The 144,179-nt window shown below is 40.6% G+C and overlaps 1 protein-coding gene and 1 long non-coding RNA gene across 6 annotated transcripts; both read left to right on the top strand.

Annotated features, from left to right (window-relative positions):
* The first annotated feature begins 15,802 nt into the window (after positions 1–15,802).
* On the top strand, positions 15,803–27,812 carry LOC116151896 (uncharacterized). The gene is made up of 3 exons (XR_010377090.1): positions 15,803–15,923; positions 23,298–23,362; positions 27,457–27,812. It is a non-coding gene; the product is annotated as an uncharacterized LOC116151896 (long non-coding RNA).
* Positions 27,813–50,028: 22,216 nt separating this feature from the next.
* On the top strand, positions 50,029–120,691 carry LOC116153389 (ankyrin repeat domain-containing protein 26-like). 5 transcript variants are annotated; one of them, XM_064477017.1, is made up of 37 exons: positions 50,029–50,176; positions 53,727–53,814; positions 56,829–56,915; positions 57,903–57,953; positions 62,371–64,552; positions 65,231–65,345; positions 65,508–65,681; positions 69,109–69,215; positions 70,527–70,664; positions 72,112–72,194; positions 74,259–74,411; positions 75,021–75,072; positions 75,451–75,520; positions 78,199–78,259; positions 78,347–78,534; positions 79,813–79,942; positions 80,345–80,406; positions 82,891–82,984; positions 85,410–85,438; positions 85,621–85,693; positions 87,469–87,723; positions 89,322–89,392; positions 90,549–91,289; positions 93,378–93,532; positions 94,034–94,201; positions 96,562–96,595; positions 96,873–97,014; positions 99,163–99,373; positions 100,546–100,729; positions 101,574–101,711; positions 103,155–103,667; positions 105,112–105,264; positions 111,563–111,925; positions 112,506–112,708; positions 114,297–114,510; positions 119,188–119,233; positions 120,387–120,691. In XM_064477017.1, the coding sequence occupies exons 5-37, from the start codon at positions 64,338–64,340 to the stop codon at positions 120,479–120,481; spliced, it is 5,430 nt and encodes a 1,809-aa protein (XP_064333087.1). In that variant the 5' UTR covers positions 50,029–50,176; positions 53,727–53,814; positions 56,829–56,915; positions 57,903–57,953; positions 62,371–64,337; the 3' UTR covers positions 120,482–120,691. The 5 variants fall into 5 exon arrangements, with proteins under 5 accessions (XP_064333087.1, XP_064333088.1, XP_064333085.1 ...); XM_064477018.1 differs by having other exon boundaries at positions 89,319–89,392; positions 94,037–94,201; XM_064477015.1 differs by having other exon boundaries at positions 89,319–89,392.
* Positions 120,692–144,179: the final 23,488 nt, after the last annotated feature.

Here is a 144,179-nt window from a genome sequence, read left to right as displayed (position 1 = left end):
CAGATCTGTAACCTCGAGGGGACACTCACCCAGGCCCACAGGAAACAAGCCCTCTCATGGAGCACACCAGCCTGCACACCCCTCGTCCACCTGCAGACTCACGCACACGCACGTGCCTGTACAACTGCACACAAGGGCACAACCACACAAGTGCACACAAGCCAGCCTTGCTCACTGGGTCCTCAACGGGGTATCGACCCGGGGCCAGACCAGAGCCTGGAGCCGGGTCTCATGAACCCTCTGTGGACACCAGCTTGGTCCCCACTCGTCAAAGCCCCAGCAGCACTGACCACACTCTGACCACACTGGCCGGCTCAGACCCCCACCCCTCCTCTCCCCAGGACACCTGCACCCCCTCCTCAACAGACAGAGACCCAACACCCCACTGGTCCCTAGCACGCCCACCCCACCCCCTCGGGCACACAGGGACACCCCAAGGTTGCCTCCGCCCTTCCCTGCAGTAGGACCCACCACAGACCTGCTCTGCAGACCCCTGCCGTCTAGGCCTGGCCTCCGGTGAGAGGGAAGGCAGGGGTCAGGGCACCCTCTCCCCAGAGGACCCCATGAAAGGCACCGCAGAGGAGACGATGAGGGACACGCACTGGCCAGGCCGAGATCTGGGCCCAAGGAATCCGGCCAAGACTGAGGCCCAAGCTGGAGGAATGGGGGACACGAGGTCGGTGCCCAGGGATTGACCTCAGGGAACCATTGATCCAGCCCCCTAAGGGGATCCTAGTGCCCCACCCGCCCTGTCACAGACAGACCCACCCCCAGGTGCCACTGACCCTGCCCTGGCACGTGATGGGCAGCCACAGAGCTGACCACCCCCTCCCCATCCAGAGCCACTCCTGGAGGAAGAGAGCTGTGCCGAGGCCCAGAGCGGGGAGCTGGATGGGCTGTGGACCACCATCTCCATCTTCATCACCCTCTTCCTGCTCAGCGTGTGCTACAGCGCCACAGTGACCCTCTTTAAGGTGGGCGGGCCAGGCCAGCTGTCCCTGCTGTCGCCACACAGTGCCCGCACAGTCCCCCTTCCCTGTCCACTCCCTGTCCCTCCATGTCCCTCCCTGTCCCCTTCCTGTCCCCTCACAGTCCCGTCACTGTCTCCTCACTCTCCCCTCTTGTCCTTTCTGTCCACTGTCCTCTGTCTCTCCATTTCATTCTGTTCTCTCACTGTCTCTCTCTGTCCCTGTCGGGACCTCCCTGTCCCTGGCTGTGCCCATGGAGTCCTCGCGCCACCCCACCCGAGTACACTCGCGGCCGGCAGTCCCCGGGCTGGGAGGCCAGGTCCTTGCGGGCAGCTGGCACGAGGGCCCCGGCTGTGCCCACACCCGCCGTCCCTGCAGGTGAAGTGGATCTTCTCCTCGGTGGTGGAGCTGAAGCGGACGATCGTCCCAGACCACAGAAACGTGATCGGGCAGGGGGCCTAGCGTGCCCTCTGGGGGTGTCCACGGCCACCCCAGGCCCCAGAGGTACCCCGTTCATCACTCCGAGCTGCTCAGCCACTACTCCGCCCGCTGCCCTGCCAGCTCTGATCTCTCGGCCGTGCTCACCCGCATCTCCATCCTCCGACCTCACGGCCACCACCGACCACACCCTGCACCCTGCCCACCTTCAGGGGACCAAGTGGACAGCAGGTGCTACCACCAACCTGAGCCGAGGGGTCTGCCTGTCCTCACCAGGAGTGCCCGGGGCACCCTGGGTTTCCTTTGGATGAGCAGGAGGCTGGCATCCCGGGGCAGTGGGCAGGGATTGCTCTGTGGACACCATCAGGTTGGTCATCAAGCAGGGTCCCCAAGGGGAGGCGCCTGTGTCAGATCCTTGGTGGGAACATATGCAGCCCTGGCCAACGTCTCACAGCAGGGAGGCTTTTGGATGTGCCACCAACGGTCAGCCAAGTACTCAGCTCTGAGAAGGGCCAGGGCCCATGGCCCCTACAGGAGCCAGGCCTGCCAGGAAGGGGGTGAGGTCTCCCCACTCCAGCTTCCCAGAGACGGGCCTGGTGACCGGGTCCCCCACGGGCAGGACACAGCCTCGCTGGACACAGAAATAGGGACACTGGCAAAACAGGGCAGTGGCCGCAGCCAGCCTGTCCTGTGGCCAGTGGCCTGAGACACCTTCAGCAGGAGCTCCCCTGCACTGGGCGGTGGGGTGAGAGGCGAGCCCCGGGAGGAGGGAGCCCGACAGCCTGGCGTCCCGGCCCGAGACCCCTGGGCCTCTCCTGTCTTGTCCCTGGATGGGGAGGGGCATGCCCCAGTGCCGGGTGGTGGCAGGGGAGGGGGGGCGTGCTACAGCCAGAGGTCACGCCAGGCCTGGCTTGGGAAGCTGTGCATCCTTTCTAAATGTCTGGAGCCCATGAACTTTCTGCGCTGTTTATCTTTGGTTTGGGTTTTTTGTTGGGAGACTCTGGCTTGTCATGTTTTGGGTTGTGGAGACAATAAAGCATCCTTTACCATTCCATAGCTCTCTGGGAATCGCTCTATGTTGCGGCCCCTCCCCTGGTGACTCCACAGCCTGGCCGCCCTCCACACCCTCCCAGCCCCAGGCCCCAGCTCTCCCCCGACCACACCCATCCCTGGGGTTCCCTGGGGGAGCAGAGTCAGCAGCAAGTCCCAGGTGTCGGACGCCTGGTCAGCACGGCTGCTGTAACACGCAGCACAGTCGGGTTGGAACCACAGAAATTATTGCCTCCCGTCCTGGAGCAGCACGTCCCAGGTCGAGGAGCGTGAAGGCCACTGTGCCCACCGGCTGCCAAGGGTGCAGGGACGGAGTCAGGACTCGGTCCTCCCGGGAGGCCAGACCCTGAGCTCCAGTCCCTCCTGGTGGTTCCATCTCAAAGGAACAGTCTCAGGTCCCGGGTTGTAGGAGACACAGCACTCCCCAGAGGGCAGACACAGGAGCCACAGCTGTCTGCCCTTCGCAGGAAACGCTCCAGGAAATGGAGGCCAGCGCCTGGTCGGGGCTGGCTCTGCTGGGCGATCCTCGCCAGCGCTTCAGGAGATCTCAGTCACACACGGGACACGGCCCTGGGCAGCTGGACATTGTCCAAGTGTCTGTGTGAGCCTTTCAGTGTGTCAGGGCAGAGGGGGTGAAACCAATGTGCCGAGTCTGTGGCTCCACGGCCCCAGGGGAGGCCGAAAGGACAGGCTCCTGGAGGGGAGCTGGGCCAGCACTGAGTGTCTATCAGTAAAGCCACAGCACCCTAGGGCTGTTGGAAAGGGCCATTCCAGCTTCCTGTGGGGGACAGGCAGACAGACAGACAGACAGACAGAGAGACAGAGGAAGACAGAGAATTTTATGCAGGAAAGGGACAGCTCGCTGCAGTGGGCTCTACACCAAAGATGGTGAGGCCATGGGGCAGGCAGCTGTGTCCAGGGGCATCGCTGGCCCTCAGGGACCCTGCCAGGCGTGAGGACACTGGGCACCCTCTGCCTCCAGGGCTCTATCGGGGCTCCAGAAACCATCCTGGGGGTCTCCCCCACTCACAATCTCCCTCACACAGAACACCTAACCAACAAGCTGAACCTGCTAATGGTCCCTGCAGCCTGCCCGGCCCCAGGCCCTGCCCCTCACCTCCATCCCCTGGACCACAGATCTGCCTCCAGCCAGACATTCCCATGGGGACCCCAGGACGGTCGATACCGGGCTGGCCCCACGGGTCCTTGAGGAGCACCAGTCCCAGAACAGCTGCCCCCACCAGGCCTGAGGGCCCCGTCCTGACCCTGGGGCAACACCAGGCCACAGCACGTCCCCCATGCACAACCCCTCCTGGGCCCCTGGAAGCGAAGTGGCCGACGCCTTCCCTTGAGCCCCTGTGTCAGCACCGGTGTGAGCCTGAGGTCAGCCTCCTGCTGCTCCTGACCCCTCGGGGCCCTGCCCCGGGCAAGACCTCCGACACACTCCTGTCCGTGTCTCATCTCTCCTGCCCGCACCCCCATCCACATCTTACACACACACACACACACACACACACACACACACCCTGGGCTGCCACCCCACTGCGCTCCTGGGCCCCCACCAGGTCCCCCCTCCTCCCGCCCTCCAAGGGGAACATCTGTCAGTCTGAGCTTTGAATACCTGGATTGCTGTCCGTGTGTGGTGTCCATGGATGTGGAGAAAAGAACCCCTTGTGCACTGTTGGTGAGAACATAAAATGGCATTACCGTTGTGCAAAACAGTTTGGAAGCCCCTCAAAGAAATTTCAGAAACAACTACCACACTTGCAGCAATCTCACTGCTTAGAATAAACCCGAGCGAACATACAACAGGTCTTAAAGAGGCACTTGAACACCCACTTCACAGCAGCTCCGTTGACACTACCTACCACGAGGCAGGAACTCGAGCGTCCTTCCGTGGATGGACAGATGAGCACGATGTGGGCTGAGCGTACAATGGAACAGTACTGCCCCTGAAGAAAGAAGAACATTGTGACATGTGTGACAGCACGGGGGCACCTGGGGGACATCGGAACGCGTACCGTGAACCAGGGGCAAGATGGTGAATCGTGTGCGATTCCACTTGTGTGAGCGATTAGGAGTGGCCGCATTCCCAGAAAGAGAAAACACAGAAGTGGCTGCAGCCGGGGGAGAACGGGGGGTTGTTGTTTACGGGCATAGGGTTTCACACGTAAAGACGGGGAGAGTTATGGAGACACAGGTGGTCGTGATTGCACTGTATGAATGTATTTACTGTCCCCAAAACCCGGAGAGAGGTTTAACATGGTACACTTCCTTAGGGGCAAATCCTATTCTTTTACCACAATAAAAAAACCTTTTAAGCAGGAGAAATCTAACCCATTCAATAAAATCTGAACACCTTCAAGAAGACCTGGAGCCTGTGTCTCTCCCTGTGGAAGAAACCGGTGGCAGCAGGATGGAGCTGCACACCTGCCTGGCCCAGGGCTGGACCCCCTGCGGAGGCCAGCGGGCGCCGGAGGAGCAGCTTCTCCACACTGACGGCGTGAGGGTGCAGGTCAGTGACAACGTGCACGGCTGTAGCACAGCCCCCCAGCCAAAGGACTGCTCCTTCAGTTTGCTCTCCAACAGGTGTAAACTTCTCTTCTGAACAACCCTAACCTAGAGACACACAAAGGGAAGGGAACGCTAAGAAAGCTGCTTACGGCTTAGCTAACCTGACGTAGAACAAGAACAGCTCAACCCACTGCTTGTCGGCCACCGTGGACCACGTTAAGCTTCCCAATTAAAAGACAGCAATACAGTTTGTGTCTCCACCTAGTGCAGGGAAATTGTCTCAGATACAATATAAAACTGCCAACCCTCCTCCAGGAAAGGCTTGAACTCCCATTGTCCATCTTACATATCTTCGGTTGATGTTCATTTCTCATGTTCATGAATAACCTCCGTCTTGGGTGTCCATGTTGTCTAAGTTTTTTTTATTAGAGCAGTTAGTCCATTTATATTTAAAGTAATTACACAAATGAAAGGATTTACTTCTGTCATTTTTCTAATTGTTTTCTAAATATTGTACCTTTTTTGATTCTCAAATTCTCTATTACTCCCTTTTTGTGTTTAATTTTATTTTGCAATGTGCCATTTTTGTTCTTTTAAAATTTCCATTTCTGTATTTTTTTTTTTTTGGTATTTTATTAGTGGTTGTGTTAGGGATAACAATTGACCTCTTCAGTTTATTATGACTATATATGTGTGTGTGAATGCATGTGTGTGTATACATGTCTGTGTGTGCACGTGTGCATATATGTTTATTTATAACAGCTAAAAATAAGGTGAATTTAAAGATACAAGTATAGATATATATACATTTACATAATAAATAAACAGTACATTAATTTCCTCTGTAGTTCTGTATAGTAAGAGAGACATAAACCTGTGCACGTGGGGACATGTCATTGTGGTAAACGTAGAGGAAGCATGAAAAGCACATTTAAGCCCAGACACAACTACACCAAGCTTTAGGAATTATAATGTGCGGCCATGCATTGTAGGTTAGTTAACCCATTCAACTATTTCATGAGGTAGGTATACTTTTGGTGTGGTTTTTGATAGTTGAGATAATTGATGCAAAATGCTTGAAGTTGCATAGGTAGTAAGTGATGACAGTGAATTTGAAATCCAGGTCTCTAAATACAGACTCTAAATCCTGTGATTTTTCCAGTATTTTATAAAATTTACCAACCAGTCAATTCTTAATTGTCCATATGCAAATTATTAATGTCAGTCTCATAGTCACCAGCTCATACATCAAAACTTTCTGGTATATTTTAATTTGTTTGTATGTCTTCACTTTAAATCAATGTATGTAACACTTCTGTGTTTGAAAAATTAGCAAAAATTATCAATTTTACATGATAGTATTTTGTGATGTTTCTTGTTCTGCTCACTTTATAAATCTAAATTGACTGTCATTGCTGTGTCTTGCATCTCAGGGATCACGTTTTCCTTCAGATCCACACTATGCAGAATTGATTCAAAGTCCTTGAAGCATAGCTGGATGTGAAATAAATGAAAGTCTGCCTAATACTCGGATTTAGGTCTACAAATTTAGATGGAAAAAATAAGCTGCCAGTTATCACAAGTATGTTCTAAATTATTTTGCTTGGAAAACAGTTCTCCTATTCCACAGAGTTTTCACAACTTCTATTTAAATGAGTTGAATGTAAGCCAGTCCTTTTCAGGTACATCTGAACATGAAAATGACCAAATTAAATCATTTTCTCTAAAGACTGACAAGAACTTGATTAAAAAAAAAAAAGAATGATTAGCAAATCATAAACTCCATGCAAACACAATCTGCCTGTGAGAAGAGGTCTAAAGGGGCAAACGTGGAAAGTTAGGAGAAAAAAATATTATTTTGGAAGCCATTAAGATTTTATTCTAGGAGTATTTTTGCTGCAAGTCTAATACCATATTCATAATGAAATCCTCTGCTGTAATATTTTAATCATCAGCCATGTCTCTATTCTTTGATCTAACAAATTCCAGGATAATTTGTCCTATTATTCTAATGAGTTAGGCTTACAGTCCTTTCTGATTTTGCTTACATAATCCTATTAACCATTTCCAGATTAACTATTATTCATAAAATCATTTAATCTTTACCCTATTGACATGAAATCTATCTTAACATTGTTAGCTGTACAGTTCTCCAACCTCTCAGCTTTCGAGTTTCCCAAATATTATATTCATCAATGTTTTATTCACTTTCTCCTGTTTTAAGATACTTTTTTTGCTCTAGGTATTATATGACTTTAATATTTTAGATTTCTTTTTTTTTCCTTTTTTGGTTCAGCAGAGAAATAGACAAGATCTGTATACCTACAAAGAGGGAGTTTTAATGCCCTTAAATAAAAGAGGTAAGTGCAGAGAGAATAGATTTCACAGATAGAAGAATGGGTAATGTTACAGAGCAAGACTAGGGAACTGGAACAACCCATGATTCCAGGGGCCCAGGGAAGGACATGAAACTGCCCACAGGCAATGTGGTTTGTGTGTGTGTGTGTGAGAGAGAGAAAGGGGGTGGTGGGAGAGAAGGAAAGATGAGATAGGGAGAAAAAATAGACAGGTGGGTAGATAGACTGATTAACTATAATATATTTCTATTTGTGCTTTTTAAGTGTAGTCAGTCTCAATGAACAACTTTTCACTGTTTGGTGAATTGAATGTGTAAAAAGATAATAATAAATGCACTAATAAGATAATTTAATCCTTCCTCCAAAAGAGAGGGCCTGCTAAGATGGTGGGGGTGGGGTTACTGCAGACAGGAAAGTCAGTATCATTTTGTGTTTATGCTTCCTATTGGAATAAAATAATTTTTCTCCAAAGATAGGCAAGCCAAATAATTCACTTTTTTATAGTATTCTCAAACTGCCACAATAACTAATATTATAGAATGTCTTCTTGGTTCATAAAGAGCACGATTAATGTGGGCAAATCCACAGAGGATAATGTTTAAGTGTGCTGTGTCATCTGCTTGGCCTTTCCTTCTCAGTTAAGAGTGTCATAACATGCAATCCAGGCAAGTCATAAGAACGTCTTAATGAAATATGCATAGTTTTTAATTAGAAAGAATGGCATATGTATTTTTATGACATTCTTGAACTTTTAAATAATAGAAGAAAGTGGACTGAATCCACAACTTAAATTTTGTGCAGCACAATAGACAACAATACACAATGTATAAAAGACTCTACCATGGTGCTTTATTTACTTAATTAATAGCATGTAAAACTTAGATCGAATTAATTTCCACCAGCATCTTATTTAGATATGTGGTCCAATCTTAATGTAACATTAAATGATCTTAAACAATTTTCTGATGCTTTATAAAATTATTTCCAGCTAAAGAAATTCATACCTGGGTTCATATGATAGAAAGTTGGAAAAGTGAACTTTTGTGTGTGGTTGTATAAAGAACATATTGATTGAATAATAATCAGTAATTAAGCATCTACCTCTAGATAGAAAAATTTCAAAATTCTTAAAATGAGAAACAAGGAAAGTGCTTCTGCAAGTTTCTGCAATGTTTCCACTTAAAATATCATTTTAAAAATGCGTAAACATCCAAGTAACTTTATGTGCTATTGATTGTGTATCAAATATCAAATTACCTCTTTGGACAGGGATTTTATCTTTAAAATGTATACTCTTTCCAGGAAAACTATATTATTTGAAACTTCATGGTACTTAAAACACTTTCATGAGTTAATAAATAATTATTTTATTAATATGATTTTAAAAGTCAAAGAATAAATTACTAATATGCTTGAGTAATAATGATTAAATGACATTCCCTGGGTCAAAAAGATTTAATGTAAAAGAAAAAGACTTGCCTTTTGAGTTAATACAATTTTTTAAGAATTAAACATTTTCATTCAATTACTGTGGGTAATTAAATTGCTGTCATTATTACAAAACATACACACAGATATTGCTTCAAAATATTTGTATTTGTGTGTTTGTGTGTGTGTTTAGCTAAAAAAGCATAAAGAAAGGAAATCTTAAGTTGAAGAAGAAAAGATACTTTTAAATGAAAAATAAATGAGATATCTATAGTTGCTTTTTTATTTTGAATCATTTGAAAGGTTCAGGTCATTTTACAATCTTGAAAATAGGATACAATCAATAAAGCTTAAAAATCGCAAATGTATAAAGTTATAGAAATGTTTCTGGTATCAACTTTCCATCTTTCATTAGAAGATATTGACAATAATGGATTATATGAAACAAGGTCTCTTAATATTGAGTTCTTTTGTATATAGTGCCAGGAGTGCTGAAATGTGGGAGTAGATGGATTTTTGCTCTTGTTTTTTCCTTGCTATGACACCTGAGTCTCAGGAAAGATAGACTTTGAGTCCATTTGACTCTAGTGCATACGTTGACAGAAGGCAAGTTTGTTGTACTATTCAGTTAGGCAGATCAGCTGTTCACCAAGAACCTGGCACATAACAGACACAACGTAAGTTACAGTTAGACAATGGAGTGAATAGATCTATGGGCTCTTTGGGTTACATTCAAGGCAATTCTAAAAAAGCTTTGGTGGCTGACTTATCAGTTTGTTCTCACCCTAGTACCAGAAATCCTAGGAAAAGTGTGGCTTAGGATCTCTTACCCTTTAGATTGAAGTTTGTACTGGAGTTGTCCTGGGAATGCCCTGGTTATTTTATTAGAGCCTGGAGGTCTTTTCCAAGATAATCATACTAAAGGAATACAGTGTTCTGAAGAAACTTTAGGGGATATATCTCTTTAAAAAATATCTACATATACATTATGTCTGAGTATATATCTACACATATGCTTATATATGTTATATATATATAATATATATGCAAATATATAATTTGTTACAGGTATACCTTGTATACATTTAGATTTTGGAGTTGATTTGTATCTGCTTGAGACCATCTTTAATGTTATAAAGCTACAGAGATACAGGATTAGGAGCATTTGGAAGAGAACTGCCATTTAGGTGTCTTTGAGTCCTAAGAGGGGTTCTGAAAGATCTCTGGCTCACAGGAGATAATACTAGCTATATATTTAAAGAATAAGTGGCCAGGTTCCTTTCTTTTCTCCTTCCTTTTTTTCCCTTTTATTTCTGCTTCCTTTCTTCCTTAATTTTACATACAGTACAGGTACAGAAGGAAACAACATGTACAAAACAAGAGTAAACATTTTCTCATGTGTTTTTGGAGACTGTTGCTGTCTCCAGTTCTCTGTTCCCTTTCCAAGGAAGCCCAGTCATCAGTAGGTACACCTTTATGCTTCCCTTCCTTTCTTTCTTTCTTTCTTTCTTTCTTTCTTTCTTTCTTTCTTTCTTTCTTTCTTTCTTTCTTTCTTTCTTTCTTTCTTTCTTTCTTTCTTTCTTTTCTTTCTTTCTTTCTTTCTTTCTTTCTTTCTTTCTTTCTTTCTTTCTTTCTTTCTTTCTTTCTTTCTTTCTTTCTTTCTTTCTTTCTTTCTTTCTTTCTTTCTTAATTTTTAACTTTCCTCATAGTTACCATGATAGTCTGCAAACTCCTGGCCCATAAACATATACATACATGGGCCAAGAATATTATGTATATATCTAATGAGCCGGATGAAGTTTTACTTCTTTTGCTTGTATTTTCACCATTAAACTCCTTATATCCTAAACACTAACCCTTCACCCCAACCATATTCTTTTAATATTTACTCTTAACAAAGCAACAAATATAATAAATATTTTATTAAAAGTGTGTTCTTTTGAGGGGCACAGGGAATGATCAATTTAATATAAAGTGAATGCTTTTAATTATGAGCATCAGAGTGTATTTTACATTGATTCATGATACCATGAAGATTAGTAAAAAAGGAAACATGTAATAAGCATATTGCTACAGGTATATGTAGATGGGGTTTAGAAGAGAATCACAGAAGAATTAAATTAATAATATAAAACAGGTCAAAAAAGGTAAATTGCCTTTGAAAATGCTCAAATTTTTAACATACCTTATTAAAAATCTAGTTAAGAATTTGACAGCTATCCAATTAATGTAAAAAATAAAAAGGAATGAGATAGGTACTTAAATATAAGATTCAAAGCAAAGAAAACAACTAAAATACACATTTTAACTGCTGGAGGGACAACATGATATCTTAATAACACAATTCAAATCTTTGCCCAAGATACTCATTTTTTGCAACTTTGTGATTAATTTATATATCTGAGTTGTATAGTAGAGATTTGAAGCAGAAGATTGAACTGGGGAAAAATACTTCTTGAAACAGCTATAGATTTTGAGTAAACACATAAATAATTCAATATGTTGGTTATATTAATCAATTAGTCTATATCCATAATTATATTTTGTTATGGATATGTATGAGTACAAATTTAATGCATTGATATTTCTTTATAATTTCATTTTTTATCTGTTCTTTCATGTTCATTGCTTCTGCATTATTTATCTGCTATATTGTTTGTTCATACAAGTTTATTTCTTATAAAGGTGTGCCTTTCATCGTCACGCACGTTTCCCTTTATTTTGGTAAATATCTCCTTTGTCTTGATATTACTTCTGCATTTTCAATATTATTTTTCTTTATATTTGACAGATACAATTTTGTCAACCACTTATTAGTACTTTATTATATTTTCTATCTTAAGATTTAATTTATATTTTAATTTAAATATAAAATTCATTGATATGAATGTATTTCAATATAGTTTTAATGATCATTTTGTTACTTCACAACCGATTGCATATTTTAGTTTTATCTTGAATTTTTAATGTCAAGAAAGTTGACACTGTCATTCCTGTTTTATAAACAGATGTTTGTTTTTATCCTCGATTCCTTGCTTCCCTCAAATCTTCAGCTAAGATCAGTTTATTTTTGTGAAGTATAACCTTTAGAATTATAGGGCATTTGGGCAGTAAATATTATCAAGTTTTACTTGTTCAAATATATCTATTTTTTATGGACTTTTAAAAAAGATTTTTGTTTGTTTTGTTAATGGAGGTACTGGGGATTGAACCCAGTTTTATATTCCCTTCCACTAAATTCAAAATTATACACTCTGTTTGTTTAATGGTTAACCTATAATTTATATTAAGCATTGTTAACATTTCAACATATAAATTTAATTCAATCTTTTGCTTTCCTTTTAGCTAACAAAGACCTTCGATCAATGTCAATGCATTTACCACTCCAACCTTTTTGCTGTTTTCATGTTTTAAAATTATATTTTATTTAATCACAAGACATTTTATTACTATGAAGTGTGACTTGAATATAGTGTTTACTTGCTTTGTTCATGGATGTCTTTCTTTAATTTCCTTTTTTTGTTCTATTTCAGACTCCCTAGCTAGAATAACATTCCTTCGGCCTAAAGTTAATTCCTTTACAATTCTGTTTAAACTTCCAAAAATTGAGAAGAAAATGGCCAACAAATTAATAGAAACATTAATGATATTTATGTAGTATTTTCACATAAAAATAAATAAATGTGACCCTTAAATATATGAAAAAAGCTTAAACCTATTTTGAAATCCTTTATTATATATAAATCCTTATAATAAAGGATTTCAAAATAATATACTGCAAAAACATTATTCAGCTACCAAATTATCAACAAATGAAATGTCTGACAACATATTCTGTTGGTCAGCCTCTAAATAATGATGCATTCTCAAGCATTGCTGATGGGAATGAAAAATGGTACAACACTATGGAGGGGATTTTGCAATACCTAATGAAAGTATACACACGGTCATCTTATAAATTCAGGAATCCTATTTCTAATAATCTGCCCAAAGATACAATGGCATAAACATAAAATGTTATATTTCATCTTTATTATACGAAAAAATTAAAAACAAGCATGTGGATGCAAGTAAAAATTCTGCTTTATAATTTTGAACTTGGAATCATGTATATATTTTACATAATTCAAAGTGAAATAAATAAAATAACCTAATATAACAATTATTAAAATTGAAAATAATGAAATGAAACCTATCTACGTATAAACTTGGTGGCATAATCCCACTACGAGGAATCATATTTGTGCAGTAAACCTACAATATTTTGGCTCTGTTGCTAGTAATGTATAGCCTGCAGTTAAAAAACAAACCTTTAGATAAATCTTAAGTTTCACATATTAAACTCATTATTTAAGTATTATGAATATGGCTATGTTGAAGTATTAGTATTCATGTGTGGGTACGTAGATATCAGTAAATTGAAATAAAATGAATTAGTTACTGTGTTCCTTTTAATGTCTTAGGAATTAAGTTTTCAAGTGGAAAAGAGGTACAATTATAAAATCTAAGTAGTCAAATAAATTTTACAATGTTGAATTTCAAGGTTCTCTAAAAAATGCATATCTCCAACTTTGTTCATTGAAGTGTCCTACAAGCAATGTCAACCCAGAAAGACAAGCACCCCAAACACCCAGATGATAGTCTCTAAATAGAATTCTGTACAATTCTTAACTGTTATCGCCACTAATATTTGAAATATTATAACCTCAAACAATGGCCTCCATTCTCTCTCTCCCCTTCTCCTTCTGGAACTCTGACTAGATGGTTGAAACCTCACACTCTGTACCTCTTCATTTATCAGTAGGCTGAGTTAAATGCATCGCTTGAGTTTCCCTGATCTTGATGATTTGAACTTATTGTCTGTAAAGTGGCCAACTTGTAGATATAAAGTTTCGAACAATTATTTGGTTTTTTTTCACTGTGCACTGACTAGCACCAAGATAACTTTTTAAGAAATCCTGAAATAAGAGATTTATTTTTAACTCTTCCATCCCTCTTCTCTCTGTCCCAGGGCTAATGCCCCACAGCCACGCCCCCCGCCAGACCCTGATCGGTACCGCTCGGCCCGACTCGCCACAACCCGAGGAGCAGGAGCACGAGCACGAGGGTCCACGCTTCCGGCGGGAGGATGAGGGGCGCGCGCGCACGCGCCGATGTGCCTGCGCAGACGCGGAACAGCCCGAACTTGAAGAAGACGGGCGGGAGCCAACTGCTCCCGGAACAGCTCCTGGAGGAGGAACGCGGCCTGGGGTCTGGGCCGCCGCTTGCTGCCGCCGCCGCTGCCGTCGCCGAGCCGGTAAGGGGGAGCTTGGAGGGGGCGCGCAGGTCGGGAGCCGGAGGGTGAAGCCTGGGCTGCGCTCGCGGGTAGCGGTTCGTAGATGAGGCCCGGGCCTCGCGACCCGTTAGGACACTGAGGTGGGTCGGGGGCCACCGGGTGGTTGGTGGTGCCCACTTCTCCTTCCCGCTCATTAGTAGTACGGGCGCCTGTTCGTTGCCGCTTATACCCGGGGGGGGTAGCGGATGCCGCCACCCCAGGAGGTGGGAGGGCACCGGGCAGCCAGGGAGCACGTCCGACTGGCCCTCAGGCCATGGCCTGTTCCCAGGAGGCGGGTGCGGTGCTGTCAGGGTGCGGGGGCGGCGGCGGCGGCGGCAGCGGGGAGAGGGGTCTACCCTTGGGAGCCTGTGAATTTCCTCCCATCTCTCCTGCGTCCTGTCCTAGGGGCAACTTTTGCTGTCCAGATTTGCAGGGCCTATGTTGCAGGTCATTTCTGCCCCTGGGAGATGAGGAGGTGCTGTCAGGGTGCGGGGGCGGTGGCAGCGACAGCGGGAAATGGGAGCAAATTCCCGCTCTAGCATAGGCAGCCCCAATCCTGCCATTGCTGCTGCTGCTGCTGCTGCTGCTGAGCCCCCCCTCCGCCCCGACCACACCCTGCCTACCTCCCAGGAGCAGGCTGACAGGGGGAGATTCTTTCCAGGAAGCCAGGGCAGCAGAGGCTGCCCCCCCCGGCCAGGCAGCGGGGGAGTTGGGAGGAAGTTGACTGGCTCTCCCAGGGCAGCCCCCCTCCCCGCCTCTGCCTCTGCCTCTGCCGCTGCCTGCTGTCCATTCTGGGCGGGGCTGCCCCCTCCCTGCCGGCAGCACCATCAACCACCCAAGGCCCACTGGCGAGTGGTGTGCACCCTGGTACCACCCTGCCCCATCAGCTGAGACGAGGCACTGGGTGGTGGGGGGAGAAGTGGGGGGGAGTAGGGGTGGGGGCAGGGCGCCCGGGCGAGAATTGGAACTGCGTCCAACCCCTGCCCGGGCCCAGGAGCCTGGGACACAGGGCTGTGTGCCAGCACTCTGCCCGGGATCCCTGGCTGGCTGGTTGTCGCCATGGTGATGGGAGCCCAGACCATCCTGCCCCCCGCTGGTTGAGGGGTGAGGGGGTCAGCTGGGGGTAAGGTTGCACTCCGGGTGAGGGAGGATCCCGCGGTGAATGGGCACAGGCTGAGGGGTGAGGAATCGCTGGGAGTGGAATTGACCCGGCTGAGGGGTGAGGGGGACCATCTTGGGATGTTGGGGGTCCTGCAGTGAGGCATGAGGTGTGAGCTTGCGGCGTGGGGGCCATAGGTTACTAGCGTGGTGGAGTGTCGGGGCGGGTACCTCGGTGTGAGAGGAAGTCCCATTTCGGGGGTCCTGTGGGAGACTTGGGGGCTTGGCTGTAGGTGGGGTGGGCATTCACAGGGTTTGGGAGGGAAGGCGAGCAGGGGGAGTGGGGCTAGGGGGTGTGGCCTGGCCCTGAGCTGTTCGAGGTTTTGGTTGTGTCAGGACCGGTAGGTGATGGGATGGGGGTGTTAAGGATGGAGACCCGGTGGGGCGGGTAAAGGGATGGGCCCTCCGCCCCACTGCCAGGCCCTTGCCCCCAGCCCCCAGCCCCCAGCCCCCAGCCCGGCACCAGTCCCCACCTCCCGAAGAACAGGAGTTGCAGCCCGAGCGTCCGCGCTGCGGGCGGGAGGAGGAGGGGCGCGCATGTGCGTGGACGCACAGACGCGCCGACAGGACCCGCCCGGAGCGTGTGAAAGCTGGGCGGGAGCCTAGTGCTCGCGGACCAGCTCCTGGAGGAGGAACGCGGCCTGTGGTCTGGGCCGCCGCTTGCTGCCGCCGCCGCTTGCTGCCGCCGCCGAGCGGGTGAGGGGGCGCTTGGTGGGGGCGCGCAGGTCGGGAGCCGGCGGGTGAAGCCTGGGCTGCGCTCGCGGGTAGCGGTGCGTAGGTGAGGCCCGGGCCTCGCGACCCGTTAGGACCCTGAGGTGGGACAGAGCTGAATTAAGTGAATACCTGTAAAAAATTGAAAAGTGAACACCACTTTCCTTTGTAGATCTGAGAATGTGATTTATGTTTTTGAAGATAGTCAGTTACAGTGTGTCAGTCTGTGGTCTACAGCTTAATGTCCCAGTCATGCGTGTATGTACATATATTGATTTTCATATTCTTCTTCATTAAATGTTATTACAGAACATTGAATATAGTTCCATGTGGTATCCAGAAGCAATTTGGGGTTGTTTTTTAATATCTTTTCCTAAATTAATTGAGAATTTTTTTAGAGGAGTTTCAGGTTCACAGCAGAGTTGAGCAGAAAATACAGAGTTCACACATAACCCTCTCCACCCACATATATATACTCCCCTACCCTCAACATCCCTCATCAGTGTGGCATATTTGGTACAAACGATGAACCAACATGGACACACTATTATCAACCAAAGTCCGTAGTTTACATTAAGGTTCACTCTTGATGTTGTACATTTGACAAATGCATAATGACATGTAGCCACTATAGTATCACGTAGAAGAGTTTAATCACCGTAAAAATCCCTTGTGCTCCATCTGTTCATTCCTCCCTCCCTCTCACTAAACTCCTGGAAACCACGATCTTTTTATTGTTTCTGTAGCTGTGCCTTTTCTAGAATGTCATTTGGTTGGACTCGTACAGTTTGTAGCCTTTTCAGACTCACTTTTTTCATTTAGTAATAGGGTTTTTTAGTTTCTTCCATGTCTTTCATAGCTTGATAGCTCATTTCTTTTTTTTTTTTACTGCACATATATGTTTTAAATTTACATATATATGCTGTTCATTATTTCTAAGGATGTTTAGAGCTTTAGCTTTTTAAATTTATATAGTTATCAAAGGAATAAAGCCAACCACAAAATAAGAATTAATTAAAAAAGATACACACACCTTGCTATTAGCAGCAACATTATTTATGATTGCCAAGATATGGAAGCATCGTAAGTGCACATGAGTAGTTGAATTGATAATGAAGATGCAGCATGTATATATATCTATATCTATATGATGAATGTAATGTAAGAAATATGTATATATATGTATGTATGTATGTAATGGAATACAACTCACCCATAGAAAAGAAGGATATTTTGTCATTTGCAGCCCTTCATTCACGTTTTTTTTTTTTTCACTTCAAAAGCGAGAATTTTATAACCGGCATGAACATTTCCATTACATCAAAAACATCAAAATACCTAAAAATAAACTTAAGGAAGGAGGTTCCCTATACTCCAAACACCAAAATGACACAAAGAAATGAAAAGATTTCTTGTGCTCCTGGATTGGAAGAATCAACACTATCAAAATGGCCACACTACCGAAAGCAATCCATAGATCCAATGCAACCCCCATCAAAATACTCACAACATTCCTCACAGAACTAGAACAAAGAATTCCAGAATTTATAAGGAGCCACAAAAGACCCCGAACAACCAAGGCAGTTTTTTGTAGGTCTTTTTTTTTTTTTTTTCCCCTCTTTCTTCTTTTTGTTCTCTTTTCTTATGGTTTGATGACGAGAGAAGTTGTAACATCTGTTGTAAAGCTGGTTTTGTGGTGCTGAATTCTTGTAGCTTTTGTTTATCTGTGAACCTTTTGACTTCTCCATCAAGTCTGAACCAGAGCCTTGCTGGATAGAGTGTTCTTGGTTGTAAGTTTACCCCTTTCATCACATTAAATATATTATACCACTTCTTTCTGTTCTGTAGAGTTTCTGCTGAAAAATCAGCTGATAAACTTGTGGGAATTCCCTTGTATGTTATTTGTTGCTTTTCTCTTGCTGATTTTAATATTTTCTTCTTATCCTTAATTGTTGTCAATTTGATGACTATGTGCCTTGGTGTGTTCCTCTTTGTGTTGACCCTATGTGGTCCTCTCTGTGCTTCCTGGACTTGGGTGACTGTTTCCTTTCCCAAGTTGGGAAAGTTTTCAGTGATTATCTCTCCAAAAATTTTCTCAGGTCCTTTCTCTCTGTTCTCTTCCTAGGACCCCTATAATGCAAATATTAGAGCACTTCATGTTGTCCCAGAGTTCTCTTAAACTATCTTCATTTCTTTTCATTCTTTTTTCTTTTTTCTGTTCTGAAGTAGCGATTTCCACTAATCTGTCTTCCAATTCACTGATCCGTTCATCTGCTTCATTTAGTCTATTCTTGGTTCCTTCTAGTATATTGTTCATTTCAGTGATTTTATTCTTCAACTCTGTTTGGGTATTCTTTGTCTTTTCCAACTCTACTAAAAACTTTGCTCTGTGCATCTGTACTCCTCTTGAGTTCTCTGAACATCTTGGCCATCATTACTTTAAACTGTTTCTCAGATAAATTGCCTATCTCCTCATCACTTATTTCTCCTACTGGGATTTTATCTTGTGCCTTGGCCTGGGAGATGTTCCTCTGCCACCCCATCATCTATTTTTCTGTGTGTTTGTGGGCTCCTTCCACAGGCTTTGGGATTGTTGTTTTCTTATTTTTAGTATCTGCCCCTGGTGGGTGATGCTGGACTAGAGGCTTATGCAGGTTTCCTGGCAGGAGGAGCTGGTGCCTGCCCACTGCTGAGTGAAGCCTGGTCCTGGGCCTCTGGTGGGTAGGACTATGTCTAGAGGCCTTTGCAGCTCAGGAAGTCTGCTGATGGGTGGGCCTGTGTTCCCACCCTATATGTTGCTTGGCCTGAGGCTTCCCTCCAGGCTGTTGGGTGGGGCCAGGTCTTGGTGCTAATGGTCCGATCAAGATGTCAGCCTCCAGGAAAGCTCATGTAGATGAACACTCCCATAATGTCCATCACCAGCTTTTATGTCGTCTGGGTGAGCCACAGCCATTCCCCACATCCCCAGGAGACCCTCCAAATCCAGCAGGCAGGCCTGGCCCAGGTTCTTACGAAATCACTGCCACTGCCCTTGGACCTGGCGCACGTGAGTTTTCGTGTACACTTCCTAAGTGAATGGAGTTTCCATTTTCCTGAGTCTCGTGGGGCTTCTGGAGCCAAGCTCCACTGGCCTTTGAAACCAGATGTCCTGGGGTCTCCTCGTCTTCCCAATACAAGACCTAGACTGGGGAGCTTGACGTGGGGCTTAGAGCTCTCACTCCTGTGGGAGGGCCTCTGGGACTTCACAAATCTTCAGCTTGTGGGTCACCCCCCCCAGGGTGCATGGAGACTGATTATATGGTGAGCACACCCCTCCTACCTTCCTGCTGTGGTTCCCTCTTTATGTTTCCAGTTGCAGAAGATCTTTTTTGCTAGGTTCCGGTCTTTTTTTTTGATGGTTGTTTAGCATTCCATCGTGGATTCGTTGTAGTCGCGAGGAGAGGCGAGCTCGTGGTCCTACCACTCTACCATCTTGACTGGAAATCTTTTTTATCTCTTTTTATATATAGTGGTTAACATTTACAAATCTCAAACTCTCAAATTATCCTTTCTGCCCCCTTTCCCCCGGTAACCATAAGATTTGTTTACCTGTGTGCGAGTCTAGTTCTGTTTTATAGATGAGTTCAATAGTGTCTTCTTTTTCCTTTCTTTCTTTCTTTTTTTTTTCAGATTACACATATGAGTGATATCATATGATACTTTTCTAATTTAACCATCACTGGAATGAACACACTGCAGCAAATAGTTATCTAATACAGGGGTTGTCATGCTTTGTCTGTAAAGAGCCAAATAGCAAATACTTTCAGCTTTGTGGGTAATACATTTTTTTGTTAGAGCTAGTTACTCTTGAAACATTGTAGCATGAAAACAGCTATAGCTAGTATGTAAACGAATGAGCATGGCTGTGTTCCAAAAAAAGTGTTATTTATGGACACTGAAATTTGAATTTCTTGATTTTTATGTTTATAAAATATTCTTATGATTTTTTCAACCATTAAAATATGTAAAAGACACTCTTAGTTCATGCTGTACAGAAACAGGCAGTGGGCCAGATTTGGCCTGTGGACTATCATGTGGTCTATCCATAATATATGGAAAATATGTTCCTGATGAAATTGCTAGAATGCATACTATAGGAGCAATAGTCAAAGATATAATAGGAGAAAAAAAATCTGCCTGTAGGTTAAATGTACTTACCCTATCCTCAGTTGGGAAAGAAGATACTCTGACTGGAGCTATTAGTGAAGATTTATGAAAGTAGAGGCATGGACTTTGGGAAGTGTTGACAGATGGTAGTTAATCAGTTAATGAATGTGTTTGACATATGAATGAAGGGGAGAATAAATGAGTTCAGTATAAAAATAGGTGAATAGAGTGTGATGTGGAAGGACTCATGTCATAAGGAGGATGAGGACAAAGGACAGAGAAGAAGCAGCCTCTGGGAATTCCCAATTGTTCTGCTGAGCTCAGACAGGGCTTCAAATGCCAAGCAGTCAGCAGGACTGTATTTGAAAGGCAAAGAGCGCTACTGAAGGCTTTAGGACTATGGATTACATTATTTCCTGTTCTGTTACTATCAAAGGTAAGCAAAGCCAGACACCAGTTAAAATGGTCAGGACAGATTTTAATCAGTACTATACTATTGCAGTGGGGAAGAGAGCCCAGCATAAACTGAACTCAGAAACAATTGTCAGCATCCAAGAAGTGGAACATTACAAAGGGGTCCTCAGAGTAAATGCTGATGAGGCCAGCTGGGTCTGCTGGCTGACAAGTATTGAAGGGAGTTGGAGACAGGGGCTCCATCCTTCCTGGTGATCACATTTCAAAGGCATGGCTTTCAGGTACTTAGGAAAGACACTCTTGAGTTGTAGGAGATACTAGTCTATCTGAAAGGGACAGAGGAAGGAGTCACAGTTGTCAGGCCTTTTTAGTAAATGCTAAGGCAAATGAAATTCTCTTGGCAGCCTTCAGCTTTCTCATACAGGCCCTTTCTGGTTGGGGATTGGTTAGAGTCATTCTAAGGATGTGGCCTTCAGCTATTAGAAAACATGTTAGTGTTTAAGTCTTTTAATGTGAATTGGGTAGGGGTCAGGGATGGGCAAAATCATTTTTGTTGAGAGTCTGTGGGTTTTTTTAGGCCAAGGTTGAGGCCTCATGGAGAAAAGGATTTGGAGGAGCCTGGTGAGAATTTGATCAGGGAGTGAATCTTTGTCCTCCCATGCTGGTTTGTGTATTTGGACATGCATAAATGTCCCTGGGGGTACAGTCAGTCCAGCCTGATTGAGTTTACTGAGAGATAGCCTGCTTTTGGGTGTGCACTGTTCTCTCCCTTCCTGAAACGCCCTTGTATAGTTTTTGCTCCTGAGGGAAGCCTGCTCACCCTCTAGGCAGCTGTCAAATATCTCTTCCTTTGCGAGGCCCTCCTGCATTTATTTGCATCCCCCTCCTCCCTTCCCCCCATTCAAGCATAATGAATTGCTTTTTCTACTGCATCTCTTGTTGCTAAATCGCATGACCCTTTAAATTTACTTTCTGAAACTATTATGAAATAATAAGCAGGAAAGCACCTGCAGGCAGAGGCGGCATCTCATCTGTCTTGTATCTCAAGTGCATAATAACACTTTCGAGGGAAGTAGATGATTAATAAATGTTGGTTGACTTTTGACTGATTTTCCTCCTTTGGAATGATGACCTAATTAATATTGATGTGTCAGTTTTGATAGTGCGCTAATTAATTTGGCTTTAAAAAAATTCCTACTGTATCTTCCAATGAATGCACAGGCATTGTCTTCCTGCTTCAAGAAATTAATTTAATGTCTTTAATGTTCCAGAGTAAGTATTCATATTTGTGACTGTAATAATGCTTAATCCTATACAGATTGAAGGTGGAATTGGTCCCATGCATTTTCAGTGATAGTTAATTTACTACTTTATGTTAAGAATAAAGGCAATATGAAAAGGCTACCTACTATAGAATTCCAACTCTGACATTCTGGAAAAGGCAAAACTATGGAGACAGTAAAAAGATCAGTGGTTACCAGGTGTTACAGGGAAGGTGGGATGAAGAGGTGGAGCACAGAGATTTTTAGGGCAGTGAAACTATTCTGTGTAATATTATAATGGTGGATACACATCATTGTACATTTGGTGAAACCCTTAGAATGGACAGCACCAAGAGTGAACTCTAACGTAAGCTATGGGCTTTGGGTGGTAATAATAATGTTTCAGTGTAGGTTCACTGATTGTAACAAATGTACCACTCTGGTGTGGAAGGCTCTGTGTGGGTGTGAGTGTGTGTGTATGTGTGTGTGGTAGGGGGTATATGGGAACTCTCTGTACTTTCCACTCCATTTTGCTTTGAACCTAAAACCGTTCTAAAAAGTAAACTCTATTTAAAACACATACAAACAAAAAAGGATCTCAAAATTTTGTCAGTAGGGAAATTAATAATCAAATTGTACTATATTCAAACAAGGTTATACTGCACACAGTGAAAATATAAACATACATATCAACAAGAATAAATTCCAAGAACATAGTTTTGGGCAAAAGTTAAAAATTACAAACATATGTATTATGATACCATTTATATCATTTTACAATATGAAAAGCAATTCTGTAATTAGTATTAGAATATAGACGTGTAATATTGTTGTGAAAAAGTGCCCTTGAATGAGAAATTGTAAATTCAGCAGAATGGTTACTACTGTTTTGGGGAAGCAAACAGAATAAAATCAGGGCTGGGCACCCACCTGGTTGAATTCACTTATGTATGTAATAATTTGTTTTTTAGTTGAGTGTTGAAACATGGGTGTTTATTATAATACTTTCATATTATTTTGTACTTCTGAAGTTCTCCATTAGAAAAGAGTTAATGGAAAATGATACTTTATTTGTAGCCAGAACATTTAAAAAACTAATCAGTAAACACTCAAGTAATTAATCTGGGAAATTCTGATGTTATGAATAATAATTTTTTGTCTTGTTAGATTTACATTTTCAAGGTCATGCCTTAAAAGCCTGCAGCAGAAATTGCTTTACTGGGAGTTACTGTCATTCAGGGTTTAGTGTGGGGATAAGACAGTCACCTTGGCATTCAGGAAGATGGGAACAGAGAGGAGCTAAGGTTAGTAGCACTAGAGAACTACACTGCAACTCTGAGGGCTCACTGGGGGCGGTTTGGACTTGGTGACTGAAGTTTGCCACCACTCTTTCAGTTCATAGGCCTCGATTTGCATAAAACATATGCCCTACATTGAGTGTCAGGATTTATCCCATCTCTCATTCTCATGGAGATGCTGACATTCCATGCGTAGCTTTCCTCTCTGATTTTTCCATTGTCTCTCGGTATTTTTTCAGTACCTTGTTCCAAGGAGCTGCTGCCAATCAAGTGCACCTGAAATGAAGCTGACTTGCTTTCCTGGGTGAGTCAGGATAAGCTAAGTCATGCTTTTGTAAGAAAAAAAAAATGAGCCCCCCTCCCTCAAATCCCAGTGGTTTAATTTGTGTGCATGCCGCCTGCCCAATACCGATTACTTGTTTGTCAAAGAGAATCAGTTTAACAGCGTCAGAAACACCAGAATGGTATTTATACCCATTGGGGCTTACAGGGCATGTGGCCAGGGTCCATTATTGGCATAATACCTGTTTCTCAGTATCTTTAGCTGCAGAATGTGTGAGGTAATTGTACTTACTTTACGCTATCATTATAATGACTATAGGAAATAAATAAAAAGTTCTTTGAACAGCATCCTCTGTAAGTGTACAGTAAATGTAACCAGTGGTTTTTACTGTTTATTATTATTAATTAGGATGCCGTTCAGTTGTTTTCCATCACTGAAGAAAATTACATGTGAATAGATTCTAAAAATGAGTTTGGATAGATTTCTAGGATAGTTTCTTTCTCTTAAAGTTAATTACAAGTCAACATAACCTATAAACAGTGTTGTGGATTTTATATTTTCAGAAGGGACAGAGTTTGAGTCAGTTTGGAGATTTACTGGTTTTCAGTTAGAAAGGATTCTCTCTCTTTCAAATTTCATGTGTTCTGTGAATTTTTGAATGGTTGTTAATTATTCATGTAACAAGTATTAATTGAGCACCTAGTAAATTTTAGGCTCTAGGGACTAAATGGTGAATAACACACACTCCCTACTGTTGTTGAACTTTCATGCCTGGAGTGGAGACAGAAAATCTATCTTCATTTACATGTCATAAATGGTATCTGGGTACAAGATGCTAATGGAACCCACAGGAAGGTCACCTTACTCAGTCTCAGGGTTTTGGGTTCAGTGGTGCCTACGTCAAGCCCTGAGGAATAAGTGCAGTTATCTACAGGGAGGACACAGGGATCAGCAGAGCATGGCTATACAGAAAGCATGTTTACTGGATAGGTCGCCCCGCTCTTAAAAGCTCCGTGTGTTTGAGTTGTCTTCGGGTGTGCTCTTTGTACAAACACATTTAGTAACAGACTCACTTCTCATAAATACAGAGCTTACCTACTATGTGAGACGTATTTTTAGGGTTTAGGTCAGTTTTCTAAGGGTAATTGAACACATTTGGAATGATTTTTGAATGGAATCAACTTTTGACATACGGTTTTTAAAATATTGACATCTTATATCCATCGAATACATTACTTTTCATTATTATTTATTCAAGGAGTTGACTGCTTGCATTGAATGTCCCCCATTTTTACTTTTGATGAATAAAGTGAAATAGGTAGTATTAATAAGCAATAAATTAAATAGACTAAAATCAATAAGGGAGTAAATTTACTAGTACAGTGTGAAATAATGACTCTCCTTACATATCTAAACATAAGAAATGGTGAGCCCTGTGTTCTAAACATTTGTTGCAATTCATGTTTAAATTTTTTTGTTGTTCATTTTTGGTTTAGAGATGCTCTCAAGTAATTTTCCACCAGTGCTAATGAGTGTACTGTTAGCAACTTCCAGATCTATCAGAGTTAAGTAACAGGCTTTTAGGAATAACTTTAATACTTTTTTCTTACTTGCTTAAGATTTGATGAATAAAAAGTGAGTTGAATTAAAATATAAATATTACTGACCTTAGGTGGATGAAACTGATGACCCATTAATGTTTAAAGTATGTGTTGATGGTCAGGAAATCTTACTTTATTAACACAGTATATATTGATATTGCTTTGGTGTGGGAGGTACCTGGATTGGCAGCATAGTATTTGTATTGTGAGGTCAATTGATGAAATAGAATGTAATACAACTTAAAATATTGAGCCGCCTCTAAATTTCAAAAAACTTTTACGACTTTAACATCATAGTAGCTGTATATTTATTTGCTGTCTACTGAGAAAATGAAACATGACTAAAAATACTATTATGAATTCAGAAACACTATTATATATTTAAATAAAATGTTTTATTCGATGAGTCAAATTTAAACAAAATATATGCAATTGCTTATGCATACACAGACATATATATGGATAGACAGACATTTTCAGTGTGTAAATCATTCAGTATCAGACAGTGCTTCTGGAATATATGGTGGTTTCACTTATTCTTTCTTATAATCTATAATCCCAGGCTCACAGGTTGGCAACTTCTGAATTATAAGTTGAAGATTTCAAGAAGAGTTGATTAACCTGGGGCACAAAGTCTTTGTGAGAAGAGTTAGTGAAATAGTATTAGAGTATAGGTTTTTTTTTTTTTTGGACAAAGAAATGACTTAAGTAAAATTTTCTTTTAGAAATTATATTTACAATGTTTGAAACAAAAATGGAGGGGGAAAGCCAGAAGAACGGAGGGAGGATTACTTCCTATAAGTACTACTTCGTATAAGTATAATGTGATGAAAAATGTGATCTGTCTTAGTGCGAGAGGGATGGGGTCCAGAAAATTTGGAGACCAAATCATAGGAGCAGACCTTGGTGATACATTTCACATTGCCAGCAAAATTCACATAAAGTTTAGATTAAATTCCTTAAATCAGAGAAACATAAGATATGTTTTAGATAAGGTAAAGAGACATTGAGGTATGGGTTATCTGCATTTTAATTATTGACAGTGCAATAATCTATAATATATAATTAATATCATGTAGGGTTTGATGGTACTATAACTTCTGGAATAGTTCATGCATTGTAATGTAACATTTTAATATTCTTTACTGCCTCAGATTTCCATGAAAGTTGCCTAAGATAAATGTTTACTTGAGATCTTTTAGTAAATGTGATAACTTTCCGTGAAAAGGAAAAAAAATCAATGCCATGAAATTCATAGTTTTGTTACGTTTAAAGTCACTTCTTTAAATTCATTCATTTAATAAAAGCTTTATTGAGTGCCTACTGTGTGCTAAGCAATGTCCCAAATTGTGGTGATAGAGCAGTGGTTGAGACAGAGTTCATCTGGTGGAGAATGACAGAAAAGAATTTAGTTAACAGTTAGTGATCATACTGTGGAGGATAAGGTGGTGGTACATGGCAGGATGACTCCATTAGATTGGTTTGGTCATAGAAGGCCTCTCTGACTATTGAATAGACAGAAGGAAGCAGCCATTGGATGTATGGAGGAAGGAACATTGTAGATAGAAGAGATGGTGCAATGACTCTAAACTGAGAATGAGAATGGATTGTTCCCAGATAAGAAAGAGTCTGGTTGGAATCTAGCAGGTGAAGTGGGCAAGTGACATGAGATGAGGACAGAGAGATCGACAAGGGCCAAATCATTAAGGGCTTTGCAGGCCAGTATAAAAGATTTGGGTCTTATTTTAAGTTCAATAGAGAGCTATTGGGCAGTTGTAAGCAAGTGTGTTACACAGTTTATGTTTCTAGTTTTTGTACTGGGAGAGAGGGTTGGAGAAGATGAGAAATGACAGAGCTTGAACTGGGTGGTAGTCAAGGCAGTAGAAGGAATCGGGTTCAGAATCGTTACTGCATTGGATATGAGAGGTAAGGGAAAAAGGAATCAAAGATTTTTGGATTTGAGTGTATTGTTGAGATGAGGAAGATGGTTGAAAGGCATAGAGAAAGGAAAACATTAATATTAAGTGTACTCTTTTGATTGTGCTGGGTTTATGATGTCAAGTGGAGATGTCAAATAAGCAGCTTAGTCTCAAGCACTAAGGAGAGGTCAAGTCTGATGATGGAGATTTGAGAATCACTGGGTTATATTATGGCATTAAAAACCAAAGGCTTGGGTGAGAACTCCCTGGAGGAATTTGTGGTTATAGAAGAGAGAGAGGCTTAGGTCAAGCACTTACAACATTTAAAGGTAGGTCAGAAAAGAATGGCTCAGCAAGGGAGACAGTTTTTTTTTTTTTTTTTTTGTCTTCTAAGAATATAAAAATCTTTCTTAGAATCTTTATTCTCTGAATAAACTAGAAGACTATTCTGTGAGTTTAATAATGCACAAAGCCATTGGGTACTAAAATGTAAATACCATGTACGGTTGAATTTTAATGGTAACTATTTTGTTACTGCAAAAGTTGAAAAGTGCATGATGAACACAAAATCACACTTTTGGAAATTATTTAACAGGTGAACATATTTGGGAAAAGTAAGGAATGTAAAAGGAGCAAAACAGTTGTGAAAAAACACAAACGGTAAAAGTCAAGATATTATAGTCCTATTCCTTATGTGGGAGAAGAAGGAAAAATGAAACTAATAGAAAACTCCATCCCAGAAATACCTGAGAGGAGGAAGGAGGCTGACGTGCAAAGAAAAGGAGGGAAACATAAGAGAAGGTAAAGCTATGAAGCTGGTCCATAGATTTAAATAATTAGAGGGAGGGCTGGCGGTAATCTTTGTGCGTTACCCCAACAAACTGCAGGAACAGGTAAGGCATTAAACATGGTGTGTTTTAACACCAGGTGATGACTTCTGTGAAAGTTAAAATCACCACCTGCCATTTCTATAACAGTTTACCTACAGAAAAGTAAGGTAAAGGTGGGTATTAGGTTTCAAGACTTCTAAAACCCAGTAAGACTAGGTATTTCAAACAATTTAAAAGCGTTTTTAGTAGAATCCCATCAATTGGGAGCATAAAGTACTGGTTTCATTCAGTTAAATTTGAAGACGTGTAGCCTCCACCTGAAATATCAACAATAAGTTCAGTTTTGAAGTTTCTTTTTTTTTTTTTAATATGTAATGACTTTAAATTTAAAATTAAAATTATTTTAATTAAAGTATAGTCAGATTACAATGCTGTGTTAGTTTCTGCTGTACAGCACAGTGATTCAGTTTTATATATATTCCTTTTCACTTTCCAATTTTTAAGTTTCTTAGTGTAAAAGTATTCTGGAACTCCTATTGAGAATTTCACTGTGAGAGAGTATTCATAATACCTTGGAAGCCCTCAAGTATTAACTTTGTAGTTGGCTTCCTTTAAAAGGCCAGAAAAGAAACCATTTTTTTTTACAGGTTTTAACACAAGTAACAGCGCTACTTCTGACGCATTTGAGTCCTCTGCTCCTTCAGAAGAAAGGCGGCCCTTAACCAATCAGACGAGTCCTTGCGGTCACCTGACAGCGGAAACGCGTTCTCATGGGGGGGGACTCTGCCGCCTTCTGGCCGCCGGCGCGGTGCTCGCCTCAGATGTGGAAAGACCGAGAAGGCGCGTCCCGACCTGGGGAGCGTGCGGATTCTGACAGGACTGTCGCCGGCGCTGGAGGTGTTGCCGCAGTCGTGGATATGTGGATACGCATTTCCCTCATGTTAAATGTAAGGGCGGTGCCGGAGGTGAGGGCGGTACCGGGGGCAGAGGCGAGGAGCGGTGTTCTGGTCTCTACAGATATGGTGAGCGGAAGCGCCGTGGGGCTGCTGTGGCTCCGGCTTCCATCCTCCTCCCCCGTCTTCGGGTTCCCTCCCCCGTCTTCGGGTTCCCTCCCCCGTCTTCGGTCCTCCTCCCCCGTCTTCGGGTCCCCTCCCCAGTCTTTGGTCCTCCCGCATCTTCAGGTCCCCCCCCACCCCGTCTTGGGACCTCCTCTCCAGTCTTCGGGTCCCAGAGGGCGCGGCCTTCCTGACCCGGGCCTGGCCGGCTTCGTTCCGCTGGCCCCCCGGGCCTGCGTTAGCCTCGGAGGAGGTGCCGCCGGCGCGCTCGGGGTGAGCGGGGCCAGCTTTCTGTTCGGAGGACGGAGGACGGAGGACGGTTTGGTAAGAGCACTGCGAGCTCGTTTTGTGTCATGTGTGCGACTCTGACGGACTGGTCAGTACGGGTATGAGGGCCTCGGAGACACTTCTCGTGGGCAAAATGGGCAACATTTAAACTAGTGTTCCCTTAGAGTTCTGATTTTGGTTGCCTGGATCTACATAGGTTTTGCTCTCAGCTCGGAGTTCGTCGTAAATTTTGACTTTTTATTTTTTATTTTTTTCCTTTTCTATTTCCTCCTCTTTGTTCTGCTGGTGGAATTGAGTTATCGTTGACTAGATAGTTTTTGCCCGCTTGTGGCTTTCAGCAGGTGACCTGCTTGTGTGTCACTAATAAGAATCAAGGTGGTGGAGGGAGCAGTTAAGCACCCAGAGCCCCTGCGCCGCTCCTGAAGGGTCCTTGCTGCCCTGTTAGTGTGTAAATTCTAGAGCTGCATATTTCAGCCTAAGGCCAACTTTGCTTTCAGCCTCTGGCAACATCTGTTTCTGCTTTCAGGACAGCACATCTTTGTCTCAGTAATGGAAACAGTTACTGCAGTCCAAATATTCAGTACCACAGGCTGATGATTTTTTTCTTCAGATTTCCTTTGTTGTTTAAGTGGCAAAATTCGGTAGAAGCATCCAAAATAGTTATGCCCAGAGGATGTTTTCTTGAGAAGAGTGGACATGGTTTAGATAACTTTAAATGGTGTAATATGATCTTAAGGACTTTTTTTTTTTTTTTTACTATCTCCAACAGACTGAAATTTTTCTACTTTTACAGTTCCGTATTTATTACTTATCTTTAAGCTTAGATATGATTTGAAAATTGCATTTTAACCCTCCTTCTCCTCCTATTATGTTCTCACTGCAGTAGCTCCTTATTGCCTGAAGTATACAGTCCTTGGTCTGACACCTGTCTTGTCTGAGGGCCTGTCTCTCACTCTTTCTGAGTTTATGCTATAAGCCTCAAAGAGGAAGCTCTCTGCTGTACTTGATGTTCCCATATCTCTGCCCCTTTGGGTACCATTCCCTTAATTAGGGGGACCATTCCCTCTTAGAGGGCCAGGGAGGCCCAGGCCACTTCCAGTTATGAGGTTTCTGGTATATTAAAAATGAAAATCTCCAAAATAGTTTCTAAAAGTTTTGATATGTCTTATATACTTACACTTAGCCCCTTAACATCATTAGCATTGTTAACCTCAAACCCAATGTACATACAGATTTACTTGGAGACAGCATCTCTGAGTATGTAACTGTGAGGCCCAGGCCAAAGGGTCCTACTGGCTTCTCGCATGCCTCACCCCACAGGAATCCCACATCTGCTGGGGAACTACCACCTGTCCTCACGGCCCAAAACAGGGAACTCTGTTCCAGTTAGGCTGGCTGAAGTGATCTGTTCTCCCAGTTCTTACAGCACTTTGATTACAGTTCAGCTGGCGTTTCCAAAATACTGACTCACAGCATTTTGTGGATGTATTTTACCTTTCTTGATAACAAGCCCCCTTGGGATGGGGATTGTGCTCTATTAATATTCAGCACATGCTTTACACATAGTATATTCAGGGAACCAGGATGAATTAACAGATCTGTTTATCATAACATGGCGTGAGCTTTCACCTGAATTCAGTAGTAAAAATATAAGCGCTGGTATTTTGAGTCATCTTCTGATGGTTTAGTGAAATCCATATGGTTTTACAGGTTTGTATGTGTGTGCGCTTGTGTTAGGTCATTAAAATAGGAATATTTATGGAATAACTTAAAATACATTTTAAAGCTTATGCTCCTTTGATTTTAAAGGTTGTGTTAACTCCTCCACATCCTTGTTTATTGAGTACCCTGCTTGGTGCTGGGAGTTCAGTTGTGAGCCTGTGTCAGATAACTTACAAGAGGCAGCAAGAAAAAGACACTCAACAATCACGTTGTGTAATGAGGGCCATGAAGGAGAATGTGTTTTCTTATTTGTGGAAGCAGATGGCATATGATTAACTTGTAAGTAGTTAAAGAGTTTTAGCATATTGGAAAGAAATTAATTCAATAAAGGCATCTCAGCCGGGATTTGCACAGGATTGACAGGCCGAGGTGAAGGGGATGTTGTGAAGAGGCAGAGAGCTGTTTGAGAGGAGGAGGTGGAAGAGCCGGTTGTTGCTAAATCTCATGCATCCACTGGCAAACTTTCAATCTTACTGATTGGAAAAATTATTAATAAGATAATGGTATGTATGTCAACTGTCAGAAACTTCTTTGGTCTTGTTTTTAAGAGAAAGAAAATGAAACCCCCATATTTGCTGGTGCCTTGAGGTTAGCATATTTAGGCAGAAGAGACCGTTGGAGTTGAAAGGCCTGTAGCGGGAACCAGGATGACTCTTCATGCTGTGACTGCCCTTCATCTAACTAGGAAGTCGGATTTCTGGGAAAGTTCTGGCGCAGTTAATCTTTAAGAGCTTAGGCAACCATCGGCATTGGAAAGTGTTGTAGGAACACTGTAGGAGTAGTGGTGATGTTTACTGAGATGACTCCAAGGAAACAGGTGGTTGTGCTCAGAGTGTCTGAAACTCTTGCAGTGGTCAGGTAATAGTGAAATAAGCACAGCGTTTGGTGTTACTCATCGTTTTGTTTTTCTTTACTTATCATTTCAGAACTCATGTACTATGGCTCTCAAAGATACAAAATATGATATTCTTTTAATACATTTGTTTTTAAGAAGGAACATCTGAAATTGGCAATATCTGAATTTTGAAGGAAATTTATTGGCCTCAGTTTTGATACCTCTTGGGCAATATTGCCATCTAATGACTGTTACATCAAATTGTAGATAAAAGTTCCCAAAGAACCCTATAAAATTAAGACATCAGTCCAGTAGATTTTACCTATTTCATTGTCGAAACAGTGTCACACCATGATATGTAGAAAACTTAAGCCTCTAAAACAAAATAGTCTGTTTTAACAAATAAATGTATGATAGTACATTCATTTATGTGTTTTCTTTTTTACTTGAAGTATTGTTGATTTGCAGTGTCATATGGCATAGTGATTCAATTATAAATATGCATTCTTTTTCATTATAGGGAATTATAAGATATTGAATGTAGTTCCCTGGGCTGTATAGTAGGACCTTGCTGTTTATCTATTTTATGTATAGTAGTGTGTATCTACAAATCCTGAACTCCTAATTTATCCCTCCCCACCTTTCCCCTTGGGGAACCTTAAGTTCATTCTCTTTGTCTGTGAGTCTATTTCTGTTTTGTAAATAAGTTCATTTGTATCACTTTTTCTGGATTCCACATATAAGTGATATCATATAGTATTTTGCTTACTTTGTCTGGCTTACTTCACTTAGTATGACAATTTCCAGGTTCATCTGTGTTCCTGCAAATGGTATTTTTTTTTATTTTATTGCTGAGTAGGATTCCATTGTATAAATACACCACAGTTTCCTTATCCAGTCATCTGTCAGTGGACATTTAGGTTGTTTCCATGTCTTGGCTATCGTAAATAGTGCTGCTGTGAACATTGGGGTACATGTATCTTTTCAGATTAGAGTTTTTTCCAGACATATGCTCAGGACTGGGATTGCTAGATCGTATGGTAGCTCTATTTTTATTTTTTTAAGTAATCTCCACACTGTTTTCCATAGTGGCTACACCAAACTGTATTCCCACCAACAGCATAAGGGGGTTCCCTTTCCTCCACACTCTCTTCAGCATTTCTCCTTTGTGAACTTTTTAATCATGGTCATTCTGAATGGTGTGAGGTGATTCATTTGTGTGTTTTCTGTTAGTGGCTTAAGTAGTAACTCTTAGAATGAAGCTGAAAAATACATAATATCAAATATGAACTCTAATTTTTTTTGACCAGTCTCTTAGTTTTTGAGGGACGGGATTGAAATAGATGTTGTCTATGGACATTTCCAGATCTGTGATGTTCGGTTAGAGTTGCCAGGAGCACTTACATGTGAAGAGTCACCCTGAGCCTGAAGTGATGCCTCGTTTTGCCTCTGATGCAGCACTTGTCCTACGGCAATGGCAGCTTACACGTGGATGCCGCCTTCCAGGAGACCCTCTGGAGCGTGGCCCCCATCAGCTCAGGAAGCGAAGCAGCCCAAGGTAAAGACACCACGGCAGTGAGGAGGCTGTTCCCTTGATGCAGAGTTGACAGTCATCCCTGGAATGATGATAATGAGCAAATGCATTAGAGCTCTTTGTGTCAAAGTAGCCTGTAATGCAGATGCATGACATTAAAGACTCTCATGTAAATTGTTACTTAAAAGGGAAGTTTGTGTTAAGATCTATCCTTCCTTATTTTTACATTTGTTTATTTGTGTGTATTTTACACGTGAGCTTTCTAGGGGTTATTTTCTCCAATGTTCTGGCCTCAGGATATTGCTCATTTAGGCTAATGTCGAGATGTCTCATCCTCCGGGGTGCGGGACTTAGACCCGGAGCACAGTAGTGCCTGCGCTTCAGGGTTTCCAGGGAAATAGCTCTGTTCTGATCATTCTCACTTAGATGGTCCAGAATTGAGCCTATCCAGGCTTGTCTGTTCAGTGGAGGGTCTTTTGAGGCTACAGTCATGGATCTAGACTTGGGAGCCCAGGGCTCAGAGATAGAAGGCAGGTGGCAGCACATGTGTCTGCGATTTTTCCCAGTTACCTAAGCCTCACTAGGCTTCTGGATCTTTGACTATGAAAATAGAAGGCTGAACCAGGTGATCTGTCCATCTGTCAGCATCTGACCATGACTGTTCCAATGTGACTGGTTTCGATCTTTCCAGGGTATCTCATCGGCAGTGACGTCCTCAGGTTGCTTCATGGACACATGGACAAGTGCCTCACTGTCCCCTCAGGAGAACATGGCGAAGAGCAGCAGAGGTTGGTACCTGAGCCCAGAGCCTGGAGCCTCGCACCTTCTTGCCTTGACACAGTTCCTTAAGTTCAGGATGTGTCTCGTCAGGCCATTTGCATAATAGAAAGTGGGCCACTAATGTTATCTGTCCACTAAAGTGATCCATTTGCTGGCCTCCTCTGAAGTTTTTACTCATGTTATGTTTTGATTCCCTGTCAATAGAATTGATGAAAATTTTTGTCCAATTAAAACATGGTAAGAAGCATTGAATGAAGTAAACTAAGTGGGAGGAGTGAAACATTCAGCTACTTAAAACCTCATTAAATGTTCATTAGTTTCAATTAATCTTCTTTCTGGAATGTTCAGTCTCATACTCAGTTTCAAAATCAGAGTTCTCAAATGGCCCAGAGGTTCAGGTCCTTTTTATGTTGTCTTCTATTTACTGACATAGAAGATAAAATTGACCACTGTCCCTAGTAGTTTATGTGATTTTAATTCCTCTCTCATGTTAATCTCATTTGGCATTGGACCAAGACTGCAGGGGTCTGGATCATGGGGGAAAGTGCACAAAGTGACTGAAAAAGAAGATAAGAAGAGATTTTTTCCCCCAGACTTAAAAGACATTCTTATGGAGCAAATGGATGCCCATAGGGGGAAAAAAGAACAAAAAGAAAAGATCAAAAGAACCGCAGCCTAAGCCTCACACTTTATACTAACCCTAATTCAGATGGGTCATTTGTGTAAATGTAAAACACAAAACTATAGAACATTTAGAAAAACTCTTGGAGATCACAGTTTTAAAACTTGACATAAAAAACATGTCCATGAAAGGAAAATATTGATAAACTGGATCTCACCAAAATGAGAAAGTTTTGTTCTGTAAAAGCCCCTGTGAAGAGGATGAAGTGTGAGGCCCAGTGGAGAGGGAGGCAGTGGGTCCTCGGGAAGTAAGCGGTACATGCACAAGCTTTGGTTTCCTTAAAGCAACCTTAAGGGATTGGTACAGAGACCAGTTTAGGTTTAAGTATGTACATTACTTAGCATCACGTCTGGCATATTAACAGCCTGTTGTAATGAGAGCTTTGGAACTTGGGTGTGTGTGATGCACATCCAGAGAAGTTTCTCTTTGTGTGTGTGAGACTGTTCTGTTGATATTTATATTTTTCTGTCTCACCATTTAGCAGATTGTTATATTAAAACATTAAAATTATTGGGTTCTTACATGTCTTCTAAATGTTTTAAATATCTGGAATAGAATTTAGAACTTCAAATAACCATATGCATGTGTTGAAATATAATATATTAAACTACACCTGAACTCATAGCTGAGTGCTTCTGTGGACTGAAATTAGATGGGTAAGGTGAATGTGTTCACTGGAGGGAGGGGAGAGGGAGAGAAAGAGAGTGAGGGAGGGGGGGAGGGAGGGAGAGGAGAGGGGAGGGAGAGAAGGCCAGGGGGAGGGAGAGGGAATGAACGGGATTAGAGGGAATAAAAGAGGAGAGGACGTGTTTAAATCAAATGTGTATTCAGATCACTGTTGTTATTATTTTGCTATTTTTATTTCCAGTTATATTCTCTCCTACCAAAAAGTATAGCTTTTACTGTTTATCCAAAGACTTCCCATTTGTTCCTCTCTTTAATTGGCTTGAATAAATAGAGTCCAAGAATGAAAAGTTAACATTTTGTTTTGTTTTGTTTTGTTTTAACAGAAGTGTTCACTACGAAGTTGGTGCTGTATCTGTTCACGCACGTTCCCTGTGGAGGCTGGAGACACTGAGGGTTGCGTAAGTAGAGCTTGGTGCATCCCATGCTCTGAGGGTGCAAAGTGCTTCTGCTGCTCTTGTGCTTTTGTGTAAAATGGCCACGCTGATGGCCAGCTTAAAGACTTAAACATGTAGACAAGACACTATAAACCTTTTAGAAGAAAACATAGGCAAAACATTACCTGACATACACCTCAGCCATGTTTTCCTAGGGCAGTCTACCCACACATGAGAAATAAAAGCACAAATAAATGCACAAATGGGACCTAACTGAACTTACGAGCTTTTGCACAGCAAAGGAAACAATAAGCAAAGTAAAATGACACCCTATGGAATGGGAGAAAGTATCTGTAAATGATTTGACTGACAAAGGCTTAATTTACAGAAAATATAAACAGCTCATAAAATTTAATAACAAAAAAAAACCCAATCCAAAAATGGGCAGAAAACCTAAACAAGCATTTCTCCAATGAAGACTATAAATGGCCAATGGGCACATGAAAAAATGTTCAATATCACTAATTATCAGAGAAATGCAAATCAAAAGTACAATGAGGTATCAGCTCAGACCAGTCAGAATGGCCATCACTCAAAAGTTCATGAATGATAAATGCTGGAGAGGGTGTGGAGAAAAGGGAACTCTCCTACACTGTTGGGGGTATGTAGTTTGGTGTAGCCATTATGGAAAATAGTATGGAAATTCATCAGAAAACTAAAAATAGACTTACCCTATGATCCAGCAATCCCACTTCTGGATATGTATCCGTAGAAAACTCCAGTGCGAAAAGATACTTGCATCCCAGTATTCATAGCACCACTATATACACAGTCAAGACATGGAAGCAACCTATAGAAGCAACAGATGACTGGATAAAGAAGATGTGGCATATTTCTACAATGGAATACTACTCTGCCATAAAAAGGGATAAAATAATGCCATTTGCAGCAACATGGATGGACATAGAGATCGTCATTCTAAGTGAAGTGAGCCAGAAAGAGAAAGAAAAATACTGTATGATACTACTGATATGTGCAATCTTAAAAAAAAAGACACTAGGAATTCATCTACAAAACAGAAAGAGACTTGCAGACTTAGTAAATAATTGTATGGTTGTATGGTCACCAGGGAAAGGAGGTGGGAAGGGATAAATTTGGGAGTTTTTATATATAGTGGCTAACATTTACAAATGTTAACCACTATATATAAAGATAGATTTAAAAAATGCTTCTTCTGTATAGCACAGAAACATATGTTCAGTATCTGGTAGTAACCTGTAATGGAAAAGCTGCTACAACCACCAACTGAGGAAGGAAGAAAAGAAAGGAGAGGTAGTTATCCCGGGCTAGAGCCCAGTCCTGGGAAAGTCCTTGACTGCTGCTGATGCTGCCCCCTCATTGCACTGCGCCCTCCTCCCAGGAGCAGGCTGACATGAAGACATGCATGCTGTGAACCTGGGGCAGCAGAGGCCGCCCCCAGGACAGGCCCTAGGACAGATGGGAGCTAGTCCACCTGCTGAGGGAGGGCAGCACCCCTCCCTGTAGCCGCCCTCTGACTGCATGGTGCCTACCTCCCCGTGGCCTCTGTAACATTGCTTTTGGTTTTGTTTTTCCATAGGAAGAGCTAAGCATCTCCCTTCTGGCTGTGGCTTCACACTTAGAACAGCAGTGCCTACCCCAAGATTATGCACAGAGTTAGTATAGTTACTAAAAGGGCTTCATTTTGTGCATCTCATCTTTAATCCATCTGGATTTTCCTCTCAAAATGCAAAAATGCGAATTCATGTAGAAAATAATTCACCAGTCCCTGCTTCAGATATGTAGGCAGACACAAAAAGCCACCTTTTGTATGAATTCTTTGATAGGGAATCTCCAGGATGGGTGGAGAGAGAGAGAAAGAGAATGGGGATTAGGCCTTGTCTTGGGCTGGGGCAGGGAGGACATGGGTTGTGCTTTGGATACAAGCTTTTACGTTGAGGAAGGAAGTAGTCTGAAACCAGACAGTGGTGTTGGTCTCACAGCATTGTAAATGCATTTAATGCTCTTGAATTGCACAATTTAAAATGGAAAAAGGCTGAACTTCATAATTGTAAACTTAAACCATAAAAATAGAGTATACTGTAATAGAAATATAAGAAATCTGACTCCATATTAGATATGCTCTTTTGGCTTAAACACTGCCTTGTTTTCTAGGCTTAGTCTTGCTAGCTCTGCACCTTTTGTAAAACAATGTTGCCTTTAGCCTGAAATAGACAGGAGAGCCTATTCTCAAGGCTCTGACCTTGAAGGATATTAACCCTTTTGCACTAACATAAAGACAACCATTTGCAGAATAGAAAATAACATTTATTTTGTTAGAGGTTTTACAGGGCCAGCATGACCTGACCAACTTGGACAGCTGCAGACCAAGTTAATGGCGGACTTACGTCCTGGAGAACCATCTTCCCCAAGTCAGACTTCAGGCTCCTTTTCTAGTAAAAGGGGGAGGGGATGTGGTTGGTTGTTGCAAACTTCTTGGTGTAGGACTTTTCATGTTCTTGGAATCCTTTGCAGCTGTCCACATGGGTCAGGTCACGGTGCCCCTGTAAAACCTCCAACAAAACAAAGGTTATTTTCTATTTTGCAACTTGTTATCTTTATAGGAGTGCAAAAGTGTTAATATCCTTAAAGGTCAGAACCTTGAGAATAGGCTCTCCTGTGTATTTCAGGCTAAAGGCAACATTGTTTTACACAAGGTGCAGAGCTGGCAAGACTGAGCCTAGAAAACAGGACAGAGTGTTAAAATAAAAGGAACAGATCTAATACGGAGTCAGATTTTTTCTACTACGTAGTGCCTTGGTAAGAGGTAAGAGGATATTTCTGAGTGGGGCTTCCTCTGCCTCAGGCTGGGGTTCACGCAGGAGCCCTGCCAGGTTCACCATAACTGTGGAACTGATCTCCTATTATAATTACCTATCAAAGTCCCTTCAATTGCCTGTAAACTATATGGGGGGAGGGGGAGGCGACGTCTCATTGGCGGGTGAAGGTCAGTCTCTCCGTAGGCAAAGACCAGGGTTGTGGAGGGTTCCAAGGTGGCCTGGCCAGTGCAGTTGCCTGCTTTGCTCTCTAGCCTTGGCTTGGACACTTTCGAAGCTCCCATCCCTCTTCCCTCTGCCCTGGCGTGAATAAACAGGGTCCCTGAACCCACCAGGATTGAGCCCAGGCCATGCACATAGCCCACCTGCCTGCTATCTGTCCCCAGGCTCAGCTGCACCCTCCGCACCACCCTCACCCCTGCAGGTCCACGTGCCCAATGTCTCCGCCCTAGGGGTCCTGATCATCATCAGGGCCATGAACGAACCATGGCCCACCTGCCAGTGGTGGGCAGCCTAGGACCACCCTGACCCGCTGGCTCAGAGGAGGCACAGAGCACAGAGCAGGGGTCAGGGTGCAGGGGCAGGTATTGGAACCGCCTCCAGCCCCACCCGCCACACCCTGTAGCCTCCAACACTAGCTGTGCAGCAGCACACTAGGCTAGATCCCCGCTGGTGGCAGTCCCCATGGGGACCAGAGCCCAGACCTCCACGCCCCACACGCAAGGTGATGGGTGAAGGGGTCACCTGGGGGAGGGATGCACTAGGAGTGAGGGGGGATCCCACGGTGAGGGGGGACACGCTGATGGGTGAGGGGCCGCTCAGAGAGGAACTGACCCCGCGGAGGGGTGAGGGGGACCATCTTGGGATGTTGGGGGTCCTGCAGTGAGGCATGAGGGGTGAGCTTGTGGCGTGGGGGACATAGGTTACTAGCGTGGTGGAGTGTTGGGGCGGGGACCTCGGTGTGAGAGGAAGTCCCATTTCGTGGGTCCGGTGGGAGACTTGGGGGCTTGGCTGTAGGTGGGGGGGGCAGTCACAGGGTTTGGGAGGGAAGGCGAGCAGGGGGAGTGGGGCTAGGGGTTGTGGCCTGGCCCTGAGCTGTTCGAGGTTTTGGTTGGGTGCCAGGACCGGTAGGTGATGGGATGGGGGTGTTAAGGATGGAGACCCGGTGGGGCGGGTAAAGGGATGGGACCCCGCCCCACTGCCAGGCCCTTGCCCACAGCCCCCAGCCTGGTACCAGTCCCCACCTCCCGAGCAACAGGAGTTCCAGCCCGAGCGTCCGCGCTGCGGGCGGGAGGAGGAGGGGCGCGCATGTGCGTGGACGCACAGATGCGCCGACCGGACCCGCCCGGAGCGTGTGAAAGCCTGGCGGGAGCCAAGTGCTCCCGGACCAGGTCCTGGAGGAGGAACGTGGCCTGGGGTCAGGGCCGCCTCTTGCTGCCGCCTCCGCTGCCGCCGCCGAGCCGGTGAGGGGGCGCTTGGTGGGGGCGCGCAGGTCGGGAGCCGGCGGGTGAAGCCTGGGCTGCGCTCGCGGGCAGCGGTGCGTAGGTGAGGCCGGGGCCTCGCGACCCGTTTGGACCCTGAGGTGGGTCGGGGGCCGCCGCGTGGTTCGTGGTGCCCACTTCTTCCCGCTCATTAGTACTACGGGCGCCTCTTCGTTGCCGCTTGTACCCAGGGGATAGCGGATGCCGCCACCCCAGGAGGTGGGAGGGCACTGGATGGCAAGGGAGCACGTACGACTGGTCCTCAGACCATGGCCTGTTCCCAGGAGGCGGGTGTGGTGCTGTCAGGGTGCGGGGGCGGTGGCGACGGCGAGAAGGGTCTACACTTGGGAGCCTGTGAATTTGCTCCCGTCTCTCATGAGTCCTGTCCTGGGGGCAGCTTTTGCTGTCCAGATTTGCAGGGCCTCTGTTGCAGGTCATTTCTGCCCCTGGGAGACGAGGAGGTGCTGTCGGGGGGCGGCGGCAGCGACGGCGGGAAATGGGAGCAAATCCCCGCGCTAGCATGTGGCAGCCCCAATCCCGCCACCGCCGCTGCCCCCTGCAGCACAAGCACAGGTCCTGCCTTCCAGGAGCAGGCTGACCTGAAACTTGAGTCCTGCGAACCTGGGGCAGCAGAGGTCAAGGCTAGGACACGCCGGTGGGCAGTTTGAAGCAATCCACAGGCTCGCAGAGGCGGACCCCTAAACCTGCCGCTGCCGCCGCTGCCTCTGACCACACCGCGCCCGCCTCCCAGGGGCAGGCTGACCTCGGGAAGTGCCTTGGGCAGCAGAGGCAGTCCTCAGGCCGTGTCGCGGGGGGGAGATAAGGGCAAATTGATCAGCTCGCCGGGGGCAGCGCCCCTCTCGCTGCTACCCCAGGTTCGCTGGACACTTGTTTCCAAGTCAGTGGGTTCCAGGGAGGCAGGCGTGGTGCTGTTAGGGGGAGGCGGCGGGGAGGGGTTGCTGCACTCCGTTGGGAGGGGGAGGGACTTGCTTCCATTTCCGCAGGGGCCTGTCCTGGGGCGGCCTTTGCTGCCCGAAATTCACATAGGAAGCCTGTCTTCGTGTCAGCCTGCTCCTGGGAGGAGGGCGCAGTGCGGTCAGTGGACAGCCTCAGTGGCTGGCAAGGACTTTCCCAGGACTGGGCTCTAGTCCAGTATAACTGACTCACCTTTTTTCTCTTGCTTCCTCAGTTGGTGGCTGTAGCGATTTCTCCATTTTAGGTTATCACCAGGTATTGAACGTAGGCTTGTGTGCTATACAGAAGAAACTTTAAAAAAAAAATCCGTTTTTATACAGTAGCTAACATCTGTAAATCTCAATCTCCCAAATTTATCCCTTCCCACCCCCTTTCCCTTGTAACCGTAAGATTGTTTACCAAGTCTGAATCTTATTCTTTTTTGCAGAGGAGTTCACAGTGTCTTTTGTTTAAGATGGCGCGTATTAGTGATACCATATGGCATTTTTCTCTTTCTGGCTCACTTCTCTTAGAATGACAGTCTCTAGGTTCATCCATACTGCTGCAAATGGCATTGTTTTATCCTTTTTACGGCAGAGTAGTATTCCGTTGTATAAATAATATCAGAACTTACAGTCACCTATTGCTTCATTTCAGTTGCTTCCACGTCTTAGCTAATCTGTATAGTGGTGCTGGGGCGTAGGTTATCTTTCTGCATTGGAGTTCCCTCTGAATACATACCCAGAAGTGGGATTGCTGGATATTTTTAGTTTTTTGAGGGATTTCTATCCTGTTTTCCATAATGGCTACACCAGACTACATTCCCACCAGCAGTGTAAGAGGGTTCCGTTTTCTCCACACCTTCTCCAGCATTTATCATTCATGAACTTTTGAGTGAGGGCCATTCTGACTGGGGTTTTGTAGTTTTGATCTGCATTTCTCTGATAATTAGCGATACTCGAGCATTTTTTTGTGTGCCCGTTGGCCATTTGTGGTCTTCATTGGAGAAATGCTTGTTCAGGTTTTCTGCCCATTTTTGGATTGAGTTGTTTTTTGTTACTAAGTTTTATGAGCTTTTAATATATTCTGGAAATTAAGCCTTTTGTCAGTCGAATCATTTACAGATATTTTCTTCCATCCTGTAGGCTGTCATTTTGCTTTGCTTATGGTTTCCTTTGCTGTGCAAAAGCTTGTAAGTTCAGTTAGGTCCTGTTTGCTTCTTTATTTTTGCTTTTATTTCTGTTGCTTGGGTAGACTGCCCTAGGAGAACATGGCTGAGAGCTTATGCCAGGTAATGTTTTGCCGTTGGTTTTCTTCTAAGAGATTTATAGTGTTTTGTCTGCATGTTTAAGTCTTTAAGCCACTTTGAATTTATTTCTGTGTATGGTCTGAGAGAGTAGCCTGACTTCATTGATTTACATGCAGCTGTCCAATTTTTGCTACATCTTTTGCTGAAGAGACTGTCTTTACTCACTGCGTGTTCTTCGTCGAAGATTGATTGACCAGAAGTTTGTGGGTTTAATTCTGGGCGCTCTATTCTGTTCCATTGTTCCGTATGTCTGTTTCCCCCCACCCCCTTTTCCAGTTTTATTAGGTAGAATTGCTACAGTTCAACCACACGTACACATTATATTGCATGTAGATCCGTACATACGCTATACTGCACTATTTTTTAGTTTACGTACATGTACTATTTATCATTGTTAGGAAGAGGTTAGATTTTCAAACTTACATAGTTATTAAAGGAATAAAGCCAACTACAAAGTAAGAATCAACAGAATGTGGTGATCTAATCATGGACAGTCCGATGTGCTTACACATATTCAAGAAGTCAAAATGATAATTAAGTCCATTTGTGGCCTTATTATTACTGTTACTATTTTTTAGATTCCTCATATGAGTGATGTCATATGGCTTTTTTTTTTTTTTTCCTCTTTCTGGCCCATTTCACTTAGAATGACAGTCTTCAGATCCATCCGTATTGCTGCAAGTGGCATTGTTTTTTTCTTCTTTTGTGTTTGAGTAGTGTTCCGTTGTGTATATGTACATGTTCCTTATCCAGTCATCTGTTGACAGACAGTTGGGTTGTTTCCGTATCTTGGCTATCGTAAATAGTGCTGCTGTGAACATTGGGGTGCATGAGTTTTTCCCAGGACTGGGCTGTATCACAGGATAACTACATCTTCTTTCTTCTCTTTCTTCCTCAGTTGGTGGCTGTAGCGACTTTTCCATTTTAGGTATTAACAGGTATTGAACATAGGTTTCTGTGCTATACAGAAGAAATTAAAAAAAAAAATCTCCTTTTACACATAGTGGCAAACATTTTTAAATCTCCCTTCCCACCCCATTTCCCTGGTAACCATTAGATTGTTTACTAAGTCTGCAAGTCTGTTCATGTTTTGTAGATGAGCTCATAGTGGTTTTTTTTTTTTTTTAAGTTGCACATATAAGTGATATCATGATAGTTTTCTTTCTCTTTCTGGCTCACTTCGTTTAGAATAATGATCTCTGGGTCCATTCATGTTGCTGCAAATGGCATCATTTTATCCTTTTTTATGGCAGAGTAGTAGTCTATTGTATAAATATACCACGATTTCTTTATGCAGTCATCTGTTGCTTCATTCAGGTTGCTTCCATGTCTTGGCTGTTATATTATAGTGGGGTTATGAATACTGGGGTGCAGGTATCTTTTCGCATTGGAGTTCTGTCCAGATATATACCCAGAAGTGGGATTGTTGGATCACAGGGTAAGTCTATTTTTAGTGTTTTGAGGAATTTCCATACTGTTTTCCGTAATGGTTACACCAAACTGCATTCTCAGCAGCAGTATAAGAGGGTTCCCTTTTCTCCACACCCTCTCCAGCATTTATCATTCATGAACTTTTGCATGATGGCTGTTCGGACTGGGGTTTTGTAGTTTTGATTTGCATTTCTATGATAATTAGTGATATTAAGCATTTTTTCATGTGTCTATTGATCATTTGTATTTCTTCCTTGGAGAATTGCTTGTTTAGGTCTTCTGCCCATTTTTGGATTGGGCTGTTTGTGTTTTGTTATTAAGTTTTATGAGCTGTTTATATATTCTGGAAATTTAGGCTTTGCCAGTTGAATTATTTATAATTTTCTCCCATTCTGTAGATTGTCGTTTTGTTTTGCTTATAGTTTCCTTTGGTATGCAAAAGCTTATAAGTTTAGTTAGGTCCTATTTGCTTATTTTTGCTTTTTTTGTTTGTTTTCTATTGCTTGGGTAGACTGCCATAGGAGAATGTTGCTGAGATATACATGAGGTAATGTTTTGCCTATGTTTTTTTCTAAGAGGTTTATAGTATCTTGTCTATATGTTTAAGTCTTTTAGCCATTTTTGAATTTATATTTGTGTATGGTGTGAGGGAGTAGTCTAACTTCATTGATTTGCATGCAGCTGTCCAGTTTTCCCTACACCATTTGTTGAAGAGACTGTCTTTACTCCATTGTATATTCTTGCCTCCTTTGTCAAAGATTAATTGACCAGAAGTTTGTGGGTTTACTTTTGGGCTCTCCATTCGGTTCCATTGATCCATATGTCTGTTTTTGTATGAATACCATGCTGTTTTGATTGTAGCTCTGTAGTATTGTGTGCAGTCTGGGAGGGTTATTCCTCCAGCTTCATTCTTTTTCTTCCATAATGCTTTGGTAATTCTGAATCTTTTATTATTCCATATAAATTTTAGGATGATTTGTTCTAATTCTGTGAAAAATGTCCTGGGTAATTTGATAGGAATCTGATTAAATCTGTAGATTGCTTTGGGTAGTATGGCCACTTTAGCAATATTAATTCTTCCAATGCAAGAACATGGGATATATTTCCATTTCTTTAAGTCCTTTCTAATTTCCTTAGTCAGTGTTTTGTAGGCCTTTGCAGATGTGTTTCACTTCCTTGGTCAGATTTATTCCTACGTATTTTATGTTTTTGGGTGGTTTTAAAAGGGATTATTACTTTCGTGTAGAGAAATGCCACTCATTTCTGTATGTTGTTGCTGTGTCCTGCTACCTTGCTGAATTCTTTCAGTAGCTCTTACAGTTTTCGTGCGGAGCCTTTAGGGTTTTCTGTGTATAGTACCATGTCATCCGCATAGAATGACAATTTTACCTCTTGTCTTCCAACTTGGATCCCTTTTCTTTCTTTTTGTTGTCTAATTGCTATTCTAGGATTTTTGATACTGTACTGAATAGAGCTGGTGAGAGTGAGCATCCTTGTCTTGTTCCAGATTTTAGTGGAAAGGCTTTCAGCTTTTCACCGTAGAGTATTATGCTGGCTATAGGTTTGTTACAAATAGCTTTTACTATGTTGAGATATGTTCTCTCTGGACCCACTTTGGTAATACCATGGGCTCAGTGCAGTCAGGGGGCTGGGAGGATGGTAGCAGCGGAGGCAGCAGCGACGGGAGGAGGGGGGCTGCCCCTTCCAAGCCAGTCATTTGCTCCCATCTCCCTGTGGCCTGGCCTGGCCTGGCCTGGGAGCGGCCTCTGCTACCCCAGGTTCACTCTAGGCAGGTCCCCAGGTCAGCCAGCTCCCAGGAGGTGGGTGTGGTGTAGTCAGGGAGCAGGGGGCAGCTGGGGGAGGGGGCCTGCCTTGGAGAAGCTGGCCTATTTGCTCCAGTCTCCCTTGTGGCCTGGCTTGGGGGTGGCCTCTGCTGCCACGGGGGGGTGGGGGTCACCTGACCAGTACCAGCTGACCCCATCTCACCAACCTCCAGTAAGTAAACTGGGAAATATGTGTCCTGCCACCAGGGACAGCAAAGGGTGCCCACAAGCCAGGTTTTGGGGAGACAGGGAAGACTGGGGCAAATCCAAAGGCTTCCCCAGGGCAACCCTCCTCCCCTTGCCATTAGCTGTGTATTCTTGCTGGATTTTAAAATTTTGTCAATCTAGTGTATGTGTAATATTTCATTATGTTTTAAGTTTATGTATTCTTAATTATTCATGAGATTGGTAGCCTTGTTATGTTTGTTGGCCATTTAAATTTCCTTTCTGTGCTTGTTCAAGTCTTCTGCTCATTTTTCTGGTGGAATGTCTCTTGTCTTTACTGATCTGTAGGAGTTCTTTATGTAGCTGGATGTTAAGCCTTTTTCTCAGTGATACCTGTTGTAAATATTCTCTCTGGCTTTTTTCTATGGTTCTTTTTAATAAAAACTTTTTTTTTCTCAAGTAGTCAAAATAATTTTTTCTTTCCATATCAAAGGAAAAGTACTCCTATATTATTATCTAGAAGTTTTTTTTTTTCCATCTTTAAATCTTACATCCATCCGAAAGCAGTTTTTGTATATGGTTTGAGGTGGAGAGTCATGTAATTTTAAAAAATATGGATGCCTAGCTCCCCCAGCAGCAGTTATTTTGAAAGGTTGCCTTTCCCCATGCTCAGCAGTGTGGCCTTACCATGAGTGTAGCAAGGGTCTATATGCTTGGTCTGTTTATCTGGGCCCTTTTCTGTTTGATTGATGTTCGTTTCTACATCAGTACCACACTGTCCTAAATATTGTTACTTTATTGATATCTTTAAGAGAGTATTGACTATTCTTGACCTTTGATACTTCCAAATACACTTTAGAATCAACTTGTCAAATTGCACCGCAAAACTTTTTTAACCTTCTGATTCTAATAGGGGTTGCACTGAATCTGTCATTCAATGTCAGTTTAAATTGACATCTTTACATCATGAGTCTTCTATTTAGTGACCATTTGGCATAACCCTTTATTCAGTTGTCTTTCTATAAAGTTTTTAAATTTTCTCTGTAGAGATTTTTCATCTCTAGATTGTTAGGTTTACTGTCACAACTGTATATTTTTTAGCACAGTAGTGCTATTGTTATTAAAAATTTTTTATTTCTAACGTGTGCAATATTTACTATAAAATTTTTATGGAAGGCTTTTGTTTCTAGTATGCTAACAGCTTTTCTCAAGAATAAATTTCATTACCTTTTCTCCCTTATATTTTCGTTATAAATTTTTTTAAACATTTTTTATTGATTCATAATCATTTTACAATGTGTCAAATTCCAGTGTTCACAATTTTTCAGTCATTCATGGACATATACACACTCATTGTCTCATTTTTTTCTCTGAATTATCATAACATTTTGTGTATATTTCCCTGTGCTATACAGTGTAATCTTGTTTATTCTACAATTTTGAAATCCCAGTCTATCCCTTCCCACCCTCCACCCCCCTGGCAACCACAAGTCTGTATTCTCTGTCTATGAGTCTATTTCTGTCCTGTATTTACGCTTTGTTTTTGTTTGTTTGTTTTTGTTTTTGTGTTTTAGATTCCACATATGAGCGATCTCATATGGTATTTTTCTTTCTCTTTCTGGCTTACTTCACTTAGAATGACATTCTCCAGGAGCATCCATGTTGCTGCAAATGGCGTTATGTTGTCGTTATAAATTTTATTGATGTTAAAGCACCCTTGAACTCTGGATAACCGTAACTTGATCCTAGTATATTATCCTTTTTATACATTTTGTGTTTTGTTTTTATTTAGGATGTTTGTTTGTATCAGTGTTCACGATAAGATTGATCTGTGATTTTCCTTTTCTTTCTTATCTTCTGTTGGGTTTAGGTATCAGAATTTTGTTAGCCTTATACAGTGAGCTGAGGAAGTTTCCCTCTTTTCTGTTCTTTATGAGATTTAATGTTGGGAATAGTTCTTCCTTAAATGATTGCTAGGACTTAGAGTGAAGCTATTTGGGCCTAGAGTGTTCCATATGGGAAGATTTTTGACTATTCAACTTCTTTAGTGGTTAAAAATCAGCACAGCTTTTCCATTTCTTACATCAGCTTAGTAAATTATACTTTTCCAGGAATTTACCCATTCAGATTCTCAACATTAATTCATAATAGTTTCTTCTTAATGTCTGAAGATCAGTAGTAACATTTTATTTGTGATACTACCTTCTCTGTTTTGAGATGTATAAAGTGGTATGAACTAGTTATTTCTATCAGCTAATTATTAATCATCTACAAATACTATCATAAAATTACTAGATATAAGTTTTGCAATCATAATAACTTATTTTTATTTGGTAATATAATGTTGATCTGTAGCCAATCTTTGCATTTTAGCAATAGAATATGCAATTGAAAATGTGTAACAGGGTCACAGAAACCAAGCACGAAAAGAGTTTCAAGAAGAAAAGAAGAGCCAGTGGTACTGAGGAAGGTTCAAAGAGAGGGCAGATTGGAGGTCTTAGATTCAACAGAAATTGGCCTTACCAAGAGTGGTCAACCTCTTAGAGTTATGACCTTAAGTTCCTTTCTTAAGACACTTCTGATTTCAAAATCCACCAGGCATCAGAAGTAAAATTTCAGAATTCTTAGCCAGAGAAATTGCAGCTATATTCCTTTTTTCCATTTCTTTAAATTTAGGGCTCTAAGATCAAGGATGAAATTCCCTGAGGGGAGTTTGGGGAGGTGTTTTTTCCTTTTCATCCTGTAGGTGTCGTCACCTAAGTCCTGAATGTTTAGTGCTTTCATTTTCTAAGAATTCTGAATTATACCTTTTATATCAAAATCAGGTTTTTCACATGGTACTTTTAAAATTTTGCTAAATATGCCTTTAATTAAAATTGAGGCCCTGTGTTGAGGTCTCCTGAAAGGCAGTGTAGAAGCCCATGAAAATTTTGAAGGAGGTGATCATGCTTCACATCTGTGGAAATTCTATTTAAATTTAATGTTAAAGATCATTTCATCTTTGCCTTTCATTCCAGGAACTTGTGTCCCTGAGGCCTGGTAAAGCTGCAGAGCTGGTTGCTACTCACTTTTCTAAACAGATTGAAACAGTCCTTAAAAAACTTCAGGTAAATTTTGCACTCACCCTAGACATCATAACCACAGAGGCCCCCCCCCCGCCCCATATCTTCTGCTGTAGTAGCTGCAACGGTATTCTCTTTGGGTTTCATGTAATTTATTCAGACTTCTGTCATCCTCACATTGTGTTAATGATGACTAGAATTTTTCTTGGAAAATCTTAATTGGAATATAGCTGTATTAATGTTGAATACTGAGATGCTCAGTTGGAAGTACTGTATGTATCATGCAGCTAGTATTCCACTCATCACCACCACAGCATTGCTGGGAGAGTGCTTTGCTCACTACCTTTATGGCCACTGAGTGGTAGAGATAGGGAACAGGACGGTGACAGGGACACGTAGCACAACCCAGGGTCCCCACGTGGCAGTAATAGTAGTAGGAGACACGTACACAGGATGGAAACCACAGCAGTGAGTGGGAGGCAGCTGGCATAAGAGACAGAGATGCGGAGTTCATTCACTGACACGCTTCATTTTCCCACTACTGTGCCCCCCACCCCCCACCTCCCACAGTATGGTAGTCTCTGGGGGGCACAGATAAGTGTACATTGTTTTCTTTAATTTTTTCATAGGAGCTGAGAAGCACTTGTATAAGCACAGTACAGTGTTAAAAGCTCTACACCAGACATAGTAAAAAAGTGCTGCAGGAACAAGAGGAGAGAGGGATCGACTGAGAGAGTCAGACAGGAGTTCCTAGATATGCACGAACTGGGCTTAAATAATTGGTATCAGTTGTCTAGGCAGAGAATTGGGCAGGAGTTCTAGATAAAGGGTCCTGGGTGTGCAGAGACTTAAAGGCACAAAGCGTCATGCATTTTCAGAGGATGACGTGGGGGCGATAGCAGAAGATGAAGCTATAAATATGTCGGGGGGAGAAGTTAGAAGTATAGAGACTGGAAAATAGGGTTTGGGGGCTTACAGTGAACAGTTTAATATGTAAAGCTAAGAAATAATATACTGAATCTTCTGTGTGCTGGAGAATTACTAAGTGTTTTACGCAAGGGAACTATACCATTAGATTCAATTTATAGAAAGTTAACCCTGTAGTGTGAGTATGACTTAGAGGCACCACCGCTGAATATTGTTACTGAAGATTGTTTTTCCACTTAAATGAGAAATACCATGCTTTAGAAGGTCTCTGATGTAATTTGCAGTTTTACCTGGCCAAAAAGCAGTCTTGGTAACGTACTTTTTAACTGTAGCTTTAATTATAGATGTGATTACATAATGCTTTTTGTTTTAGAGAAGATGTCGTTGTAAATCAAGAATTGCTGCAAACGTCTCCGTGTGTCGCAGAGCAGTTCACTGAGCTGTTGTGTCCGTTCAGCCCCAACCGGGTTATAGAGATGCTGCCAGGCCTGGAGTGCTGCCGCCTGGAAGAAAGCATTCAGGTGAGACCAATGGTGTAGAGGAGGCAAGAGTCAACTTCCCTTAATCATTCACCATTGTATAAATGAGCAAAGGGAGACTCATATTAAATTATCTGCTTAAGTTTATACCTCGTAAGTGCTAGCACCTGAGATTAAACCCAGACAGTCTGACTCCATGGTGCATGGGCTCCATTGCTGTGATAAAGTTCTTCTTTGTTTATTCCAGTAAAATCAGAAACAGCACGTGTCCATCATTGTTATTAGTCAAGGTTCACAGCCATTATAGCCAACTTGTTAAATGTAGAAAAAGGAATACCATAAAAATAATAAGAACAAAACACACTCTAACTTGCAGGCACTGATGTCACATGGTCCTGCTGTGCCGGGACCTACAGGCTGAATGGCAGCCAGGAGCCTTAGCGCAGGTGTTGCCTGGATCCTCTTTTCCTCGTATTCTCCTGTTTCCAAATGAAAATGAATGTGTGCACACACGCGCACGTACCTGTGTGTATACGTATATACACATGAACTCTAGTCTAGGAGAAGAGGTAGCACATTCCCTGTTTAAAATTTGTTCTTAAGCCTCCATCAGGTCTCCTTTCCTCTGCTGTTAGTACTCCTGAAATGGTAACCTGCGTTTTCCACATCCACCTCCTGAACTGCCGACACACTTAAAAAATTTTAATTATGAAATATTTCAAATGTATAGAAATGTACAGAACATCAGGTACATGTATACCCACCAACCCAATTTTATAAATGTGAACACTCTGCTGTACTGGCTTCTATCTTTGTTGTTTTGTTGTTTGTTTTAGAAATAAAGCACCCATTACCTGTTATGTCCCCCTGAGCTTATCACCCACGTGAAGTTGGGCAGTTTCTCCTTCCCATCCATGTTTTTAATTTTCCCTATATATGCATTTACCTAAGGAACACAAGATACAGTTTTATATATTTTAAAAATTTGTATAATGATATACTGTATGTATCCAAATGCAAATTGTTTTTTATTAATTTTTATCTATCTTTATATGTATAGATCTAGTTCATTCATTTTAACCTTTATACAGTAGTCTATTAACTGACCACAACATTGTACACTGACTATACTTCAATAAAAAAAGTAAATAAATAAAAGCAGTCTACTGACTGACCCGCCACAGTTCATGTATTTCCCTATTCGTGGACGTTCCGATTGTCTGCAGTCCTTGGCCGTTACAAACTGCTCCATGGGACATCTTTGTGCATATCTCCTAGGTACTCAGGTGAGGTTTCTCTAAGTAATGTGCCTTAATATCCCCGGAAGTGGGATTCTTTAGACAGTAGAGTAGCTTAATTCCACTGGTTTTTGCCAAGTTGATTTCTTAGTTGTTTCCATCCTCCTCATCCGTGTTTTTAGTTTGCTGTTTTTTCACATCCTTGCATGTTCCTAATATTTAGACGTCTTATGTCTTTTTTTATTTGATGGAGCATGACACGTAGCCTTGTTGTTTTAGACTTTAATTTCTGCCAGTTCTGATGGTTCTCATTGATCACTCATGACACTTCGTCGCTTTCCATGTGTTCAATGACACTGGGTTTTCTTGTCCCTGAACTATCTGTTCACATCACTGGCCCATTTTCCTAGTAAGGATTTGCCCTTTGCACTGATTTCTCAAAGTTCTTGTTATTTCTGGGTTTCTGATGCTAAGCGCTCTTTTATGTTGGAGGTGCCTCCTTCCATGCTGTTATGGCATATTTTTTAAATTCGTTTTCAGTGATTTCCATTTTAATTATCAGTATTTTCCTTTAAAGTTAAGTTTTTGTGTGTGTGACTTTTATTTCCATTCCTACTTTAATGGCATAAAGGATGTCCTCTTATATGAGTTTTATAGTTTGGTTTTTTACATTTTATCTGGAATTTATTTTTGTAAACAGACCAAGAGAGGGATTTATATATTTTTTCCATGTGGATGACTGATGATCCACTTGTCATTTTGTCCTTTCTTCCCTTATTTTTAATGCCATACACCAAACTACCAAATACACGTAGATGTTTCTGCGGATTCTGTTCTTTTTTGGTCATTTTTCTTTCCTTATACTAATACCACAGATTTTAATGAAAACAGCTTTAGAATAAGATTTACTAGTTGAAAGAAAATTCTTCCCTTGTCATTCTTTTTCTTTGAAACCCTTTGGCTGTTCTTGGCCTCTTACTATTTCATATCAGTTTAGGAATCACATTGTCACATACCTTTATAAATAATACATTTTCTAGGATTTTGATGAAGAAATGCATTGAATTTATAGATTCATTCCAGGAGAATTGACATTTTATGGTATTGTTTTCACATCCAGCACCATGGTTGCCTTTTAAAAATGCCCTTTGTGCTCTTTGGTGAGGCTTTGTCACTTTATATAACATCTTGTCTCTTGTGTATTTTCTTAAATTTGTTCCCAGATACTTAAACTTCTTGTTAACATTCTAAAGAAAATTTTTTGAAATGACATTTTTTACTGATTACTTTTGGTGCATGTTACTAAGTTTAGCATGTTGTTTTATATCTAGCAACGAGGCTGAAGTATTTTTTCATTCAAATAGTGTAGATTTTTATTATGACCGTAATATTTTGTGAGGACCATGGTAGTTTTTTTCCTTTCCAATCTTATGCTTTTTTCAGTCTCCTGTCAGAGGTCTAGGAGCTCTGGGATTTTACTGAAAAGAGGCAATGACAGTGTGCACTGTCGTTCCTGATTTAAAAGTGAATGTGTCTACCATTTTATATTAAATACGGCTTTTATTGTAGGATTTTAACAGCTTTTTTTTTTTTTTATTAAATTACAAAAGTTCCATTCCCAGTTTGGATTAGAGTGTTTTATATTGTTTTTATTTTTGTCAGGAACGGGTGCTGTGCTGCATTTTATCAAATGATTTTTTTCTCTATTTATTGAGATGATCAGATATTTTCCTTCTTTGATCTGTTAACCTGTTAATGTGTTATTTGTGCTTCTCTTTTTCCTTAGTAAGAAAGTATTATTCTACTATATTAGTCTTTCCAAAGACTAACTGGGGATTTTTAAAAACCTCTGTTGTTTCTCTGTTGATTCTGTGACATTCTCTTCTGTACTTATTTTCTTTGTTTTATCGTAGCTTAATTGCTATTTCTCATTTACTCCCTAGAAACTTAGTTTATGAATTTTTATTGAGATCCCACAAGCAAATGTGTAGTGGTTTCATTGTCATTTTTTTCTAAGTATTTTGTGTGTAGTTACACTTGTCAGTTTCTGGTGTATATTATTATTGTTTATATATTCATGTTACCTTTTGTGTCATGGATACGCATAATTCAGGTTCACAAACAACTTTTAAAATAAAAAGTAGAAAAAAATGAATGACCTTGGTTCAGTTAGAGTCCCAAATGGGCCACTCGAAGACTAGAAAGTCAAATATTTGCATGTTATACTGTAAAGTAACATACTTCTAGGGTTTGAATTCATTTTTTATTATCCAGAGTTTTTTTTTTCATTCTTAATAGAATCTTCTGACTCCATGAAAAAGATCTGTGAAGGTTTGTCATTTCCTTTTTCCTAGATTACTCAGAAGTATCAGCTTCAAGAAGTCACTGCCTAACTATTTGAAAAGAAAGGAGATATTCATGGTGCCTTTTTCAATGCTAGAGGTAAGATTTTACTCTGTGTGCTTTGTCATGTTTCTGTCTAGCCCCCTATCCATTTTATCAGTCCCATCTTTTTTTATTTGATGTATAAAACTGTAAGTTTTCATCATTCCATCTTAATTTCTTATGTCTCAAAGTAAGTTGCAGACAGGGTACGTTTTATCTGTAAGTATTTCTATCACGTGTCATTAACTAGAGTTGCTTTCTTTGTGGCATTTTTTGGAGGTAAAATAACCATATGCAATCCACAAGTTTTAATTGTGGCATTTATTGAGTTTTAACAAATGCATACATCTGTGTAACCCTAGTCCCCAACAAAATAGAGAACATCACCTTCAACCCAGGAAGTCCCTTCACAGTCAGTCCCCACTTCCATCCCCCAGAGATAACCACACTTCGGATTTTTTTTCCATTGTGGATGAGTTTTGCCTGTTTTATTCATTCATATTAGTGGAATCATTCAGTAGCTACTCTAGTAGAATTCTCCTTTCACTCAGCGTAATGGTTTTGAGGCTTATCTCTGTCACTGCACGTGTCACTCCTTGTGCCTGTTACTGCTGCGCACTGTTTAACTGTAGGAAGACACCACCGCTTCGCCGTTCTCCTGGTGACTGACACCCGGGTTAGTTCCAGCTTCTGATTATTCCGAGCACAGTTGCTGTGACCACGCTTGTATGGAAATGCTCTCCTTCCCCTGCAGTTACTGCCAAGGAGTGGGGCTGGGATATCGCAGGGTAGGCATCGGTTCAGTTTTGTAAGCAATTAGCAGGCATTTTCCCAAAGTGATTGTGGCATTTCACGTTCCACCAGTGATGTATGAGAGTTGTGGTTGCTTTGCATTCTCACCAACAATTTGTCCTATCAGTTCTTCAAAAATTTTTTTCTATTCAATTGTAAAATAACAAAATTTATTACCATTTCAGTGGCATTAAGTACATTCACATTGTTCTGCAGCCATCACCACCTTTTATCTCCAGATCTTTTTGAACTTCCCAAACTCATTAGGTAATTACTCCCATTCTTCCCTGCCCCTGGCAACCACCGTTCTACTTTAGACTCTGTGCATTTGATTACTCTAGATACTTTGTGTAAGAGGAATCAAACAGTATTTGTATTTGTCTTTTTTTTTTTTTTTTTGGTGGTGATAGGTAATTAGGTTTGTTTATTTATTTATTTTTAGAGAAGGTCCTGGAGATTGAACCCAGGGCATTGTGTACGCTAGGCGTGTGCTCTACCACTGGGCTATACCCTCCCCAGTATTTATCCTCTTTGTTTCTTGCTTATTGCACTTAAACCATAAGATCTTCAAGATTTATCCACGTTGTGGCACATAACAGAATTTCATTCATTTTTTAAAGCTAAGTAACACTCCATTTTATGTATACACCACATTTAGTTTTTACGTTCATCCATCCATGGACACTTGGGTTGCTCCCACCTTTTGACTCGTGTGAATAACGCTGTTACAAACATGAGTGTGCAAATACTTTTTGAGTCCTTACTTTCAAGTTTTCGGGATATATACTGAGAAATGATACTGCTGGATTAAATGGTAATTGTATTTTTCATTGTCTCAGGGACCACCGTACCATTTTGCATAATGGCTGCATCACTTTACATTCTCACTGGCAGTGCACCAGGGTTTCAGCTTCTCCACATCCTCACCAACACATGTTGTTTCCTGTTTTCTTGACGGTAGCCATCGTCGTGGGTGTGAAGTGTTACGTATCAGTTTTTAAACACTGTCACCTAGCTGGGAACAGATTAGGGGTGTCCTATTTTTAATTAAAAAAAATGGTTCCTATTGGCTTCTTGTTTTTTTCTAGCCGTATGATTGTGAAACAGGCCAGGAACACTATTCCACAGAGCATTTGTGTAGGCTCTTACCTTCTTTTAGTCTCTGCATTACCCTGACATCTCTTTTTTCCCTTGTAATTTATGTGTAGATGACACCATGAACCTAATTTTGAAGCGTAAGTAAAAGTACCTATGGCATGGATAGGGAGTGGAGAAGCAGGAGGTCCTCCCAGGGAGTGAGATGGCCATTTGCAAAGGCACATGGATGTGAAGAAATGCGAGCTTGTAGGAGAGGAACCGGCAGCCCTTCGGGGGCACAACTGTCCATGTATAGGCAGGTGAGGCTAGAGACAGAAGTTAGATCCAGATTTGGAAAGATTTTGTAAGACACGCTATAAAGAATTAGGACTGGTAATGATTTCACACAGAATCAACTGAAGGTTTTTAAACAAGGAGCTGATGTGATACTATGTTTCATAAAGACTGCTCTGTGGACCCAAGGAGGATCTATGAGAGGAGGGTGGAGAAGGAGGAGGGAACACCGGAAGCAGAGAGCACTTGGGGGGTACTGCAGTAGTACAGGTGTGACTCAGTGAGGACGTGAGCTGGGCGTGGCAGTGGTCGTGGAGTGAGAGGAGGTGGATTTGAGAACTTACTGATCATTTGAATGTGGTATGGGGTGAAGGAGAGGGGATTAATGATGACTCTGAACTTCAGGTTGACATGAGCCTGTGAGGAACCTCAGGGAAAGGAGCAGATTTGGGTAGAAGGGGTAGATGAAGATCAGCTTCAGCTTGTATTAAGCCTTTGGAACATCAGTTATGGGGGTGTAAGAATCCAGAATTCAGCAGAGTAGGGGATCCTGCAGCTGCGTGTTGAGGAGAGGCCACACCCGAGGCTGTGCACTATGCTGTCGCGATAGACCTGTCATGTCCTTTTTATTCCCACCCATCCCTCTTTCTCATAACCCAGTATGAATTTTATTCCCTTACTGCAAGTTTGGATTAATCCTAATCTTCATTTCTTTGCCTAAAGAATGTCATGATTGACTGTGGTGGCACAACGGAAGCGAAAGTGGGGCACAATTTGGTATTTTGAATCTGTTCAAGTGCAACTAGTGATGCTTTCTGTATACAGAGCAAGTCTCATCTAAATGACAGAGATCACTCTTAATAACTTTGTTGTTTCTTGGGTTTTATCTTTAAAATATGTTAATTCAGATATTGGTGGATGAGAGAGATGAAGTGTTCCTTTCACCTCCTAGAGACTGCAAAGCAAGCTTCCAGAGAGAACACATCAAGATGAACGTAAGTTCTTGAGTATAATTGACAATTTGTTTTTCCGTGGACCCCATGTTTCAAAAAATGTTGAATGATAACTGTATCTGTTAAATAGTAATTACATTGACCTGCATAATTACTGTTTATCCACTTTAATAGTGATCCCAATTTTGTCTTTATTTTCAAGGGCTTCTAGTAGGAAGTGAAAGAAACCGTTGTGATTTTGTGCTGCTAATTGTCAGGAGAGGTCGTTGTACAGGAACTTAGGTGCTTTTCACTGATCCTGATGAATTTTTTGGCTATGTTTTTGTACTTGTGTTTTGGTTATTATAAATGAGGTACCTACTAACACCCTAAAAATTATTATAATGTGCTGAACAACAGCAAAGTGGGCTTCTAGTCAGTAAGTAGTAGCCAGTTTTTCTGTGTTGAATTTATATAATTTTAGCACAATGCAGCAAAGTTTGACAGTTTAGAATTTTAAGTCTTTGTCACAGATATATAATTTCCATGACATTACTTGATAGTAAAAAATTACTGATTTTATAAAATTGTGGTACAATATACATAACATAAAATTCACTATTGTAGCCATTTTTAAATATTCAGTTCAGTGGCAATAAGTACATTCACATTGTTGTGCGATCCACCACCATCCATCTCCAGTACCATGTCAGCTTCCCAAGCTGAAACTCTGTACCCGTTAGACGGTTACTCCCCATCCCTCCTCCCGACTCAGCCCCATTAAGCATTCTCCTTTCTAGATTTGATTATTCTATGTATCTTGTATAAGTGGAGTCAAGCCACATTTGTCCCTTTTTGTCTAGCTTACTACATTTAGTATTACGTCTTCAACATTGGTCCATGTTGTGGCACATGTCAGAAATTCATCCTTTTTGTTTTTTTAAATGGAATGATAGCCAGTTTACAATATTGTGTCAGTTTCTGGCATATAGCGTAATGTTTCAGTCATACATATACATAGATTATTTTTCATATTCTTTTTCATTATAGATTACTACAAGAGACTGAATATAGCTCCCTGTGCTCTACAGAAGAATCTTGGTATTTATTCTATTTATCGAGTAGTTAGTATCTGCAAGTCTCAGACTCCCAGTTTATCCCTTCCCACCCCTTTTCCCCCTTGGCAACCATAAATGTGTTTTCTGTCTGTGTGTCTTTTTCTGTTTCGTAAATAAGTTCATTTTTGTAAATGAATTTCATTCATTTTTAAGGTTAAATAATAATCAATTTTATGTATATACCACATTTTGTTTATCCATTCATTCATCCATCCGTGGGTTGCTTCCACCTTTTGACTATTGTGAATAATACTGTTAGGAACATGAGTGTGCAAATATCTTTTTGAGTCCCTGCTTTCAATTCTTCTGGGTATACACCGAGAAGTGGGATTGCTGGATTAAGTGGTAATTCTATTTTTAAATTTTTTAAGGAACACCATATCGTTTTCCATAGTGGTGTATCATTTTACATTCTTGCCAGCGGTGCACAAAGGGTTGCAAGGCTCTACGTCTTCACTGACCCTTGTCGTAGTCTGTTTTCTTGATTGTGCCCAGCCTAGTGGGCGTGCGGTAGCATCTCAGTGTAGTTTTGATAGGCATTTCCCTAATGATTAGTGATGCTGAGCATCTTTTCTTGGCCTTACTGGCCATTTGTATGTCGTCTTTGGAGAAATGTCCATTAAAATCGTTTGCCCACTTTTGAATTGGATTGTTTTCCTATGACTTGATGTTTTCAAATAGCCCTCCTGAGGTTCAGAGAATCACTTGGTAGGTGATTTTTGGATTGTTTTACCCTTTTAACACACTGACTCATTTCTTGGACTCCTTAGCCAACACATTCCTTTAAATACCTTTACCCTAATTCTGTGTAGATTATTTGTTTCTGGAACTTCCATAAACGCTTGCTTGGCTTTTTCATATTTAATTCAGCTAAACCTTAATTACTATTTTTGTAGTGTCAGTATGTGTTCAGCCAATTTGGCTGTTAGGTTTGTTGCATTTATTGCATTTTTATTTTTCAGTTTATTGTTATGAAAGTAATTTCTGCAGACATTACATGAAAGATTGAGGAAAATGTAGGAAGAATGCTTCCCCAAGATCACTATAGTGATTTGTGGGTAATATGTCTGGAGAAGTCAGTTCGTTGAATTCCAGTGAAGATAAATTTCTCAGTAATAGTCTCGTTATTACCATTTACTGTCAGATCCAATTCTGACTGTACACTTTAGAGTTCTGGAGTATTTGCTTATTACAGGACACTGTCCTAGTTCCTAAAGGTTACACACAGATGGCTAAAACACAGTCATCACCCAAAGAACTGCAGTCTCTTGAAGGAGACAGATAATGTAAATTAAAACTTCTAATGCAGGTAGAATTGTGTTTTACAAAAGAGGTACAGTAAGAGTGGCAAAGGATTGTGGGAAATTAGGGAATTATTTGTAACTGATGGATCAGAGGTACTTTCATGGAAGATGTGACTAAGACTGGAATGATGAATAGGAATTTGAGAGGCAGAAGCAAGGGAAGTGTCCTGTAGGCTGAGGGGAATATGATTGTGAAAGCGCCTGGCTGGTCCCCTCGGAGCAGGAGATGACCCAGTGATACAGAAGTGGGAGGTGAGAAGGTGTAGCGGACTGTTTCCTGTGTTTACTTAGGGTCAGAGGTTGGCTGACATTCTGCTTTTAAAAAAATAGGCGTCTTTGATGGCTTTTGTGAGTGAGACTGATGTGTTTGGCTTTGTGTTGAAGAGAGCTCTAGTATTGGTATAAAAGGGAATGAGGAAGGCAAGATTTGGACAGTGTAACGAAGGGGCGGCTGCTGGAGTGCAGTCGAGGTGTGGAAGGGCCCCCGGGGTGAAAGGAGTGGGCGTATGAGAACACGGTGGTAGAAGTAACAGCATGAACAGTTTGTCTGAACATGCGGGTGAGGGGCAGACAGGAAGGCGACAAAGATGGCGGAGATTTATAAACTGGCTGACTTAAAGTGTTAACCTGTTAATATGTTATGTGTGCTTCTGTTTTTTCTTAGTAGGAAAGTATTATTCTTCTTTATTAATCTTTTCAGAGACGAATTGAGGATTTTTTAAAACTTCTGTCCCTCGTTTCTTTCTACGACATTCTTTTCTGTACTACTTTTCTTTGTTTTATCGTAGCTTAGTTGGTATTTCTTGTTTACTCACTAGATACTCTCAGCTTATGAATTTTTATTGAGGTTCCACAAGCTAATGTGTAGTGGTGTCATTGTCATTTTGTTCTAAATATTTTGTGTATAGTTACGCTTGTCAGTTTCTGGTGTATACTATTATTGTTTACATGTTCATGTTACCTTCTGTGTCATGGATACACATAATTCAGGTGCATAACAACCTATAAAAAAGTGGAAAAAAATGGTGACCTTGGTTCATTTAGTGTCCCAAATGGGCCACTCCAAGACTGGAAAGTCAGATGTTTGCACATGATACTGTAAAGTAGTGTACTACTAGGGTTTGAATTCATTGTTTATTATCAAGCTTTTTTTTCCCATCTTACCAGGATCTTGAGACTCCAGGGACAGGATTTGTGAAGGTTTATCTTTTATTTCCTAGATTACCCGGAAGTATCATTTTCTTGAAGTCACTGCCTTTCTATTAGAAAAGAAAGGAGATGTTCATGGTGCCTTCTTAACCAGGAGGCCACCCATGCCCAGCTCCTGCTGTGCCTAGAAGACCTGTCAGGAAGGACGCCAGGAGGGGACTGCAGAACAGTGACCGACCTTGGGTCACTGCTGGGCCCAGGCAACAAGAAGCAACGAGTCCCTGTGGGCAGGAGGCCAGCATGTGCACGGACAGCAGAGCATAGGTGCTGGCACCAGGAGGCCGGGTGGACACTGGGGTGCAGACTTCAGTCTCCCTTCTCCACCTGCTGGCCTAGCTCTGCGTGGGGCGATGGCCAGCCAGGGGCTTTAGGAAGGATGGGGAAACTGAAATTAGAGGCAGAAGGAACTTCCCAGGGTTCACATGGGGGCGAGTCCAGGGTGGGCGGTGCTGGCTTCCTGAGGCCAGGACAGCTCTGCTGCATCCCCGCTCACCCGGGCCAGGAGCGCCCCCCCTCCCGGTGTGAGCGGTTGGCACACGGCCAGCACCCTCTCCTTGAGCAGGGCAGGTCACCCCAGGGTCACGAGATTGGGGTCAGTCTGTGAGTTCAGGGGTGGGTACTCCCGCCTCCTCACTGTGACCCTGTCTGAGCCTCAGTTTCTTCACCTTGAAATGGAGGGAGGGTAACAGTGCTGGCCTGGCCAAGGCAGGAGGCAGAGGTGGGTCCAGGCTTTAGCTCCAGGAGAGTCTGGAGGGGTTAAGGGAGGAAGGGAGCTTCCTGGCAGGAGTGCAGGTGGGAGACTGAAGGGGCACCTGAGGGGCCATGTGACAGGCAGCAGGGTGGGTGGGGCAGAGAGGAGGCAGTTGGATGTCAAAGTCACAGCCAGAGACTGAGGTCTGACCCCACCCTCATCCTCCAAAGAATAGGTCACTCTTGATGTGAGGAGGCAGAGGTGGGAGGGGTCTCTGCACTGACATGGGCTCAGGTTCAGAGAGTGGGGCTGCAGGGAGGCTGGGAGATGCCTGGAATGAACTTTCTTCTCTGCCCCACTGTCCTGCATCCCCTCTGGCTGGGTTTGTAGATCCTTCCCTGAAAGATGGGATTGGGGAGGGGTGAGTTCAGAGAGGCCACAGAGGCCCAGAATGGTAATGACCCCCATGGCCACCATGGGGCTTGCAGTCCCAGAGCCCGTGGGGCCATGCCAGTCTGTCTGTCCAGATGGGCACAGCTGAGGCTACTGTTGCCTGTGGCCCTGGCCGGGGCTGCCCACTGTTCCCACCCAGGCCTAGGTGGGAGAGGGCATACCGGGCCCCTGACTTCCTGTCACCCTTTGAAATGTGAGGGCTTGGCTTCTCTGTTTCATTCAACAGGAAGTGGTCAGAGTAGTTGAAATCCCTTTTCTCTCCCAGTCTGCACATTTAGGTTCCAACCTAGTCTTTGTCCCTGAAAGATCAGCATGTAACCGTAGGTCTGAGTGGAGCACTGTTTTTTTTTTAACATTTTTTTATTGAGTTATAGTCAGTTTACAATGTGTCAATTTCCAGTGTAGAGCACAATTTTTCACTACACATGAACATACATATTCATTGTCACATTCTTTTTTGTTCTGAGCTACCATAAGATCTTGTATATATTTCCCTGTGCTATATAGTATATTCTTGTTTATCTATTCTGCATATGCCTGTCAGTATCTGCAAATTTTGAACTACTAGTCTGTCCCTTCCCACACCCCACCCCTTGGCAACCACAAGTTTGTATTCTATGTCTATGAGTCTGTTACTGTTTTGTATTTATTTGTGTATATATATACATATACTTTTTTTAAGACTCCACATATGAGTGATTTTATATGGTATTTTTCTTTCTCTTTCTGGCTTACTTCCCCAGGAGAGAGAGGGCTAGACGAGGAGAGGCAGGCCCAGGAGAGGGCAGGCCCAGGAGAGAGGGCAGGCCATGTGAGGGGAGGCCAGGGAGATAGTGGGCAGGACCAGGAGAGGGAAGGACCAGAAGAGGGCAGGCCCAGGGGTGGGCAAACCCGAGGGCAGGCCCAGGTGAGGGCAGGTACAGGAGAAGGCAGGACAGGTGAGGGCCGGCCCAGGAGAAGTCCTATTAGACTTCCAAGAGATGACGTTGAGAGGCAATGGGTATTTGAGTCTGGAATACAGGAGGGAGGTCTAGATTGGAAATAGCAGTTTGGAAGTTGTCAACTTCTAGAGAATACATAAAGCCCTAAGGCTGATGGGTGCAGCAGCAGAAAGTAGTAGAGGCCAGAAGACAGCCTCAGGGGTGCTGTGTGCCAGCATTCAGGGGCTGGGACTGAGAAGACCGGCCAGGGCTGTGGGAGGAAACCAGAGCAGCCTGAGGCCTGGGAAGCCCCGTGAGGAAAGGGCTTGAGGAAGTCGGGGAGAGCAGCGGTGGGAAGTGTGGCTGCCGGGCCGTGCAAGGAGAGGACAGAGATCCCCGTGGAGTCAGCACCTGGTGGGTGGTGGGTGACCCTGTCATGAGCAGTTGCAGTCAGTGGACATGCTTGCTTGGATGGAAAATGAGAGGAATCAGAGGAAGCGAATGGGAACAGCTCCTTTGCAGGGGCAGGAGGCGTGTGTGCCGGAGAGCAGAGAGATGGGGCCACAGCTGGAGGGTGAACGCATCTTTTTTTTTTAAGATGAGGGAAATAACAGTGTATGCTAATAGAAAAGATAGGTTAAAAGGGTAAATTAGTAACACCACATTCACTTAGGTCAGGGGAGTTGCAGGTGAGGGCAGGTATGGGCACAGAAATGCCCCTGAGAGAGTCAGCTTCAAAACACTTGCCAGGTCCAGTCCACTCAAGACCAGCTCCCAGGAGGGTCAGCCACTTAGGAACTCTACCGCCCCCTGCAGTTTTGATCCTGGCAGGGCCAGAAACCATAATTAGCCAGCTGAGGGAGGAAGGATGGAGTTAGGCAGGAAGAAGAGGCCTGCCCTGCCTTCCACTCCTCCTGCCAGTGGTCAGCCAGCAGCATGGCCTTGCTGAGTAACTGATGTGGTGTTTTCATAGTTATGTGGTTAAAAAGTTCTCAAATGTTATACCAAGCTCCCAAATAAGCCTTGGATTGATTCAAGATTTAATTGGTGGAAATAAAAGCAAAAAATAAAATAAAGAGAAGAAAGCGTGTAAACATAAGGCTGAGCCACAGAGCAGGGTCAGCAGGCGTGCGGAAACATGTTTTCATTTCATCGAGAGCGTGTGTTGGTTTCTCAAGTTTGTACTTAATGATACATATTGCCACAATCTCTGAAACCATGAAAACAGCTTTCTGCTTTTTGCATCTGCTAAGTTCCCTGGAGACTGGCTGGGGCCCAGAGGGATGGGGAAAGGTATAAACTGAGGGATAAGGAGATAGAGATTTTTGGTGGGGAGCTCTCTGGGGGACTAGGCCTTCAGCATCCTTTGGTTCCACCCCACTCTAACCACAGTTGCATACAAACATGACTTTCTCAGGGGCAAGCCTCACTTTTGGAAATGTCCCAAAACACTCAGCCACCTAGCACCAACATTTGAAAGGAATCCAAAATGGCCCACAAGCAATTGGAGAGATTTGAAATGCATTAGGCTCCCACGTGCGCACCGGGCCTCTGAGCCTCTGTGCGCACTCACAGGGACACTGGCTCTGGAGGGACAGTTGAGGGACAGTTGAGGGTCAGTGCTGTTGCTAGGCTATGACTGTTCCGGACGAAACATTCCGAGCCGCTGAGCTTCGCAGCCAAGGTGTGGAAGCGAGACCTCTGTGGCTCTTCTGTAGCGCCAGAGCTGAGATCGGGAGGCGGCAAGAGGCCAGGAGGGAAGTGAGCGGTGTTGGAAGGCGATAAGCCAAATGAAGAAGAGACTCGCTAAGTTTGTGAGCTGGGTGGGCTTCAGCGCCCGTCAGAGAGAGGGCAGGGATCATGAGCACCCCGTGCCTAGGTATCCCATCCGTAAGCACGAACTAAAGAAGTTCCACAAAGCCGCATATCTTGGCGATCTGGACACAGTGGAGGTGTTGCTGTTACGTAAGAAGAATTTTGTACACAGCAGAGACAGGAACAACAGGTAACAGCGGCGGGGCAGGGCGGGGTGGGCCTGGGAGGAGCTGCCAAATAAGGTTGTAAGACATGAATTTTAAATTGCCTTCCCATGTCAGAGATGTTGAAGTGTGAGACAATGAGCATGTTAGAATCATTGAAGTACAGTGTTCTCTCGCATCCTTGCAGCAGCAAAGTAGATATACTGTCATTTTACTGAATTGAAATGTTGTCTTTGTAAAATAGTAATGGTAACAATTATAATATTACCTAACAATTATTGAGCTGTTATTTTGTGCAAGGAACTGCCAGACATTTTGCATAGCTTTTCATTTAAGCATCACAGTGGGGTCCTGTAAGGTAACTACTACTTCATGCCCATTTTGTTGATGAGGAAATTGAGGCACAGACAGGCTAATTGAGAGCTAATAAGTGACAGTGTTAAAGTAGAAGTCAGACCCAAGCTGAGCTGAATCTCAACAGCATGCCCTTTCTATTCAAACAGGTAGTTCTTCCATTAATGTGGTGAGTAATAAGAGCTAATAAATACTGTTCTTTCCCCATAGAAAGAACTAAGATAAGAAGACTAAATGTTAGTTTTAAAGGGGTAGGAATAGCATGCTGTTGAATGTTTACAATTACGTGAGTAACTGTATCTTTGAACTAGTATGCTCTAATTTCCTAAACAGTCCTCTTACGTTCACAGGACTGCCCTACACTTAGCCTGCACCAGCGGCCAGTCACCAGTGGTGACTCTCCTTATAGGGTGGCGTTGTGATCTGAATGCTCGTGACAAGGAAGGCAAGACAGCTCTCATCAAGGTGTGTAGCAGCCAACCGTGTCCACGTGAGATGGATTTGATTTAATTACTTAGAATAAAAATGAATTTACCTGTTTTAAATATAATGAACTGCTGGGACTTGAGGAATGTTAACTTGGAATGCCTGGCACTTACAGTCTGTTTCTTGCTGCGATACCAACAGGCTGTACAATGCCGGAAAGAAGCGTGTGTCAGTATCCTGCTGGAACAGGGTGCTGACCCAAATCTTGCTGACGACTTTCAAAACACTGCTCTGCATTACGCCGTCTTGGCTGGAAATACATCAGTTGCAGCAGAGCTGCTCCGCTATGATGCAAATATCGAGGCGATAAACGAGGTATAGCTCAACTGACTTTATTTACAAGATATTTGAAATACAGGGTCTTTTCTAGCTATAGGTGTTTTATTTATAGTAATATGTTTACTGAATACAATACATCAGGCCCTGTTATCATGGAAACAACTCCAAAGCCAAGGCCAGAGGCTAGAGGTAGTGCCCACAGAAAGGGCAGAGCTCTGTCTCCCAGCCACACTTGTACCCCAGAAGGAACAACTTCCCATTAGGAAGTGCCTGGGAGTGGGTGGTAGGCTCAGAGCCTACAGAAGATGAAGGCTTGCAGGGAGTGAAGTGATGGCAGGGGCTGGGTGCCTGCCTGGGGATGGGTGGGAGGAGGAAGGAACCCAGTACCCAGCAGGGGGAGCTGGGTGACTGCACCTGGGCAGGGGATGCAGCAAGCCACAGGCCCTGAGCACCCCAGGATCCCAGGTTCTCGAATCTGGGCAAGTGAGGTCAGGTCCTGTTTGACAGCCAAGGGGCATTCGCTTGTGCTGGTGGCCACGTGGCCCTCCACGTACACCTTCACCTTGGGGTCTTCCACGCTCAGCCTGGTGCAGCTCCCATGCGGGGCTGTGGCTGTAGGTGGGGAGCAAGTGATGGTGCAGCTGGTCCTCCTGCTTTTTCTCCTGGCTCTCCCCTGAAGATTTTGATTGAATAAATGTACTCAGGTCTAGACGCAGGTATTTAGAAATACTTCCCTGAGATTCTGATACAAGCCTTGGTTAAGGACTACTGAATGGATTCGTGTAATGCATGTAAATTCACAGACCTCAAAAATAAGACATCTCTGGAAGAGCGGGGGTTTGATAGATGCTACTGCTTTCAGTGCTCTGCTTTCCAGCCATGTTAGCCTGACTTTTACCCGTCTCTTCCTCTGTGACTGAGGAGTTTATTGGCAATATTACTGGCAGTATCTATTGCCTGGAAGAATAGCTCCTTTTCCTTTCTAACCACTGATCATTCAGTGGCACTCAGTCTTAGAAACTTGCTTGTGGTGAGTGATTCAATAAGTAGAGTCGGACCCTTTAAAGATTTTGCACCTTTTGTTCCCATCCAGGTCATTAGGTCAACAGGGTTTTTCTGATCACAATAATAGGAAATCATGAGCCTTCTTTTGGTTAAAGCTGTGTAACGGACTCTTGCAATATATCTGTTAGATTCACTGAGCTCTAGCATAATCAAGATGACAGTTTTTTTTTAAATTAAAGTCTAATTGATTTACAGTGTTGTGATAGTTTCTGGTGTACAGCAAAGTGATTCAGTTATATTTATATATTCTTATTCAGTTATATATATCCTTATTCAGTTATATATACATTCTTAGTTATATATATATTGTTGTTCAGTTATATATATATTCTTACTCAGTTATGTATATTCTCATTCAGTTATATATATAGTTACTCAGTTATATGTATTATTCAGTTATATATACATTCTTAGTCAGATACACACACACACACACACACACACACACATATTCTTTTCCATTATGGTTTATTACAGGATATTGAGTATAGTTCCCTCTAGTATATACAGTAGGACTTTGTTGTTCATGTATTTTATATGTAGTAATTTGTATCTGCTAGTCCAAAACTGCTAATTTATTCCTCTTCCACCCCCTTTCCCCTTCAGTAACCATCAGTTTGTTTTCTATGTCTGTGAGTCTATTTCTGTTTTGTAAATAAGTTCATTTGTATCGCATTTTTAGAATCCACACATTAAGTGATATCCTATGGGATTTCTCTTTCACTTTCTGACTTACCTCACTCAGTATGTTAATCTCTAGGTCCTTCCATGTTGCTGCAAATGGCATTATTTCATTCTTTTTTATGGCTGAGTTATATTGCATTATATATAAGTATACCATGCAAGATGGCAGTTTTAAACATCAAGACCCATGACATTAGTAACAAATTGGAATTGTTCTAATAATTTAGTTTCGGCCATCTCATGAACTAATTATCCATTTGATTAACAATTGGGGAGAATTAGATACAGGTAGATTGTAGTTTTAGTAGGCATTGGAAAAATTCTTGAAGCAGTTATTATGAGCCTTTTTAAAGTGTATTTATCTTACAATATATTTTTTTAATTGAGGTATAGTTGATGTACTATATTATATGTTACAGGTATACAGTTGAGTGTTTCACAAATTTTTAAGGGTTATGCTCCACTTACGGTTATTATAAACTATTGGCTCTATTCCCCATGTTGTGCAGTACATCCTTGTACCTTATTTTATGCCTGATTGTTTATACCTCTTAATCCTTAATCCTAATTATCCACTTGATTAACAATCAGGGAGAATTAGATACAGATAGATTGTAGTTTTAGTAGGCATTGGAAACATTTTTGAAGTGGGTATTATGAGTCTTAATCACAATTTTTATTACATGTTGGGGCCCAGTGTTTTTGTGTGTAAGACGTATGATTCTAAAGAAAGGCAAGGTTTTACATACAAATAGTTGATTTATACCCAACTGTTTGGGAAACACAGCAAACATAAAAACACAAGTGGGCTATAGACTAAACATGGCCCTGGATATGTTCAGTTTGTCTCCACACATTGAGTCAACATTTAAAATTTAGGAGACTTGTGCAGAAATCTACACTTAAGAACTTCTCCTAAAGAATCAAATCTGGTCCCCCTTGAGCCCAGGCCTGTGTGGTCTGCAGAGGTGGCCCCTTCTCGGTGGGGGGTGTGTTCTCCAGTTTGCTGTCCTCACTTGTGACCTTCACTTACTCGGGCCACCTATGTTGCCTCTGTAAGCATTTGAATTTACAATTCCTGTTGTATATTTTGATAAATATTTCAAGATTTTAAAGATAGTCTATATTAATTTATAGTCTACTTCATATTTTATAATAATCCCTAAGAGTGGGATGGAATTTTTCAAATTAGAATTTATAAGTTGGTTTAAGAAAAACTTTTTCTTTACATGCAAGTAGTCATATTCCCATTGGAATGTCTGCAAGCTTTATGAGATCAGTCGTAGTTGTAATTGGATAGGTTATGCATGTTGCAGACAGTATGGTATCTTTCTCCTCAGCGTGGCTCCTTAGAAATGTAGTTGATTCGGCAGCTAAATGGTTCTCTCTCTGGAGCAGTGTTTAGAGTGTCGGGAGTAGTAGTTGAGCAGTAAGGTAACTAGAGAATGCCTGACACACGCTGCAATAGAAGCGAAGGTTCTTGGAACCAGCAAATGTCTGAAGTGGGTTTCAGAGAGTGACTTCACAGGGAAACTTTGGATGAGGTCAAGGAGGAACCTTTTAAAGAGAAGGAGCACAGAGCGGCGAGGAAGAAGGGGCTACTTTTTATTTACTTTATAGTGTATGTTTAAGTTCAAAGATTTAAGTTTTTAAGTTCAGTTTTGAAATTTATATGTAATTTTGTACATTGTCAACTGTTTTTACTATTTTACAGTATAACATGACACCATTTTTACTCGCCGTCAGGAAAAACAAAGAAGAAATGGTCAAATTTTTGATGGAGAACGGGGCAAATGTACATGCAGTTGACAAGCTGCAAAGGTACAATAGTTTGTTCTCTCTCTCTCTCTCTCTCTTTTTGTTTAATCTTAATGTTGTTCTAGAATAGTAACAGCCAATCAGAAAGATTAACTTAATAAGAAGAGGATTAAGTTAGAATCAACACATCATCAGTTAGGTAGAAAAGCAATTATTCTGCCTGGTGTCACAAAGAACAGTATGCAGCAGGATTCATCTTCCTTTATGATAGTGACTGATGTAATTTGCAACCTGATTTCTTTGGTCATACGGTCTTAAAATAGTTCAGGGGTTTCATTTTAGTTTTATTAGTATGGACTCTAGTTTTTATTTACCTTATGAGACAGTGTTGAATTTCTTCATTCTTTTATAATTTGTTTTAACCTCTTCTTGGTATATATTTTTTTCTGAAAAGATGCATATTAAACAAAGAGGAGTTTGTTTTGCTTTTTGGATGACTCTGCTTTAAATTACTTTCTTTGAAGGATACTGATGTTATTAGGTTATCACTGAGTGAGTATCACTAAGAGAGTAACTATGACCAGATACTGTGGGCTCGTCAGTTTTTATCCTTTTTCATTTCTAGTACAGTTTGATGTTTTTATTTTTAATTGATAACGGTAGAAGGAAGAAAAATAGCTTTAATTATTGAATAAACATTCCCTTTAAAGAAGACAAGTCTTAGGTGGATGATAAAGAGGAAAGAGCTGGGCTTTAGAGTCAGACGAGGTTGAATTCCCAGCTCTCCTGCTGGCCAGGTGTGTTACCTGGGGGACATGACTTATCACCAACCAGTATGTTTCCTGTCACGTAAAGGAGGGTCGTAGTACATCCTTCAAGGGGGGTTGTGCCTAAGACAGACCATGCGTAGACTGTTCAGGTTAGTGCCAGGCACATGCTTCTCAGCGTGATTAACTGCAGCCGTGACTATTTTTATTGCCTTTTTTATTCATATTACTGTTTTCAGCCTGCAAACAGCTTCTCCTTACCTGACCTCTAGCTGATTTTAAAGTATTGTATTTCAGACGAGGGAAGAAATGGGGAATCCTTTATTTAAATCTTTACCTACTTCAGATAAGTGACCTCAGCATCCTTCTCCATCAGAGAACTTTAAATTAGCAACTTCTACTATGTGCTACCCAAGTAGGACAGGAGGCTTCTTTTTTGTCCCTCTGTTTTGGCCTTGGAGGTAATTTGCAAAGATGAGCACTCAAGCATGTAAATGGTCAGTTCTCCAGGGGTGGGCAGGATATTAACTTGGTAAAATAGATCAAATTAACTGTTTAAGTTAAGCTAACTAAGTTCCTAAGGGTGAAGTTGTCTCTTTTATTTTAGATCAGCACTCATACTTGCTGTGTATCATGACTCACCGGACATAGTCAAGCTGCTTCTTGAGAAACGTGTTAATGCCGATTCTCTAGATTCACACGGACGGACTGCTGAAGAATATGCTTATTGTAATGGTTTTGAACAGTAAGTGTTTACATTAAAGTGCCAGTTCTCTCTAAACTGAGGTTGAAAATGACCTAACTGTTACTTGTTATGTGACAGGTGAGAGTTCCTAGTTGGGAGCAGGCACTTTGGGGATGGCAGTGAGACCCTCCACATCATCAGCTGGAAACCAGCAAAAGGCCAGACTAGTGAGATGGAGCAGTGGGCACAGGGTTCTTTATCTCAGGGTTTGTAAGGTGTTTATCCTTAGGGTCCTGCTGTTCTCCATTTCATTCCAGTGTAACCCCAATGCATGGGGTACAAATAATGTCACATATCTGATTTTTCTAACTAGTTGTTTGGGTCTTAAAATGTTTAGTAGAGCAGAAAATCCTGTATTTTCCTTTGGGGACTTTCTTCTGTAATCTTGCTGTTGAATTTTCCAAGAACCTAAGGGATTGCCTAAGATCACAGTGACAGTCCTCTCCCACAAGGCATTGGGGCAGGGCGAGGGCATTCTAATCGTTCTCTTGTTTCCCTTGATTCTGTTGCTGCAGCATTGGTACTAAAACTGGTTTTAACAGGATCTCTTCGGCAGCTGGGTCTGGGGTCTGGATGTTGCTCTCTAAAGACCTTTAATAAAATTTTAAAAGAAGAAAAGGAAAAAGAAACTGGTCCTGCAGTCGGGTCATGATTGACCTCTGCTCCCGGGATGCCTGTGCTGATCCAGTTTCCGCGGTCTTCGTGGCGATGGACACGTAAACTTAAGAGTGACAGCTTGTTTAGTTCTCATACATATGCTTGTATGAGGTCATATATTTATAAATAAGTTTAACTACAAGTTATATAGTAGCTGAGGTGCCCTGAATTATAAACCACGAAGAACAGCTAGTCACCGTAATTTGTAACATTTTCTGAAAACTGCCACATTTAGATGTTACACCTATGAAAAAAACACACATTGGGTTTTATTTGGGATTCTCAAATAGTTCCAGCATTAAAGTTCAAGAACAAATTATTCCATTCTTCCACTGTTTCTCTGAGCATCTGGGGGATACATTATCTCATTAAATCTTCATAATACTCTTACGAGTATTAATAACTAACTGCCTGACAGTAAGATCCCAGTTTTATAAAGGGAGACTTTGAGCTGAAGAGAAGCACCTTGTCCAGGAACAAACAGCTGTTGGTTATAGAGCTGGGACTTCTGAGTTCGAGATACTTTCCGTATGTCACGGTCGCTCTAGTTAACTTTTAATGAGCTGTACTGCACTCAGTTCATGACTACTTCACCTTACTTTTTTTCCTTTTTAAGTATACATCCTAAATTTAAAAGTGTAGATTGTACAAATTTGAAATATATGGGACAATTGAAGTTTTGATATTACCTCTGATATTGTCTGAAATAATCTAAGAACTTAATATATTTGGTAATTGTTTTTCATATTAGCATTCAAGTACTAATATTTATTTATCACTTTATACATAGCCTTTACCAACTGATTGTCGACTACAGAGCCGGAAAGATACCGAATACTTCCCCTCAAAATAGCGACCTAGGACAGAGTTCTGGTAATAAGTTACTGTTGTTGGGCCCACCGTAGATACGGAAGTAAGATTGAGGAAATTTTGATAATGAAAGGGCAGTGATGAAAGCCAGTGTGTAAATTTCATGTATGTTTTTATTTTTTTAATTAACTTTTTCTTAATGGTCTAGTATTCAGAAGTATTTAAGAAGTTAATTGTAGGTAATTTAAAATCTGAGACAATATTGTCTTAAAAGAAATTCATTTGTTTAATCATGGCCCCTTAAATCCCATATTATATCTTTGTGTAGATATGAAAAACAGGTTTTTTTTACTTTGTTGTACATTTCCTGTAACATTTTAACAAGTTGGCCTTGTTACAGAACTGGATCTTTAATTTTTACAGCAAATGGATTACATTGGGTAAATGAATGCTAGTTATTGCATAGTGATTAGTCTCACTAAAAAGTGATTGTCTTTAAAACTGGGAGCTTGGCAATACCTTCCTGGTGCTGTAAACAAATGGCCAACAATTAGAACTGCACAGCTGGGCCAGTGTGCAGCATACTAATAAGAGATTGTTTTTTAAAGGTACCTAGTGATAGGGCAGAAGTCAGGAAAGCAGTGCCTTGTTGAGAAGCACTGGTTACTTTTCACATCATTACACGAACAAGGGTTCTCTCACCAATTTCATTCCTCAGAAGTGCAAACAATGAGATATGCTGCCTTCATGAGAGTCAGATGTTTTCTTCTTTTTTGGGGATACTTGTCATGAAACTATATTTTGTTAGAACAAGGTTTTCTATTGCCATTAGTTGAAGGATTGTCATAATAAGTATTCAAATAGCACAACTCAGGACTCAACAAATTGTAATAAAAGCAAAGAAGTGCTTCACATAAAAAAAAAAAAAGACGACTGTTGCCTAGGTGTGACCCCTCGCGTGCTGTTCAGTCTGAACTGTATGAGGGCACCTTTAACTTGGTAGACCTTGATCAAGCAAAGAACTTCTGTTGTAGGAAATACAAAGATGGAAAAGACAGAGTTTTGGTCTTCAAGGTGCTCATAACACAACAGAGTTGCCCCTGGTTAATGTGTTTTTTTTTAACATGACTTTCAAAGAAAACATTCTTATCTGTTAATTCATCCACTTAACAGATGACTATCAAGTGTGTTTTAGGTAGTAAGCACCACTCTGACGTTACAGAATGCAAACAGGTCAAAAGCACAGTTCCTGGCCTCCAGGAGCTTGTTACTGTCATCACCATTTTTATGATTGGCTTTACTTTATTCTGTGCTTACTGTGTCCCAGAGCCCACGAGGAATTTGTAACTGTCTTTATGTATTTTTTATTGGTATTTAACATGTGCCAAATACTTCAAGTCCATGGTGAGGAAAGAAGTTTTTTAAAAGTGTGTAGGATGTCAGGTAAGCCATGCAGAGCGAGTAGAAGTTTGCCAGGGAAGGAGGCAGAAGGGCCGTGTTTGGTGGGTGGAACATCTTTGAAGATTACATTTGGCAGAAAGGACAGCGGTGCAAAGGCTAAGATGTGCCAGTTAACTTTGCGGGATCTATGAGTTTCATTTTGTTGGTGCAGAAAGGATGCTGTAGGAATGATTGGGAACGAGGTGACTACCTAGCTCAGGCATGCATCTGAAAGCCTTTCTAGTAGTATAGAAAGGAGGAGGTCTGCTGTAGACCTTGGGAAATTTGTCAGAATGCTTTTAGCTGCAAATAATAATAGGAGCCCTAAGTAACAGTGGCTACAGCAACAGGAGTCAGGATTGTTTAGAAGGTTTGGTGATGAAATCAGGATCCCAGATGCTGTCCCTCCTTCAGCTGTGAGGCTGCTGGTGTTTGATGTCGCCTTTCCTGGTCTGCTGATTAGCAGCAGCTCCAAGCATCATCTTCTCACATGACAATATCCGCAGGCGAGGAGGGCTGCTTCTCTCTGCATGTTTTCTGTAACTAGGAAGGAAACAGACGCTTCCGTAGACTTCCCCTAGCATCTTATTGGCTGGGCTACATCACATGCTCATTCCTAAAGCAGCCACTGGGAAAGGAAATGCAGTTACTGTGATGACCGTAAAACAATCATTTCTCTTTCTGCAGCTAAGGAGAGTTTACCTTCTTCTCATCCTGGGGCAGAAAATATCCAAGAAAAGTTGCAATTGTCCAGCAAGGACAACGAAGAAGAAGTGTTTGTCGAGTTGGGAACCAGCAATGGCAGCTGCATGGATTCAGTGAAGAATGTTGAGCAGAAGAGTAAGAAGATTCGATTTGAGTCTTAGGGTTTCCTGTTATGACATAAAGCAGGGATGCACAAGCTTTTTCTGTAAAGGGCCAGAGAGTCAATATTTTAGGCCATGTGATGTCTGTCACATCCACTCATGTCTGCCATTGCAGTGTGAAAGCAGCCCTAGACCGTATGTGAGCGAATAGGGATGACCGTGCCCAGATAACACGAGGCTGACAAAGCCAAATGGTGGGGTGGGTTTGTCCCGTGGGTGTCGTCCAGAAATACCACGCTATGTAAGCTTGACACTGTCAGTTTATGATACTGATTCTACTAATGATTATCATTCTTTTGTGAGTCTCATAAAGTTTGGTTGGGATTTTGGTCCTTGAAAACAGCAGTTCACTTTAAAATACCAAATTTGGATAAACACCCTCTTTTTTTGATAAATATAAAGGAGGGGAAGTGGTTTTTATGCATTAATTACCTACCAGGAGTATACCAGTATTCACTCAAGTGTGTAGTCTCCAGGTGTGGTCCCAATGGAATGCTTTTTAACAAAAACATTGGTCTTATACTTTCAATGTTCTGTGTTTTTCTATTGCCCGTATAAACTATTTTACTTTCTTCTTTAATAGAGATTTCAGTGACTAAGGTTGCACCGAGGTTTGAAGACATCTCTGTAAGCAGGTAGGATTTTATGGATTTTTAAAAATTACATGTTGACTAAGGGAACACAGAGAAAAGAAACAAGGCTTCTTGAGTGTCCTACTGTGGGTTAGACACCGTATTATGTACTTAGCATTTGTTACCTCATACAGTCCCCACAACAGCTTTGCAGAGTAGCTGTGCTGTTATAGCTTACTTCTAGTTAATTAGGCAACTGTAGTTTAAGGAGGTTGACTAGTTGACCCATGATTCCATGGTTAACAAGTAGTTGACCTGTGACTTAACCATCAGGCAGCCTGGCTCCCAAATCTGCTTTCTCATCCCTCAGCATAGACTTGTGTGACTTGTTTGTTTAAAGAAATGAACTCACTCATTTTTGATGTGTATTTTTCTCCAAAGTATTTCACCCAAACATGATATTGATGATTCACGGCCTCCATCAGATGGTAACTTAGATCTTGCTCCCAAGGTAAAGTGTTTTCTTGTGAAATTAATTTTTCTGCTCTGAATTTAGTTCTGTGTAGTATTTACTCTTAAAATTTAGCAGTGTTCTGCTTATCATTGTTTTATGTTTGTATGAGAAAGTTGGTCAGAGTAAACCATTTTATGAAAATATGGCAGGTTTTTTTTTTTCTTTTCTTTTTTTTTTTTTACTTTGATAAATACTGAAGATGAGGCTGAAGCAAAATGGACTAGAAAATAGATCGTGACAGGAAAATTGTATTGTGGAAAGGTTTCCCACAACAGAGGAGGTGTGAAGCTTGGCCAAGGATAAGGATTCTTTGACTTTCAAACCACACTGACAGCACTTGTATAATACTCGTGCCTCAGGGACATCTTCAGTGCACACAGCTACTTACTGTGATAATCATGGCCTCTTCCTGGGGCCTTTCAGTTCCAAAACTTACGTAGCATGTATCTTTTTTTTTTCCCCCTTGGACACTTTTTATTTTGGTATCAGAGAGTTGTGAGGAAAGAGGGTTTTTTTTTGTTTTTTGTTTTTGTTTTTTTTTTACTTTATTTCTATCTCTGGTTCTGCATTAAGACTAAAATAATAGTTGAAATTCTAGAAATTTAGAAATTAAAATTCTGTTTCTCAAAATCCATATTATAAAGAGATTCCTCTGTGTTTTCTAAATTATCCCATTACAAGTATATTCAAAACTCTGCATCTAACTGAAGAATACATGTTTTTCCTAAAATAACAGCCAGCTTTAAAAGTAGACTCTTAATAACAACCATATGATGAAACCTATTTCAGAATTCTTCTGTATTACAGTTTTAAAAAGTATGTCCAGTCCTCGTGTCCCATTCTAAAATTTCAAGTTTCAGACATTTTGTAGTATAGTTATTTACATATTCATCTTATAGCCCCTGCATCAGTGTACACCGCTAGAGATTAGGGAACGTAATTGTGCATTTCCTGGAGCACCAAGAATGAGGTCTTAAATGTAAGAAGCATTTTATTATTTTTTGAATGTGAATGCATGAAGAGACATGGAATTCTGCATCATGCTGCACGTACTGTAACATGCACACTCTATCATAATGAAATCTGTTTGATGGTACAGGTAATATAATATGCGTACTATGTCATAATGAAATCTATTCAAATTCTAAAAATATGACTTAAATTTCTATTCCCTTTATTTAGGCTGTAAAAGTTCAGTTGTTATGAGAGGAAGTATGTCATAAATGCCAAGGAAGTAGATAAGAAGTATATGATAAGTAGGAAGAGGTTACAGTCTGTTTTTCAGTATCCACCAACTGTGAGCTTAGAATTTGAGATGAAAACTTTTTAACCTTCTTTTAGCCCCCTCTCATGTTCCATTAAATATATCTTTTCAAGCTATATATTATCCTTAGAATCCTGATTACCAGTTCTTTGTCTAGGTGGAAATTTGATATGTTAGGAACTTTCTAAAATCTATTTTTCTCTCTCTCTAGTAATAATTTGCAGCGTTCAGGTAGTGAGAGACGACCATGTTCAATTGAGTGACTGAGAGTGACAAAATTTAACTCTCACTTATAGTAGTATTTACAAACAAACAGTTGTAGAGTAATACAGGTCAGCATTATTGGGGATATACTATGAACAAAGGCCTTTGTTTTATATATATGTTTCATATATCATGTATTTTGATATTTTTATAAAACTTGAAGAATAATATATATACTTGCATATATAATTTATATGTTTTTATATATATAATAAAAAGGTAAAACAGAGGCTTTCACTCATGGTATATCCCTAACAATACTGATACATCCCTGATCTATTATATATAAATGCTAAAGTATATATATTTCTCCACATGCCTTGTTATACTTACATTTTCCTTTTTTTCTTGCCTTAAGTTTGTACTTGACTAGTCATGTCTCATTTTTTCTTTTCTTCCTCCTCCCCACGTTTTTTTTTTAATGGTTTGTCCCAAACCTAATATTTCTTTGCAGAAAACACTTCTTCAGTGTCTGTTCTTTCAGTCCATCTCACTCTGCCTCTGTGAACATATTTAGTGACAGTTTTCTGTTTACTATGTGTGTGGCTTTCACTCATGAGTCATTGCCCCTCAGAATTACTTTTGTTTTTATTCCTCTTTCTTAGAAGTAACTGAATTTGAACAATCATTTGTCTTTAGCTTTTTGGCGAATGGAATAGAAGTAGCTTATACTGTTTGTTGTTCTAACTCATCCAAATAAGATACTGCTAAAAAGTAAACTCTCATATTTCCCCCATGAGAGATCATTCACACATATATAAATCATGCAAGCATATTTCAAAATATAACAATTACTTTAAATTTCTTAATGTTAGTTTTTTCAATAGGACTGTAAACTATGAGGGATAAGTTTTTGTTCTAGATCATTTTGGTCAAGAAAGTCATCTAATGGATACCATAGTGTTTGTATAATAATCAATGAGGGGTAAAGAAAGTAACATTTTGGGACCCCTGAGATCATCTCTCATAATCCTCACCCCATGAGAAGATGTAGGTTGGTAAATGACAGACCCAGGACTTGAATCCATGTCTGAATGACTCCAAAGCCAGTGCTCTTTGTGTTAGATCATCTAGGAATGGGGAATGTTATAGTTACTTTATTCAATTTCATATTTGTTGTTCTTAAAGCTGTTACTTTCTTCTCCAGAAAGTCCGGCATCCAAGATCCGCAAAGCCAATTCAGGCCTGGGGAGAACCCATGATAAACAGTAAGTTATTTGAAGACTGTCTTTCTGTGTTTTCACTGATTAGAAATTATAGATAATTTCATCTGCCATACCTTGTTTTCACTACAGCAGAGGCAAAAGATGGTGTTTTGAAACCAGGAACTAGCACCTTCTTTGAGGACAATAATTCTAATAATGAAAATGAAGATGTGGTTAGAACCTTTTCCCAACCATCAAGTGAAGTTTCAGGCTTTTCTCATCCTGCCTTCCCAGCACCGGCACCTCTCACATCTTCAGCAGTCCTTGGTGTTACAGAGGTAAGTCGTTTTGTTTTTAACTTTTCCTTCTTGTGCTTTTTCACTTACCGTCCCCCTGATTCTCATGGGGATGAAAAGGATCCTACACAGGAATGGAAGTCCTCAAGATCACAATAGAAAACAGTGTGATAACAAGAGAGGTACACGTGCAGGACTGAGATTTGTAAAGGTTGGTGGCAATAAACAGTTCTCAAATATGCCATTAAGAAAAGAAAGAATAAGAAAGCAACTGGAAAGAACGGCTGGAGGAAAGAACGGCTGGATGAATATGAAGATGGGCAGGGGTACAAAGGGGAAAGATTCATCTAATAAGGACAAGAAAAATGAGTGTCAAAATGAGAGAGATGATTATACAAAAAAACAGCAGAAATAGTGGGGTTAAGTGAGAGCAGGAATTCTATAGTACAAATTATGATAGAAATTATCTCAAATTCAAATTAAGAGAAGGAAAAGTCAGCTCATGGAAAAAAGTGCTCAGACTCTTCTGAAGGACATATAGCTGATTTTATGAACAGCAGAAAGAAAATTTGATCCTCACCTTTTTTCTTTTTGGTTATAGAAGTTTGTTTTTTAATTCAAATGTAGTTGTTGTACAGTATTATATGAGTTACAGGTGTGCAGTAAAGTGATCTGGTTATACATACCTATGTATATATCTAATTCTTTTTCTTTCTTTTCCATTGTAGTTGTGAGATATTGAATATAGTTCCCAATGGAAGTTAGTTTTAACTTGAAGTTATTTCTTTTTTTAGAAATCCTCACATTTAAATTGATGAAGTGATGTCTTATATTTAATCCAGCAAATTTTGTCTCTCCATTCCGTCCCCAGTAACTGAGTTCTAGTTTTCCATGTGACTTCTCATGCTGTTTCACACCTCGACCTTCGGCTCAGGCTGCCCTTTTTAGAACCCCCTTCAAGTCTGCTCTTTGCACTGGGTCTGTCATTTAAGACACAGTCTTGTCTTCCCAGCGTTCCCGGAGCTATTGACACGCAGCAAGTCTCTTCTCTCCTTTGTGCCCTTACTGTGTCTGTTCACTGCAGGTGTAGAGCTGTTGAATGATACTTGTCTGTGTTGATTCATTTTCATGTGTCTCTACCTCCCCTAGAATATAGAGCAGAATCTGTCTTTTATGTAGATTGCCAGCTTCTCCCAGGGTAATGCCTATGATCTGATGCATACAGTAAATATATGTTGTCTTCCTGACTGAATGACCAAGTGTAGGAATATGATGTTTTCTGAAGTTGGGTTTTTGTTACATTTTGTTTTGTTTTTATAGAAAGAAACAACAAAGCCGAAAACTGGGGGAAAAGAGAATGGCACTCGGACTATCAACAGTGTTGTAAAGGAGCAAGCAGATCATAGCAAATTGATTTCTGTTGATGGAGTACCCAAAAGTGACAGAGGTGGTAAGTCAGTGAGCATCTATGGATTTTCTTTTCTGTTTAAAACTAATGTGGTTGGAGGGGGGAGGGTATAGCTCAATGGGAGAGCGCATGCCTAGCATGCAGGAGGTCCTGGGTTCAATTCCCAGTGCCGCCATTAAAAAAACAAAAAAGCTAGTGTAAAAAATCTAAAGTGTGTAGATCCAAATATGATATCCATTTCTTAAGTGTTTTTCTTTTGCCGTCTTCTTTCATAAATACCCCAACTACGACCAAGTTTTCTTCCAGAAAATGCTTCAACCTTCTGAAATTCTTTTCTGCCACTTTAATTTATTGACATATTCATGAATCAAGATAGACATATATATATTTAAACTTCCCAGTGGTATGTGTTCTCATTAATGTATTCGTGACTGCATTTTGTAGGCGCAACTTCAGCTTTAGGATTAGAAGAAAAGGAAGATGTCAAATCACCCTTGGATTCTGAGGTGCTGCCTTCTATTATTATTTTCAGATATAAGCATTGCGTGATATTAAAACATAAATGGAGGGATGTTCTGACTTCACTTTCTCACTTCTGCATTTTCCCAGCAAAATTTTTTCCTCATTTTAACCCACACTTAGTAAAGTCATTCCGTGCTACATGTCATACCACTGCAGAGTGCACTTCTGTTAATTTTCCAGACTCACATAATGAAACGTGTATGTAGTGCAAAAGCCAAGGCTTAGAAGTCACAGGGAATCGGTTTGGGTTCTGAAGTTACCTTTTCTAAAAACTAAAAATAATTCTTGGTCAGCCTGTGACCAGATGTTTGTTTCTTTGTTATAAATGAATGTGTAAAACTCCTAGTGAGATTGAGAGAGAAACAGGTTGTACTAAAAAAAAAAAACACGGTGTTTTTGTTTGTTTGTTTAACCACTTTGTCCTTGAAAAGACAGTGCCTGTGACTTGAAAGTACTATTATATTTGGATTGTCAAGTAGATCTGCAATGAACATTTCAGGAGAAGCAAAAGCATGGGGAATAGTAATAAATATGTGGGGTTAAAATACCAGCAGTTTGGTTTAGTGATGTTTTACTGAGGACAGCACATTTTGGGTAGGGAAAATAGTGTGCACTGAGTACCTCTATGGCGACAGGACTTCAAGGAAGCTAAGTGCAGGGTAGTGATGACCTATTCCAAGGTGACAGCCATGGAAAGAGGTAAGAAGAGCCTGAACTCTTGGATCTCGGCAGCTCCTGCCTAGTGGCACAGCACTGTATTTGAAGTCAGCAGACGTAGCATCCTGATTCTGACCCACTGTGGGATCTTGGAAAAACTTGTCTGACTTATTTGAATGTCAGTGACCTCGTTCAAAAACATGGTACTGATACCTACCTCTCAGGTTATGTGTCATGAACAAAACTGGTAACAAATGTGAAAACACGTTGTCAACTGTAAAGGGTGCTATAGAAATGTAAGAGAATGAGCACAGTGGCCACTAGGGACCTAGTGAAATGCTGAGGACACTTTTTTAAAATCTGAAGGACAATAAAATGGGAAAGTTAGAGTGGGCGCGGGGATTTCTCATTTGGGCTATGTTGAGTGTCGGTAGACTATTATCGGACATCTCCGATAGGTATATAGTGCTTTGGTACTTGAAGCCCTCTGGGGAATTTAGACGTTTTGACCTTAAATGAATTCCTGTTCCTGAACACCAGCTATGCACCAGGCAGTTAGACACTGAATGTAGCAGTTGAGGGGTTAGGCTGTAGTGGCAGGAACAGAAGAACAAATAAACAGGAACCCTTTATCAGGGACAGTAAGTCCTTCACATAAGGAACGTGGAGAGCGTTAGGTTAGACAACAGTGGGGGAGTTTGTAGTTAGGACGGGGGTGGAGTAAGGGTGGAATTTAGGTAGTCAGAAAAGAGCTGAGTGTGACCAAAGCTGCCAGATGATGGACAGGAAGGAGCCAGTCACACAAAGGTCCAGGGGAGGGATGTTCCAGACAGAACAGCGGGTCCCGTCTGCTCATCACGGTGCTCCAGCATCTTGGAGTGGCCAGGAAGCAGTGAGTGGGTAACTGTCCTTAGAATCACTGTTATTGCTGTGTGTAGAGAAGAGAGAATGTGCATCATAAGGGCCTGGCACATGCGGGTGGTCGCTAAACAGTGTTCTTATTCTTCCCTTGTTAAAGTAAAGCTTATGGTACTTTTTTGAAGAGCTGCATAGCTACATTTAAAATTTTTCTGCTGTTAATTTAAACAAATGTTTTTCTTTCTACTTTGGTACTTTATTCAACTATTTTCCCTATCAATAAAAGTTTTATCAAATAATAGATTCTGCTAAGCCTTTGTTTACTGAAATGTAGCAGTTTCCACAGTGTTCTGTTAATACTCAACATGACAGACTCGAAGGCTTCTTTTCATGTCATGTGTGTTATTTTAATACTAAACAAAATATGTGTACTAAGAAACATTTTAAATTTATAGCACATTTATTAAAGAATATTTAAATATGTATATTTTTAATTGTATTTTTTATTGAAGTGTAGTCAGTTTATAATGTTAGCTTCAAGTGTACTGCAAAGCAATTCAGTTACACATATAAAAATACATATTTTTTTCAAACGTCCTCTTCTTTCGTCGAGGAATGCAAAATGGAATTAGGTGTTTTGAAGTTAATTCTTTGTTGAAATCTGCATGTAAGTCAGTATTTTGTCTGTGAAAATATTTGCTCTAGATTTCCATGCTCAGTTTACAGAGTCAAAAGCCAACTGAAGATAAAAGATAGACTTGATCTGAAGAGTGTATATGAAATTTTCTATTTAAATGTTTGGGTTTCCAGGATATGCTTATTTTGTTTTCGAGTCTAATTGCTTTTAAAGTAGGAAATTAAAAAAAGAATAATAAGGTAGGAAACGCAGGTATTTTCTTAGAAAGGGATCAGGAAATCTTTATGTAATTCATTATTAATATTAATTTTAACAGAGTATCTCCGAGATTCAACTTCTGAACTGTGTTGATAATTTATCTGGAGCTGCAGGTCGAGGAGAAAAAAATACATTAAATGGACAAATAGAAAGTAAGTACTGTATTTTATTTAAAAAAAGTCATTTTACAGAACGTTGATTTAAAACATGGACTTGGATCTATTCTCTCAGCCAAAGAAAATCACCTGTTGAACATATAGTGAGAAAAAAGAGGAGAAAAGGAAGTAAATTGTATATCTTACCAGGTGTCAGCAACAGATTAAAATAGAATGCTGTTTAAGGAGCTCAGTTGTTAGCTTTCTTTCAAGATGCTCTGTGACCTGAGGACAGTCAGGAAACCAGGAGGAGGGAAGGAGGGAGTGAAGAATGAGGGAGGTAGAGAGGAGGGGACTAAATGAAGGAAAAAGGGGGGGTCCCTGGCAGGAGTTGGTAATGTAGAATATTTCTTTAGAAGAAGGAAGAGAAGAGTGTTTGAAATGAGACGGGTATGAAGTGAGCTGCTTCCAGCACCAAAGCTTGTCCGGGAAGCACAGCAGGATGTCTCACTCCCTCGTCCCCCCGACCATTAGGAAGGCGGCGAGGACGGCGGTACCTGATCACGCAGAGCTGGGTGTGCCTGCCGTGGGTAAGCACAGGCGTGTGTGGTCAGCTGTCAATGTCTGGACCTTTGTGTCATGCAGCGTGTTGCTGCCTTATAGGGTGGTGTCTCATAGGCCAACAGAAGAGTGGGAAAGAGGAAGAGAGCAGGGTGCCTTCCGGGGAGGTCAGGGGAGCTGGAGCCTGGTAAAGAGTCCCCTGAAAAGTCTGCAACTCCTGATGCAGCTTTTGGGGAAGTGTTACAGTGAGACGCATGCGGCTGGATTTCAGAGGGATGAGTTAAGTCCGAGTGCTGTAGAAGCAGACTCGGTATAGACTGGAGTTTCTCAAATTTTAGTCACCTGGGGACCCAGTGAAAAGTGCATATTCTGAGCAGTGGGTCTGCGTTTCTAACAAGCTCTTAGGTGATGCCCTTGTTTCTGGTCTTCAGATCACACTCAGAGGGTAGACTTGTGTTTACGGGAGTCTGGAAGAAGAGCCACTGGGGAGTTAAAGACAACAGCAACAAGGAAAAGCATGATTTTGTTTTTCTTTCTGAGCACGTTCATAGCCAGAGGGAGGCAAAGAGTTGAAGTAGAAATTAGAGATGTAAGATAGTGCTGCTAAGCAGAGAGGAAAAAGAAGTGGTGGGGATCGTCCACCAAAAGAATAGAAAAGGGGAAGAATTAAGACCACAGGTGTAGATGTACCTTTGAAGAGGAAAGTGAAAGGAAGGAAGGAGGAAAAAAAGGCAGCAGGTAGGTGATCTTGGAATTGAGGAGGAAACTTGAGAGAACTCCTTTTAGATGACGTCAGTGTATTTGCACTGAAGCCAGATTAGATCATTGCCACTCCAGAGAATACTGGAATCAGGAGGGGGCCTAGAATTGGGGTAAACCACAGCCACTCCTCCTATCAGGCTTCGAAGATATATGTTGTATTGGTATTTGTTATTCAAATGAGATTAACTTGAATATGAAGCATTGACTGCTTTTTTTTTGTTTGTTTCAGGATACCTAATTTTTTGATAAGATAGTTGTTTCACAAAAATCCTTGTAAACATTAGCCTGATTTACCAAACCAAACTAATTTTGGAAACAAAAGAAATTAATAGGGTTCATTCCATAAATGCTAACGTTGTTATTTTCAGTGAATACGGCACAGGTTTTGAAATATAAAAGACTTTTAGTATCTAATAATTCTGTGGCAATTAAAATTTTTTTTGATCACCAGATTTCAATATTGAAAACTCAGTATACATTCTTTCTTGCATGAATGGATCAAGAAACTTGGATGGCTAGAGGATCCAAGAAATGTAGGCATACCAACAGCCCATGTGGGTATGGGAAAAATATTTTTATGAACTATTATTCTACAAGTGTGTATCCAAGCCGATCAATTCATATCACTTTCTCTGACGAGAAGTGAATTGCACATACAAATGGACTGCCGTCACAGCTGTGGACTTCCTAAATCGCAGAACGAATTGAAGAGTATGATAAGTACTTGTAGACTCATGGTGTCAGGCGCACGAAAGATGTGCTGCTGCGTTTTACCGTCAGCTTTCACATTTGTCTTCTTGGAGCCGTGACTTGTTCCTCTGATTGGAGATCGCTTTTCTCCTCCTCAGGCAGCAAGTTCACACTGGTACATGTGCACGTTTCTGTTTTATAAATAAGTCACTTGAAACATAATCGTGCTTTTGAGATCTTAACTGCATGTTCTGTTAAGCCTGTATTCCTGCTCTTCATTGAGTGTCTATAATGGACTCATGTTTCTGTCTTGTTGCTGTCCTAACTGCCCCTGAAAAACAAGACACCGAAACCTAACGTGTCCATTTCCAAAGCAAGCATGAGGATTGCACTCAGTACTAACTGTGTGAATGGATAGTTGGCTTTCATATTTACATATAATTGATTATGTGTCCCTTTTGGCTTTTAGATTCTACTGAAAAATATCCTCACTTGAAGGTAAAAACTTTTATACTTTTATCTTGATTTTTTTTTTTTAATGAGGGTACTGGGAATTTAGCTTAGGACCTCATGCACTGCTAAGCAGGCACTCTACCACTGAGCTAGACCCCCCCCCGAATTATTACTACAGATTGTATCAAATGTACATTATTAATCAGTTTGTTTCAAAAACCATTCAGCCTGCAGTTGGAGTGAAAGATTCTGTTCCTAATAAAACAGGAGAAATGAAGAATTTACAAACATTCAAATCAGGTAAATTTTGCAATACAAATTTAAGTCTGAAGAGAAGTACAGTCTTCTTATTCCTAATTCCTTTTATTTCTTCAAATTTAATTGAAAGATGACATAAATGCGGCAGATGTTATTATTGGTATCCATGTTTGAAAAATATATATAAGCATAAGAAATGGACTTTTAAAATGTCAGCTTTGACTTGGATGTTTCTGTTGATGCTGGGAGACACTAAAGTGCTCAGCTTGGAGTCCCTATACTTCTCAGGGATTCTGAGAGATTGATTATTAGGTTCTAAGATTTTTCCAGAGTTTTAAAATGCTTAATTGAATTCTGACCTTTATGTAGGATAAAGCTTCACTTGCTAACATGTCAGTCATATTTGACTTTATTTCATCTAGTGCTATCACATTGATGATATTTATTTATTTCTGTATTTATTTATTAATGAAGGTCCTAGGGATTGAACCCAGAACCTTGTGCATGCTAAGCATGTGCTCTACCAGAGTTATTTCCCTAGCCCAAAGGTCTTAAGCCAACTGGATGTTTTGATTAGCATGCTCTCTCTCTCTCTCTCCCTCTCCCTCTCTCTCTCTCTCTGTGTGTGTGTGTGGTGTCTTTGATTATTAAAAATGATGGAAGTAATTAGTCCTACCTTAATGTTTGGTAGATACGATCTTTTAAAACAATAATCCTAAAAGTTTTTGGATTTAGGATATTTTTTATACTATTAAAAATTATTGAGAATTCTGAAGAACTTTTAAGTGGGTTGTATCTATTGATGTTTAGTATATTAGAAAATAGAACTGAAAAATTAAAAAACAAGCACACACAAACATTCCATTAGCCATTAGAGCTATGATGTTACCACATGTCATGTGTCTGGAAACCTCCACTGCACACTTAACAAAAAATGAGAATGAAAATAGCATTCAGTATTATTGTGAAAATAGTTTTGACCTCCTGGACTCCCTAGATGGAGGGAACATGGGGCTTCAGGGCTTCTCAGATGACACTTGAGAACTGCTGTTTTAAACAGGGTTCATGGGTGTGAAATAATAAAGGGGCCCTTGTGATGAAGTGGGCTTTAAAGTTCACTTATACATTTCTTGCCTTTTTTTCTTTAACTTGTCTTAAAAAGTTTGAATCTGACAACTTAATTCTTTTTAAAAAAGGAAAACATTTTTGTTATATATTTCCTGTCTCATGGCACTCTGTACTCTTTGGACCTAGTTTGTACCTAGATTTACCCTATTTTTATATGGAAAAAATTAGTCACTCAAGGCTATCCTTTCTTATATAAATTTATGATGTTTATCCACGGCTTAAGAATTCTGAAGATATTGGTACATTGAGGAAAGACTGTCTCATTGTAATTTAAGTAGTACCATTCAGTAAAAGTTTTCTTAAAGCCCACATCTCTAGGACTCAATACTGTCATGCATATTTAAACGTCCAGTAAATGGCTGGTTAGACATACATTTTGTTAATGAAAAAATTCATATGTTGAAGAATCATAATTATTCCTAAAGCTCTTATGGAATATTGACTGTTTTATAGAGAGTGATGAGTGAATCCAAATTAGTAATACTAGAAAATTAAACTTAGAAAAAAGAGACAGTGGTTCCCTTTATGAACAGCAATGACATGTAAAGTACAACCAGCTGGGAAGGAGCAGTGTGTTTGGGGGAGAGGAGGGCGTGGGGCTGCGGACGTGGGGCTGCTGCTCTGGGAAGAGAATTTGTAAAAGTTTGTATTGTTATTCACATTCTAATAAGTGGAAACTTTGTTTTCAGGTTCTTCAGACTGGGATTCTACTAGTCTGAGCCTCAATAATAAGGCTGGTCAAAGAGCCGAGCATTTGAAAGTTGACAAATGTCCGTTGGTATCACAATCAGTGACCACAAACCAGTCAGCACCCACAGAACTGAGGCAGACGGCCCTGGTAGATAAAGACCGGGTGAATATTGGAGCCGTGTCTCTGTCAGAAAATGCAGCGCTCCGTGGCCTGTGTGAGTCACAGCTGCCAGAGAAGAGAAGCAGCAAAGAAGGTAATAAAGCAGCATAGAGAAGTAGCCATAGTCTACCTGTGCGTGGCTTCACCACACTCCGACTTTGCAGAAATCATTTTGTGGCAGGATCTCCTTTGTGTTTACTCCTTTTATGCAACCTACAACCAGACAATACCTTTTGGCATGACATTTACATTCATCCTCTGACCAAAGCAACATATTAAATAGCAAAGAGAATTAGGTGAAAGTAAGTTCGTTCAGAGTAGTATTTAGCACACTCCTGAGAGTGGGTAGGAGGATGATGTCTAGAGCTTTGTGAGTAGTTGGGAAACCTAGGTGGACATCCAAAGATTCCCTTCTCAAAGTATGGTTTCTTAGCTTTATTTTTATCTAGCTCTGAATTTATAAATATTTGTTATAGCTATAGTCAGTGTAACTGAAAAAGCACCTCTGCAACTAAATATCAAAGTATTTCTAGTATATTCTCTGCCTTTCTGTATTTTAGAAGTGGCTTTCCCAGCAGTAGTGGCAGTCATTGGGATTTTGCTACACAGGACCTCTTCTTAACTGTGTCCACACAGTATATCAGCTTGTTTTATTATTTTTAATGGATTGATGGGTCGAAAAGGATATTGGTTTTTAAGGAGTGCTTTATCACTTAAAAATAATATATGGGATATCAATTCTAATTCTTCTAGGATACCCAGTCTGTTGATTAACCATATCTAATATGGGTTCTACTTTATATACCAATGAATTTAGTGCCTTAATCAGTGATATAATCAGAGCTGTAGTAATAAGTCATACAATATTTTTTCTGCTCCTATAGTTTTATCTTTTCTTTCCTTACCTGCAGAATTAATGTTGTATTTACAAAAGATTCTCAGTTATCTCCTATAGTAGTGACTACAAGCTCTAAACTCAAAGTTTTTCTAATAAATACTGTTTATACACAGATACTTTTAAGAGTTTGTCCTCTACAGCATGGGAGCAAAGAGGATAGACATGTAAAGAAATAGTTTACAGTTCAGCTGGTGAAGACACACTAGAAAAATCTGTGAGGTACCAAGGTAGCTCCAAGGAAAGAGATCCCTGTGTCTCTGTGGAAAGACAGCTGCAATCAAGGAGGACTTCACAGAGCAGCTGAGTCTTCAAAGAGGAAAAGGAACTTGTCAGAACAATAGAGGGAAACATTTCAGGTTAAGGAAAGATAAAAGCATAAAAAGTAACAGTAATTTTGGAAACCATGAATAACATTGCTCTTGAAGCTTGGTATGTTGTTAAAAAGGTACTGTTAGGAGGGGAGAATAGAGTGTATCGTGACTTTGTATATTTCTACTGTATTTTTAAATTTTGTTTTATTTCTCTTTATTTTGTTCATGTCTGGTGAATCAATTTGTGAGTGAAACTTTGAGATGTTTGTATGCCTTTATCTGGTAACATCTAGTATTTCCCAAATAGTTTGTTGAAGTTTTAGATAGTTAGAAGTAGTTCTTAAAGAAGTAAATATCCAGCTAAAGATTAAGCTTAATTTAAACTGTCAATTGATGAAATGTTTATGTTTTTATAAAGATGATGCCTTTTATCTAGCTGTTCTAAGTAGTGAAGTTTAACTAAGCATATTCATTTTTCAGCAGACCCAGACTTACAAAGGGCATCTGAGGAAGAGCAAGAAAGACTTGATGGGAGTGAAAATAACCTCTCACAGGTATGTGAAAATGTAAATTTAAACTTCTGGTTTATATTGTTTTCTGTGCTTTAATAACACAGTTATTCAAATTCAAAAGAAATTGCCTTTCAAACTAGGCTTTTAGAGTCAATAAATAATTATTTAATATTTAGTTTTGAATAGCATTTTATCTAATTACAAAACTTAAAGTATTTTTAGGATCTATAGCAATTTATAGTTAAACTTTATCCTTGGAATTGAGGCAAAAAACCTTCCTGAATATTGTTTACTTCTTCCATTTTTATAACTTCCACACATGATAAAGAAGGTGATATCAAATATTAAATCATGTGATATAAGCAGTTGAAATTGTAAATAATATAGCAGTGATGGCCACTGAGTTAGTTTCATGTAAGGAACAGTCATTCCCAGTGGTCCAAAATTTGCAGTTTCAAATTGCAAGTCATTGATGCCAAGATGAAAGATTTCTTCTGTCTTGTGATCTCTATGTAATCGATTTCAGAATCTACAATCAGGGAGAGAATAGGGGTCATAGAGTCAACCCAACTGCCTAGTAAGAGAATCAAACCTTCCAGGATTGGACCTTTATTGTTAGGGAAGAAACAAAAACTTTCTAATTTATTTCATTTCAGGGTAGGAAACCAGTAAATATTATTAAAAATGCTTTCATTCACTCTCACTAGTGAATGTTAGAGTATAATATAACTCAGTGGATGCAGAGAATACATATTGAGATAGATCACTATCATAGTGTATCGTTTGCATTAAAATTCAGGAATTTGTTCCTCTTTCTGATTGATGTTAATTGATTTTGGCACCTAATAATTTACAGTTTGCTTATTCTCCAGTTATTAGTCCTTTAAAAAAAATCTTTACATGCACTGGAGGGGCTCACTATTTAAAGTACGAGAGGTGAAATATTTTTTAGTGAGGAAATCTTTGTAATGTTAAAAATCTAATCTCTTAAATCTTGGTAGATTTAACACGTGTGAATTGTTTAGTTCAAACAAACAGTGACAAAGTTAGGTTTCTGAGTTCCTGTTTTTCTCCTATTTCAAGGCTAAGGCAAGTTATGTTTCACTTCTTAGTTTGTGAGTAGCCCAACATACATTACGAAGTTTGTTAAATTTTAATTATTTTCTAATTTTTCTTTATCTGTACTTGACTACTTAAGGATAAATGTGCTTCACAAGCACGTACTGTGAAAGAAAAGAAATCTGAAGATCAAATCAACCAGATTAATCTTTCACTTGTGCATCTGCAAAAAACGCCTAGAGAACCAGAAGTGAATAAGGAAAATGACAGAAAGGACGTACCTGTATCTTCAAAACATTCTTGTGTGGAGAAGCATGAGGACATGTGGGTCAAACAAGGCAAATTCGACTGGAAACATAATTCAGAATTTATCACAAAGAAGTCAAACCAGAAAATGAGTAAAATCCATGAAAAAGGCAAAATTACTTTTCATCATAAGGTAGTGCCGCTACCTGACAACTCTGAACTACATGGTGACTTAAAGGAACTACCTTCCAACGTGACAGATAATACATTTGATTTTGAGGAAAAGGATGCACCTGGAGCCTCTGTCTCTATAGGATTCCAGGCAGTCTCTGAACACAAAGAGCCCAGTCTTGAAAATGTATTTCCATGTTATTCCAAGTCTGAGTCAAGAAAGTATGGTTGCCAGTCATCTTCAAAACTTTATTTAAATGAAAATAAGTTGGATGAAAATGATAAGCCAGACATTGAACACGTTTTTAACAAAACTGAGGAGAGTTTTCGTAATGACAGAGAAAATGAAGTAAGGAACCGAGTTCCATTTACAGTGAATGAAGACCAAGAATTTGCTACAAAAAGAAAACCAAAAAGGAGCCAAAATACTCACTGGAAATCAGACATTGGACGTGCACCTCAGGTAAGTGACCCAAAAAGCCTTTTTGGTTTGTGGCTGACCTCTCCAGTGAGATGAAACACATGATTCAAATAGAAAGTCACAATATGTCTGCTGTTTCAAATACTTGTAAGAAAACCAAACCAATACAAGACCAGCTCCAGAAGCCATTGCTTGCAGATAACTGCGGTGCTAGTAATTCTAAAATCATGGACCCTGAATTAGGAAATGTGAGTTCTTCTCCATCAAATGGTAACAGAACATCCAAAGTATATCTAAAAGAGTTACACCAAGATATGGAAAGGTTTAACAATGAGGTAGGCATGTTACAAGTAGAATTCCTGGCTTTGGAAAAAGAAAATTCAGCTTCAAAAAGAGGTAGAGGTTCCTTTGCTACTGCTCTTGTTTTTTTTCTCTATATCAATAATCTCTTCCATTCTGATCCATACTTGATCTGATTTTCCACTTAGGAAAATAGCCTGTGTATAAAATGGGGTCATCTAAATATGTAATCGTGTAGAAACAGACTATTTCTGCCATCTAAATAACAGGAACTCAGGGAAGTATTTTCCTGGGTTTTGTTCCTTAATCAACCTAAGTCTCTGTGCCAGTCTTTCGTATGAAGTGGGAAAGTAATTTAGCTTTGTGCCACATGACCTTCTGAGCCGGAATAAATGCAAGTGAAATAGCTTAAGAAATATAATAAGCTCAAGGGTTTTGTTTTTTTGTTTTAATCTATTGGCTTAAATGTAAGTTGCACATCCATAGAATGGGAAGGAAGCAGTGACTGAGAGAAGGGATATAAGCACACACTCTCACTAAACTGATCCGTGTGTTGTGCGTTAGTGAGTGCAGGCTTCTCTGTTTTACTGATCACTGGACACTTAGAATTCCATCATGGTCACTTTGAGATATTCTTAAGAATACATGTGCTCCCACATACTCTTGAGTCACCACTTCTGGGTGTTTCTGTTGAGGCAGACACTTACATTATATTATTTAATAAAATGTAGGAAGTTTTGACATGTATGATTCTATCATATAGGTAGTATGAACACTCAGCAAAAAAAATTCACTATTTATCTCCAAAGGAGAAAACTTGAGTTTTGAGAAACTTGAGTTTTGAGATGCACTGAATGATTTTTTTTAGTTCTAGTAATAGATTTTTAAAATGTGTGTGTTCTTTTGTGTGAGGTGCAAAGAGTGTTAAAGATGGAAATCTGAAGGTGTTCCCCTTTAATAGAAAAAGGAGATGAGCCCTGCCCCCAACTTTGCCGAAGTCACACTTATCTGATCAATTTGATGAATTTATTTGGTAGCTTATTAGATTCAGTGTTACAGAATTGTATCATCTCTTTTGACACCGTAAAATGCTGGGGAATACTGCTTTAGGGAACTTGGACAAATCACTTAACCTTTCTTGGTTGTGTTCCCGTTTTCAGTAAACAGTGGGGCTAAGGTAGATCACTCATTACTCCTATGCCGTCTAGCTATAAAATGGCCATGGTTATTGAATGTGAAATTGGGAAGCATTATTCCTTCTGCAGAATTCCACACTAACTGGCAATTCATCAGTTTCACTCTGCTCCTTTCGGTAAACATGGGTTTATATGTTTTATTAAACACCACATTTTGATACCCCGGGATCCAAATGAAACAAGAATTATAAAAAGTAGTGGGGAAAGGATAGCTTTAGCACAGAAAGAAGAATGTTTCCTTTCTGTTACTGAAGCACCAAGGTTCGACATCTTCTAAATCTGGCTGTTTAATACAAAATCTTGGTGGTAAAGACAGAAGAGGACAAATTTTATGCCTTTGTCTTTCTATTTCTCTGTCTCTGCCATTCACATGGGGAAGAGTGGATGTAAGAGCACAACATTCAGAAAGTCCTTTTTGAAATTTTGGAAATTCTGTTTCTTTTCCTCAAACAGAAAGAAGCAGAATTTACAAACATTCCAATGACTTGAAATGATAAAAATTAAAATAAGCACAAAAATATCTTAATCAATTGAAATCAGGGCAAACTCTGAGTCAAATGATAAAGTGAATGATAACAAAGTCTTTATAATGAATAAAGTAATAATTACCCTTTGTATCAAACTTTCACTGAAGGTTGAAGTAGAAGAGAACAGGAGCAAAAGTGGTGAACTGAAAGGATCAGAAACCATATGTGATGGCAGCTATCATGAAGGATTAACTCAGCAGAGGAAGAGGGGAAAAACTGATGACCAGCGGTTTCCTGCTCTGCAGAAAGGAGATTCTGATAGGTAAGCCTATATCAGTATTCAGCAGTAGGTAATTATTCTTTTCCTAGATGTTGTTCAGAATTTCTTCCCAGACTCATCTCTCTACTTGCTTCCATATATTTTGTACTCTTCCTTCCAGGTTCCTAGGACACACCTAAATGCCATGTGCCTAATCTTTGTGCTCACATTCTAATCTCTTAATCTCTTAAGTAGAATAATTTCCTCCTGTCTCTTTTGCTCATGATTCCTGTTTATTTCCCCTCTTCTGTAAAGCCTTCCTCATGCTCACTTTACTTTCATATGTCAGCTTTTGCGTATCACATTGTATCATAATTGTAAATCTGTCTTTGAAGCAAGAATTTGTGTTTCCTTGCATATGGTTGGCACTTGTTAACCATTTTGTGAATTAATAAATGATTGAAGATGGGTAAGAGTTGGAATTTTACAAAAATTGGGTTTTTTTTTAATTTATCAGTAGAATTATATTTTAAAAATAGGCTTTTTTTATGGATTGTTTTAAAGTAGCTGTCCTGGCTTGCACATGAAGGGAGTAAAGAATGAAAGTGGAAAACGGACATTAAAAGCATCTGTGACTTCACGTGTATTTGCGAAGACTGCCTCGCTGGCTGGTGGTCTCCTACACAGGAATGACAACAGCAGTTTAAGTGAAGGAGATCAAGGTTGTGGCAGGTAAAACCTACAAATTCTTTATTTCTAGCTGAAGATGTATTAGCAGTGATTACCTTCTCTGGAAATAGAACAGCAGCATATAGTGCACAGGCCAAAGCAAGAGGATTCTCACCTGTGTCGGAGGAACTCTGCCGAAAGGCTAAGATGAGGACAAGTGCCTTTGACCGGAAGTAGTTTCAGTAATACGTCCCCAGGGAAGCCGGGCTGCAGGGAATCAGTGTGAACAGCCCCTCAGAGGACATTCCCTGGGAAGGCAGGAGAGGACTGGGTGATAACTGAAGGGGAACGTGGGGCTCGTGGGGGTTCCCTTTCTTTTTTTAATGATGAGATGATAGTTTGTAGGGGATGTCTCTGTGCTGTTGGATGCGATTCCATAGAAGACGTGTTTTTCAATTTAACTTTGTTTGAATTTCTGATATTAGAAAGTGTATTGATTGTACTGTTATCTTTAAAATACTGTAGTAAAGTATTCATGTATGGTATTGTTGTAAGGCTTATTCATTAGTTCTGAATCGTAATATTCTTACACAATTGAATATGCAGATAATGACTTTAAAGTTACACCATTGTCCATAGATTTTTAAAAAATTGTATACTCAAAATGACTATACAAACACTTAGGCCATACTGAATAGGGTTTAATCATTCCTTGATGATTCTAGATTTTATAGTGTCCTTGACAGTATCATCATGAGTGGCTATGGTTTTGTATGCTATTACAAAATATCAGATTATATTAATATTTGTTTAGATTCTAGGAAGAAGGGGAAGATTTTGTTTATATACGATAGAATAATAAACTGTTAACAATCTATCACAGATGATTACTTTTGGATTACTAAGTTCTAAATTAAAAAAGCCATCATGCTCCATAAGGACCTGTCAAATGCATGAACAAACAGCTGAATGGATAATGAATGCCCGCTGATTAATGTCTTTAGCAAAAGCAAATCTTTATTAAAAGTAGATTTCCAGTATTGCCTAGGTCTAAAGTCTTTTTATTTTTAAAAAATAGGTGTTAAGATTCAGAAATTATTATTATTATTTTAACATTTTTTTATTGAATCATAGTCGTTTTGCAATGTTGTGTCAAATTCCAGTGTAGAGCACAATTTTTCAGTTATACATGAACATACATAGATTCATTGTCACATATGTTTTTCACTGCGAGCTACCACAATGTCTTGTGTATATTTCCCTGTTCTGTAGAGTATAATCTTGTTTATTCTTCATTTTGAAATCCCAGTCTGTCCCTTCCCACCCTCCTCCCCCTTGGCAACCACAAGTTTGTATTCTATGTCTATAAGTCTGTTTCTGTTTTGTATTTTTGTTTTGCTTTTGTTTTTAGATTCCACATATGAGTGATCTCATATGGTTTTTTTCTTTCTCTTTCTGGCTTACTTCACTTAGAATGACATTCTCCAGGAGCATCCATGTTGCTGCAAATGGCGTTATGTTGTTGGTTTTTATGGCTGAATAGTATTCCATTGTATAAATACACCTACCACCTCTTCTTTATCGAGTCATCTGTTGATGGACATTTAGGCTGTTTCCATGTCTTGGCTATTGTAAATAGTGCTGCTATGAACATTGGGGTGCAGGTGTCATTTTGAAGTAGGGTTCCTTCTGGACATATGCCCCAGAAATTATTACTTATAATTATACCTAGACATAGAATAATAATAGAGATTCATTTACTACATTAGTTAAAAGTGCTTAAAAGTAAATATTACTTTCTTAGCATACTGTGAAATGCAAGTATTGAAGCCAGATTGCCTGGGTTGGAATTCTGGGCAGACATAGGGGCTTCGACAAATGACCTAGCCTTTCTGTGCCTCATTTTCTTTCTGGGTAAAGTACCTGATGTATTACCTACCTCCCAGGATTGTTGTGAGGATTAAAATGTCTTTAAGACATGTAAAGTGGTGATAATAATGCACAGCAGTTGCACACTAAGTCCTCAAAAAAGCTGATGTCATGGTTATTAGAAAACGGTTTCTTTCATATAAGGACTTAAGTAATACTTTCCAAATAGGTTTTATTGCCATGAAAGCCAGTTTTTATTCAAAAAGACAACAACAAGAAAATCCTGGTATATTTTTTCCTATCAAATAATACAAGTAATTTTATGTTCTTCCTTTTCCTTTCCTTGTCTGTTTGATTTAACTTTAATACTTTGTTAATAATATAATTGATATGCTTTCTTTGTCCTTTAATGTTACTGTTTCCATTTTTTGTTTAATCCCTTTTATTGAAAATTATCAATGCAAAGGTTTTATATAAAAAAATAGATTTACACACTTCTTGTATTTTCAATATTTAGTATTTGGCTTAAAGGAATTGCTTTTTTCTTTTTTCAGGTCTTCAAAGAAAATGTCTACTAAAAAGGACAAGGTATAGTAAAATATTAATCAAAAATATTTTCCTGTAGTAAAAAAAATTTATAAAAGATAGAGTGGAAAAACAAAATCCTCCTTTGTTGTAGAGACATTTACTTAAAAATAATTTAGAAACATTATTGATAAAGTTAGCCTTTTGACGAAAATCAGTTGTTTGGAGAATTGTCTGTGTTTTTGCTCTCATAAAAAGATGGATATTTATCACCTCTGTACACTGAGCGTATTTTACAACTATGTTGGAGACACTGTGAAATAGCATTATTTATTTGTAGGTCACAGAGCAGGTGAATTCTGTGGATGACCTCGATGACTTAACTCTGGCACCGGAAACAGCTTCTGAGGATCACAAGTCGCTTTCCCCTAATTGTAAGAGTACCCTGAGGCTAATTGAACAACTTGGCCCGGAGAGTAAAGGTAGGACCCCCATATGACTACACAGCCTTTTTAAGTATCTCGTGGTAACCTTTGCACACCTAGTACTGCCCCAGGGAGCACAGCTCCGTTACAGTCTGATGCGTCTCAGAAACCTGCTTTGTGTCAAAGCAGAAGCAGACGTGTTGTGCGCTGCCAGCCGGGGGCTGTGACCGTTCCCACTCCCTGTGCTTTCTGTTGACTCTGCTGCTCCTGCGCCTTCACCCAAGGTCAGGGTATCACTGCTTCCCTCCTAGAACGCTGAAATCACCTCAGGATTTTCTTCTCCGCCTTCCACCTCCTGGAACCTTGGTCTACGCCGCCAGCATGATTACTAGATAGTTTTTAAAATTCAGGTCTTTGTCACCCCCCTGCTCAAAATCCAGCTACTGCTTCTGACAACTCCATAGTTAAAGGCCACAGTCCTCTGGCTTCATCTTGTTTCCTTTTATTACCCTTCTTTCCACATGAATTTTAGAATCATCTTGTCAATGTGAAAAAAAAAAGTCTGCTAGTGTCCTGGAAATGAGATGTAGATCATGTTGAATCTGTAGATTAATTTGGGGAGAATTGACTTCTTAATAAAATGGAATTTTTAACCCTGAACAAAGTTCATTTCTCCATTTATATAGGTCTTCCTTGATTTTCTCAGTAATATTTTAAGAGTTTTTAGTGTCTGGGTCTTTCCATCTTTTATGTTTACCTGTATTTCTTATTTTTCAGTGCAGCTGTAAATAGCATATTTTTACTTATTTGTTTCAAAATACTATATTTTAAATTTTAGTTTCTGATGATAGAAATATAGCTGATTTCTGTATACTGACTCTGTGCCCTCCAACCTGGCTGAACACATTTATTAGTTCTAGTAGCCTTTTTATGGATTCTCTCAGATTTTCTACTTAACCAAAGGTGGTCAAGATTTTTCTTCTTTAAACTACTGTCTTACTAAAGATAGTTCACATTTAAGACTTGCAGCCAATAAATACATTCTCTGTCACAGCTAATCAGCTCTGTCAGTGTTGCAACAAGAGTAGCCATAGACAATACACAAGTTAATGGATGTGGCTGTATTTCAGTAAAACTTTATTTACCAAAGCAAGCAACCCAGCCCACAGGTTGGAGTTAGCTGACTCGCTTCATGTAATCGTATTCCCCGCTGATTAGCAGACACTTTTACCTCTTCATTTCCCATCTAGATGCCTTTTGGTTCTTTATTTTGCCTGATTGCACTGGCTCCAGTACAGTGCTGAATAGAAGGAGTAAGAAAAGCCATTCCTGTCCAGTTCCTCACCTTCTGGGAAAAGCGTTCCGTTTTTCACCATTGCGTATGGTGTCAGCTGTAGGGTTAGCATGGATCTTTGTCATAGTGAAGACGTTCCCTTGGTTCCTAGTTTGCTGGAAGTTTTTATCAGGAATAGATGCTGAGGTTTGGCAAGTGCCTCTTTTTATCCACTGACATGATCATATGGTTTCTTTTTTAGTTTGTTAATATGATGAATAACATTGATTTTTACGTGTTAAAACAGCCCTGCGTTCTTGGGATACACCCCACTTGGTCGTGATGAATTTTCCTGTATTGTTGGATTTAATTTGCTAACGTTTTGTTTAGAATTTTTACCTCCATTTTCATGACATTAGTTTTCTTTCTTGTAATACCTTTGTCTGGTTTTGGATTCAGGGTAATGTTAGTTTTATAGAATGAGGACATAGTTCTTCCTCTTCGTTTTTCGAGGAGACTTTGTGTGGAATTGGTATTAAATTTTCCTAAAATATATGGTAGAATTCACCAGTGTAACCATTGGGACTGGAATTTTCTTTGTCGTAAGGTCTTTAAATAGGACTTTTGTTTTGGTTTTTAAGATATAGGGCTTTTTAGCTTATTTGTTCTTTCTTAATTGAGCTTTTGTAATTTCTCTCTTTCAAGGAATTTTACCCACTTCATCTGAATTGTCAAATTTATTTGCATAATGTTCATAATATTATTTTGTCATTCTTTTAATATCTGCAGAGCTTAGAAGAATGTCTTCCATGTTATAGATGCTCAATATCCATTTGTTCAATATATGGATGAATGAATGTGAAAATGCAGTCCTTTATACACAAAAATTATTCATATATTTTGTTTCTATGTTTGTTTTCTTCCTAATGCAGATTCTGATAGGTTATTGAAAATTCAGGATCCAGTTCATTCATTCAGATCAATAGAACTGAAAGAATCTGACTGTGCACTACTTACAGGAAAAATTAAAGAAATGGAAAATAAGGTGAACTGGCTACAAGCAGAGCTATTGAAAACAAGAGAAGCAAAATCACAGTTAAAACTTCAAAATGTGGAGTGGGAACGACAGCTCTGCAGCATGAGGTACTGAATTTCTTGGTTTTAAAGAAATATTTGAACTCTATATTTACTTTAATACTGTAGGTATGTAGGAAAAGTCTTAAAATTGCTAACTTACCTTTTGGGATTTTACAGGGGAGAAAATTTCATTAATATTGTGGAATATGAGACTCTTGGAAATAACAGCTATATATATATACACACACACTCATTCTATATTTGTTTAAAAAAATCTTTGGTCCTTATCTCTCAATTGTCCTCCAGAAAGTTTATATTACTTTACATTCCCACTTGCAGAATTATGAAATGACCATTTTTCTCAAGGCAAAAACTTTAAAAAAATTTATGCAGTTTGACTCTTAACATATGAATGGATGGACTAAAAAGTAAAGTGGAAAGTGATTACTGGTTAGTTTATTCAGCATCTCTCTCATACAGAGATAAGATTAGTTCAAAGGTCTATGCTGAAAGCACGGGTTACTCTTTATTTCTTAATTACTTAATAGGGATCCTGCCTTGTACCAAAAGGGATTTAAAAATGATTTACTAAAATAAATAATATTCAACAAGGTAAGTTCAAAGTGCTGCAAAAGAAGAAACATAAAGTGTAGGGCATCAGGGAGTAGACTCCCCAGCCTCACCTTGGATTATGCTAATTAGTGGGTCAGTGTTCTGGAAAAGACATCTGCGGATGTTACATTCCCCTGGAGATCATGTAGGAGTCCCTGTAATATCTCATGAAGTTGAAATTTTATTTCTCATGAAATTATAAACCTGTTTCTAAATAGCAACTTCTCTTTTAATTAATAACTAAATTCTCTGTCCTAATGAAGGAGTAATTTATGACTATGTGGGGGGGAAAGGGTAATTTTCAATTCAAACCTTACTGAATAATTGCAAATTTTCTTTCCTACACTATTGACCAGAGTTACTCTTGACTGAAACTCAGTAGCATTATGTCTTTTCATTGCTACTTTTCAAATATATATATATATATACATATACATATATATAGTCTATCTTTATGAAGAGATTGAAGTGAGGAATTTAAAATGTGAGACTTAAAAATGAAAAAAAAAATTGAGAACATAGAAATTCCATTGGGGTAATAAATCAGCATGTGAAGAACCAGATCATAAAATGAACTTTTTATTTTCTAACAAAATAAATTTTAAGGTAAGCATATTTCACTGCAGATTAACATTAGAACAAGAAACAAAGAAGAAGAAAAATGCTTATATATTATATGAAAACACTAAGGATGACTTAAAAAGAAAAGAGAAAGAATGCAATGAGCAAGTTTCCGTGAACCAAGAACTTGAAAGCACTGCCCGGGCACTAGAATGCAAACGGAAGAGCATAAGGAATAAACCAAACCAGGTAAATTAGTCTTAGGTGAAAATTGTGTATCTCTAACACTGTTTCATCAATATTATTTATAATATTCTTTTGAATTTATCTGTATTTTCATTTAAAACAAATAAAAGTTATCTCATCCTAAACATGAACTATGACATTTAGAGCTTAACTTACTAATTTCTTGATGTTCTTGGCATCTAATAGATGCTCTGTGTCTTTTCTGAATGAAGGAATGGAAGTTAAATTGAGCTTAATCATTAACATAAGGATTGACGGTTTTGGTCCATACAACAGAGTAACAAGTCTAATTCAAATCCATGTGTTAATTCTGGCTTTTTGAAGTTAAAATCCAGGCTGAATTGCCTTGAGACTGTGATGGAATTGGTTAAATGCCTTATAAAGAAATTTTCTTTCACTGGGATTTCAAAATTTGTAGATACCGACAGGAATATGCAGAATAGATAAACAAGATTATACTGTATAGCACAGGGAAATATATACAAGATCTTGTGGTAGCTCACAACAAAAAAAAAGTCACAATGAATATATATATGTTCATGTACAACTGAAAAATTGTGCTCTCCACTGGAATTTGACACATTGTAAAATGACTATAACTCAATTTAAAAAGTGTTAAATTTTTTCTTTCATGATACTGCATCCCTTGTGTTTTTGCTCTGTGATAAATTTAGCTGTCATATATATTAGAATTTGAGTTATTTATGTGCAGTAAAGATCCATGTGCTTAAAAAGGCTACTTCTTTTTAACAGTTTAAAAAATTTTTTGTTTAAGATTCCCCTCCTAAGCTTTTTTTGACTTTTTTTCATGGTATAAAACCCCAAACCTAATGAAATATGTCTCCAGGTTTTAGAAGAGCAAAATGATGCTCAGAGACAACTTTCTCGAGAGCAGAATGCCAGAGTAATACAAGATGAAATCCTGGCCCATCATCTTTCCCAACAAAAGGAGGCAGAAAAGACTAACAAGAAAATGAATGCTGAGGTATTTTCTTTAGTCATCTTCAAACACGTGTGTGTATGAATTTGTATACTTACATAGTTTAAAAACCAATACTATAGGTATAGAAAATATAGAGGGTTTTAAAAGCCTATATATGTAAATATATTTTCTGGGGGTTTCATTTCTGGTTCATTGGATAAAGCAATATTTTGAATTCAAATCCATTTGCCTGCAACAGTGACATAGTGACATTCACAATGGCCTCATCCGAGGAGAGGCTGTTCATACTTCCTATAGGAATTGATGAACTTTCCATGATCTCAAAACTGTTGCTACTAACAGCAGGCATTCTAGTTTCTGGCAGTGATCTCACTCCTTTGATAGATGAATGGAGAGGTTACTTTATCATTTCCACTGATGGTAAGGAGGAAAAAGTATAGCCAGTTCAGAAACCATAGTCTGGGTGTCGTTCTCCTACGTGTGATAAAAAGTAATGCTCTGCTCCATGTGGTATGCGATTTCAGTACAAGGAGCTTTTGAATATAGTGACATACCATAATCTATACTTAGTGATAATTTATTGATCAGTATTTTATTTTTAATAAAACAGTTCACTGTATTTCCCTGCTACTTCACATCCATTACTGTTATAAACACCATGAAGAAGAAATAAAAATTATTGCAGAAGCAAATAGTCTCCTGATTTTCTAAGAAGAGCTCTGTAAATTTGACCTTCTTTACCTTTAGTGTATTCACCATTAGGGAAGTAGAAGGCTTCTCTTGTGTTTATATATTTGTCCTAGAGAAGTAGTGTTGGTTTGGTGTAAGAGTCAGAGAGTCAGAAGACCTGGGGGAAACCCTGCAGCTTGCTTGTGTTTTTAACCCTTTATTCCAGAATTGTCACAGCTAACTGAGTTAACTGATGTTTGTAGACGTGCTTAGTACAGTGCTTAGATTTATCACTTATCCGTAGATGTAATTCTTATAACTCGCTCTAAAAATGTTAGAAAGGGAGAATATTTATGGAGTATTCTCAGGAAAAATTTTTTTAGGAAATTTAACCTGTCCAAATATATATAGAGCTAAGGCTCTTACTTTGGGGGTAGCTGTAAAGGTTAGATGTCAGATATAATTTTTAAGTGTAGTCAGATTTATTCATTGTTTATTTTAAGCCTTTTGGGTTTGTTGTATTTCAGAGAAAGAAAGGCCTTCTCAGTTCTGAGCTTCTTAAACATCCTTTTGTGGTTTCTTTTTTACTTTCATGGATTCACTGTCTTTAATTAAATTTTTAAACTTTTGGGGATTTCTGCTTGTTTAAAGTTTGAGATTTGTATCCACCTTAAGTTCTTCCAGTTGGATACCCAGATATTGCAAACTTTTTGTTGTATAAACTTAGAGATTAGTCTTTCACTTCAAAGGAAATTATGATATGTCAGTTTATTGAGTACAGTTCAAAGAGTAAGAGATAAGGGGTTTCACTTACAGGACACAAAGGATTTTGAGCTGTCTGACCCAGAAGATAACAGCGAGGTGCTTCCTCAGCAACTTCCTGAAGCTGAACGTCAATTCCGTGGCCAAGAAATTGAGCTCCATCCCAGGAGAGATGCTCTTAGACCAACGACGTTGGTATTTGAATGTGTGCATAGAGACCGAGGCCAAGCCCAGCGTTCAAACAAGGAAACTGAATCCTTGTCTCAGAGCAAACAAGGGGAAGTCAACAGATACATTGGAAAGCAGGCATTCTTGGAGGAGAGAGTATGTGAACTAGAAAGCGAAAACGTGTTGCTTCGACAGCAACTGGAAGCTGCTCAAAGTGAGGCCAAAAGTAAAAAGACAATACTTAATATCCCAGCGCCGTTTCTGGATCACCTGGGAAAACTTGAAGCCATGAGCAGACGAGTTCTGATGCTGGAGGAAGGAAACAAGGAGTTAATCGATGAATCCAGATGTTTAAAGGACAGACTGTATCAGTATGTAACGGACAGAGCAGAAATTGAAGTAAGTACCCAGAAAGGGAACTGATTTTCAGACTTCCTCAAAGAAAATTCAAAGTAGTATCTGATGGAAGCTAAACGGTGAAACTAGTTGAATATAAAAAATGTGCGGGGTATAAATATATACACTGTAAAGCAGCCTAAAAGCATATCTTGTATCCAGCAAACAAAAATTGGACCTGAGAGGTGCTTCACTTTGAGTAAAGATGCCGTGTCACCTGAAATTTTAAGAGGTTAAGCTATAAGTTGTTGATAGATACAGGAAGGTCTTAGTAATCTACTCTTACAGTGCCCAAGTCATTTTAATCTTTCTGTCATCACATTTTAGTATCGTGACGAAGCAGATAAATGAAATGCTCAGACCTAAAATGAGTATTTTGAAATTAAGGTTCAGTTGTGTGAACAAAAAAAGTAAAAGAAAAAAAAAAAGATTCAATTGTGTGGATTACCTTGACAGTCCAATCCAGATTTCCCAGATGAACTGATGTATAAATGCTGTATCTTGTACTTTTCGTTAGTAGCTTTTTATTTTTAGTTGGTATAATCTTACTTTTATCCATGTCAATTGGAATTAAATTTAGAAATATTTCCATCTCAAGTCATGTATTGTTATGACCTCGCCACTCCTTAAAGGCATCTACTTTTCATTCAGTCATAATTTGGGACAATTCGTAAATTTTAGCAAAACTGTGTTTGACTTAGTCTCCCCTGTTCTATTTATAATTTACTTTGAATATTTTTTCAAATAATGTGCTCACAATTCTCATTTCAAGGCTCAGTTACTGTCACTTGGAACTAAGTTTGTCCAGTACAGAGGAACTGGAGCGCTCTGTGATGTATGAGTTTGGCACTGGGGTCCCATTTTCAGACTGAGGAGGAGCAGGCAGAGTCCTGAGTGGCAGGAAGGGAGTGAGTGGGAGGTGTTGGGGGAGCTGTAGGAGCTGCAGTCCAGGAGGCAGGGGAGGCCAGGTTGTCACGGGTCCCCAAAGCCATTGGAATAACCTCATTTTTTATTGTGAGATAGGAGTCTGTTGGAAGGATTTAAACACCAGATTGAATATGTGAAGATCTCTGAACTTAAGCCTCTAATGAGAAAGAGGGAGAGTGTTCCACAGTGTGGAACTTACCTCCACTCATCCCACCCACACGCCCATTTCTGTTTGAGACTTCAGTGGGGGTAAAGCTTGGCCACTTCCTGGGAGGGGCAGGGAATGGCTGGTGGGGCTGCATCCATTGTCTAAGTTAACTTACTGTCAGTAAGGCAGGAGGGTCATGCCTTCTGTGTCTTTAATGAAATTCAGTAAACAGGAATGTGTGCCTGTGAGGAAAAGAAGGTGAATTGATGTCTGTGGGGATAGTTCTCAAAGTCCATATGTTGCAGTTATATATTATTAATGTAACTTAATGATAAGGTGACTTAAAAATCAGTAACAGAGTTATCTCTTTAGGCCTGTGTGAGACAGCTTCAGCAAGAGCTGACTGACACCCGAAAGAAAGTGTCCATGTTGGAAGCTTCCCTGGAGGTGACAGCACATCATCACACTAACTCAGAAAATGAGAAGCAGGAGTCAGAGAGGAAGTCACATCAAGCTGCGAACCCAGTACGTGCAAAACCTAGCACGTCGGCCGTGAGTGTGCAGCGCAGAGCGTTGCAGGACACTAGCTTCTCAGGGACAGCTTTCTTTTGTATCCATTATAATTACACTTTTATTATCTTTATAATGCACTTGTTTCTTAAACTTTGACTTTCATTCTGCCATTTCTTTATTTATTTTTCTGTTATATTTACCCTTAGATAAGTTGAGAATTATACATCTTTCCTCACAGAAGTTAACTTTTTTTTCCTACTAAACAGTATTTTTTAGTGATCTCTCACCACAATGAGGCAAGCAAATAAAATCAGAGGATAATGTTTCATGGCATGGTCCAGAAAATTGTCATGTCTCTTCGCTTTTGTGAATTGATATAAAATCTGTGTGTATTGATTTCATGGATTTCAGAGTAACTTGTGCAGAAAGGTCATTATACAAACCAGTTGAAGTTAGGCATTGCCTTCATTTTCTCTTCATTTTACGTATGTTGTCAAAGCATGGAGAAGTTCAGATGACGTCTGTACACCCAAAATAGAGAATTAGGAAAATTGTCTAGATCCTGCCTTTGGATTTTTTCTTAACTTTATTGAGGTAAAATTCACATAGGGGGGATTGCATAACTCAAGTGGTAGAGTTCATGCTTAGCATACACAAGGTCCTGGGTTCGATCCCCTGTACCTCCTCTAAAAATAAGTAAGTAAAACCTAATTACTTCCCGCCACCAAAAAAAAAAAAAAAAAAAAAAAAAAATTCACGTATCATATAAGTCACCCATTTAGGATGCATAGTTATTATCTCCTAGTATATCCAGAGATGTGCAGCTGTCACCACAGTCAATTTTAGAACATTCCCATCACCCCTAAAAGAAAGCCTGCATCCCTTGGCCATCACCCCCAGCCCCCGTCCCTCTCAGCCCCCGACAACCACCAGTCTGATTTCTGTCTCTACAGATGTGCCTGTTCTGGGTGTTTCCCATGGATGGAATCACATGCTGTGTGGTCCTTCATTATTAGCTTTTTTCACTTGACGAAACGTCTTCAAGGTTCATCCATGTTACAGCGCTTGTCAGTATTTCCATTTCTGTTTATTGTCGAACATTACTCGGTTGTGGGGCTAAACCATTTATCTATTTATCAGTTGATGGACCTTTGGGTTGCCTCTGCTTTTTGCCTATTGTTAATAATGCTGCTGCGAACATTTCTGTCCAAGTTTTGATGTAAACATGTTTTCATTTCTTTGGGGAATAGACTTAAGAATGGAAATGCTGTCATATGGGTCATATGGTAACTGTGTTTAACCTTTTGAGGAACTGCCATACTGTTTTCCAGAGTGGCTACATGATTTAACATTTTTATCCAAAGTGTGTAATTCTCCCAGTTTCTATGCATCCCTGTCAACACTGGTGATTAGCTCTCCTGGTGGGTGTGAACTGGCATCTCATTGTGTTTTGATTTGCATTTTTCTGATGACTGAGAATGTTGGGGATCTTTCCATGCGTTTATCCATTTGTGTATCTTCTTTGAAGACGTGTCTGTTCAGGTTTTTGCCCATTTTAAATTTGGATTGTCTTTTTATGATCGAATTGTAAGAGTTCTTTTTGTATCCTGGGTGCAAGTCTTTGATCAGATGTAGGATTTTCGAGTATTTCCTCCTATTCAGGAGATTGCCTTCTTACCTTCTTGATGGTGTCTTTTGAAGACTAGAAGTTTTTAATATTGATGAAGTTCAGTTAATCTATTTCTGTCTTTTACTGTCCTACCTAAGAAACAAGTGCCAGATCCAGTCATGAAGACACACACCTGTGTTTTCTTCTGAGAATTTTGTAGTTTCAGTTCTTTCATTTTGAGTTAGTTTTATATGTATTGTATGAGGTAGAGGTCAAATTTTGTTCTTTGGCTTGTGGATATCCAGTTGTCCCAGTACCATTTTTTAAAAAGACTATTATTGTCTCATTCAGTTATTTTGACACTCGTATTGAAAATCAGTTGATCATAAATGTGAGGGTTTCTTTTAGATTCTCAGTGGTGATGCGTTGATCTGTCTGTCCTATGCCAGTACCAAGTCAGATGTTATGAGAACTCTTTCCGAGTCTTCTTGCATATTACCAGTTGTTTTACATAGTAATAAAAAGTCAGTGTCGTGGAATGTGTGTAACTCCACTTCTGTGGAGACCTGCTGCTTCCTGAAGGGGCCTGTGGCCAGCTTATGCTTTGCTGACTCTGTGACATGACAGAAAGTAGGCTTGCAAAGATAAAGTCCATTCCTTCCCCCCATTCAGACCTTTAGTTTATCACCCAGTGCCTCCCACTTCACTCCACTTTCCATCAAATCATGGTCACGGCATCTGCTGACTCAGTCTGCAATATACTTCATTATGTTGCACTTATTACAATTCATAGAGTCATCCATAGATTTCACTATCTAGAGGCAAAAGATTAAGCCTGGAAAAGATTAATTCAACCTTCCTCTTTGGAAGCCTCTCTAATCCATCATCTTGCGGTTCTCGGTCAAGTCCTCTTTTGGCTTGGTTCTTGTGTGTAACACTGGTGCCGATCTTGTTCTTGGTGTAGATCCTGCACTCTCAGCTCCCTGTGTCTACCTCCTTTTACTTAAAAAGAGAGGTGCCTAGCTGTATTCTATAGCTGAATGCATAATTAATGAAATAAGTATTTTATCCCATCCAAGGAAAGTTTTTCAAGAGTACAGCTGTTAAAAATTAGATAATATTCAATCAGTTTATCAGAAACAGATAACAGATTAGTAATTTGAATTTCAAAAGCTCAAAGCCACTCTGTGTGATACGGAGAAGCATTGTGCTACAACATGAAGCTGAGACAGTCCTACCTTCCCTTACCAACCAGCTTTGAAGTCAGGTAAAGGAAAAATTGTATTTAATTTAAATACTGCCAAAGGACACTACATTTATGGTTCCATAATATTTTATTTTCTCTCTGAGGAAAGGAAAATGAAGAGTGAGCGCTAGATTAATAAATTCTCAAAGCTGCCTGTCTCTTAGAAGTTCAGTTAATTGAAATGAGGTAAAAAGGCTGATTTTAGTAAACTGATTGTTTCTAGTTGTTTTTCAGTTACTAGACTTCAAATCCTATGTCTCCTTGCTTACCAGTCTTCCTTACCCTCAAAGTTGAGGGGAAATTGTGAAATAGATGCCAATTTGTAAGAAACTGTAATTGGAGGGAACTCCGAAGTACCTTCCTTCTCACTAGTTCTGAGGTCTTTCTTTATCTGCTTCTTCTCATCAGCACTTTGCCATTAATAAGTGAATCTCAACGTTTGTTACTTTCCACTTTATAGAAGACCAATTTCTACTATATTCAAGTTACATTACTTACTGTTTTATTCATCCACTTTTCTGTTTATCTGTTTTTGCCTAACAAACTCCCCAAAGTTCAGTGGCTTAAATAAGCACTTATTTTGTTCACAACCTACACTTAGGAAAAGTGTGGTGAAGACAGCTGGCCTCTATTCCTCTCAGCTTCAGGTGGGGCAGCTCGAAGGCGGGTGTCTGGAATCACTTGAAGATTCATCCATTGATGTCTGATGGTTGATGCTGGCAGTGGGCTGTGGCTTTGGTGGGGCGGGCAGGTGGACCACCTCCCCTGGAATACCTAAGCTGTCTCTGTGGCCTGAGCTTGCCCACCTGAGACTGGGTTCCAGGGTTAAGAGTGAGGCAGAAGCTGAACTGCCTTTTCAAACCTGCCCTGCAGGACACTTAAGGTTGGCCCATATTCTACCTTTTTTATGGAATTAACTTTGAAAGTTTATGGAGACATTCAAAAACCAGCATAATCTACTCACTAGCCACAATGTTTTCTTACTGCTTCCATATGAGAAATCCACTTATCCCCACTCAGTCCCTGAGCAGGTCTCGGTCGCAGTGGTGGTAGGCTCAGGCTCCAGTCCAGGGTCTTACTTTCCCATCTTCATCAGGTCCAGGTGGGGCTGAGGTTCCTGGGCGTGGTTTCTGGAGTGCAGCCCCTTGGGTACACTCCTCTCAGTGCTGAGGCTTGAGGATAAGGAGACACGGGTTATTCGCCACCACACACCCAACATTCTGCTAAACTGCTAAGGACTCCCTCACTCACAGATGGAAGATGGGAGGCACACTGGTCTGTAGCAGTTCTGAAATGCAGCCTGGTGCTGCTGGCTCTTTGATTAGGACTTAGTCCTAACCCTGGGAGGGGTTCTCCTTTGCTGCCCTCTCTGAGCTCTTTGTTCTGTCCCTTTCATGAGCAGTGACCTCTGGTTGCAGCTGAGTAGTTCTCTCAAGCCAGCTTCCTCCTTGTAGACCTTCTAAGAAAAACCCAAAGGCCTCTTCCCGTTTTGCACTATCTTTGTCTCTTTCAGTCCAAGCTAGCAAGCAGTGTTTTTGCTACCACAGTTCTCTTTAAAACTTTGAGTTTCCTGTGAATTTTATTGGGTTCATGCCATTGGAAAAGCTACTCTCACGTCTTCTTGAGATAAACTCTTCACCTTGGGCTTCCTGTGAAGCTGTTGTGGGACCATGCCTTTGAAATTCGTATGCTTTTAAGATCTTTAAAGGAATTTGAGGCGGCACCTTAAATCTTTCCAAGGTCTTAACAGAATCTTGGCTTCGTCTTTAGACTGTTTTCCTGGCAGCACCCTAGATTTGATCTTAGCCTGGAAGCCATTTCTCTGCTTACCCATTATGTGACAATTGGGCATATGGGGATGCTTTAAATGGGATACAGATATTTGAACCCTGTGAGTCCTGGTTCCTTTCTATTTAATAATCTTTTTGTTTGTTTTAGCTTATCTCTCTCATCAATTTTACTTTCAGCTGTTCGGTAGCAAGAGTCCCGTTTCCTCCAGTTTCAGTGTCATTTTCTTCCCTGGCCTAGAAGCCGTCACTCTCAGCCCTTCAAGAGCCCTCAGGCTTCCACTCACAGTCTCGGGGACACTTTGGATTTTCACTCTTACTCTTCTCTACATCTGTTCAGGTTTCACCTACCTCCAGGTGCAAAGGCATCCCCACATTTTGGGTTCCTTTTTAATGGCTGTGCCCCATTTTTAATATCTGTGCCAGTTATTTATTGCTAATAATTTATATAATAAACTGCCTCAAAACCTGGTGACTCAAAACAGCATCTGCTTGGTTCACAAATCTGTATTTAGACAATGTTCAGTGGAGCCAGCTCATTTCTTCTCCACTTGGCATCAAGCGGGCACTAGAATAATCTAAAGGCTTGTTCATGCTCATATCTGGAAGTTGGAGCTGGCTTTGGTTAAGGACATTCCCTGGGGTCATCAGCTGGGACAGCTGCATGTACAAAGACTCAGTAGGTGGCCTGGGCTTCACTACGTGGTGGCTGGGTTCTAAGGGTGAGCATCCCTACAGAGTGAAAGTCAGAAGCCATTTAGCCTTAGAAATCACACAGCAGTGCCCCCACATTCTGTCCCCTAGAAACCAGTTGACTGAGGCCAGTACATACTTCAGGGGAGGGAATTTCACAGGGGAAGTGTCAAGGAATTTGTAGTTGTTTTACAACCACCATCTCTGCCTGCCTTGTCTTACCAAATAATCCTTCTATCTGAAGGAAAGTAGTTCTTCCAAGTCAATGTCACTGAAAATCCAGCAAGTATTTCTGTTTGTCTTTGTTGAGTATGTTCTCTTGTTTTGTGGAGAGCCACAAAGGATTACAAGAATTAAGGCTTTTTTCTTTAGAAAAATGTATGGATCACCTTAAAACCACTACATTAGGAGATGGGTTTCTCCTTAACTCTGCGAATCACTCATTGCTCCTTGGAATGCAATTCAAATAAGCATACAATATTTGTGGTTCAGAGAAAGGCTTATGTCATTAGAACCCATATTTGTAAGATGTATTAATTGCAGTCTTTTTTTCAAAGTCTTGTTTTGGGAGACATTTATTAATTCAGCCCTAAGTAACTCAATGTGATCTCCCTAAAACTTTAAAAGTCATGGAGAGTTAAGACTTGGGGGAGGAAGGGGTAAGAGACTTTCTACTAAGAGGTGCCTTGTAGTCATTTTATGTAGGAAAGACATGAACTGATTACAGAAAAATAAGAGTGTAAATTCAAGTACAAATGTATAACAAAGATGATGACAGTAAACAGTATTGTTTTGTGACTCTTGGTGGTTTGAGCTTTTTTCTTGACTTTCTGAGTAATTTGAGTTTCTCCATTCCACAAGGCAGATACCATTTTATTGTAACTGAATTTATTTCAACCTTTGATGCTGGTTTAGAGTTAGGCTGTTCTTAGTCTGCTAACCTCATTACCAAACAGTTTTATGTTCTTCATGCAGAATGCTGATCTTCCAGCAAAAGTGGAATCTACATCTTCAGTACTTCTCCATCTGAGTGCAGAAACTCAACGTTTTCTAAAGGAGTTATTTATGAAAGAATTGCAAAAGGAATCTGACACACTGGAGGAGGAGAAAAAGCAGTTGGAAGAAGAAGTAGTGCACCTCCGGCATCACCTAGAAATGAACGCAGTGGAACACAGTCCAGTGGAGCAGTACAAACGGGAGACTGAGGAGCGAGCAAGACGGGATGTAGTAGAAAAACTGAAAGAACTCAGTCAAGTCATGCGGTACAAACAGGAGACTGAAAAGCAAGCAAGACAGGATATTGCAGAAAGATTGGAAGAAATCAGCCAGTTCTTACGGGTGAAGCATTGATCTGTAACGTGCTGTAATTCACTTCGCTGAGAATTACAGTTCAGATGTGTAGATTTTATGTGTTTCCTCTACTTCCCATACAGTGGTTTGTTTTGTAGATTTCTGGAAGGAAGGCCGCATTTGTTACTCCCTTTAAATAATTCAGTTTCCATCATTACTATCACTAAATTGATCTTTCAGAACATCTCTCACTAGAGAATCACTTTTAAGACCAATTGGTGTAAATGAAGACGACTAGGAGGAAAAGAATATATTGTGACTCAAATACTGTACCACACTCTGGGATTACTGTTAGGTTGTATTGTTCAACTGTTAAAATTTTAAATTGATCCTATTATTCTTTGAACTATCACATTACATGAGTACTAATGTAAGAGTGATTCAACTTTAATTTTGTAATTCAGATTTAATTCACTTGACATTGATGATAAGTATTTTAAAGTTCAGCTTTTTTTCACATTTAAAAGTTGCTCTCTGAATCACTGACTCAAAACTAAAGGGAAAAAATGTACTGTAATTACTTAGGTTATAAGTATTTTTAAAATTGTATCCTTTTAATTTGCTGTAGGCCCAAGCAGCATCTCAAGAAGACTTGTTAAGAGAGTATAAACGTGCTTCAGTAAGTCAAATGGAACACAGAGTTAAAGGTCTGGAAACTGAACTGAAAAGTAAAACTTTTCAGTTTGATTGTAATGAAAAAGAATTGGAAAAATACAGGCTGTACCTGGAAGAGCTAGAAAATGGAATGTCATTGGCAAGCCAACTAAACTTGTAAGTTAAAACGTAGAATTATAGAAAACAATTTAGCTCATTAACTTGCCTCTAAGGCATAATTTTTATTGAGCCAAGTTCATGAAGTGAGTAGCAAGTGAGAGCTGACTAGATAGTGTCATTTTGGGAAATGGTGTTAGTAAATGAACTCCCCTTTAAAATGTCAGTCCAGGGCAGTTTGCATCTCGCTGCCTTTTGTTGCTTTTACATGACTTTATTTTTTATATTTGCATATATTTATCCTGATCTAGTCTTTAAGCTAGGGGTTTTGCAAACTTTGTAATTTAGACAGCCATATTATCACAAAATTTCTAGCTGGAATTCCCATAAATAGAAGTGTTAATGAGTTTAAAATTAACTTGTGTTTTGGAAGAGTACAACTTAAACCCAAGGGGCCCCATTATGGTGTTTGGTAAATTTACTTTCTTGATTGTGTTATTTGGTGTCACCACTCGTGGGCATCGAGATGAAGTACTGTATCCTTCTAAGTTTGTCTCCGCTACGTCAAGGCATGCTTGGGAAACAGGGAAATTAACATCGGGGTGAAGGGCAGTATAGTGGTTCACAAAGTGGCTAAAAAGAATATGGTGGCCTGCCCGAGAGGGTGTGTGGAAGACAGAAAGGGTAGGTCCATCCTCCGGTGCCTGAATAACAGTATAAGCTACAGGTCTCCGTGCTATCCAAAAGTAGAGTGTTTCTATGAAAGTTGTCGGTGTAAAGCAAAGAGGCAGTTACCTTAGGACACATCTTGCTGGTGGATGCATAAAATAAACATGCATAAAGCACAGGCGCTCACAGACACAGTCCAAAGCCGTGGTGGCGTGATGCCGGGATACTGAGTGTGGTTCTGGGGAAGGAGCTCAGTGGGGCCTCTCTCGCTGCTCGGGGTGCTCATTGCCCCTCTGATGGCTCGGGCTGAAACAAACACCCAGTGCTATTCTGGCTTTTTGCTTTTTTTTCCATAAAAGTGAAAATCCACTTGAGTATTTTTTGGTAATGGAAAACAGGTGCTGATGTAGGCCTCTGGTAAAAGCGAAGTAACAAAATGAGCTTTGGGACATTGGGGGACACTTGAAACTGCCCCTGGTGCTGTCGTAGTTCTTTCCCACCATCGACTCTGCTGCCTGGTGCCCCCGAGAGGTGGTGTCTCTAAACTGTTCCTCAGTGCCGCATGCTTAATGTCTCCCAGGTAGTGAGTGAAATGTGTGTATAAGGGGGGTGAAAGCAAATGCTTGAAAATGGCTTTGAGGGATGGTTTAGTTTTTATTTCTAAATTGGTTTCCTGAGGGTGAACATGTCTAGATGCAGCCAGTGCAGAAGGCAGCGGGGATCCTCTGGGGGGGCGTCTCCATCTCTGACTCTCCCCACTTTGAAGTACTCATTAGTTAAGGGCCCCCCAGGCATATACGTCCTTCTTTAGGACAGTTTTAAACTGTAATTGTTTACAGTAGGTCTGCGCTGTCGTATTTTTTGGTGTCAAAACACAGTTTAATGGGACAATCTGTTTACTATTATAGCAACTTTAAAAATACACATCACTTAGGAAGAAAATGAAATGAATGAAATCTGTGCTTTGCAATCCTCGCAGGGCTAATGAGAGGCTGGCAGCAGTGAGCACTGAGCTTCAGCTGGAGAAGCAGCACAAGAGTTCTCTCCTCGGCTCTGTTCCCGCACGGCCTGTTGACGGACCGCCTTCTGATGAAAGTTCTAGTACTAGCGTAGAGACCGAAAGGAGTCTTACTCGAAGAAGGAACTTCAGGAATTTTTCAGACCCTTCGACTAGCATAAGCGATCTGTTCAGGGTTAGTTATATTATCTTTTTTTCCTTGGTTTTCAGATTTCTGATACAATTCTTGTTTTTAATTTGATGAAATTCTGAGTTGTTTATTTGACTTCTGCACACTAAGTAAAAGCCATAATTAATTGTGTTAATAAAGGATACAAATTTTATAATTTTTTTTAAAGTCCCTGGATTTGTAATTTTCAAGAGATACCTGTCATTAACTTTATTCAATAAATGCAACTAAACTGATAAATTTTAAATTTCTTAAAAAGCTCCATTTTAAACTCTAGTTTAGAAATTAAGTATTATTGCCAAATAACTAGAGATCCACTTTCCAATGTTTGGCTTAGCTTCTGATTGATTTCAGTTTGGCATTGGTTCATAGTCATTTTCAAGTTTTGCTGCACCCCAGTTTTTCTACCCCTAAGCATAAGTAAATGATTGACATTGAGCTACTTAACCACATGCAGATGTTTTTTATTTAAAGGAATCCAAGATATATTCTTTTTATGAATTCAATAAACTTGTAACACTAAAAACATTAAGGTCTGTTTTTAAGTTTAAAATTTTTATCATTTTCTTCTGTAAGAGTACATCCTTAATTGCTATTTTACTTATAGCATTGTTATTTTAATTGCTATAAAATGTCTTACTGAGAAATTGTAGAACATTTCTAAGTATGTAGTCAAGTAAAGGAAATACTTAAATTTTTAAAATGAAGTTCACTTACGTCTCTGTCTTGCCCTCACTAGGAATAACGAGGTGGCAATGATAGGGAGTCTTTAAATTACAACCAGTTTTCATTGTGTATCATTGTTGTTAAAATACCCATTTAAATCGGTGCGTGTTGGTTTATGGTTTGATGGTGTTTTCATGATCTTCTTGATGCAGGGAAAGGTAGCACGGGCCCTTTTTAAGTGAGGTGTCAACCTGTTTCTTCTCACTTGGCTTCATGTCATAATAAATCGAAGAAGAAAAAAGCTCAGGTTTCATAGACAGTGTTGTGGGTAAATTGAGTCTAAGTGCTTCAGAGTCATGAAACCAGACTGCATGGTGTTAAAAAAAAAATGCATGGCTAACACTTCTGTCAGTGGCTAAGCATGATTCAAACTCGAAATGTTTTCATTAGTTGTCACCAAAAAATCGACAGTGGGTCACTTTACAGGATGATGGTGGAAGAGTGTGAGTGCAAAAGCAATTCAGGAGAAGACTCCTGAGGACAGTTGTTTCCTTTGATGTTTTTGGAGGAAAGAGGTGTCTATTTTTTAGTACTTCTAGATACACTGGAAAATGATTTATTTTAAACTCAGTGTTGTAGTTCCAAGGTACACGTAGTTCTTCTGTAGGGCCGTGGGGCCGAATCATGCTAGGTTTAGCAGGGAGGTTAACAAGCCCCATTCTGTCCAGGTGCAGAGACACGTCTCCCTCAGCACTGCCGGGAGCCTCATAGGAGTTACTGTACAGTTACTGCTTACAGATTTCTTAGTCAGACTTAGAGAAAGAAGATGCCTTGTGGAATTGCTAGGGATGTAATTATTTCTGCTGGGAAAACATAAAGTAATGCCATGAGAGGTGTGAACATACTGTTTAAAATGATGAAGGGATGGGTTTTTGCATGGGGCTTAACAAAACAACAGACTTGCACAGCTTTTCATCTATGGTTCTAGAAAGCAAAATGTTAAAAATGGCATTGGGATTGAATTTAACATTCTCCTTTATGTGCAAGATTTTAACATTTTGGACGGTTCCTACTGTGAAGTTCCAGCTTACTCAGCATTTTCTTCTAACTTCACAGAAGTATTGCTCTAAGTCTGATTTCAGTCGTGCTGGTTGTCGAAGCAAGTTTTTTCCAGTTCATAACACTTGGATTTATTGCCTCTCTTACTGCTGCTTGACGTACAGCCTTGTCACGTGACATCGCTGTAGTGGTAACAGATGGACCCCGTATCTGTTTTGCTAATTTTTTACCCTCAGATTTCACATTCTAGTTTATTTCTGGGATGTTTTGTCCTACATGTCAGAAGCAATTTTACAGTTTTACTCAGTTGTCTTATCTATATTACTATAAAATACAAAAGGTTAAAATTAGCCTGAGCAGATACATCACTGTTAGATTTTCTTGCACATAGAATTTTTTTCTGAGAATTGAAAACTTAAAAATGGATTCCAGACAATATTATAACACACAAAATTTCTCTGTTTTAGAGGTTTTTTTATGTTCAAGAGTTTTTAAGTGTTGGTGTGCCTAACATGAAGCATGGCCACAATAGTTAATAAATGTCCTTCAAATTATTTTAAATAGGGAGACTAAATTTTACACTCATTGATTTTGGACTTCTGGTGTATTACTGACACTTTCAAACATTTTCTAATGATTTATTTAAGTAACTTTTAAATTTCTCAAATGTCCATTCAGTTTAGCAGCCCTTTTTCTAAATGGGACTATATCAGTGCACCAGAGCTAAAATGGTTAAAATTCTAAGACTTTAACTTTTTACATGACACAGCACTGTGTCTCAGCAGAATCTGGTCACGTTTCTTTTAAAAGTAGGCCTCCAAGGCAGGGCACGTCCACTCTGAAGTTTAATTCGAATCAAACTATCACTGTAGTTAAGCTCATTTCTCATGAGGCAGAGGCAGAGTTCAGTAACCTTGTTTCTGGTATCAGCTCTCTGCCCTGTGGACTCCCTCCTGCCCTCATTTCATTTTGTCTGAATGGACAAATGAGGAAGTGTGTTATCTTTTGAAAGACAATCACTCAACTTCCAGTTATTTTCTTTCATTCACTTTTTTCTCTGTACTTAATTTTTCAGCTCCTTGATCAACAAATTTTCATTTCTTTTCTCTGTAGCAAAATACATGTATTTAATAGTTATAAACTGACAAGTGTCATTTCCTTCATACATTAACCTATTTACAACAGGATGATGAATCAGAGTGGTTAAATGACTTGATTCTATTACATTTCTGGAATTGTACTAATTTTTATAACATTTAAAATAAGAATGACACCAAGTTTTAACTTAAAAAGTATCAATAATCTGAAAATATATTCACTTCAGAAATGAACTTGTGTGTATATGTGTGAGGCAAGTGTCTTTTTATCAAGTTGATCTCGGAAAGAGAGGGCAGCATTATCTTCCAGCCTGTGACCTCAGTTTTGACCTCAATCCTGCAGTGTCCCCAGTGGGACCTACCATTTCTGTGGGACATGGTCTGCAAACTGCCAGTTATGAGAGAGTCCTCCTAATTAAAAATCATTAGAATTAAAACTTGCTGATACATTGTCTTCCTGTGTATAATTTTCTCATCTTTCTGTGTTTTTGTTAAATGGAAAAGTTTAAGTAAAACTGTAGGTGCCTTGTCCTTATTAATGTTGGACTTCAGACCACTTCCACCATCGGGACATGGGGGTCCTCACCTAGAAATAAACATAAAGGTCCCAGAAGTACCTATTTAGGAAAATAGCTTTGCAGAGGAAAAGGTAGTAATCTTACATTCAACTCATGTAAAAATGTGATCTACATTTTGCATAGTGTTTATTAACGGTTATATGAAATTATTTCAGTAAAGGCTTCTCCCTTCATCTGTTAGGCGTTTTTTACTTCACAGGACCCGCCTGGCACTGATGTCACGTTGTTGATGGCAGAAGGCCTCTCTAGAATGCGCTTGTCAGAGTGTTAGGGAAAACAGTCTCTGAAACTACTGGCAAATGGTAGCCCCAAATTTTGTCTTTGCACCTAACATTTACAAAGGCCTCGGCTCTCGTGTCACTGTTGTCACCACAGTGTTTATGTCTGGTGTACTAGTTTAGACCCTGTTTAGTGAGCCGGGTGACTTTTATAAGAAAGATTTTTAAAAGAACACTGTAGGTGGGGACACGTAGTTTGAAATGTCCCCACATGTTTCATAATTAAATACATAACTAATTAAGTCGTTTCAAATGGCTCCAATTTCTAGAACAGAAACAAAGTTACAGTTAAAGAATTACGTATTGTTTTCCTTATTTCTAACTCAAGGAAGTTGTGAATCAGGAACCAACTTTGAAAACTGGCGCTAGCCTCCTTTTCTTCAAGCAGATTTTGATAGAAATATCTTAGTCATATACAGAGAGCAAAATACATTTGCTGAACTTGTTTGCCAGTAGAATTTTCACTTGATATCATAACAGAGCCCTTTTTTTCATTTTATGTATCTACTATTTTGTGCTAAAACCATTAGCAAGAACAGACCTTAAAATTTTAATTTTCTAAAAGTGCTGGAATGGAAAAGCTCATTTTAAGGAAAAACCCATTAACATTAAAAAAAACTAAACTTTTATAAAGGGCAGATTTTCTGAGAAATGCAAAGTAATGCATTCAGTGTAGAACATGAATTGTTTAAACTCTTTGTGCTAATAAGATCAGGCATCACCCTCTGAGATTATGTGTATCTGACAGGGCAGTGTTTACTGTGCTTTCCATCAGGGGAATCTAAATAGCCTTACGTATATGTTCTCTATTATCTAAAATCAAAGTGAGTAGGAATTTATTTTATTTTATTCCTGTGATTATTTTTTCTATTTAAGCAATCCCCAAGTTAGGTCAAGTCTCTGAAAGTATTATTTAAAGGCCACATTTCATAAGCTAGCTGTCATTCCTATGATAGTGTTTCTTATTTAACTTAAGCATTAAAAATAATATTTGACTTATTTCAGATGTGGAAGAAGTTGGAGAATAATATAGATAGGGAATTAAAAGAAGGTATGTTGCCAACATTTCTGAATTAAATTTAGACATTGATTTCTGAAATACACTGTAAACAGTAAATGGCACCTCATTCTGTTGTTTGAATAACAGATACTATGTTAAGTTTTTCCTTACACCATAGCTAATGAAAAACGTGAAAGCATAATCTCATTCATAATGATAAATGTACTTATTCCTCATTTATTCATCATGATCCACAGCTTTAAAAATATCTCAAGAAGTCTGTGTTCTCTGTTTCTGGCTGTGCCCTTCCTCTCCTGCTGTCCCCGTGGGCCTGTCACCTGTGCACACAGACCTGTTCTCACAAAGCATGGAGGTCATCAGCTTCTCGAGTTTGGTAGTGACTGAGGCAAAAAACCCAGACTCAAGCAATCACAGTTCATGTACCTGTCCCCTGGTGGATGACAATTAATTTCCTGTCATTCACTTTGTCACTAGTTAACATTTTGCCCTCAGGAAAAATTCCAAATTCCTTAGCTTGGAAGAAAAACACCCACATCGATTTGGCTCTTGCCAAAGTCTTCAGCCGTATCACTTTCCTCCCCTGCTCTGCCCCTGTGCTCCAGCGGCTGGTCAGACTGCGCCCAGCTCCGCGGGCGCCCTTCCTGCCTCTGCTTTGTGTTTGCTTCTTGCCTCTCCCTCCCACACTTTCTCCTCCTCCTTCAGGTATCTGCTTACACATCACGGCCACCAAAGGGGACAATATTGACACAAAGCTGGACGTCCCTTCTGAGTGTTCCAACTCTGCCCTCTTTTATACCTGTCATGACATTTATGTCTCTGTACCGAAACTGCCTGTTCATCTGTTTCTCCAGTTTATGGTACAAGATCTTTCAGGGTGGACTCTGTCATCTTCATCTTGTGGTTCCAGTGCTTGTCACAGTGCCTTAGCACATGGTTGCTGAGTAAATGAATGAAGAGTGAGAAAACCAGGCGCTCTGATCCTTAGCCACAGGAGCAGTTAATTCAACGTGCAGCCCTGGGCAAAGTCTAGAGTAGTAATCTTGTATTTTGTGTTGTAATCATATGTAGGTATTTTTCGTTCTTCTTAAAACTTAGAAGTCTCAGCTTTTCTTAAAAAATAAACTGACATTTAGTTACCTATGAAGTATTTTAAGTAAATCTAATTCTTTCATTTTCTTTCCAGCTACTATTGAACTTGAATCTAAGTCCTACAGACTCTCTCGTAGGCTCGATGGACGAGTCAAGTCCAAGTCCAGATCTGGTTTCGAAAGCACGTGAAGAATATGTGGAAATTCTGAAGAAAAGTATCTGATCTACAAGATAAATAGTAAACATTTACCTGCTCTGAAATAGTAAACATTTACCTGCTCTGGGCTGTTTGCCTAACATTTTAATTATTTCCCGCTAAGTAAGACACTGACAATGTTTATTAAAGGGAAATATTCTTGTATTATATATGCATGATTAAAACTGATGTAGTATTTTAAACCACGTTTCTCTGCATCTCATTGACTTTTAAGCAGATTTTGGGAATAAAACTCAGCACTTTGGAGTATTATATACTCAAACTGAGCCCGGATGCCAGCTGTTTAAGCAGCACCCAACCACCGACCAGATTTGTCCTTGTTATTGAGCCGTGTTGATTGGTAGCTTTTTTGAATTTTCCAGTATTAATCACTGTCTGTCAACCTAAAGATTTAGACGGACAGCGTTTGGATCTGCTGTGGCTGTTTCAGTGTTCTAATGGATCACAATCGTTACAGTGCCGTCAGATTTTCTGTATGTTACCTGAAACACTGATTCACAGATGTTTCCTCATGGAGAAATGAAATCTGACTCAGGCTTTTCATTTTCTCTATTTATTTACTTACTTTTTGGAAACAGTCTTAAAATTAGAGACAAGTTCGGAGCACCAGACTCAAACGGACATTGTCACAAACCTGCCATCTCTCCCATACATTCTCCTAAGGCATTATCTATCTTTCCTAAATGTCACTTGTTCTACCATAAGTGCCCTTTCTCTCCCCTCTCACCAAGAAGTCATTTGTTTTTCAGAAAATGCCTTTCTCCTTTTCCTGTCACGTATTAAATTGTATGTAAGCCCCCAATTCTAGCCACCCCTTCAAATCCCATTGCTTTGTGAACTCTTGCATGTATTCATACGTAATTTTTTTCTCACAGAAATCTGCTTTAGTCAATTTAATTTGCAGGTTCCCAATCACTGAATGTAAGACAGTAAAGGAAATACTCTCCTTCTCAACAATTTCCCGGAGCTAAAATTTTAATAACTCCTACTTAGATCCTTTATTCCCTTTCCCATCCTTTCAGTGTACTTACTTGGCAAAACTCCCAACTACACAACAGACTGATTCTCATTCTTTCCCCCTTACGTCCCCCCAGGCATCTAAGTGCTGCTGAAAAAAGTCACACTGCCCAGCTATCCTACTTTTATTTAGTTAATTTGCACCTTCTTCCCCCTCAGTGATGATTTCAAATTCCCCTCTCTGTAAACATCTCCCTCTGTTTCTTGCCTCTCACGTGAACCAGTCTTACTTACAACAAACTTCCTGAGAGATCTGCCTGCTTCCCCACCAGCAGTCCGTCCCCACCCACTCTGGTGTGTCTTCCCTTCCTCCATTCCCACGCAGCGAGTCTGATGACTCCCACGTCTAAATCAACGTGACATCTTTCCAACCCTTGTCTAACTGAACTTCTCATGCCTCCGGGCATTCCATGTAGCTGACCTCTGTAACTGACCGCTGCCTGCAGCTTCCTCTTTAGTCTTTAGCTGAAGATGATGTTGAAGGTGAGGGCTGCAGCCTTCTTGGTGAGTTCACTCAGTTTACTCTGGCTGTCTCCCATTGGTATACACAGGAAGTATACGTGTTATTCAATTTTTATTTTTCTCCTGTTAGTCTACCTTATGCCAGGTTAATTCTTAGACCAGCCAGGTGAGCCTAGAAGGGTGGAGGGATGCTCCCCGCCCCCACCCCAGCACAAGCCTGAGCACAGGTAGCTGTGCTCATTCACAGCTGGCATGGGCGCTGCCGCACCTGCAGGGAAGAGATCGAAGGCAAACCCCGCTATTCCTACAGCACTAGCCAGTGAGCTGAAGCTCACCTGAATGTCCTCCAGGCTGAGCTGGGGTCACTGCTCCTGGCAGCAGAAGACTGCCTTTGTGAAAGAAAAATAAAAATGGAGTCTGCATTGCTCGAGAGGGCTCACTAAGGAGGTGTGACTTATGCACATCTCAGCCCACAGAGAATCCGGCCCTGTGAGCACTTACTGCCCTAATGAAGTCATCCGGAACACCTGCCAGAAACTTCAGCTACTTACTGAGCCACTATCCTGAAATAACCTGTGATTCCTTAAGGACACGTGTCTCCTGACTGGCTCACGTCAGTGTCAGTCACAATCCTCATCAGGCGACTTTTGACAGCCTCTTGGCTTTTTGTCTTTATAAGCCCCTGACTCCTGTCCTTGAAACACTCAGTTTTACCCAAATCTGTGTCTCCCAAGTCGCAATTTATTTCTTCAGTTTTACTGAGAGTTAATTGACCTGCAGCACTGTATTATAAGTTGAAGGCATACAGCACCAAATTCACACCGCCCTTGGCCGAGACCCCCAGCTTACCAACACAGGTGAGGCAGAGCACCGCACAGGCCAGGGGCAGGGGCTCAGGCCTGGAGTGGCAGAAAATCTGAACTTGTAGAGGCGGGCCCAGGGTCAAGCTGGCTGAAGCCAGGAGCCCTGCCCCCGAACAGGTCTTGGGGGATCTGGCAGGTAGGGGAAGAGACCTCAGGAATCTCATTGTGCTAAAGTTGGGTTTACCACCCTGACTTCCTTTAGCCTTCTCTGTGCCATTTATTTTTCCACGCCTCAATTGCCCCATCTGTAAAATGGAAACTATATGTGAGGGACTCCATGGAGACCTGCGTCCCGTTGCTGCCGACGACCACTGTGGGGTCTGGGTGAGCCTCCGCTCCCCTTTGGGTCTCCATTTCACCAGCCATAAGATGAGGGGTTTGGACGGGGCAGGCTTTAGGGATTCTCTCTTCAAGCTGGGATTCAGATAAGTCTCAACTTGAGCCCAGGAAATGTGGATTCTGTGACCTTGGCCAAGGCCCTTCAACTTTCTGAGCTCCCTCAGTTTCCTCACCTGCAAAATGGGGATCACACAGGTCCCTACCTCAGAGGATGGGCGTGCAGCTCTGAAATAATCCACATAGAAGACTGATCCCACAGGAACTGCCCAAGGACTCCCAGTTCCTGTTAGTGGAGGGAGTCAGTGCAGAGCTCAGGAGTCAGCCTGCGCTGGGATTCAGAACCCACCAGGCGAGGACATCCCTGGAATTCAGTTGCTGTTCTCACCGGGCTTCAGTTTCCTTAGCTATAGAGTGGGGATGATAACGTTTCCAAAGTGTTAATTTCAGGCTATGAGGATGAAAGGACCACGTGACATGCCTGTCATGGTGCCTGGCCCACAGCAGGCACCCAGTACCTGCCAGAGGTGAGGCTGAAGATGCGGGTGATGAGAAAGAAATTCCGGGCAGAGACAGCAAAGCCCCTGTGTCCCCCGGCTCTCCACACGGACATTCCCTCCTGCTGTGGGTCCCTCAGCTCTCTGGCTCTGATGTGCTCATCTCAGCCAGAAGGTACAGGAGCTTGTAGGGGCCACACCCCCTCAGTCCTGGGAGCCCCTAAATCCTGTGGTTATTAGACCCCATGTGCCAAGCCCCAGCAATGATGTTCGCCGCAGGCAATTGCTTGGATCTTGGCCAAAAGTGGGGGAGAGGAACTGAGGACCCCCCCGGACCACCCTCCTCAGCCCCTGAGATCCTTAGGGCCAAGGAACTTAGAGCACTCAGGGAGGAGGCCGGATTTGGTGCTGGAATTGGAAAGCTTGGATCTGCTGCAGACTGGCGGAGTGCCTCCAGTGGCCTCAGCAGCCTCACCTCTGAAGTGAGGAGATGCTGCCCTCCGGCTTGAATAGTCAGAGTTCTGGGAAAGGGCCCAGCTCACAGTAGGCACTTAAGTCATGTCAGCATTCTCCACTCCCCTAGAGGGGGAGAAAGGGGAGTCAGCTCATGTCCAGAGCTCTGCCCTGGTGTGTGTGCCTGGTGGCACTGGGGATGTTGGGGAGGACCAGCTGCCAGTCTGAGGTAGGTTTGAAGGAACATCACAGTGTATCAGGAGCTGAAACTCTGGCCCTGAGCTCTGCCTTCAGAGCCACTCATGTGGGTCAGAATCCCTGCAGGGTAGCTGAGCAGTGATGCTGAAAGTCCAGGACCACAAGCTTCCCCGTTGCCCCCTCTCCTTGCAGGCAGTGCACGTGCTTCTGTTATCCTGGTCATCACAGTGCAGATTGTCCCTGTCACAGATCATCAGCAGGATGGCTCCAAACCCACCAAGCCCCCAGACCCACTTCTGCTGCCAACGGCAGAGCAGAGCTGGTGGTGAGGTACCAGACCAACCAGCACCCCTCCTCAGTGTCCCCCTGGCCAGCCTCTGAACCCCATCTGTTCATCTTCACCCCACCCTCTGAGGATAGGTCCACTCCTGCTCAAGAAGTGGAAATGGCTCCCTAGTGCCCACACAGTCAAGTCTAACTACACAGCTGTCTTTCATGGATGTCCGTGTTACGTCTCCAGCCAACATCCTCTTTCCCTAGGCAACTTCCTGACTGTAAGATCCATTCCTCCTTCCAGGTCTTGTTCCTTGCTGTCCCCGCACCTGGAATGTCCTTCTGGCATCGCTCTGGAGCCCAGCTTAAGTGGACTTCAAGTGAGTCCTTGCTCACAAAACCCATCCTGACCCTTCTCTGAGCTCCCAGGGCATTAAGTGCCAGCACAGTCCAGCCCAAAGCTCGTAGTTTCATCCTTGGTAGGTTTCCCTTTTCACCTACATCAGGGGCTTGACATACTACTGCCCAAGGGCCACATTTGGCTCAGCCACTGCCTCTTTTTCTAAGTGGAGTTTTATTGGAACACTGTCACATCCCTTTGTTTCAGTGTTGCCTGCGGCTCTGTCATCCCACAGTGGCAGAACCAAGTAATTCAGCAGAGTCACCATGGCTCTCAAAGCCTCAAATATTTACTAGTTTGTTCTTGCAGAAAATGTTTGCTGACCCTGTCTAGACTGAAAATCCAGAAGGAGTATTCCCTTTAAAGGAAGGTTTGGGCACCTGTGTGCCTGAAAATTCTTGGTGATGATTTTTCTCCCAGTGAATGGCCCCCAGCCATGCCTGGTTCCTCTTTGGCCCCCCTGACCTCGGCATCAGCCGGGAGGCAGGGGGACACCTGAGGGACCTCATCCCTCTTAACCCAGCCTAGAGCAGCTCCAAACTCCATCCCCCATTCTGGGCCCAGCCAGAAAACCCCCTACCTTGTCCACAAATCCCCTATCCTGCCTGACTTCACAGCTCAGGTCGCAGTCCAGGGCTGTGTCTGCAAGGGGAGGGCAGAGGGTAAGTCACCACAGGGTTCCCAGAAGCCTAGCACAGGCCCATGGCCTCCACCTTCTAACCTGTCTCAGGACCCATCTGGGGCCAGACAAGTCATTTCCAAGAAGACACTGCCCAGAGGTGAGAGCATCTGGAGCCCCCCCATACTGGGCTAGGGGCACAGGGGCCTTGGGGAGGAAGAAGGGTCAGAGCAAAGGTCAACTGCTGCCCCCTCCAGGAAGTCTTCCCTGAACTGACTCTCTTCTGCATCCCTACAGTCCTCACTGTCTGGGGTGTGCCCTGTATGGAGCCCGGATCACCCTGGACACCCTTGGTCTGTGTGAAGCTGTTTCATCTCCTTGGGATGGGGCAGTGAGCTGGACTCCGGTGTCAGACAGTCGTGGATGTGAATCTGGGCTGGCACCTGCTGTCTGTGTGGCTTCTCTGAGCCTCAGCTTCTTCCCAATTCCCAGCCCACTTCCCACCTTCTTAATCTTTCTCCCTAGAAATGTGGGGAGATTTTACAACACCAATGAGACACTGAAGGGAGAGAGAAGATCCCCAGCCCCCAGTACAGAGAGAATTTGAAATGATTTTTAATCGTGTGAAATGACACCCTATCACCATGCAACAGGGCATGAATCTCACAAACACAACATGGGGCAAAAGGACGTGTGTAATATGATTCCATCCATAGAGAATTCAAATATAGGCCAAAATAGACTGTATTATTTGGGTGTGACCACAAGATAGTGGTTACCTCTGCGAGAGGGAAGGGCTTATGATCAGAGAGGAGCTTGGTGGCAGGGTGTGATTTGGGGAGCTGGTCACATTCCATGTTCTGTTTCTTGACCTGAGTGATGGTTGCACAAGTGTTTTCTTGGTATCTATTCATTAATGTGTGTGTATGCACGCACATACACACACGTAAAATAAAGCTTTGTGCACATTTCTGTATGTGTATTTTCTTTTTTTAATTAAAAAAATTTTAATTGAAGTATAATCAGTTATAATGTGTCAATTTCTGGTGCACAGCCTAATGTTTCAGTCATACATGTACATACGTATATTCCTTTTCATATTTTTTCATTATAAGTTACTACCAGATATTGAATATAGTTCCCTGTGCTCTACAGTAGAAATTTGTTTTTTCTGTATGTGTATTTTCCAGTGAACAAGGATGTGTATGTGTTCTGGGAGGGGGAGGCAGAGAGATACCTAGCCTCAATCCTAACAAAAGGAAGGCAAATTAAAGCAACAGTGAGAATCTGACCTCTCAGATTTTCAAAAATGAAAAATGGTTGATAATGTACAGTGTTGGCAAGGCACTCTCACCAAATGCTGTTAGTGGGTGTATAAAGTTGTATGGTCTTTTCTGAAGAGCCATTTGGCAATATCTACCAGAATTTTAAATGTATATCACCTATAACTCACTGAAATCTGCTTCTAAAAATGCTTCCTGCACACAGAAAACAAAACATGGTTACCAAAGGCACAGGGTGGGGGAGGGGTAAATTAGGAGTTTGGGATTAACAGACACACATGACTTTATATAAAATATATAAACAATAAGGTCCTACTGTAGAGCACAAAGAATGATATTCAATTTCTTATAATGACATATAATGGAGAAAAACCTAAAGAGAAGAAATATATACATATTTATATGTATAACTGAATCACTTTGCTGTATGTGTGAAACTGTTACCGAGTCCAAACTCTGCTCACTGCAGGACAGGCCAATAAATCAAAAGATGAGGTGTTGGGGCAAAGAATGGCAACTTTATTTGGAAAGCCAGCCGACTGAGAGGATGGCAGACTAATGCCTTGGAGAACCATCATCCCCCAGTCAGAATACAGGCCCATTTTATAAAAAAAAAAAAAAAAGGGTGGGGTGCGTGTTAGTTGTTGTAAACTTCTCGCTGTAGGAATTCTTTGTTCCTGCAGCTGTCCACGTGCGCCAGGTCATGGTGCTCCTCCAAAACCTCCAACAAAACAAATGTTACTTTCTAGTCTGCAGCTTGTTGTTATAGGAGTGCAGAAGTGCTGACAGCCTTAAAGGTCAGAGCCCCGAGAACAGGCTCTCCTGTCTATTTCAGGCTACAGGTAACATTGTTTCCCAAAAGGTGCAGAGCCCGCAAGACTAAGCCTAGAGAACAGGGCACAGGGTTAAAGGAAAAGGAACAGATCTAATGTGGAGTCAGATTTGTTCTTTTCTATTACATCACCAGTATTTGTTATTGTCACTATTTTATAAACTGCACATGAAAAGATGCTCCCGACGGAGAAGATGGCGGAGTAGAAGGACGCTCGTAGCTCACCCTCTCCCACAAATACACCAAGACCCACATCTACAGACCCACTCAGCCAACCAGAGCACCTGCGGAACTCCAACAGAACATCGCCCTTTTCAAAAGATAAAGACGCCAAAAATCTGTTAGGAGAAAAGGAAAAAAGAAAGAACAAAAGGCAAAGCAGCATGGGACGGGTCCCGCGGGGAGGGAGCGGCAAAGGAGGACTGGCGCTCGCTCGCTGGGTCTCCCCTCTCCAACTGAGAGGCCAGCGGGACGGAGGGGGAGACTCCGAGGCTCGGATCTGTACAGAGCAGCTCTTGTCTGACAGAACTATGTTAAACGGGCACAGAGCGTCCCCCCGACACCCAGCCTGAGACGCGGGCCGGCAGCGGCGGGCAGGGCCAGGCTGCCCAAGCCGGGCGGAGGACGGGGGCGGCCGCACGGAGGCAACCCTGGGGGACTACAAGGGGCTGCGCGCCGTGGCTGTGGGTGCACAGGGCAGAACAACCTGGGCCCGCCATAAAACAGAAAGGTTGATGTGCTTTCGGGGGAAGGGTGCACACCCCCATCTCTGAAAACCCGCGGAAAGTTTTCGGGGGAAGAGAGGCGGGGCTCAGGAACAGCCGCCATATCCTCCATGCTGAGAACCCAGGCGGGGGCGGGGGCGAAACCTGCATCCGCACGGAAGGGCTTAGCAGCCTCAAAGGCCAGACTGAGACTGGCCTGCAGCCCGGGGCAGATAGGATCCTTCCATCCTGGTCCCTCAGAGAACTTGCTCCGCAAAGACAAACAAGGAGCTGGGTTTTGGCTCGGAGCAGGGACAAGGCTGTCCCTCGGTCTTCCCCGAGCCCACCTGCGGAGCGCCTACCAGGGCGGAGCGCGCAGCCGCACAGAGCAGCAGAGCTACCGGCGGCGGTGCAGGTAGAGGGAGAGCGCCCCTCCCGCCTTTCGGGCAGGAACACAGCCCCTGACCGAGGTGCTGGGAGGGGGCACGACCCGCCCTCCTACCCGGCCAGTCTGCAACATCTGACTGCGGCATCCGGAGGGGCAGCGACCCGCCCGCCCACAGCAGAGAGCTGCACCTGACCCAGTGTTAGGAGGAGGCGCGATCTGCTTGCAGACAGGTGCTGGGAGCAGCACAGAAGAGGGCGCCAACGGAGGGCCTCTGAAAACAGCAAGCTGAGCTTCCAAAACAGGACGAAGACAAAAAGACTTCACATTAAAAGCACACAGACTCCAGGAGAACACCGACAACCCCCCTCTTTTTTTTTTAAATCTGTTTTTACCTGTTCTATTTTCTATTACTCTCTTAATTTTTACTTCTTAATTCATTTCTATTTCTCTTGGGTTTTGATATCCTGTTATTGATTAGACACAGGTTTCAAATACATCTATTCATCACCCCCCCCTTTTTTTAAGGGTTTTAAAAGGACGTCTCAACCCGATTAATACTCTGCTTCAAATCGCTCTTCTATTATTCATTATACACTGTTTTCAAACCCTCTTTCTCCCTTCTTTTAAAATTCTTTCTCTCTTATTTTTTTCTCTTTTTCCTAAGTTCTATTCCTAAGTAGGCATTAGATAGATAAAATCCTTAAGGACCAAAATAGACAACTGATACTCCATAAACCACAGTGCCAGAGAGGTATGAGCAAGATGAAGAAGCAGAAAAACATTTCCCAATTAAAAGAACAAGAGAAATCCCCTGAAAGAAAGATCAATGAAATAGATATCGATAGCCTACTAGATCAAGATTTCAAAAAAGGAGTGATCAAATTGCTGAAGGAATTAAAAGAGATAGTGTTTAGAGATATAAAATATGTCAAAAATGAAATTGAAGCTATAAAGTAGAGCCAAGTAGAATGGGTAAACTCATTGACAGAGATGAGGAATGATCTAATAGCTGTGCAAAGCCGACTAGATAATGCAGAGGAACGAATTAGTGATCTAGAAGACAGGGTAATAGAAAGCACCCATTCAGAAAAACTACAAGATAAGCAAATAAAAAATAATGAAAATAGCATAAGGGACCTATGGGATAATATAAAGCATCCCAATCTTCTCATAATAGGAGTCCCAGAAGGGGAAGAAAGGTCAAAGGGGATTGAAAAGGTTTTTGAAGAAATCATGACTGAAAACTTCCCAAACTTAAAGAAGGAATCAGATATCCAAGTACAGGAAGCTCAGAGGGTCCCAAACAGGAAGAACCCAAATAGACCCACATCAAGACATATCATAATCAATATGGCCAGAGTCAAGGATAAAGAAATGATTCTAAAAGCAGCAAGAGAAAAGCAAAGAGTAATTTACAAGGGAACCCCCATAAGGCTCTCAGCTGATTTCTCTACACAAACACTACAGGCCAGAAGGGAGTGGCAAGATATATTCAAAGCCCTGAATGAAAAAAAGATGCAGCCTAGGATCCTTTATCCAGCAAGGCTATCCTTGAGGATAGAAGGAGAAATAGTTTCACAGACAAAAAAAAAAAGCTGCAGGAATTTAGCAACACTAAACCCATGCTAAAAGAAGTATTGAAAGGGCTTTTCTAAATAGAAAAGCAGCAGGATGCTACAGAAATGAGAAGCTCACAACTAGAAAGGTGATAACTCATGAATTACAAATAAAGTAAACACGAAATTATAAAAGAAGACATACAAATCACTGAGAGTGGGAGAGGGAGGCAGGGAAATATAGAATATTTTTTTCATTCTTTTAAAAAAATTTTTAACAGTAGGATGGGTTTGAGATCATGTTAATATCAGTTTAATAAAAACAGTTATAGTAATGGGTTAATAGATTTACAAAAAAGGGTAACCACAAGCCAAAAATTTACAAGGGAGTCACAAAAATTAAATAAAATCCATGATAATACAAAGGAAAATTACCAAACCACAAAAGGAAGAAGAAAGGAACAAAGAGGATATACCAATTCAACTGCAAAGATAAGTTCAAAATGACAATAAACACACATCTATCATTAATTACTGTAAATGTTAATAGACTAAATGTTCCAGTCAAAAGACATAGAGTGGCAGACTGGATAATAAAGCAAGAACCTTCAATATGCTGCATACAAGAGACCCACTTTAGGGAGAAGGACACATATAGATTGAGAGTGAAAGGATGGAAAAGATATTCCATGCAAATGGAAAAACCAAAAAAGCAGGTGTTGCAGTACTGATTTCAGACAAAATAGACTTTAAAACAAAGGCCATAAAGAAAGATAAAGAAGGACATTTTATAACGATTAAAGGAATGATACAAGATGAGGATATTACACTTGTTAATGTATATGCACCCAATATAGGAGCACCTAAGTACATACAAGAATTACTAACAGAGATAAAGGGGGCTAATGATGAGAATACAATCATAGTTGGAGATTTTAACACTGCATTAACATCACTAGACAGATCTTCCAGACAGAAAATAAACAAGGCAATAGAGAAATTAAATACTACAATAGAAAAACTAGATTTGGTGGATATTTTCAGAGCATTACACCCCCCAAAAATAGGATATACATTCTTTTCAAGTGCACATGGAACATTTTCCAGGATTCATCATGTACTTGGGCACAAAAGAAACCTCAACAATTTTAAGAAGATACAAATTATCTCAAGCACCTTTACTGACCACAATGCCATGAAACTGGAAATCAACAACAGAGAAACAAAGGAGAAAAAAAGGAAAACATGGAGATTAAACAATATGTTATTGAAAAAACAATGGATCAATGAGGAAATCAAAGCTATAATTAAAAAATACCTTGAGACAAATGGTAATGAAAGCACAACCACTCAAAACCTATGGGACACAGCAAAGGCAGTGCTAAGAGGGAAGTTTATAGTGATACAGGCCTTCCTCAAAAAGAAGAACAATCTCAAATAAACAAGTTAACCCACCACCTGAATGAATTAGAAAAAGAAGAACAAAAAGCCCCAAAAAGCAGCAGAAGGAAGGAAATAATAAAGATCAGAGAGGAATTAAATACAATAGAGATTAACAAGACCATAGAAAAAATCAACCAAACCAAAAGCTGGTTTTCTGAAAAAGTAAATAAAATCGACAAACCTCTGGCCAAACTCACAAAGAAGAAAAAAGAGAGAGCACAAATTAGCAAAATAAGAAAGGAAAATGGAGAAATTACAACAAACAAAATAGAAATGCAGAATATCATACGAGATTATTATGAAAAACTATATGGAACCAAACTGGATAACCTAGAGGAGATGGACAAGTTTCTGGAAACATACTGTCCACCAAAACTGAATCAAGAAGAAACTGAACACTTGAACATTCCGATCACTAGAAAAGAAATAGAAATAGCAATTAAAAACTTCCCTACAAATAAAAGTCCAGGACCGGACGGCTTCACCGGGGAATTCTACCAAACATACAAAGAACCCATACCAGTACTTCTCAAACTCTTCCAGACGATTGAAAAGGAGGGAATACTCCCAAACTCATTCTATGAAGCCACCATCACCCTGATACCAAAACCAGGCAAAGACACTACAAAAAAAGAGAATTATAGGCCAATATCACTGATGAACATAGATGCCAAAATCCTCACCAAAATTTTAGCAAATAGAATCCAACAACACATAAAAAAGATTATACATCATGACCAAGTGGGGTTCATCCAAGGGACACAAGGCTGGTTAAACATATGCAAATCAATCAATTTAATACATCACATCAACAAGAGAAAGGACAAAAACCACATGATCTCAATCGATGCAGAAAAAGCATTTGATAAAATTCAACACCCATTTATGATAAAAACTCTCGCCAAAATGGGTATAGAGGGAACATATCTCAATATAATAAAAGCTATATATGACAAACCTACAGCCAGCATAGTACTCAATGGTGAAAAACTCAAAAGCTTCCCACTAAAATCTGGGACAAGACAAGGATGCCCACTATCACCACTCCTATTCAACATAGTCCTGGAAGTCCTAGCCACAGCAGTCAGGCAAGAGAAAGAAATAAAAGGGATCCAAATTGGAAAAGAAGTGGTTAAAGTATCATTATATGCTGATGACATGTTTCTATATATAGAAAACCCTAAAAGGTCCACACAAAAGCTACTAGAGCTGATTGAAGAATTCAGCAAGGTAGTAGGTTACAAAATTAACGTTCAAAAATCAGTTGCATTTCTTTACACTAATGATAAATCAACAGAAAAAGAAAGTAAAGAAACAATCCCCTTTAAAATAGCATCCAAAGTAATAAAATATCTGGGAATAAATCTAACAAAGGAGGTGAAAGATTATACAGAGGAAACTATATACCACTGATGAAGGAAATTAAAAAAGACTTTAAAACATGGAAAGATATTCCATGCTCTTGGATTGGAAGAATCAATATTGTTAAAATGGTCACACTGCCCGAGGCAATCTACAGATTTAATGCAATCCCTATCCAATTACCCAGGACATATTTCACAGAACTAGAACAAATAATAATAAAATTTATATGGAACCATCAAAGACCTAGAATTGCCAAAACTTTACTGAAGAGAAAGAAAGAGGCTGGAGGAATAACTCTCCCAGGCTTCAGACAATACTAAAGAGCTACAGTCATCAAGACAGCAAGGTATTGGTACGAAAACAGACTATAGACCAATGGAACAGAATAGAGAGCCCAGAAATGAACCCACAAATTTTTGGTCAACTCATCTTCGACAAAGGAGGCAAGAATATACAATGGAATAAATACAGTCTCTTCAGCAAATGGTGTTGGGAAAACTGGACAGCAGCATATAAAACAATGAAGCTAGAACACTCCCTTACACCATATACAAAAATCAACTCAAAATGGATTAAAGACTTAAACATAAGACAAGATACAATAAACCTCCTAGAGGAAAACATAGGCAAAACATTATCTGACATACATTTCAAAAATTTTCTCCTAGAAGAAATAAAAGCAAGAATAAACAAATGGGACCTAATGAAACTTACAAGCTTCTGCACAGCAAAGGAAACCAGAAGTAAAACGGAATGGGAGAAAATTTTTGAAAGTGAAACCGACAAAGGCTTGATCTCCAGAATATATAAGCAGCTCATACGACTCAATAAGAAAAAAATAAACAACCCAATCCAAAAATGGGCAGAAGACCTAAACAAGCAATTCTGCAAGGAAGACATCCAAATGATCAAAAGAATGCTCAATATCACTAATTATCAGAGAAATGCCAATCAAAACTACAATGAGGTATCACCTCACACTAGTCAGAATGGCCGTCATTCAAAAATCCAGAAGTGACAAATGCTGGAGAGGCTGTGGGGAAAGGAGAACCCTCCTACACTGCTGGTGGGAATGCAGTTTGGTGCAGCCAGTATGGAAAACAGTGTGGAGATTCCTCAAAAGACTAGGAATAGACTTACCATATGACCCAGGAATCCCACTCCTGGGCTTGTATCCAGAAGGAAATCTATTTCAGGATGACACCTGCACCCCAATGTTCATAGCAGCACTATTTACAATAGCCAGACATGGAAACAGCCTAAATGTCCATCAACAGGGCACTGGATAAAGAAGAGGTGGTATATTTATACAATGGAGTACTACTCAGCCATAAAAACCAACAAAATAATGCCATTTGCAGCAGCATGGATGCTCCTGGAGAATGTCATTCTAAGTGAAGTAAGCCAGAAAGAGAAAGAAAAGTACCATATGATATTGTTCATATGTGGAGTCTAAAAAACAAAAACAAAAAGAAACAAACAAAAACAAAGCATAAATACTGGACATAAATAGACTCACAGACAGAGAATACAGACTTGTGGTTACCAGGGGGGTGGAGGGTGGGAAGGGATAGACTGGTATTTCAAAATTGTAGAATAGATAAACAAGATTACACTCTATAGCACAGGGAAATATACACAAAATGTTATGATAAGTCACAGAGAAAAAAAATGTGACAATGGGTGTGTATATGTCCATGAATGACTGAAAAATTGTGCTGAACACTGGAATTTGACACAACATTGTAAAATGATTATAAATCATTAAAAATGTTAAAAAAAGAAAACTTTGATGCTGTACAACTAAAAAATAAATAAATAAATAAAATAAGAGAGAAATTCTCACTGCTTTGCTGTATCTGCTGTTTGACACCGTTTCACTACACCAGGTGAGTGTAATGTCGCGCTCAGCATGTGTCTTCTCAGAGCACCACTGCCGGCTGCTTCCCGGGAGCTTATGGTGTTTGGGCAAGGCTGCTGGGGGGAGGGAGGCCAAGGACAACCGAGCAAATAAAAATAATCGGGTGAATAAGGAAACAATGTCAGATTGAAATGAAGGAAATAACACAGTGTTGAGATGGGAGACTTGGGGGGAAATGAGTCAAGAAAGCTATCTTTGAGTAGGTTACATGTGAGCTGAGATGGCGATAAGGAGGCTGGACTTTGAGGATCTGGGATAAGTCACCCCAGGAATAGAGGCAGCTTGTCCATTGGCCCCGAGGCACAAATGTGCTCAGCAGGTTTGAGGAGATACTGGAGCCAGCGCTGGTGAGAGTGACGAGACGCGAGGTTTAGAAGGGCATCAGGAGCACGGAAAGGAGTGTAGACTCTAAGTTCAGTGAGAAGCAGTCATGATAGTTTAAGCACTAAAGTAATTTTCTCTCACTCACATTTTGCAAAGATACTGTGGAGAATGAATTGCAGGGACCCAGGAAGCAGGGAGGCCGGGTCCGAGGCCCTTGGACTGGGCCAGATAAGAGATGGTGGGAGCCAGGGAGGAATGCGTTTGGGGAGTGGGGCTGACAGGATGCAGTTATGGGCTGGCTGTGGATGGTGAGGAGAAGAGGAGGGTCAAGGTAGCTGCAGGTCGGCCTGGAGCCAGGTGCCTGTTGCTTCTAATCTCAGTGCCCCATGCAGGTGCCCACCTACTTGGGCAAACCTCTTAACCTTGAAAGTGAGGGTTTTAAAACACTGAAGTCTTTTTGTTTGTTTCATATTTTATGGAAAGATTCAACATGTACAGAAGTAGAGAGAATAGCACAGCCAGCCTGCCTGTATCAGTCACCCAGCTCCAGAACTGTAAACTCAGAGTCACTGTTGTTGCATCTTTCATCGCCACCTCCTCCCCTCCCCCACTACGGGATCATTTTGAAGACAGTCCTACATAGCTTAACCTTTCATTAGTGAAATGACAAGGTCTCTTTCAAATACAATTGGAATATTCCGGTTTTTTTAGGGTTACAAAATAATTCCCTGATTGTCACAAAAATACACTTTTAAGTAGTTTTGGGGTCGAAATCAGGATCCAGACTAGGTTCACACATTGCAGCTAGCATATCTCTCAAGTGGGTTCTAATCTATAATTTTCCTGTTTCTCATTTTTCTTGAAATTGCTGAGGGGTTTCTCTATTTACTGTGTGGCTGATTTCATTCTCCGCTGTGGTGTTAGGCTTGTTTCTCCATCCTATGTATTGGCTTTAGCTAAGTGATTTGATCCTCCCCTAAAAGCTTGATCTGACTGAGGTTCAACTCTGTGCAAGAATACTTGTTATGTGAAGTTTTGTACTCCTGTCACAAGGTACATTTTGTCCAGTTGACTCTCTTTTTTGTGATGACAGCAGCCAATAATGATTGTCACCCGGGATCATTATTTCATAAGGGATTTTATTTCATGTGGTCATACTCTAATTTTCTCCCTCAATTATCAGCAGGATCACAGTCATGAAGAGGCACTTTCTCATTAACCCGGGTTATCCTGTAGAACACAGTTTTAAAAGAGGATGTTTGTATATATGTAAATATTTAAAGTTGATACATTTTTCTTTTCTTTTTAATTTTTTTTCTAATGAGGGTACTGAAGATTGAATCTAGGTCCTTATGCATGCTGAGCACACACTGTGCCACTGAGTGTACCCCATCACCCTTGAGATTCATATTTATATGATATTTTCCTTTTGTTATTTTTATTTTATATTATACAGTATTTGATGGCAGGGCTACGGGTTTGAAGGCTCTTTAATCATTCTTTATGGGTTTTGGGGTTTGTGTGTGTGTTTGTGTTTCTAAAGAAAACAATTTTCCCATTATTTTAAGTATGTTTTGCTAAGGAAAATATGTTGATCTGTTCCCTGCTCCTGGTCCATGTGTTCCCTTTGTTGCTTCCCACTAGTGGCCCATTGAGCTCTGTGACAAGACTAGCATGTCGTTAATCCAGGTTGAAGGAGATCTGAAGAGATTTATTCAAGGAGATGAAATTTGTAGACAATGTATTGGAAAGTATTGAGAAATTTATTCATTAGGAGAAGTTCTGGGGTTGAATTGCTAAGTGCACAGAAATCTAAGCTATGAGCCACCAAGACAATTATTAACTCCAGGAAAAACAAAGTAGGGAAGAAAAAAGTAAGCCTAGCAGACAACTTGCTACAGCTGTGAACAGTCTGTACAGAGTCATAATAATGTAAAACAAGGATACTGAGCTGATCAAAATTATAATGTAATTGTATCAAAAGCTTGGAAGAATGAAGGTTTGCGTGTGTAGATGAGATGGGGTTTGAAAGAGAGCTTAGTCCTCATTTTCCAAAATAGAAGGTTAAATAGGTGATACATAAAGCTGAAAAAGTCAGTAGGCTGTGTTACAAGGACATTAGTCAGAGAAAGGGAGTAATTATTTCAAGAGTCAGCAGTAGGAGCTGAACGTGGTTGCTTCTGGCCAGGAAATGGGGCTGTTGTTGGAAACTGCTTCTTTTTATAATCGGTGTTCGAGAACTGTTTGTCTCTTTAATGAATGTATGGTATAACTTTGATAAAAAGATATCAAAGCTGAATTTTGAAAAAATTGATGTTAAGAATTGGGGTGTTTTTCACAGAGAGAGATAACAATCAGACAAAACTACATTTGAAGGGATCCTCATTATTCCTAGCATTTCAGCAAGGACTAGGGGGTAGACATCTGTTTAAGGTTCAAAAATTCTTTCTGACCTTCTTGCCGACATGTAACCTTTGGAAGTAATGAACTCCCCGTCACTGTAAATATGCAGGCAGAGGCTGCCTGACCAGCTCTCTAACTGTAGCAGGGTGTGTTTACCATTGGGCAGTTGTAGCAGGCAACTTCTAACATTCTTTCAGTTTTGAATGTGGCATTTTCAGGACGGATAGTTGATTAGAATATATTACAAAAAACTTAACAAGAAAGAGTCCAAGACATCTCAAACCCATTGCCAGGGTTTTCTCTGCCAGACACCATCCTGAGCCTGCCATCCGTGAGCCAGGCCGCAAAGCCCAGTCACATGAGAATGAACACACTTTGACCCTCTTATCTGATTTGGCATCGGGCTCAGCCCTTTTCCCCATGGAATGGTCCACGCCCAGGTCTCTGACGATGGAGCTGGTCTCACAGCAGCCCTGTGAGCGCTGGTCCAGCCCAAGGGGGTTCCTGCGTGAAGTTTCCCAGGACTCCAGGCTGTTCTCAGAGCTGAGTCCCCTCTAGGCTAAGCCCACAGAGTTCAGCCCAGCTCCAGACTGAGCCAGAAGCCTCAGAGAGAACTCAGAGCTGAGGAAATCCACAGGTTTTACCCAGCACTGCCGAGTCGGCAGTGAGCCAGCTGAGGGAAGTATCAGCGACAGTAAACACACCTGAGCCGCCGTCTCATTGTTCCGCCTCATTCCTAAGCCCTCTGTGTCTGCCTGTCTGTGTCTGTCTCCCTTTCAGGACCAGCCTGGCACCGCTTCGTGCCCTGCCTCCTTTCTTCTAATCTTGCCTCCCTGGCCTGTTCCATCTACTCCAGATTAACTGAGAAACATTGAAGAGTTTTTAAAACCTAAGAACAACAGACGTGCTAGATACAAAGAATAGAGTGCAGTGCCTTCCTCAGTCAAATCTCTCCTGCCCTCTCCCATTGCCACAATGAGTTTTGTAAATATTTTGTCAGAGAGACATTGCACTCCCAGTTGTTATCATTATCAGCCATTTCCTTATTATCTGTGGTTTACGATGCATTTGCTCCAGGGACGTTCCCGAGTTAAGGCAGGAGAAGATGACTGAGCCAGTTGTTGATGTCCACTTGTGTCAAGCCTGTTAAGAATGATCTTTGGGGGGATTTGCTGAATGTGCCAGACTGTCCAGTGAGTGGTGATGATCCCCTGCATCTGCTCCGGAGTCGGCCTCGTCCCCTCCTTTGCTCTGTTCTCATTTATCTCTCTTCAGCAGGTGAACCAGTGATCTGTACTTCTATGATACGTAAAATACTTCTTATTTCACGGTAGAATTTGGGGGCTGCTATGAAAACGCATATGTTTTAAGTGTGAATTGAGTCAGAGGTTTAAACTTAAAGCCCCCTTGATTTAGAATCAGAAATTAATATGAAGGAAAGAGGGTATGGCTCAGTGGTAGAGTGCATGCCTAGCATGCATGAGGTCCTGGGTTCAATCCCCAATGCCTCCATTTAAAAAAACAAATAAATAAACCTTATTATGCCCCCCCAAAAAACAAAGATAAAAGAAATTAACATGAGGATGAAGCTACAGATTGATTATGTTTGTCTTCTGAAACTACCTTCTGTCTTTCTGCAGGAAATTCTACGGAGAGAAAGTCTGAATCTACTTTCCTTGGCTGGGATATTACACTCCTGGCAGCAGTCGTGGGGGTGACTTGCTTTCTGTATGGATATTTTAATCAAAATAACTGTACCTGGAGGTAACTTCTCTTTATTCCTTGTTACCGTGCTTACTTAACTTAGAATGACATTCTCCAGGAGCATCCATGTTGCTGCAAATGGCCCTATATTGCCAGTATTTATGGCTGAGTAGTATTCCATTGTATACATATACCACTTCTTTAACTAGTGATCCGTTGATGGACATTTAGGCTGTCTCCATGTCTTGGCTATTGTAAATAGTGCTGCTATGAACATTGGGGTGCAGGTGTCATCCTGAAGTAGGGTTCCTTCAGGATATATGCCCAGGAGTGGGATTCTTGGGTCATATGGCAATTCTATTCCTAGTCTTTTGGGGAAACTCAATACTGTTTTCCACAGTGGCTGCACCAAACTGCATTCCCACCAGAAGTGTAGGAGATGCCCCTTTCTCCACAGCCAATCTAGTATTTGTCATTTGTGGATTTTTGAATGATGGCCATTCTGATTGGTTTGAGGTGATACCTCATCGTAGTTTTGATTTGCATTTCTCTGACAATTAGTGATATTGAGCATTTTTTCATGTGCCCATTGATCATTTGTATGTCTTCCTTGGAGAATTGCTTGTTTAAGTCTTCTGCCTATTTTTGGATTGGGTTATTTGGTTGTTTCTTAATAAGTCATATGAGCTGCTTATATATTCTGCAGATCAAGCCTTTGTCAGTTTCATTTGCAAAAATGTTCTCCCATTCTGTAGGTTGTCTTTTTGTTTTACTTATGGTGTCCTTTGCTGTGCAGAAGCTTGTAAGTTTCATTAGGTCCCATTTGTTTATTCTTGCTTTTATTTCTATTGCTTGTGTAGACTGCCCTAGGGGAACATTTCTGAGATATATGTCAGATATTTTGCCAGTATTTTCTTCTAGGAGATTTATTGTATCTTGCCTTATGTTTATCTTGCTGAAGAGACTGTCTTTATTCCATTGTATATTCTTGCCTCCTTTGTCGAAGATTAGTTGACCAAAAGTTTGTGGGTTCATTTCTGGGCTCTCTATTCTGTTCCATTGGTCTATAGTCTGTTTTCGTACCAATACCATGCTATCTTGATGACTGTAGCTCTTTAGTATTGTCTGAAGTCTGGGAGAGTTATTCCTCCAGACTCTTTCTTTTTTTCTTCAGTAATGCCCTGGAAATTCTATGTCTTTGATGGTTCCATATAAATTTTATTGTGATTTGTTCTAGTTCTGTGAAATATGTCCTGGGTAATTGGATAGGGATTGCATTAAATCTGTAGATTGCCTTGGGCAGTGTGACCATTTTAACAATATTGATTCTTGCAATCCAAGAGCATGGGATACCTTTCCATTTTTTACATTCTTGTTTAATTTCCTTCACCAATGGCTTATAGTTTTCTGTGTATAATTCTCTCACCTCTGTGGTTAGATTTATTCCTAGATATTTTATGAATTTGGGTGCTATTTTAAAGGGGATTGTTTCTTTACTTTCTTTTTCTGTTGATTCATCATTAGTGTAAAGAAATGCAAATGATTTTTGAACATTAATATTGTAACCTGCTACCTTGCTAAATTCTTCAATCAGCTTTAGTAGTTTTTGTGTGGACCTTTTAGGGTTTTCTATATATAGTATCGTGTCATCTGCATATAGTGACACTTTTACCTCTTGTTTTCCAATTTAGACCCATTTTACTTCTCTTACTTGCCTGATTGCTGTGGCCAGGACTTCCAAGAATATGTTGAATAGGAGTGGTGATAGTGGGCATCCTTGTCTTGTCCCGGATTTTAGTGGGAAGCTTTTGAGTTTTTCACTGTTGAGTGCTATGCTGGCTGTAGGTTTGTCATATATAGCTTTTATGATGCTGAGATATGTTCCCTCAATACCCACTTGGGTGAGAATTTTTATCATAAATGGTTGTTGAATTTTATCAAAAGCTTTTCTGCATCTATTGAGATGATCATGTGGTTTTTGCCCTTTCTCTTGTTGATGTGAAGTATGACATTGATTGATTTGCGTATGTTTAACCACCCTTGCGTCCCTGAGATGAACCCCATTTGAGCATGATGTATAATCTTTTTTATGTGCTGTACGATTCTATTTGCTAGTATTTTGGTAAGGACTTTTTCCATCTGTGTTCATCAGTGATATTGGTCTATAATTCTCTTTTCTGGTGGTGTCTTTGCCTGGTTTGGGTATCAGGTTGATGGTGGCTTCATAGAATGAGTTTGGGAATATTCCTTCTTTTCAATCTTCTTGAAGAGTTTGAGAAGGACTGGTATGAGTTCTTCTTTCTATGTGAGGTAGAATTCCCTGGTGAAGCTGTCCGGTCCTGGACTTTTATCTGTAGGGAGGTTTTTTTTTATTGTTAATTCGATTTCATTCCTAGTGATCTGTTTGTTCAAGTGGTCAGTGTCTTCTTGATTCGGTCTTGGTGGACTGTATGTTTCCAGAAACTTGTCCATCTCCTCTAGGTTATCCATTTTTTTCCATGTATTTTTTCATGATATTCTCATATGATATTCTGTATTTCTATGTTATTTGTTGTAATTTCTCCATTTTCCTTTCTTATTTTGCTTATTTGTGCTCTCTCTTTTTCTTCTTTGTGAGTTTTCCAGAGGTTTGTCGATTTTATTTATTTTTTCAAAAATCTAGCTTTTGGTTTCATTGATTATTTTCCTTATTTTTTTAATCTCTATTTTATTTATTTCCTCCCTGATCTTTATTATTTCCTTCTTTCTGCTGACTTTTGGGTGTTTTTGCTCTTCTGTTTCTAGTTCTTTTAGCTGGTGGGTTAGATTGTTTATTTGATATTGTTCTTCTTTTTTGAGGAAGGCCTGTATCGCCCTAAACTTTCCTCTTAGCACTGCTTTTGCTGCGTTCCATAAGTTTTGTGTGGTTGTGTTTTCATTTTCATTTGTCTCAAAGTATACTTTAATTTCAACTTTGACTTCATCATTGACCCATTGGTTTTTTAATAGCATGTTGTTTAATCTCTATGCTTTCCTTTTTTTTCCTCCTTTGTTTCTCTGTAGTTGATTTCTAGTTTCAATGGCATTGTGGTCAGTAAAGATGCTTGAGGTAATTTCTATCCTCTTAAAATTGTTGAGGCTTCTTTTGTGACCAAGTACATGATCAATCCTAGAAAATGTTCCATGTGCACTTGAAAAGAATGTATATCCTATTTTGGGGGGTTGTAATGCTCTGAAAATATCCACTAAATCTAATTTTTCTATTATATCATTTAATTTCTCTGTTGCCTTATTTATTTTCTGTGTGGAAGATCTGTCTAGTGATGTTAATGTGGTGTTAAAATTTCTGACAATGATTGTATTCCCATCAATTTCCTCCTTTATCTCTTAGTAGTTGTTTTATGTACTTAGGTGCTCATGTTGGGTGCATATATACTAATGATTGTAATATCCACATCTTGTATTGCTCCTTTAATCATTATAAAATGTCTTTATTTATCTTTCTTTATGGCCCTTGTTTTAAAGTTTATTTTGTCTGAAATCAGTACTGCTACACCTGCTTTTTTGGTGTTTCCATTTGCATGGAATATCCTTTTCCGTCCATTCACTCTCAATCTATATGTGTCCTTCTCCCTAAAGTGTGTCTTTTGTATGCAGTGTATTGAAGGTTCTTGCTTTGTTATCCAGTCTGCCACTCTGTCTTTTGACTGGAGCATGTAGTCCATTAACATTTACAGTAATTAATGATAGATGAGTGTTTATTGCTATTTTGAACTTATTTTTGCAGTTGATTTGGTATTTCTTCTTTGTTCCTTTCTTCTTCCTTTTGTGTTATGGTAATTTTCCTTCATATTATCTTGGATTGTATTTAGTTTTTGTGACTCACTTGTAAGTTTTTGACTTTTGGTTACACTTTTTTGTAAGTCTGTTAACCAATTACTGTAACTGTGTGTACTAAACAGATAGTAATGTAATCTTAAACCCATCCTACCGAGAACAAAACATTTTAAAAAAAGAAGAAGAAAGAAAAAATACTCTATATTTTCTTGCTTCCCTCTCCCACTCAATGATTTAGATGTCTTCTTTTACAATTTCATGTTTATTCTATTTGTAATTCATGGTAGTTATCATCTTTCCAGTTATGAGTTCTCATTTCTCTAGCAACCTGCTTCTTTTCTATTTACAGTTGACCTTTCAATATTTCTTTTAAGATGGGTTTAATGTTGCTAAAGTCTTTTAGATTTTGCTTCTCTGTGAAATTTTTTATCTCTCCTTCTATCCTAAAGGATAGCCTTGCTGCAGAAATTATCCTAGGCTGCATCTTTTTTTCCATTGAGGACTTTGAATATATCTTGCCACTCCCTTCTGGCCTGTAGTGTTTCTGTAGAGAAATCAGCTGAGAGCCTTCTCTTGTAACTCACTCTTTGTTTTTCTCTTGCTGTCTTTAGGATCATTTCTTTATCCTTCAGTCTGGCCATCTTGATTATGATATGTATTGGTGTGGGTCTCTTTGGGCTCTTCCTGTTTGGGAACCTCTGAGCCTCCTGTACTTGGGTGTCTGATTCCTTCTTTAGGTTTGGGACGTTTTCAGTCATGATTTCTTTAAATACCTTTTCCATCCCCTTTGTTCTTTCTTCTCCTTCTGGAACC

This window comes from Camelus dromedarius, chromosome 21 (genome assembly GCF_036321535.1).
Source record: "Camelus dromedarius isolate mCamDro1 chromosome 21, mCamDro1.pat, whole genome shotgun sequence".
Classification (NCBI taxonomy): Eukaryota; Metazoa; Chordata; class Mammalia; order Artiodactyla; family Camelidae; genus Camelus; species Camelus dromedarius.
This window is presented reverse-complemented; position numbering and strand designations above follow the sequence as displayed.

Coding starts and splice junctions, on each gene's coding strand:
- LOC116153389 (XM_064477015.1), top strand. CDS start 64,338: ATGAAGAAGAGACTCGCTAAGTTTGTGAGCTGGGTGGGCTTCAGCGCC. Junction 78,535..79,812: donor CAGTCCTTGGTGTTACAGAG/GTAAGTCGTTTT, acceptor TTGTTTTTATAG/AAAGAAACAACAAAGCCGAA. Junction 101,712..103,154: donor ACAAGAAAATGAATGCTGAG/GTATTTTCTTTA, acceptor TTTCACTTACAG/GACACAAAGGATTTTGAGCT.